This window comes from Miniopterus schreibersii (genome assembly GCF_964146895.1).
Source record: "Miniopterus schreibersii genome assembly, chromosome: 3".
Classification (NCBI taxonomy): Eukaryota; Metazoa; Chordata; class Mammalia; order Chiroptera; family Miniopteridae; genus Miniopterus; species Miniopterus schreibersii.
Window position 1 is genome coordinate 41111654 of NC_138103.1, and position 126094 is coordinate 41237747.

The 126094-nt window shown below is 37.6% G+C and overlaps 2 protein-coding genes across 2 annotated transcripts; both read left to right on the forward strand.

Moving 5' to 3' along the window:
* The first annotated feature begins 29855 nt into the window (after positions 1 to 29855).
* Positions 29856 to 51143, forward strand: CCDC112 (coiled-coil domain containing 112). Its single transcript, XM_081132415.1, has 10 exons — positions 29856 to 30069; positions 36030 to 36151; positions 39688 to 39809; positions 42620 to 42709; positions 44681 to 44756; positions 45135 to 45525; positions 47479 to 47892; positions 49274 to 49369; positions 50060 to 50178; positions 50573 to 51143. The coding sequence occupies exons 1-10, from the start codon at positions 29953 to 29955 to the stop codon at positions 50601 to 50603; spliced, it is 1578 nt and encodes a 525-aa protein (XP_080988541.1). The 5' UTR covers positions 29856 to 29952; the 3' UTR covers positions 50604 to 51143.
* A 3078-nt stretch (positions 51144 to 54221) lies between these two features.
* Positions 54222 to 100184, forward strand: PGGT1B (protein geranylgeranyltransferase type I subunit beta). Its single transcript, XM_081132416.1, has 9 exons — positions 54222 to 54386; positions 61926 to 62044; positions 73672 to 73739; positions 74914 to 75065; positions 76702 to 76834; positions 80696 to 80741; positions 88437 to 88621; positions 94350 to 94458; positions 98065 to 100184. Exons 1-9 carry the CDS (start codon positions 54247 to 54249, stop codon positions 98244 to 98246), a joined length of 1134 nt encoding a protein of 377 aa, XP_080988542.1. The 5' UTR covers positions 54222 to 54246; the 3' UTR covers positions 98247 to 100184.
* Positions 100185 to 126094: the final 25910 nt, after the last annotated feature.

The window sequence follows — 126094 nt, forward strand, 5'->3', positions numbered from 1 at the left end:
TGCTCCTTCATAGTGTCTTGATTGGCTGCTGGGGCAGCTCTAGCCTTACATTTTCTCAGGTTAAAGTGCAACTCAAATGAGAGGATCTTTTCCAGCAGCTTCTGAACAAGACCTAAGATTTATTATGGTTGGACCAGTGTAGGCCATGTGCCCATCTTTGAACCAATCATTGTGGACAAAAGAAGACACAATATGGCTTATGGCTTACGTCTGAGTCACATGTTCTATCCACAGAACCAGGGAAGGAACCCCACTGGGCAAGTGGTGAATCTGCAGTGAGGGTTAGGAGCTGTTGTTGGAGAAGGGAAAATGAATTCAGGGAAGGAACAAATAGCTATTAGTGTTATCATTACCATCATAATTATTTTTAAACTACCATTATTTATATGATTCCATTTAATCCACAGTTTCTGGCACATATTAGCTGCATAACACATATTGAAGGAATGAGCTTTTTACTAGTGATAAACATTAGTTCAGCCCTCTAAACTGCCAGTCAGACAGGGCTGCCAAGCCAGAGTAAGGCACATAAAACAAAGAAAACATTGAAGCATTAATAATACATCAGATTTTAAGGCAGCTCTTCAGATCTTTATTATTAGATTGTTTTGATTACATAGGCAGGCTGTGCACATGTTATAAAGTGAAGTGCATTTTACATTGCTGTATAAATGGATGGTTTTAAGTCTCTCCCTAGGCGAGCAAATCTGACACACTTCACTTTCAGCTGAATTGGAATACTTCCAAAACGCGCTCTCAGATGTTGCACCTCCACTTGGTGCCTCCCTGTCTAAGCAGAAAGCCTTCCCACCCGCCTGGGGTGGGGGGGGGAGAGGGCAGAGGGGAGAGAGGAGAGGGGAGAAACTGCCCTGTCAGCTTCAGCAGTGCGGAGGAAACATATTCTTTCTTTTGCCTCTTTCCATTCCTATTGCCTAATTTTTCTACTCCCAAAGCAGGGAAAAGCAGCTCATCACTGTCCAGGGCCAAGACTTTTGGTAGAAGACAGGGCACAGGAAATTATGTGATGGCTATTTCTAAATTCTCCCAAGGGTGGCACTAAGAATGACACAAAATTAGTACCATTGTGGACGCATAGAGACAAGATATTTCGTAACGGGCACCACTGTATATGCATAGAGCAGAGTTCACTCATCACATATAAAGCATGTCTCAGGGTGGTAGGGAAACCCCACAGAACTCCAGCAGCGAAAGGCTGAGTTAGATCTCGCTGCATCATCATCTTGTTGATTTGAGTACCCTGTTGTCTGTTGAAGATAAAAAGGTTAATTATGTCTCTGGCCCTTTACAGGAATGCAAATCAAAATCCACCAAATACATACACACACACATGCACATACATATGTATATGTGTGTATATAACACATATATGTGTACAACACACTTTCTTCAATACATTATGTAATATATATATGTTCTATGTAGTATATATTTCAATATATAGTTGTGAATATGTATGTATGTGTATACACACACACGATTATTTTTTACCTTCAGGAAGAAAGCAGTGGTGTAGCCTCCAGAGTGTAAAGGAGAGAAAACCCTTCCTCAGTATTCTTGGCTCCCCTGGAGATGCAGAAACTGCTGCTGAGGAGCATCCCAGCAGCCCCTTGGGAGCAGAAAATGGCAGTGCCGTCAGCTTCAGCCTTGGGTCCTGCCTCATCTTGAACTCTTTAGGTCTGAACTAAGAGGGACAGGCATTTTCCCCATTGACAGGATGTTGTGGGTGCCCTGTGCCTTGGTGGCTGTAGTGGGCTCTCCACACTTGAGGGAAGAGAGCCAGATCAGTCTCATGGAGAAGCACCTTACCTGTGCCTCTTTCCTGAGCAGGATGGCGGCCCTTCTAGCTGGGAAGAGGCTCCTTCCCTTCTGCACCAGGCTAAACACCAGTAATGGCTTCGTCAGGCCTACTGTCTTGTCCTTTGGCCATGAAGTAACTGAAAAGATTGCTTCCATATATCTATCTTCAATGCCTGGAATGGGAGTTCTGGAGAAGCATATAGAACCATGAGTCTTCTGACAAAGGTACAGGAGGTGTCAGAGACAGATGGTGCTCTGTGCACTTGGCCATGGCTGCAAGCAACAAAGAGTACAAAGATTATGTAAAAGAGCAGCCCAAACCTCACAGTCAGATATGCATGTGGGGTAGGTAGGGTTAGAAGGATCCTGTTCTTTCTTCCAAAGCCCACAGAATAACCTTCCTTCTCCTCTGTCACAGACCAGAGTAAGTTGGACACTTTGAGCTTACATAATGCTTTTCATCTAGGTACCTCAAAAACTCCCTTGGAGAGAATTTCTGAAGAGTCAGAGAAATGGGAGGAAAATCAAAGCCTGATTGTTACGGCCTCACTCTGATTTTATAACACTGAGAAGAAATAGTCTATCATGCCAGAGAATATGTGTGCATTTCTCCTCCCTCTCCACTGAATGCTTCCCAGAGGTAACTTAGCAAAACCCAGCATTCAAGGACTTCGTCAGTCAGGGCTACATTATGAAATTTTGGCTTGCTGAAAGCAGTTTGTTAAGCAGTTTTTCAAAGCTGATTTTTCATTAGAAAAAAAGATGGGAAGTTGGGAATTAAGTGGGAACAAAACAAACTGGCAAGGATATGTATTACAACTGCTAAATCAGACAAATAATGAGTCATCTGGTTTCACCACAGCCCTTCTATGTGGAAGCTGCCCTCAGACTTTGCCTCCTGTTTATATTTGTAAACTGCAAATAGGTTTAGAAACATTATTCTGATAAAGGGTGGATTCACTTTATTCTTATTTCTAAGGGCTGACCTAAGGATTGCATTTAGGAGTGGATTTTATTAGTAAACACTGTTTACACATTTCATGATTAAAATATTTATTTAATTCTAATTTATTTTTAATTAAAATTAAACTGACCTAACCTAGTGAAAGATAAAGTTTACCTTCTATTCTGGTGGTATTAATGTGAAATATTTGCTTCATCACAAAGTAAACTCAGATAACAATTTGAAATTAGGTCAAATAAAGTCAATAGTCAGATTAGGTAATAGTCTCTTCCTTTATCCATGCATGCCTTTCCTTACATTTTCCATAAGGGGACAAAATGTGATAACAGAAAATGAACAAAGGAGGAAAATAATTTTTAAAAAAACCAGAATACTCTAAAAATAAGTAAAGCTTCCTTTGACCAAACTGCTGCTGGTGGCAAGTGTATCTGTGTGGAAAACACAATATTTATGCCTCCATTAATTTGCTAAATATATTTAGAGTACCCAGTGTGTAACTGTGACAGCAGAGGTGTAAGCAGTGTGGCTTGAGAATGTCATGGGTCATAAACTCAAATGGCTAAAGGAAAGCAGGTAACGTAAATGTGTGATTGTGACCCAGGCAATACAGATGGCCAGCAAACAGAAGAATGCTTGCTCTGTCTAAAACATTTGTCTTTCTTTGAAGTATTTTTGGCCACGAAGAAATATTTTTTTACTTTTATGTAGACAAAATTGTTAATAGTTTATGTGTCTAGGTTTTGTGTCTCCTTAGGAAGACCTTCTTCATTCTAAGATTGAATTAAGCAATTATTTCATATTTTAGGTGCTCTTATGTTTTTACTTTTCTTTTTAAATATTTGATTCATCTGCTACTTATTTTGATGTAAGGTAGGCATTCAGTGTCCCCCCCCATTGATCCCCTCCACCCCACATCAGCCCCATTCCCAGGCCTTCCCCACACTATTGTCTGTGTCCATGGATTATGCATTTATGCATATAAATTCTTGAATTAATCTCTCCTCATCCACTCTCCCAACCCCTCCTTCCCTCTGAGATCTCTCAGTCTGTTTCATGCTTCTGTGTCTCTGGATCTATTTTGCTCACCAGTTTATTTTGTTGATTATATTCCACATATGAGTGAGATCATGTGATGCTTGTCTTCCTTTGACAGGGTTATTTCTCTTAGCATAATATTCTCCATTTCCATCCATGTTGTCCCAAAGGATAAGAGATCCTTTTTTATAGCTGCATAGTATTCCATGGTGTAAATGTACCATGGCTTTTTTATCCACTCGTCTACTGACTTGAGGTGAGTCTTGAGAGCACAGGTAGGATTTAGACAGATAAAGAGCATGAGAAATGTGCTTCAGGTACAGAGAGTGGGCACATGGCCTGGAGGCAGGAGAGATGAAGACCAGAGACTGGAGCACAGCTCCCTCCGAGGCCTATGAGTGAGGGGACAGGGCAGAGAAATAGAAGACCCTCCATGGAGGGTACAGAACGGGGGGGAAAGAGGACTACCCATGGATGGGGCAGGGCAGGGGAACAAGGAACCCTCCAAAGATAGACTTGCCTAAAATCTTTGCATAGAAACTCTAGGAAATGTTCCTCTTTTGGAAATTTCTGACCCTGAAATCTGCAAGTGGGCTCTGTGAACCGTCATCTGTAATGTTAGCTTTTCTGTTGAATGCCTCAAGCTGTGGGTCGTGGAGCAGAGGAGATAGATTTTTATATCATCCTAACGGGTTAATGGCTCAAAATCAAGTCCTGGCAGAGTATCAGAGACTCACAGCAGAAGTGCAAGGGTGAAAGTTCCCTCTCTAGAAAATGTATAACTTTGAGCTTGTTTTTTTTTTAAAAAAATGTTGAATATATTTATCATATTCTTTTAATCTAAGAAACCAGAAGAAAGCCACATGGTGCCAAAGTAAGAAAAAGCCTCCAAAGAATACAGAATGACTTTGAAAGCAACAAAATCTGCTTTAAAAGACTTGCTTGTTTTAAAGAGCAGCGAAATGACCTCGTGCTCCATTTCAAGTTCTCAAATCTGGACATATGCATTTTTTTTTATCTGTTTAAAGCCCTGTATGAGTGTCCAAGCAAATGTTTTGTCCAGCTGGTTTGTGCCTTGAGCTGCTCTGCTCTGACAGGATTTCACCTGCTCGAATTGTCAGGAAGGTTTCTTGCCATAAACTTCACACTCAAGGCAGGATCTCAGCAACATTGTAAGGCAGAGATTTTTTTTAAGCTCCTAGCTGCTCACTTTGGACAGGCTTTCTCTTCCTCCTCTATGTTTTCTTCTGTCTCCTAGCTATTAAAAACTTTCAGACCCCTTTTAAAAATATTTGCATGTGAACACGGATGCTGTAACTGTGGAATCCTGGTGTGAGAGCAGGTGGGGAGCAGGCGAATGAGCCTGTGGGCACCAGGGCCTTCCAAGTGCCCGAGGGGTGAGGGGTAGGCCCCTTCCCAGGCTTGCCTGGGTGCCGTTTTTATCTTCGCCCAAGGAATCGCACCCCGCTGCGGCCAACGGGATAACCCTTTTCTGTCTCCTTGGGCCAGAGAAGGCAGTTGTGCAGTAACTCCCTAAATAGGAGCCGCTCAGGGGCCTCCAGGGGAAGAACGCGGTGGGAGCAGGTGGCACTCTGGCTCCCCCCCCCCACTTCGTCTTCAACCAGAGCAATTCTTTGTTTTTCTTTGTGTGTGTTTTTCCAGTGTAAAATGTTTGAGAAAAGGGTTCTGTGGCCAAAATAAAGATGGAAAGCATAGTGAAGCAGATAAAACTCTGGGATGGAAAAGCTCTATACTCCAGTTCCTGCCTCCTGGGGCTCAGGTGAGCTCAGTCCGCAGGGCTAAGATGACTAAGTCTCAGGCCACATCTGGCCAAAGAGGATTCCCTGCGCCTCCCCAGGAGCCTCCCAGCTCCTGCTATACATTTGCAGAGAAGGAACCTTTCCATTCCATTCTTGGGACAGGAACGATATGTACATGAGAGAGACATTTTCAGCACTCACGGAAAACCAGACTATCGCAAATGACATGTTATATTTTAACTAACTCTGCCAGCCTCCGTTTCCTTATCTGTAAAATGGGGATGGTGACAGCGGCCTGACAGGGTTGTTGTGAACTCACGTGAGTAACACATGCCAAGCTCTCTGCCCAGTGTCTGGCCCACAATCAGTGCACATGCCAGCTACTGTCAGTAACTATGCGCCGTTCGCTATCACTCTCCAGTCCCGTCATGCGGGATCCACCCCCGCGCCTCCCGCCCGGACAGGAAATGTTTGCATGGCCTTATACTCTTTATCTGATGTTGTTAAACTCCCATCTTCCCACGGTACCTAGTACAGCATCTGGCATATAATGACTTCTCAACAAAAACTTATCAGTTGAGGCCATGGACTCTTTTCTTCTGTAGTTGGTGAAACTGTGTCACCCCTGTTGTCCTCGTTTCTTTTTGCGCCCGCTCTCGCTCTCTCTCTCTCTCTATATATAATGTTACCTTTACTTCTAAGCATTTTTTTATATTTTTAGAAAAAAGAGTTCCTGCGATTTGATCCTTCGGCCCACTTGCCTGATGACGTAAAGGGCCGGGAAGGGATACAAATCAAGTTGTTTTGTGTGTTTAAATTTACTTTTGAGTCAACCCAATAAGAGCTTACATTTCTGCTCTCAAACTACAGGATGTTGGAAGAATCTTTTGGTTATACTTTGCTTTACATTATCCACTTATAAAAAGGGGGGGGAGGAGGAGAAAAATCTGTTCTTGAGCACTATGGAGACTCTTATTTTTATAAGTCGGAGGTAAACATGAAAAAAACAAGTGTACTAAGTAGGGACGTGAAGAGGGCTGCATTCTCTTCTGCCACTGTGTGGTCTTGTGTGTTTTTTTTTTAAACATATCTTTATTGATTTCAGAGAGAGGAAAGGAGGGGGAGAGAGAGATAGAGACATCAATGATGAGAGAGCCATTGATCGAGCCCGCAACCCGGGCATGTGCCCTGACCGGGAATCAAACCCCGATCTCCTGGATCCTAGGTCGACGCTCAACCGCTGAGCCACGCCTGTCCCGGCTGCCACTGTGTGATTTTAAAGTTAAAAATAGGTCTGCTATAAGATTAACTTTGTAATGGCAAAATCAATGCTTTGACTAAATTTAAAAATATGTATAATAACTTTTGTAGTTAATACTGGATACCAAAGGAGTTTTTCTTATTTAACATATGCTTTAAACATAAATAGGTATAAAATAATACAGTCACTTCAAAACGCAGTTTGGTAGTTTCTTTAAAACTAATCATGTACTTAACATATGACTCAGCAATTGTACTTTTGGGCATTTATCCCAGAAAAATGAAAAGTTATGTTTACACAAAAATAGGTACATGAATATCCATGTCAGCTTTATTCATAATACACAAAAACTGTCAGCAACCCAAATATCCTTCAGTGGGTGGTGAATGGCTGATAAAAACTGTGGTACATCTATACTCAGCAATAAAAATGACAAAACTATTGATACACACAACAAAAGGAATTATGCCCAATAAAAAAAGCCAATCTCAAAAGGTATTACTCTATGATTCCATTTATGTAACATTCTTGAGATACCAAAATTAGAGTGATGGCAAACAGATCAGTGGTTGCCAGGGATTAAAGGGTAGCATGAGGGGGCCTCGTATTGATGAAATCGTTCTGAATCTTTATTGTGCTGGTGGTTACACTCATCTACACATGTGGTAAAATTGCGTAGAACTATTTACCACATGCACGCACATTAACAAGGGCTTGTGAAACTGGTGAAATCTGAATAAGCTCTGTGTATTCTGTGTATTCTACTAGTGTCAATTTCCTGGTTTTGTCATCGAACTATAGATATGCAGATGATACAATTGTGATAAACTAGGTGAAGGGTACTAGAGATCTTCATACAAATATATATACTGCACAACTATTGAATCTATAATTATTTCAAAATAAAAACTTAAACAAAAACATAAAAATAATAAATAAATGGAGGTTCTACACTAAATTAATTTCCATTACAACCATTCATTTTTTCAGTACACATGTATAAAAAGGGAGCCGTATGAAATTAGAGAGAGTGAGCTTTAGCATTCAAAACAGTAACCCAAGAGACTTTCTCACTTAGCTTAACACAGATGGAGTAGATTTTATCATAAAAACTTTGCTCTCCAAAGTAATAATTAAATTTTAACTCCAAATATTTTTATTAATCCCTTAAAAATCCAAGGGAATTCCCCAGCATGAGCACATATACCTATCCATATTTTCAGAGAAATAAAATGAAACATAAAGTTTCTCACTTTACATACTGTATGCTACAAAATGTCTGTTAGCCCAGAAATTCTTTACTCTCCACAATTCTCTGTATTTCCTTCCCTTCCATTTGATCCTTGCAGTCATCACATGAAGTATATAAAGGGAAAAACAGAAGCAGAAAAATCTTAGGCTGCTAACACTACCATTCGTCTATGAACTGCCAAAACAAAGGCACATACCCAGACACAGGTGTCCCCAGGAACACAGAGACCCCAGGTTGCCTTAAACTGTTAACACCAAATGGACAAAAATGTGGAGTGACTGGACCACTCCCCGCTAAGCTCTGTGCTGGTGCTGCATTGTACTGTCTGGCTCGTGCCATTCCCCAACATTCTATTCTCTAAAAGTCCTATGAGGCAGGTATCTTATAAAGAAACCAGGTAACTCATAGATTTGTCCATGAAGTCTATAGATGATTAAGCGTAGGGCTGGTCCTGGCCCCACCACACTTGCAGTGACTGCGCTCAGCTCCCGGTGCCCTGCTGCAGGAGTGTAAACCTCAGCTCTGCCATGCTTGGTCTGTGCTGTCTGGGCTGGTTACAGGGCCTCTCGGTGCCACAGGTTCTCATCAGGAAATTAAGTGGAATAATAACAATCAGAGCGTTTTGAGGATCAAATAAGGTAACACAAGTAAGTCATCACAAGTAGGTCAGGGGTCATCAAGATATATCCCGTGGATTACATCCATCCTCCTGCCTGTTTTGAAAAATAAAGTTTCATTGAAATCCAGCCATTCATTCCTTACCTATTACCTGTGGCTGCTTTCTCATTACAACAGCAAAATTAAGTAGTTGCTACAAGACCAGACAGCCCACAAGCCTAAAACATTTATTTTCTGGTCCTTTATAGGAGAAGTTTGCCAACACCTGGTTTAGGTGAATGTTTGGCAAAAACTGAGTGCTCAGTAGGTATTGACTGTCATTGTCAGTGTTATTGTTAAAGTTCGCACTGAGGGCTTGGAGAACAGACTTGCCCCATGCATTCGAGGGCCTGGTATAATTCATACTCCAAGTAGTTTATACTTAAATCATAATTCTGAAGTCTCTCATTTAGAAACTCTATTTATTTTTTAGGCCTGTGTTAAGAGAGCAGTAACCAGATAAAACAGGTTTCATTCTCTTGGAGAAAACTACAGTCACTTTAATGAATCAAGTATAGCTGACCTGTGAAAAAATCTTGGGTTTTGGCATAGTTGCAACTTGGCTTTTCCAGGTCAGACAAACAAACGTATTTGCTAGGAAAGCATGAGGCAACAGACTAATTTTTATCCCTATAGTAGGTCATGTAGCCGGAAAGTAACCTCATAGAGTGTGATCTGACCATAAATTCCTAACTAGGCAGGTCATGGTGGGTAGTCATGTCCCAGGCATGTAACTTCTTTAGTGAAAGGTTTTAAGCCAGCCCTGTCCATAGTTCTTGTTCATCTAGGTTAATACACCTTTTTTCTTTTTTAAATTATATATTTTTTATGTATTTTACTTTTTATTGAATTTATTGGGGTGACACTGGTTAACAAAATTATACAGGTTTCAGGTGCACAATGCCATAGCACGTCATCTGTACACTGCATTGTGTGTTCACCACCCCAGGGCAAGTCTCTGTCCGTCACCATTCATCCCTCCATACCCTCCTCTCACCCCCAGCTCCCGCAGTCACCATGCTGTTGTCATGTACATTAGTTCTCTCTCTTTTTCTTTTTTGCTCAGTCCCTCCACTCCTACCCCATCCAGTCCCCAGGCCCCGACAGCTGTCAGCCTGCTCTCTATCTATGAGTTCATCTAATGAACAAAATGAACTAACAACCCGAAATAGAGACAGACTCCGACTAACCCACCTTTGAAATGCCAGAAGTAATACCCCGTGATCTGGAGAGCACATAATTTTAACTATTTTATAATCTACTTCCTCCCTTGCTTTTTCCAATCGTCCCCTCCTTAATTTCAAATGCATAAAACAATCTGCAAAACTGTTATTCTTCAAAGCATTTGAGATCTTGCTCCCTGGCATATGTCATCAGTTTGGCTCAGATAAAAATTCACTGTAGATTTAAACGTTCCTTATGTTGGCAATCATTATGGTCATGTTCTCTGGGGATAGGAAAGGTATTATTACCTAAAAGGCTCTGCTCTCTCTGGAGGTCACATCTCAAGATGAGGAAGAATAGGGGGAGATATAAAAAAACTAATCTGGATTTGCAAAAAAAACCCTACAAAAACCACCACAACAACAAAAACACAAAAATAATTCTTTTACTGACCTAGATAGAATTCCTGGATTAATTGGTATCATCCCAAATTATGAAGCTAAACGCTAAAATAGATCCATTCTTCACGCAGCAAGCAGAGTGATCTTTGAAAATACAGTCCCTCCCTTGAGTAAAATGTTCTGCCAACTTCTCATTTTGGCATAAAATCCAAATTCCATGATCTTGCTCTGCCTACTTCTCTGACCTCCATCTGCCACCGTTCTCCTCTTGCTCACTTAGGCCCACCACATAAGCCTTCTTTTGTTCCAAGAACATGCCTTAGGGTGTTTGCACCTGCTTTCCTCTCTCTTCTCTCTGCTTGGAGCCGTGTCCCCACGTCTTCACAGGGCTGGTTCTTGCTCATGTGTTGGGTCTCAGCTCAAATGGCACTTCCCCAACCAACTTTCAAGATCACCCACTCACATTCTCTATCACATCTTCCTGTTTTATTCTGTTCGTAGCTCTCATCACTAACTGAAATTATCTTGTTTATTTATATACTTAGGTGACAATGTCTGTGTTCCTCCACTAGTACATAAGCTTCGTGAGAGCCTGAAATTTCTCCTGTACATATTGGTAGTTAATTGTTCAGTGAATGAGCTGGCAAGGTTTTTACCCCACAACTTTAAAAAAAAGAAAAGAAAAGTCTGAGATAGAAAATAAGAACTCTTTAGGGAAAGTTAATTTAGGTCAAGGAGCAGTATGTCATTGGAGTGCAATAGGGTGACACAGAAAAACTGTCAAACCACTATTCAGAATGTGCTTTTGAAATGCATTCTTCTGATACTTGCATTTATTTCCTGTCAGTTAGGCAGAACTTTCCTACTTGGAAAGTCTATGGAAGTGTCTTTTAATTAGCAATTATATTTCTCGTTAATCTTTATCAAACTGCCTTTAAGGCCAGCAGACAAATGGAATTCCCTTGAGTTCACCTAATGCCTGCAGGTAATTTTTCCCTTCAGTGCCTCTGGGATCATGGTCAAAGGTCAAGTCCCTTTTTCAGAAGAGAATAAAAATCATTTTTAAACATTTTTTGAACTTTTTGTTTATGGTTCAATTTCCGGTTTTTTAAAAAAATACATGAAAAGTTAACATATAAAAGCCCATTAAGAAAAATAATGTTACACCTGAGAGTAGTTCTTAAATATTTTCACAAAAAGTAAAAATAGACTTATCATATGGAGTAAATGATGTCACTAACCCTTGGAAAGACCTCTAACAGAAGTTCTTTTGTACTAGACCTAAAATTACACAAACACTCCACACAGAATGAGAGATCTAAACAACCCTTTAAATCACTATGAGCTAAGGCTACCAAGAAAGCAGGCATCCAGTTGTTCAGGAGTGTCTCCCAGGACCAAACATGTCCAGTTCATTTGTCCGTAGCACATGAATATTATCATTGAAAGTGTATTTAACTTTGCATACAACGGAAAATGCACTCAGTTCATTCATTGGAAAGATTCTAGATTAACTTTATAAATAAAAAAGAAGGAAGAAGGAAGAATAATTCATTGAATTTAGAGAAAAAATACATGTAATACTCAATGCATTTAGATAAAGAAGCTTAGCCTAAGTACAAATCTTATTTTCTAGCTCAGACATTTTTTTTTAGTTGTGTGGTTAAAAACCTTGCTGGTTCGTTCAGTCATTCAACAGTGACTTACTAAGTCCCTATCATATAGGAGGTGAAATTTCAGGTTCTCACAGAACTTACATACTAGGGAAAGGAAATAGATATTTATCAAATAAGAAAATAAATTTAATTCCATATTTAAATCTGGAAGTTCTAAATGCCAAGCAAAATAATATCTGGAAGAGTTATGGTCTTGTCCAAGCTTTAATATTCTTCATATAAATTATTTAACATCAATCTGAACAGACCTAGGGAACATTAAGTCTAGCAAAAATTCTGAATTTCACATAGACACAGATTTGAGTGAGAATTTTCAAGAGGGACAGAAGAGAAACATGGCTTTTTAGTAGGATTATATATATATTTGAACTGAAAGAGGATTGGCCCAGATTTTACTGAAGCAAATTAAGTATTGGACATTTATTCTAATCACATAAAAATGCATTTTCTAAATGAAGTTTATAAAATAGCTTTTTATCTACCTGGTGGATTAGAAAGATTAGTCTTTCATGGAGAGACACATTTTGTCGTTCTGCACAGAAATTGTGCCCTGAGCTGGAGCTCTGCAGGAGAGCACATGTGCACAGGAAAACTCGGGGCTCTGTTTGCTAACTGCTGGGTCTCTCCCAGGTGCAGGGACCTTACTAAGAGCTTTAGACCCATGGCCTCATTTAAATCTTGCAAACAACCCAACCAGGCAAGTAGGAAATGGACAGAAAACAGTAATTTGTCCAAGGTTGATTCAGCTAGTAGGTCACTGGAAGAACCTAGATTCAGATTTAGATTCAACTCTAGAGTTCATAAACACTCAACCACTTCACCAGGGCCGCTCTCTCAGTTGAGAAATGTCATTTAAACTTCAATCTGAATCAAGAGTGTTATGGTCCATTTGGCTGTTTCCCTAAAGCCAAGTGCTCAGGTCCTCTGGACAAACTCCTGGGCATTTGAAGGGCTCATTTTGGCAATGCCCAGCAAAAGTGTTTGGTCTTAGTGCTTTTGTTTTCACTGTGGATCTTAATACAAATGAAATATCACCATTGAAGGATGCTTCCTATATCAGAGGAGAGCTTCTGGGCAGAGTTATAAGGCATTTACATTAAGGATTTGTCTACTTAAAATTTTAATTATGTAGTATTTAAAATAAAGAGTAGTATAGAAAATAATGTAACAGCTCCCTATGTGGCCACCTCCGGAATTAAAGAGATTCTGACTGCTGGGGGTGGGGAGGGTGCATTTTTATGCGCTCCTAAGGTTTCCTCCTCGTGAAGGGAGCTCAGCTGCTGATAGACTCCGGTGCCTTGCTGATGTCGGTGACTCCTGCCCACGGGAAGCTGGAGGGTCTTCCCTCACCAGTAAGTTTAGGGAGAGGAACTACTCATGCTCAGGGCTGTTCCTGGCTCTCTTCTTTGCCTGGAGAGCACGCTTGTCCTCAGAGAGCATAAGATCTCGGTTGCTTTCTGTCATGGAAGGGGCTAAGTTTCAAAGGCTCCCATGTGGGGGCCCGTGGGGGCCTGTGGGGGCCCAGCCCTGTTGGTCACTGGTTCAGTTCTCCTGCCCACTTCTGGGGCCCAATATTTAGAATTTGAGATCTGCCCCACATTTTCATCATTTACTTACCCAGTAATAAATGTGATCTTCTGTTGTCAATCTGACCATTTGTCTTTCATTTAGTTCAGAACTTAGGTGGGAACAGGGGTGCTGTTTTGAGGGATTCCTCAAACCCTAACATTAAAATTTAACCATGCCAAGATCCCTCCTTCTTAAGATGAATAAAAGTTACAATTGTATCTATAGCTCTGTCCCCCCTCCCCCCACCACATTTTCTCCTTCCTTCCCTAGTGCTAACCACTAACCTGACTCTATCCTTCCCATGTATGTTTCGGTATTTTTACTATATAGGTATATGTCTATAAGCAATATTATATTGTTTTATGTGTTTTAAAATCTAATAAAACGGTATCATCCTGTGCACATTCTTTGGAATTTGCCTTTTCCATTAAAGTTTGTTTTTGAGATTTCCCCCACATAATATATACGTAGACTTATTCATTATACTGCTGTGTAGTATTTCACTGCAAGAATAAACTAAAGTTATAGTTTCAGGGGTTTTTCCTACAGAGTGAGCAATGCTACAATTGATATTCACGTACGTGTTTCTTTGTGCAAGGGCTTTTCTATGGTAGATATCTGTCTATACGAGTTAACAAATGCTAACTGATGCAACCCGAGTTCAGATAAACCCTGAAGCCTCAATGGCTTACATAATGAAAGTTTATTTCTTGCTTATGTAAAATCCAAGTGGATATATGAGGTGGGGGTGAGGAAGAGGGAAGACAGCTCTGTTCCACAGAGCCATTCAGAGGCCCAGGCTGAAGGAGATCCTGCCTCCTGCCAAGGTCAGCACCCAGCCAGGAGCGGGGAAAGAGAGAGTGGAGAAGGCGTGCTAGCCTTTGAACCTCTTTGGCCCAGAAATTACACACATTACGTCCACTCACCTTCTTTGGTGAGAACCAGAGCATCTAAACGCAAGCTGGCTGGGCAGCCTCATTCCCCCAACTGCTCTGTCTTCAGAAAGGGAACATAAGTTTCTGGAGGACAACTGACCGTCTCTGCTACAACACCTGAAAGTGGTGTTGCTGGTTCTTTCAACAAAGAGGGTGGTTTTTTTTTTCCTTTCATTCAAGTAATATTTACTGAAGGTCTGTGCTGACCCAGACATAATGCTAAGGACTGGGGATGCCTGTGAGAACAAAATTCACATAACCCTGTTCCTCCTGGAGATGTAATCTAATAAATGAGACATATACCAAACAAAGCCATTAGGGTGTAGTGTGAAAATGTTACAATAAGAGGATTTTAAGATGCTAAATTAAGATAAAATAAGAGGGTCATTCAAACCAGACTTGGGAGGTTATGGAAGGTTTAGGATGAACCCTAGAGTTGGAGTTGGAGTTAATCTGCTGACGTACAGGTTGGGGAAGAGTGAGGGAAGGTGGAAGGGTGAAGGAAGTGTGAACAATATTACAGATGCTGGGAGGCAGCAGGAAGCGTGGAGTCAGAGGACCTGTGGAAACTCCAAGGGATCAACACCTCATTGGATTTTGAGATAAGTGTGGCTTGGATAACGGGGAAGATTTGATGATTAAAATGACAGACTTGATCTTAAAGAAATTGAATTTGAGATAACTGCTTAGCGTCCAGGTGGAGATGTCCAATAATTTTAATGGCTATCTGGGTCTTAATCATGGGGGAAAGATAAAGGTTAAATCTAATATATAAATATGGGAATAGAAAACACCGAGATGATATTCAGAACATGTGGTGTGATGATATTGTATAAAACGAGAGAAAGACAGGAGAGAACTCAAAGTAACAGCAACAGGAGAAGAAAAGACAGAAGTGAAGGAGGTAAAGGGATTTGCTCATTGCTAGAGCTTTAGATTTCTCAGTAGAAAGTAACCTTCTAATCCGGTTAGGGTTATTAAAAATTGTCTACAATTGCACAAAGTATTTCCCTTTCATTGCCATCTTTTCCTCTGCATCTCTCTTCTCAAAAAAAGTTATTTACTCTTAGGTTTTTATTCTCTAGACTTTTCTTTGTACTAAGGATGGTGTTACAGGCTCATGAGTCTTGGCAGCAGCAGAAATACGTAGAATTACTGTTCACTTCTCTCCTTTGCCATCATATTTGGTAGAATGATAAAAGAGGACCTTTGTTAGTTGTAAATTATTGGTAGGTGGCCTCAGGGGAGGGCAACATGGCAGATTTCATTCATTGTCACTTTCCTGGACTTTGAGACTTTGAGGGATCCTTTGATTACAGAAAGCTCAGTAACCCTATCAGGAAATTTTTTTTATCAACTTTAAAGGAATGGACCAGAAGATCAGATTATACCCTAATATTAGGCCAACATAAGTTCCAAAGGCAGATTTTCTGAGGTCAGAAAAGCTAAAGAATCCCTTGGGGCAGGGCAGAGATGGAGCTTGGCTACCACCCCATCCTTCAAAAATTCTAGGCTACTTTCAGACCTTGTGTCCTCTGGTCACCTAATCCTGATTGAAAATAGGAAATAGAGTTCTATCAAAGGCATTTGGGAATAACATAAAACCAACCCTGTACGTATTTAGGGTTAATAAGTAAAGGATTGGTGCCAAGAGGAGAGAAAGTACAGTATTTGGGAAAAGCAAAGTTTAGTTTTTCTTCTAAAGACAGGTTTTAAAAATACAAAAGAAAACAACAACAAAAGCATGTCCCTTTTAGCAAAGTACCCTTCAATAACCTAAACAGCATTTTCTATAGAAAGGTAAAACTATTTGGCTAGTATCAAATCCTGCTACATTCTCTAATCACTTTAGAGTTGACAATGATATGAGACTGGGGGGAAATAGAGTAATCAGAGTTTAGTTGAGAGATTATCAGGTTCTCCATTACAGTCAAATATTTTGCAGCCATCAAAAAGAAAAATTGTTTGTGCTGATACAGAATTATCTCTAAGGTGTATAAACAAAATATGTAGCATATAAATATTTGTGTAACAATAGGAGAAAAAATATAAATGCACACAGAGGTATTTGCTCGTATAGGAAAGAATATCTCTAGGGATTACAAACAAGAAACAGGTAGCAATAGCTGCTTCTGTAGAGGGGGACTGCGGGGCCAGGGCAGTGGGTGTGAGGGGTGGGAGGTAGGCTAACTCATCACCATATTCTCTTTTATGTCTGAATTTGCTGTTCGTGTTTGTGTGTGTGTTTCAGTGTAAGAAAGAAAAAGGTACAGCAGTCAGTGCCCCTGCCTACTGAGAGTGGCATTTCAAATTAGGGACTAATATTTAGTGAAAGTAGACCTAGTAATTGTCATTTGAAATTAAGGGAAAGGGGAAGTCAGATATTGCAAGACTTATCCTCAATTTTTTTCTAAATTAATGCTTCTCAATCTGGTTTTGGGCCAACACAGGACTTGATCCACCTTATTAAAGAACAGCCACTCCTCCTGCGGGTGATTCCGGGTGGGGGCCACACACGCTGTAGGAACAGGACAAGAGGCTTTGAACTTGTTCAAGGGGCCGTGGGCAGAGCGGATGGAGGCACAGGAGGAGCAGAATATTCCCAGGAATGAGCTCGGAATGGTTTACTTTAGAGAAACGCATCCTCATAAAACTATTAGACATGTTTTTGCAACTATAATTGGCTTATATCCTCTTTTGTGACTAGTGTAGTTTGTTTGTTTGTTTTTTAGCCCTCACCTGAGGATATGTTTTTATTGAATTTTTTTTCTTGAGAGATAGAGAGAAAGAGAGAGAGAGAGAGAAACGTCAATCCACTGGCTCCCATATGCACCCGGGGATCAAACCCGCAATCTAAGTATGTGCCCTGGCAGGAATCAAACCCACAGCCTTTTGGTGTACGGAACGATGCTCCAACCAACTGAGCCCCCTGGCCAGGGCAACCTAGAAATATTTTAAAAATAAACGACCTTGCCTTGGCCAGGTGGCTCAATTATATTAAAAAAAATAAACGACCCTGCCTTGGCGTTTCTCTCACATCCATCTCTCTCTCTCTCTCTCGAGACCTTTATATCCCTCTCCCTTTCTCTCTCTCTTAAAAAAAAAAAATTAATAAAAACATATCCTCAGGTGAGGGTTAAAAAACAAATAATAAAAATCTCTCTCTAGGTGTTCCATTTGGGGCAGAGTTCTCTGGACTGCATAGGGCCTTCTTGACAGCTATGCAGAGCTCTGTTTCTTTGCCATCCTAACTGAAGGGCAGCATATGAGAGCCACTGGGGAGGAGAGTGGTGACAGTGTCCTCTGGTGATTCTGAGACCCATACCAATCTGTCACCCACGTTCACTCAGTCAGCCATTCTTGGGGCATAAATAGCTCTAAATAAAGGCCAAAATCAGTGCCCATTGGCCATTATAACCTTCCACTCAAGAGGGAAATTAAACCAAATCAAAACTTTCATCAGCTTTTTCATGATGTGCTAACAAATAAAATTGCCATAACAATTCTTATAATTTATGATCGTAGTATATATAATACAGCTGTGACTTAGCTGGCACATAGATGGATGCCTTATGGAGTGACATTTTCCAAAAATTCCTGTGGGTTTTGCCTTAAATTTTTGTGTTTTTTTTTTTTTTTACAAATTTACTAATCAGCCTTATCAAAAGGAAATTTGTGATATAGCTAAATGCTAAGAGACCAGGGAACAAAATTAGGGCTGGAAATAGTGACCTGGTTTCACTAAATGTTGCAGGAAAATTACTGATTTATAGGTCACTGATTTTTTTTCTACCAGAAGTGTCTGACTAAATTGGGTTACAGCCTGCAGGTTCTTCACCTGTCTCTCACATAAATAAAATTTCCCAAGAGTGCCCTTTTGGCCCTATTTACTGAATGACTGGCACAAAGACATTTCAGCCAGTATAAATGTTTGTTTGTTTGTTTCAGGAGAAACTCAGTTCCCTCAAATGAGTATGGTATGAAAAATTGCTCACAGCCAAAGGTGAGCAATAAAATAAAATTGTCTTTGAAAGGACCCTTCTATGTCTAAGATTCTAGAATTCTATGATTGTAGGGTACAGAATAGAAATTAATGAGATGTGTGCCACACAAATGAGCAGCCCTGGGATTGGAAGTCTGTCATAACTTGAAGACAATGCAAAACTTATTTTTAGGGTACCTGAATCTTCCAGGATTCTTGATTTCAGAAACAAAACCCATGCTACCTAGTTTAAGAAAAAAAATTATTAAAGGTTTAAAGTAGTTGTAAGAATGCCAGTGTCAGCAAGTCACATAGCGGGATGGCTCCAGGGGACACCCCGCTGTCCCTAGGCACAGACAGCCCAGCTCTCACCACCAGAGGTGGGCCCTCTGGCAGTGGTCTCTGGGAGGTGCCGCCTTTTCCTCTGTCTGCCACGGTGGATTCCTTGCGGTGCCTCACTCACTTCCACATGGGCATCTGTCAGCTGAGTCTGATGAGAGAACCTGGGCTCTGTCTACTCAAATCTAAGATGTCAACAGAGTTTCTGACCTCTTCAGAGAGCAAACTCTCTGAAATTAGGACATTTCCAAATATAAAATAAAGCCAAAGGTAAAGGGTGGTAAAAAAAAAAAAAGAGAGAGAGAGAGAGAGAAATTGAAAAGGAAGGAAGGGAGGAAGGGAGGAAGGGAGGAAGGGAGGAAGGGAGGAAGGGAGGAAGGAAGGAAGGAAGGAAGGAAGGAAGGAAGGAAGGAAGGAAGGAAGGAAGGAAGGAAGGAAGGAAGGAAGGAAGGAAGAAAGCGGGCCTGACAAACACCACTTCATTGAAGTAGTATAACCTCAGCTTCCTCTAGGTGCCTGGAGAGACTGAGTCACAACTTTCCAGGGGAGTTAATGCCCCATGGGGCAGACTCTTGACCAGCGGGAGGCTGGGAGTGGGAAAGAGCTGGCAGATAAATTCCTTTCCCTTCCTCCCTCCTCACAGGCTGCCTTGAGAAGCAGTACTTTATTTGGTCTGACTGAACGCACCCCGTGAGATGGAGTATTAAACATACTTGCTGACAATAACAAACTGACTCAAGCCTCCCTCACGTTGGCCTCTGCCTCACTTCCCTCAAGTTCATTTTTCTGGGATTGCACCTCCCTAAAAAGTGGCAGCTCAGAAACTTCTCCCTTAGGCTCTGGTTTCTAACAGAACCCAGGCTACAGGAGCTTCTTATTACAGGTACAGTGTATTCTCACTAGATCTTTGCCTGGTCTATATGACCAGCTTCAGTTATTTTCCCTAGAAAACCATACTAGAAGTTCATGCAGATTTGTAAACCTGCACTTGCCATAAGTGTGACTCATCTTGAAAATAACTTTTCTACTGTCTCTAACTTATTTTTTGCCTTATGTTAAAAAAATAAATAAAAATATTTATTGGGGGATTGGGCTATGAGAGTGGAGGCGGAGGAATTAACTTGCCAAATCTCAGAATCACTAAGAGTCTCCTAGCTTCCAGTTGAACTGGCTTCGTGCTTTGTTATAGCATGCTGACTTTCTTCCAGTTCTCCAAACAAGCCTTTGTGTCCGTTCCTCTGTGCCTTCCCTTGGGCTATTTTCTCTTCTAAGAAGCTGTTTCACCTTCCCTTATTACTACAATTAAATGCTTCTTGTCCTTGAAAACTAAGGTTGAGTGTCTCTTCTTTAAGCTTTCCTGAGGACTCCCAATCACAACTCTAATTTATGTCCAGCTGTGTATTCCTGTAGTACCCTGTGCATCGTATTTATATGAGCCACACTGGACTTCAGCTATTAGTCTAGTGGCATGTCTCATTTGGTTTTATAGCCCTAGCTTTAAGCAATTTAACTGGTACATATACATAATGATTATTGAATAGAAAGCTGTTGAATGAATGAATGAATGACTAATAGTTGTGGAATAACTAACACTTCCAGCTAGGGTCCCTGTGCCATGTTGTGGCAGTACCTGGAAAAGTCCCCTATTCGAACCGTTTCTTGGGTGGAAAAGCTGCTCTGCCCTTCCACCCACCTGTGAGTAATGGCACTGTACCATCCTAGTTGAAAAATTCCTGTAATTTCCCAGGAAGGATTGGAACCCTGTGAAAGGATTTCATGCCATGTTTCTGGTTGGTTCGTAAGTGAATGAATGAGGGAGCTAAGAAACAACGTCTACTAAAAAAAATAAGTAAAGTACAATTTCACCTAGGACTTGCCTCATCGATGACCAGTGTTTATATCATCCACATAAAACTTCACCAGTGGACAAAAATAGTTGTTAAAAAGACATTTAATTTCTCCCATATTTGGCAACACTTTGTCCCATAGATCTAAAGCTAGTCCTCATTTCATATACATGTCCAAATATATTCTAATTTTTGGTTTAGAAAATACATACTCATTCATATATTCATGGACCCATTTAACAAATATTTATTGATGCCGACAATGGGCCTGCGTCGAGCTGTGGATGCAATAGTGACCAGAACAAAGATCATCCCTCCCGGAGCTTGCATTCTAATAGGAGAGTCTACAAATATTGTAATCCAATAATTCTTTTTTTAAACAAATATTTTAAGTGATATTTATTTATACTTATTAAGCACTCTATAAATAAGTAAATACAAATCTATTTCTTAAGCCTTTATATTATAAATAAATAAATATAAGTAAATATAAGTTCATTTGTTTATATTTATCGAGCACTATTAAGGACTAGGTGGCAAAGATACAGGGGTATCCCATGGCGGTGACTCTTTAGATCAAATCATCACACAAATAGATAATAGCAAATAACTGTTACAAAGGAAAAGCAGATTAGAGGGGAGCCCAATCTGGATGGGGCTGGAGGTGACCAAAGAACTGACATGCAAACCATGTCCAGAAGGATCATGACCAGTAAAATAAAGGGAGGGTTAACGGCCCACTCCAGATTGGGCTGCTAACATATGCAAAGGGGAACTGGTATGTTTGGGGATCTGAAAGAAGCCCAGAGTAGCTGGAGAGCCAGGAGCAGAAGAGAGAGGCAAGAAAGGAGGTCAGGGCCAGATCATGCAGGGTTTGTAGGTCATTTAAGGAGTTTGGTCACACACATTAGGGAATAATAGATTATGGAAGACTGAATGGGATTATTGGTAAGAATTAGTTCATGAACTTTGAAGTTACTTGTCTCTATTCTTTTGGTTTACATCCTGGTGTAATTAGTTGAGGTTTGTTTTTTTAACTGTTTATATTATATAGAAATTGATAGTATTAAAAAATATTCTAACATTTTGTACTAAAAGGAACTCTTAGATTTAGTATAAAGGTGGGGGAACTGAATCTACTTACGAAACTAAAAATGTCAGTTGACTATATTTGAGAGTCTGACTATAGGAGTAAATGTTTCTATTTATCTGCCAGGGATTCAACTGGTATATGCCTTCCTACCCCTACTGCTGATATAACAAGAACATTCTAATTTTCATGCACAAAAGATGAAAATATTTCTCTTTTGCAAAGAATCAAATATAGACTGTACAGTTGTTCATTGTTTCTCAGATGACATCTGGTGGACAAAAGTTGAAATGCAGTTTTATATAGTTGAAAGCTGAGTTTCTCAAATTCCATTGGTAGAAAATCATTGAAGAATATGAGCTGAATTGGTTGAAGATTAATTTTGCTTATATTTTTGGCATTGTATTATCCACAGTAAGTATGCATTATAATACCAGATGTGATAGAGGGAGCACTCCAGTGCTCTACTGGATTTGGCAGGTGTTGAGTTCTGCTCAAACCTCTGACAGTAATGAGCTAAATGATTTTATTAGCTACAGACAGACAAGATTCAGATGATATTGGATTTCTCCATGGTAATACTAAATAAAGGAGACAACAGAACAATATCTTCAGCATTCTAAGGGAAATTTTCTTTCTAGCTTGAGTTCTCTACTAAGTCAAATTTTCCTGGTGTGAGCAAAATAAGAGCATTTTTAGACACACGTGAAAACCTTGTGGAAGTCCTCTCCGGGTTGCTAATTTAAAATGTCATCTTTATCAAATACTAGAATTCAGTTTATTTTTAGTATTTTCTGTTTTGCTATTGCAATTTGGGTCTTTATTTTTATTATTTTCTTTTTTTAATTGAGGTATAATTGACATATGTTCATTAGGTTTTCTGACTGGTGGTTGTTCACATAGATGAAGGCAATTGATTTTTACACACTAATTTTGCACCCATTCATTTCATAAGTTCTCATATTGTTTGCCACAGATTTATAATTGAGTTTCTTGGGTTTCCAGGTACATGATTATCTGTAAACAGTAATAAATGTCCTTCTCTTCCAGTGTTCATACCTTATGTCTTTCTCTTGTCTAAATCCATTGGCCAAACCCCCAGAACTATACTGAGTAATAGTGGTGACTGTAGACATAATTATCTTGCTGGAGATTTTAATGGGAATGCGTGTAAGGTTTCCTCATTAAACATAATGCTGGGTTTTAAGAAATATCTATCTTTCCTAGTTTACGAAGATTTTTAAAAGTCAAGTATGGATGTTGAAATTTATCAAATGCCTTTGCGGCATATTTGGATATAATCATGCAATTTTTTTTCTTGTAATCTCTTTTATCAGCCAGGATTCAGTTCAGATCACAGAAAGGGATTTAATACAGGGAATAAAAATCAGTGACGAGCTGGAGGCTCTCTAAGAACAACTCCCAGAGCCACACTGGCCCTCCCGCTGCCACAGTCAGGAAGTCAGGCTTACACTCCCATCCATCAGCTCCCGGAGCACGCATCTCAATGTGAACTGAAAATGAGAAGTTGCCACCAGAATTCTTAGCTCTAGGAGAGCACACCTTCCTAACTCTCACCTCCGGATCAGGAAACTGATGCTGGAACTGTCAGCTCCAGAGCTTCATCGTGTCTGCTACAACTTACCCCAGCAAAACGCATGCCTCAGACACCACCTCTTTCCCTATTTAATTGAGCTCTGAAATCAACTTTCACACGAGTGCATCTGATTGGCAAAATGTAATTTATATTGAGGATTCTAGCTGCAAGGGAGCTGGGAGACGAGGATTCTGAGCCTTCTAGACTCTAGAATAGGATGGCACACTAAAAAGAGATGGGACTTGGTGCCGAGTGAGCCAGCTAACGGTACCCAACCACTTCCTAACATAGTGAATAATACTGAATCATTCTTATGATCCTATGGGGAAAAAATACTTTTCATTCCTCAGAGATGCTGCTAAATTTTGTTTGCTAAAACTTTGGTAAACATTTTTTTGCATCAATATTCATAATTGATTTTTGTCCGTTGTTTTTGTGTGTGTGCTGTTGCTGTCAGTTTTGAGTAACAAGCAGATGCTATTATTATTAGACTTTGGAAGTTTCTTCTTTTTGTCTTTGTTCTGGAACAATTTAAAAAACATTAGCGCCTATTTATTTCATAAGATTTGGTAAGATTGACCTGTGAAACCCTCTGGGCCTGGTGGTCCTTGGGAGCCTATCATTTTGACAAATTTTTTCCTTTTTTCTTGGGTTTTTAATGTTTAATGTTTGGATTTTTAATTTACCAATTTTAGTAAATTGTTTAGAAAAAATTATTTCATTTGGATTTCCTAATTTATTTGCAGACAGTTGAACAAAATAATCTCCTGTGATTTTTTTTATTCCGCATTGTATTTTTAATTTATCTTTATTGTTGAAAGTATTACAGATATCCTTTTCCCCGCATTGATCCCCTCCACCCTGCGTCACCTCCCCCGCCAGGCCTTCACCACACTATTGTCTGTGTCCATGGGTTATGCATATATGCACATAAATTCTTTGATTAATATCACTCCCCCATCCCCACCTTCCCACTGAGATTCATCAGTCTGTTCCATGCTTCTGTGTCTCTGGATCTACTTTGTTCCTCAGTCTATTTTGTTTGTTAGATTCCACATATGAGTGAGATCATGTAAAACTGAATCAGGAAGAACCAGAAAACCTGAATAGGCTAATAACAACTGATGAAATCAAAACAGTAATAAAAAAAACTCCCAGCAAACAAAAGCCCCTGTCCGGATGGCCTCACAGGGGAGCTTTCTAATTCTTCAAGTTGTAGATTTAGATAGTTTATTGAAAATTTTTCTTGCTTTTTAGGTAGGCATGTAGTACTATGAACTTCCCTCTCAGATCTTTCACTGTGACCCACGGATTTGGGGTTGTTGTGTATTCGTTTTCATTTGTTTTTGGGAAGTTTTTGATTTCTTTCTTGATCTTATTGGTAACCCATTCATTGTTTAATACATGCTATTTAGCCTCCATGTGTTTGAATGTTTTTGAGTGTTTTTACTGTAGTTGATTTCTAATTTCATGCTATCGTGATCCGAGGTGCTTGATATAATTTCAATCTTCTTGAACTTGTAGAGACCTGTTTTGTGTCCTAGCAATGTGGTCTATCTTTGAGAATGATCTATGTGCACTTGAGAGGAATGTATATTCTGCAGATTTGGGGTGAAATGTTCTGTAAATATCAATTAAATCCATCTGATCTAGTGTGCCATTTAGTCACTGTCTCTGTGTTGACTTTTTGTTTGGAAGACCTATCCAGTGAAGTCAGGAGGGTGTTAAAGTCCCTGACTATGACTTTATTGCTGTTGATCTCCCCCTTAAAGTCCTTAAGGTTATTATTGATAGGCCCTTATTTATTGCCATTTTAATTCTTTATGCCTATGTTTCTCTCTCTATTTCTTATTATTACAGCAGTCCCTTTAACATTTCTTGTAGTGCTGGTTTGGTGGTGATAAACTCCTTTAGCCTTTTTTTTGTCTGGGAAGCTCTTTATTTTCACCACCTATTTTGAATGATAGCCTTGCTGGATAGAGTATTCTTGGTTTCAGATCCTTGTTTTGCATTACCTTGAATACTTCATGCCATTCCCTTCTGGCCTGTAGAGTTTCTGATGAGAAATCAGCTGATAACCTTATGGGAGCTCCTTTGTAGGTAACAGATTGCTTTTTTCTTGCTGCCTTTAATATTCTCTGTCTTGAATTTTTGGCATTTTAATTATGATGTGTCTGGGTGTTCTTTGGGTTCTTCTTGCCTGGGACTGTCTGTGCCTCCTGAACTTGTGTGGCTTTTTCCTTCACCAGGTTAGGGAAATTTTCTGCCATTATTTCTTCAAACAGATTCTCTATCCCTTGCTTATTCTCTTCCCCTCCTGGCATTTCTATAATGTGAATATTGTTATATTTCATGTTGTCCCCCAGCTCCCTCATACAGTCCTCCTGTTTTTTAATTGTTTTTTCTTTTTGGGTCTCTGGTTGAGTGATTTTTTCCTACCCTGTCTTCTAATTCACTGATCTGATCCTCAGCTTCCTTTAATCTGCTGTTTATTCCTTCCAATGTATTTTTTATTTCTGCTATGTCATTCTTCATTTCTGACTTGTCTTTTTTCATAGTTTCTATATCTTTTCTCATGCTATTGAGCATCCTTACAATCAGTATTCTGAACTCAATATCTAATAGATTGCTTATCTCCATTTCATTTAGCTTTTTCTGGAGACTTCTCTTGTTCTTTCATTTGGGGCTTGCTTTTTTTGCCTTCCCATTTTGGCTGCCTATTTGGGTTGTTTCTATGTGTTAGGTGGATCTGCTAGGACTCAGTCTTTTTGGAGGGTCTCTGGTGCAGGCCAATGTCAGATACTCTTTGTGACTGGCCTTGAGTACCCTTTTGGGGGCTGTCTACAACCCATGGCTTGTGGATCCCTCTGCTGGGCTGGCTTATTGTTCCCTCGGCTAGGGCTGGGTGCATTTGGACAGGACCAAGATGCACACCAAAGTCTGCTTTTCGAAGGCCCGGGTCCAGAAGCAGATCAGGCAAAGACTCAAAGCTCCCAAAGGTCTGCCTCTGCCTGTAGGCTGATTGATCTTAGTCTCTTAATGAGCCTCAGGCTGTAGACCACAGCAAGGCATAAACTCCACAGGGTGGGGAGAGAGGTTTCCAGTGGGTAGGGCAATTGCTTTGCCTCCTCCCTCCCCATGCAAAAGCTGCTGGGCTGGCAAAGGTTTGCCTGAGGAAGATGTCCTCTGCAGCACTGGAGAATGACTCAGCACAGGAATCCAGATAGCCACCCTCTGAGCTGTGTCTCCAGAGCCTGAAACCCAAGATTCTTCTCACACTGCTCTAGTCCACTCTGCCCACCCTCTGCCGAAGCCCAAGGTGAGTGGCTGCATATAACACTTTGTGCATTCACCCTTTAAGAGGGTACCTGCATTTCCAGCTGTCTCTCCCTGGCAGACCAAAACCATGCTGCTTTTTGCAGCCAGATGTTATGTGGGCATCTTTCTCAGTTCTGGTGCTGTGGGCTAGGGAGCCCAGCTTGGAGTTTAGGTCCCAGAGTTCTCAGTGGGAACTCCCCACAGCTGAGATATCCCTCCAGACCTTCAGCTGCTGCCTGTGGGAGCCCAGCCAGTCCTCTCGTACCTCTGCACTTCCTACCAGTCTCTATACAGTCTCTGCTTTAGGTTTTTGGTTATGAGGGTACTCTCCAACTCATCTTCAGTTGCAGTTGATTATTTAGTATGGTTTTTCTCTATTTTAGTTGTAATTCCAGTTTGGTCCTAGGAGAGTGTCAGTGTAGCTTCCATTCACTCTGCCACCATCATGGTTAATCCTCTCCCTGATGTATTTTTTATTATGCATATTTGTGCTTTCTTAATTTTAATTCTTGATCAAGTTAGCTAGTGGTTTATCTATCTTGATTTGTTATATTTATTCATTGGAATCATCATTTATCTTTTTATTTTATTATTTTCTGTTTTAACATTTCTTAATTAATTTTTTCTTCTTTCCTTTTTTGGTTGTTGATTTCCCCCCCAAGCTGGGTGGTTAATTCATTTACTTTCATTCTTTCATATTTTTTAATATAATTATTGAAACTGCTAATTTTCTTGTCAGGATTGTTTTAGCTGTAATCCATGGATAATAGTATGTAGTGTCACCAATGTTTTCCAATTAAATTGCAATTTTAGTTTTGATATCTTCTTTGACTCTAGAGTTTTAAGAGAGTTTTAAAATTCCAGGTAATTGGGTCTTTCTATGTTCTCAGTTGGTTTGCTTTGTGGTCAGATAATTATATCTGCATTATTTCTGCTCTTTGGCATTTTTTGAGGATTTGTGGCCTAAATATATAGTCAATTTTTGTGAATGTTTCATGAGTGTTAATAAAGAAAGTATAGTCCCTATTTTCAATGAATAGAGTTCAATATATAGTTCTTATAAAGTTAGATTTACTTTATAAAATATGTTATTTAGTCCACTCCACATGGAAAGCCCCCCTCACTATGCCCTTCTCCGGGTAGTCTCCCCATGGCTTGCCAGCCTTAAAGAAGTAGAACAGTTCTGCAATCTGTCTGACAGCTACAATCCCAAGCTCTGCCAAGAGAGTGAACATCCCTGCCTCCCACACTAAGAACCAGTCCTTGCAGAAATATTGATAGGCAGAGGAAACAGGCCTAAAATAACCAGTCATCATCTCTCACTCATTTACACTTACCAGCAGTCAAGTCAAGCACACATTTGGATTTACAAATTTCACAAAACCAGAACCTTTTCTTGTTTTTTCTTTCTCTTTTGATTCCACCAAAGTTTCCACCAGATGCTTCCCTCAGACTGCTCTATAACACCACCTGTGCAGTCTCTCAATACTGCCTTCTTCCAAGCTCAAATCAGAGAGGGACTTCCACTTACGTGTATTTCCCTGTCCTTGGCAACCTGGTTTGATATCTACAGTTTTTCCTTGGTAATGGTCCTAACACTTGTTAATTTTCTTGCCGCAGTGAACCAAAAATGTTTCTGTGCTCCAAATTATGCCAGTTGTAGAGTATTATATATTAATGTGTTAAGAATTGAATTGTGTCCTCCAAAGAGATATGCTGAAATTCTAATGCCCAGTGCCCCTGAATGTGATCTTATTTGAAAATAGGGTCTTTGCAGATGTAATCAAGTTAAGATAAGGTCATGTGTGATTAAGGTGGACCCTAATCCAATGACTGGTGTCCTTATAAGAAGGGGACAATTTAGACACAGACACACATGGGAGTAGACCATGCAAAAATGAAGGCAGAGACTGGAGTACTGCTTTCACAAGCCAAGAAACACTAGCAATTGCCTGCAACCACAAGAAGCTAGGAGAGTACATGGAACAGATACTCACTCTGAGCCCTGCAAAAGGAACCAACTTTGCCACCACCTTGATTTTGGACTTTTGACCTCCTGAACTGTGAGAGAATAAATTATTGTCATAAACCACCAATTTGTCATACTTTGTTATGGCATCCTTAGGAAAACTAATGCAATATGCTACATGTTTTTTGTAAAAAAAGGAAGAAAGAAAAGTTAATATAGATATATATTCATTTTTGCAAAAGAAACATAAAAGAACAAGCCCAAACTTCATAAAAATGGTTACACACAGAGGATCAGTTGAAAGCAAGACTTCTTTAAACATACCGTGTCATATCATTTTGACTTTACCTGTATACACATTTTACATATTTTTAAAAGAGTAAACCAAAAAGAAAATAGAGAAAACACTGAAATTGAACACAAATACAGTCAGAAGAACCCAATTATATACAAATCGATTTTATAACCACACAGAGAACAGACAGATTTCAGAAAACTTTTGAACATAACACTCTGACTGGGTATCCAGTCCAGGAGATATTCTAAGAACTGCAAAATGATCTTAAACTTCGCTTAGAAGGTTTACTGTTAGTGGTAATATTAGAATTGTAATTTGAAACTACATAATTGTTGCAAGAAAAAGCAAGTAAGTATCCATGTTGATATTCTAAGGAACCCAGATTTTCAGTGTAAGAGAAAATAAATGCAAATATATAAGATGTTAAGGAAAGACAAAAACTTAAAAGTCCTGTGGCATTCCTGTCGCTGGTATCTGATAGTGTGGGGCATGCAGTATATTGTTCAAGCCCATCAATAAGACTTTTGCATTTAGATTCGGTTTCACCAGCACTTGGTAGAAACCTAGAAAGTGCTATTATGCAAAACATCTCTAAGATATAGTTATTTCAATATCTGACAAGAATAAATGTAAGCATGAGGATGAAAGACCGTGGATTTTCTCGGCGGTCAGGGGGTGGGTGAGGCGAGGCGAGGTGCAGAAAGATTTTGCTGAATAAGAGTAGACACGTTCAGGGGAAAAGGTTACACCCCCGCCCCCCAGAGCTCAGAGTCCCGCGGGGCCGCCGCCCACCCCGCGCCTCGGCCCCGCCCCGCCCCTCCCCGCGCCTCGGCCCCGCCCCGCCCCTCCCCGCGCTCCGGCCCCGCCCCTCCCCGCCCCGCGCTCCGGCCCCGCCCCCATCCACGCCCGCTCCGCATCCCACATTGCCCCGCAGCGCCGAGAGCCGTCTGCTGCGCTGCGGGCTCCCCGTGCCTGACCCGCGGGGCAGGGCGGGCGCGGCCGAGCGGCGGGCGGGGAAAGATGGCCGCCCTGACGACCGTCGTGGTGGCGGCGGCGGCCACCGCGGTAGCCGGGGCGGTGGCGGGCGCGGGCGCGGCCACCGGGAACGGCGCGGGAGCGGCGCCGGCGCGGCAACAGGTAAGTCGAGGGGGCCGGGACCTGCCTGGTGGCGGGTGCGCCCGAGGGGGCTGCGGGCCCCGGAGGCGGGGTGCGGCCGGGCCCGGCGCACAGGCGCCCCCGCAGCGCGGCCCCCCGCCCGGGCTCGAGGCCCGGCTCCCCGCCTTGGCTTTGTCTCCTGCGCGCTCAGCCGCGTGCCCTGAGAGCCGCCTCCGAGTGGTTTGGCGTCGAAGACGAGCGGGTGGAAACCCTGGCGCTGTCCTTCCCGGGTGTGTGATCGGAAATCCTCTCGGCGACTCCGTGTCTTCCCTGGAAAACGGGAGCTGGTGACAGGCACCTCCCGAGCTGTGGACGTTCTGTCCGGGCATTTCCCGGGCACGGGGCTTGGCTGGGGAGAGGATTTTGTGCCCATGATTGGGGCCGCTCTGTGGTTGTACCTGGCGGGGATGGTCCTGGGCAGGGGCGCCCCTCTCCTCGGCGCAGGCCGGGGGGACTTGTGGGACCCAGTTCCCGACGAAGATGTTGACTCGGACCCTCCCCCAGCCCACACCTGAGGCGCGGCCCGGCCTGTCTGTGCCAGCCTCAGAATAAATGCACGGCCCGCTCTTCTCACCGCTGCCCTCGTCTACACCGTCACTGCGCCCTGGCTGAAACACCTTCCTAATTGGTTTCTATTTTCCACTCCTCCCTTCCTAATGTATTCTCAACAGCCAGGGTGATTCAGTCCAATAACGACACCCTTTTTCTCAGAACCCTGCAAGAGATTCTTGATCTCACGCACAATGAGCGCCGGCATCCTCACAGGACCTCTGAGCTGCCCCCCCCATCACCTCCTCTCCACTCCCCTGCGCGGAGTCTGCTGCAGCCGCGTGGCCCCTTGGTGGCCTCTCAGACTCGCCAACCACTCCCCTGCCTCGGGAGCTTCGTGACTGCTGTTCCCTCTGCTCAGAATGCTCTTCTCCATGCTTAGCATGTCCCTGCCTCCAGATATCTTTGTTCAAATGCCATCAGCTCAAAGATTCTTTTTATGATCTCCCCAAACTGAATGCCCTTACCCAACACGTCCTGTCCCCTTTTCTGGTTTTCTTTTTCTCCGTAGCACTTACTACCGTGATATATTGCATATTTTATACCTATTTTTTATTGCCTTTCTCCATCCATCACCCACCCCTGCGAATGTGAACTCTATGAGGGCACAAACTTTGGGAAGTTTTATTCACTATTGTATTCCCAGCACCAAGAACTGTGCCTGTTTAGTCCTGGAACATAGTAGGTGCTCACTGAATATGTGTGGATCAGTCCAAACCTGAAGGAAGGATGTTGTGAGCTGAGGATACGTTCCATCTTTTTCTTCCTTTAAGGAAATACAATATTTTTACTTTTCAAGAAATTCTACCTTAGGCAAATTTTCTCACACATCCCCTGCAATTCTCTTTATTATTCTAACTCTGGCCCAAATGACTCAAGAAAAAATATAAAATATATACAAATACATAATATGTAAAATATTTTTTAAACACTTTAAAAATATTTTTTTAAATGTATGACCCTAGTAGTTTAGCCACCTTGTTGGCTTTCTCCGTGATACTTTTCTGGCTTACTTTTAGTTCAAAGTTTCTTCCCTAAATTCTTATAACCGTGTTTGACTTACTGATTTGCAGTTCTCATAAGTTTCTTAATATTATTATTGATGTACACTTTATCACTCCACTACAGTGATTCTCAGAGGTTTGTTTTCCCAGGGGTTGGACCAGAATCACCATGGAGCTGTTTCAAACCCTGGCATTTAGCAATGTCTGGAGACATTTTTGGTTGTCACAACTGTGGGGGTCTGGGGAGAGGTTATGTGGCACACTAGCATCTAGTGGGTAGAGGCCAAAGAACAGCCTCCTACAACAAAAAATTATAGGTCCAAAATATTAATAGTGCTGAGGTTGAGACACCCTGCTTTAACCCTCTCAGCACTTTAGGAAGGCAGAGCCTCATAGTTGACAGTTGCAGCCATGGTGGGGTAGAACTCCTCAAGGGTGTTTGGGTTTTTAAAAAAGGAATTAGAATCTCTGTTGTACCATACTGTGATTTTGGAGGAATTTAACTGTGTGTTATCCATCTTTGTACTTCCCCCCCACACAATGATACACTCAAATTCTGTGGCCTAATACTGAACTTGAATATTTGTTATATGATTACATGAAAAAAATGTTCCTCCTGACTCTAACAGTGAAAGCAACTAATGTTTTCTTAAGATAAATTATTCTAATGACAAGCTCATGATAGTAGAGATGTCCGCCAAAATATCTACTAAAGTTCCCGTTTTAGTCTTCTAGGGCTTCCATAACAAAATACTACAAACTGGGTGGTTTAAATAACAGAATTTTTTTTTTTCCAGTTTTGGAAGCTGGGAAATTCAAGATCAAGGGGCTGTAGGGGTTGATTTCTGGTGAGACCTCTCTTCCTGGCTTGTGGACAGCCACCTTCTTGCTATGTCGGTGCACATGCAGACGGAGAGATATCTCTGATGTCATCTCTTCCTCTTCTTCTTAGGGTCCCAGTCCTATTGGATTAAGACCCCATCCTCAGGACCTCATTTAACCTTAACTACCCCCTTAAAGGCCCTGTCTCCAGCTACAGTCACAAAGGAAGTTAGGGCTTCAACATATGAATTTGGAGGGGGGACATAATTCAGTGCATAACAGTTCCCTTAAATGATTTTGGAGTGATTATCTTTGAAGTTTTAGAAATATTTTATATTGTATTTTATCGCACAACCTCTGTAAGTTGTGAAATCCCATAAAGCTATCACCCATTATAATAATGTACTCCATGCTTTTTAATATTTGTGTTTTATTTGGCTATAATTCCCCACAGCCATTGCCTTCCAAGACTGAAGACTACAAGTCTCTGGCCCTCCAATCAAGTGCCATTTTCCACTTGGTCATTTTAGCTGTTGAACTGTGACTTCTTTTTGAAAGATCTCTAATAGTATCACACTAGGGTATTCCTGGTTTTGTACCAGGATAGGGCTGCATCTTCTGGGTTTTTTGTTTTGTTTGTTCCTAATGACCTCCCTGTGATGGCCTGTATTTTATGGCACTTGGCTGCCTGGAGTAGTTCTTCAGTAATAACTGCATTCCTTCTCTGACTTTAAATTGTTATGCAGAACAGATTTTCTCTGGAAGATCACACACAACCATAGAACTGCGTGTGTGTCCTGGTATAGTAGACTGAAGAATGCACACCACCCCCTACCAAAGATAGTCACATCCTAATCCCTAGCACTTGTGAATATTTCACCTTACATGATCACAGGGACTTTGCAGATCTGATTAAATTAAGGATCTTGAGTTGGGGAGATTATCCTGGATTATCTGGGTGGACCAGGGTATTCACAAAGGTCCTTATGAGAGGGAGGCAAGAAGATCAGAACCAGTGGTAGGAGATGTGATGATGGAAGCAAGAGGATGAAGTGATTTGAGGAAGGGACCAGGAGCCACGCAATGGAAGGTGGCCTCTAAAAGCTGAAAAAGAGGTAAGGAAGTGTGTTCTCTCCTGAAGCCTCCAAAAAGAAGTCAGTCCTACCAACATCTTAATTTTACTCTTGACCTCCAGAAGTATAAAAAAATAAATTTGTGTTCTTTCAGCCACAAAGTTTGTGGTTTGTTATAGTAGCAACAGGAAACTAATACACCAGAGAAGACTTAAATAGGCCTAAGATTTTGTCTTTACAAAACTCTTTGAAACTCTTTGCAAAAGGAAGTAAAGGCAAGGTAGAGGTATAAACTGCTTGCCCAGATGTTGAAGGCATCCCTGGCATTCACATAGATCCCCTCAGCAAAGGCTGGGAGACTTATTGGTTCAGACATCTAAGAAAATCTCTGAACAACCAATCATTAGCTGACAACTAAGCTAACCAAGCAGAGAGTTCAGTGCCATGCAAACAAAGCAAAGACTTGCCTGAATTTATTCAGGAAAGTAACTAAACAAATAGCAACAACAGCAAACCTTTGGGGGAGAGAATTTCATTTTCAGAGTTGCCACATTATGTTATTTAACAAGTCTAATTTTTAACAACAACAAAAATATGAGATACACAAACAAGAAAGTATGGTCCACACACAAGAGAATTTTTTTTAAAAAGGCAGTAAATTAGACTTCCTTAAGGAAGACTACATGTTGGACATAATAGACAAAGACTTTAAATCAGCTATTTTAAATTTGTTCAAAAACTAAAGGAAACCATTTCTAAAGAACTAAAAGTGTGAGAGTGATGTCTTACCAAATAGAAAATATCTTGAGATAAAAATTGTGACAAAGGAGTTAAATAGAAATCTGGGCTCAAAAAGTATAGTAACCCACAGGAAAAATTCACTAGAGGGACTTAACACTAGATTTAAGCTGACAGAAGAATCAGTAAACTTGAAAATAGGTCAATTCAGATTATCCAGACTGAGGAACAGAATGAAAAAAAAAGAATGAAGTGAACAGCTGGCTGGAGTGGCTCAGGTGGTTGAGCATCATCGTGTGCACCAAAAGCTTGCAGGTTCGATTCCTGGTCAGCACATACCTGGGTTGTGGGTTTGATCCTAGGTTGTGCACAGAAGGCAACTGATTGATGTTTCTCTTACATTGATGGCTTTTTCTCTCTCCCCTTACCCCCTTCCTCTCTCTAAGCATGTTCTCAGGCGATGTGCGTTGAAAAGTTGCTGGTTTGATTCCCAGTCAGGGCGCATGCCCGGGTTATAGGCTCTATTCCCAGTAGGGGGCATGCAGCAGGCAGCCAATTGATGTTCTGTTCTCACATGATGTTTCTCTCTCCCTCTCCCTCTTCCTTCCTCTCTCTCTAAAAATCAATAAAAAATCTTAAAGAAAAAAGAAGAAGAATGATGCGAGGCACCATCAAGCATCATATATAATGAGAGTCCCAGAAGGAGAGGAAAAAGGGGGAAGGGGAAGAATATTTGAAGAAATAATGGCTGAAATCTTTCCAAACTTGATTAAAAATATTAATCTATATGTTATTGGAACTCAGCAAACTCCAAATAGAATAAACTCAAAAAGATCTATCCCTAGACACATTATAATCAAACTAGAAAGACAAAAACAAAAAGAAAATCTTGAAAGCAACTCAACCCACACAAGAGATCCTCAATAAGATTAATGGCTGATTTCTCATCAGAAACCTTGGGCTCCAGAAGGCAGCGGGATGACAGTCAAAATGCTGAAAGACAAGAACTGTCAACCAAGAATTCTATGTCCAGCAAAATTTTTCTCTAAAAATAAAGGATTCTGCATCAAACTAAAAGTCTTCTACGTAGCAAAGGAAACCATCAACAAAATGAAAAGACAATCTACTGAGTGGGAGAAAATATTTGCAAATCGTATATTTTATACGGGTTTTATATCCAAAGTATATAAAGAACTCATACAACTCTAGCAGAAAAACAATACAATTAAAAATGAACAGAGAGAACAAATTGATGTCTTTCCAAAGAAAACATACAAATGGCTAACAGGTACATGAAAAGGTACTCAACATCACTAATCATCAGGGAAATGCAAATCAGAACTACAATGAGATAATACCTCGCACTTGTTAGAATGGCGGTTATCAAAGAGACAAGAAGTAACAAGTATTGACAAGGATGTGGAGAAAAATGAGCCCTGTGCACTGTTGGTGGGAATATAAATCAGTACTATGGAAAATAGTGCAGAGGTTCCTCAAAAAATAAAAAATAGAACTACTTTCTGATCCAGTAATTTCACTTCTAGGTATTTGTCCAAAGGAAATGAAAGCATTAACTTGAAAAGATATATGCACCCCATTTTCACTGTAACATTTACAATAGCCATGCATGTATGAATGGATAAAACAATCTCCTGAGAAACTCCATTATTGACATTTAAATCTCTGAAAAAAATTCCACCTTCATCTCTTACCATTTTTATTATTGAGGATAAGCTTATTTTTATTTTTTATGCAGAATGATGGCTGTTTTGGTACTTCAGGTGGAATTCGTTCTTTTCAGCTTCAAAACTGGAAACAGAAAGTTAGTCGGCCTAAGAAAGCAGAATTCATACGCACAGCAGAAAAATTTAAAAATCTGTAAGTATAAGAACATTATCTTCAAATAATATTACTAGTCATTTTATTATGAACAATGTAGACAGTTAATTCTACTCCACCCTGTCCAATCCCACATTACGTTACAAAATTCTGGTCACTAGCTTTTCAAAAAGGTGGGAAGTGTGAAATAGACAAATGATAATAGACTAATATAAAGTTAATTTTAAATAGAGTTATTTAAATTTTATTTATTTTTACCATTTTGATCCAGTGTATTTTAAGGGAAACAAAACAATTATTTTCTTTAGATCTCATATATCAAATAACAAGATTGAATACATTTTCACTTAGCAAGGTAAACACTTGGTAAATTTTTTTGAGTGAATAATTTTACTGAAAAGTCTGTACCCTCAAGTTATTTTTTTGAAATGCCCTTTTATTTGGCCTCCCTCCCATGGTCTCTGCTCCTTTCAGATCCACCCTGCACATTATGATTAGGCTAATTGAGAACTTTTAATTTGTAGTGTATATGTATTTTTTCTTTAGATAATTAGTGATACGTATTGAATGTTCAGTGTTGCCAGCAGCACAGTGATATGATATGTATCATGAGGAGTGATAAAAGAATTAGAATTAAAACTGCTTTGAAGTTATGCAGAAAAGGAGACTTGTAAAAAATGGTCTCTGGACCAGAATTAGTGGCAGTTGTCTGCTTAGAAATTCTACCATTAAAAAATACTGTTTGAAATTTGGAAAGTTATACTATAGCTTTGGGAGATTGAATTCTCAATTGCATTCATATAATACTTATGTAGTACTTCTAGTACTCAGATTTTGAGAAAATACAGTTTTATTTCTTTGATTTCCAAAATGTATAACCGTATGTAGAATTGGACTCTAGGTTAGGGTTTCTGGTTTATGTTTCTCTCTAGATAGGTAATCTACCAAGTGGTTAATGTCCATAAATATAGCAAACCAGTAGATTGTACCGGTATTGATAACTTGTCTACCAGTACGTATTGGTTTTACAGCTCTCATTCAGCTTTTTTCATGTCACAAAGTTTTGAAAAACTCATTGGAAGAATATTAAAAAAATCCATGGGAAGAATATTTCTATCCAGCGATTCCCATTGCATACAAAGAAAAAAACACAATTTGTAATATAATTCAGTTTTATTTTCAGAATAGTAATATATTCACATGGTTTAAAAATCCATACATGTCAAAGGGTACACAGTGTAAGGTCTGTTTCACCCATGACCTCAGACACCCACCCACTTCCCCTCCCCTTACACAACCACTATTTTTAGTTTCTTGTGTATCGTACCACAGACATTTTCTAATATGTGCTTATAAGGAAATAAAAATACATATTCATATTTTGTCTTTTTTATATAAATGGTAACATCTGTTCTGGATCTTGCTTTTTTTTTCTTTTTAACTTAAGAATATATCTTAGATACCAAGGAATTGTTGACCTTGTCAGGCATGATAATGGCATGACAGTGATGTAAGTCAAATATCTATAATCTCCAGAGATGCACACTGAAGTATGTTGGGGTGAAGTTACAGAATGTAGTGGGTTTAATTTAATATTTAATCAAATAGTAAAAAGAAAAGAAAGATAGATGAGCCCCAAGAGAGGAAAAAGAGGTAAAATTGTTGACTCAGAGTGATAGGAGTATTATATCATTTGAGGATATACAAGGGGAGTCAGTTTACTATTTTCTACTTTTGGGTATGACTAACATTTTCATATGAACTCTGTTATAAAAAGTATATGTCTTGGAGATCTGTTCCTTATCAGTATATGGAACACAGTACCACTTCATTGTATTCCAGTGTATGATTGTGACATAATTTATTTAACCTGCTCCTTAGTGATGGACATTTAGGTTATATTCAATCTTCTATAATAACCAACAATGCTGCAATTAAGTGCAGTATTCACATAGGTCCACATTATTTTGCATATGTGTGAGTGTATCTTTAAGATTTCTTGGAAGTAGAAATTCTGGAAGTAGAAATATTCCTGGAAGTAGAAATTCTGGGTCAAAGTCATACAAATATGCACTGGTATATGCCAAATTGTCCTCCATTGACGATTTACGATTTCACCAACAATGTATGAGAGGACCTATTTTCCCACAGTTTTATCATTAGATTGTATTATTTAAACTTGTGATTTTTTTTGCCAGTACTGTGTTACCATGGTATAGTTTTAATTTTCTTCTGTTGTGAATGAGGTTGAGCATTTTTTCATGTATTTGGCAATTTGTCTACATTATTATCTTTTGAATGTCTTTATAGGTTAATATTTGTAATCCAGGAATGGCAAAACATAATTTACTTACCGTCATTACATTTCCTTTGTCAATGCTAGGAATTTCTATTTGATTATAGTAATTTCCCCTACCCCCACCCAGAGCCTACATGGGCTTCTGAGTCCTCAGCACAGGACTCCAGTAGCCACCCTCAATCTATTAGAGTTGACCTGCAGGTTGAAATCTAATTGACATCTCTGTTCTACCCATTGCTTCCTCTCTGAAACACAAGTGCTAAGTTATGATCCCCTCAGTCTTTGGGGCAGCCAGGTAGGGCCTGGAGCAGTCTCATCTGTTTGTCCCAGTATGCCTTAAAATATCAAATTTTTCCCTATATGTGCCAAAGTGATAAGGATTGGCAACTCTGCCTTAGATAGTTGCTCCTCAAGTTGAATGAAATTAAGTCAATGACCAGAGATACTCCACTACTCCTTAAATCCAGTATTAGTGGAGAAGTAGTCATATTAATTTGTACCTTCTGGGAGAAAGAGAACAGGTGTTGAAAAAATAGATTTCTTTTGTCCAACCAAAAAAGTTTCTTGATAGTACAGTGTTTGTTTTGTTTTACCCCAGGATTCAAACTAACATAGACCTTTTTACTGGTAGACGGACTAAATCTAAGAAGCTTTGAAGTAAATATAGACCGTATCTCTTAAATATACTAAAATTTCTGTCTTTATAGATTGTTTGCCTCTTAAAGTTTTAGTTGTATTAATAATATTAGTACCTTGCATTTCCATAGTACATTTTTACTGTATAAAGATCCTTTGTATATATTATCTCATATAATGTTAATCACAGCCCTGTTGGGTAGTGGAGAGCTGTTGTTATTCCCATTTTAGTGATGAGGAGATTCATACCAGGAAAGGGTAAATGACTCGGTGTAGGTTACAAAGTTAACAGTATCTTCTATTTAAAGCAGCCATCACCAGTGGCAGCCACTTTCAGGCCACAGTGAGACTGAGTTGGAATCAATAGTTAAAGGCTTATGTATTTTCAAAGCAAGTCTGTGAATGTATTTTCTTAAATTAACATTTTATAATTTAAATATTCAAATTATTTGTGATTTTAGTTGAACTTAACTCTTTCTAACTACTATTTTGACTTCTTAGCCTTATTATTCAAGTGATTATATTTTGACTCCTTAGATAAATGAATCCAAATATAAAGTTCTGATTACTGTGTCTTCATATTTTAAACAATTAAAATATATTTAAGTCATATTTATACCATTTGTTTCTTTTCCTAAAGAGTTATTAACATAGAAAAAGATAAACACAGTCATTTCTACAACCAAAAAGGTGACTTCAGAATTGAGCATAGTATGCTGGAAGAATTGGAAAATAAATTGATTAACAGCAGGAAAACAGAAAGTAAGTTGAGTTCATGATGAACAAAAACTGTTCAGATAAAGTTGTAGTTTTGCCCTGTGCTTTGTATTTGTGCATTGACTGTTATATTTTCTATCAAGATACTTTCTAGTTAGTAATGTTTGTCTTTTTTAAAAAATACTTTTTAAAGATTTTTTATTTATTTTTTCGAGAGAAGGAAGGGAGAGAGAGAGAAACATCGATGTGAGAGAGAAACATCGATCTGCTGCCTCCTGCACACTCCCTACTGGGGATCGAGCCTGCAACCCAGGCGTGTGCCCTGACGGGGTATCGAACCAGCAACCTTTCAGTGCACAGGACTCTGCCCAGCCAACTGAGCCACACTCACCAGGGCATGAGTTTGTCTTTTAGGGATATGTATTTATTTTGACAGGTTACTATTTAGTGATTCTAGCTGGATTGTTTTCTGTGTGTATTTCTTCCAATTTAATAGGAAAAAGAGGGTTTTGTTTTTTGGTTAACAAACTAGTTAATGTTATTAAAATTTCTTAAACAGATATTAATTTCTGGGCTATCTGGTCTTAGCTCCTCACTCTGGTATTGTTGACTGAGACCTGGGCTAAGAATACAGCGACAGAGTTAGAACCCATACTTCAATAATAGTATGAAGTGATCAGATCACATAATCCCGAAAACTCGAGTTTTCTTGTCTGTGATATAACATCTACCATTTCTACCTCGGAGCTGTCCTATGTATCCCATGAGATAATATATGAGAAAGTGCCTTATAGATTGTACAGAAATGTTTTATTGTTTGCTATGAATATCAATCGTTGATAGTATACTAACTGTTGGCCTTAAAAAATAATTCTACAAGAATACCTTCTTTCATTGTAGCTTTTATATGTTGAAAAATTCTTAGGTCATAATAAAAAACTGCTTAGCATTGTTTAAAGGAAAAATAATGGTTATCAACTAACTAAGCCTTATAAAATATTGACTTATATAGAGATTGTACTGCTTATGGTTAATCCCCATTAAAAGAAGTTCTCAGTAAGTTTTTTCTTTCAGACTATAAGATTGGATTATTTTAAAAAGTCATCTTTTGTCAGGTAGTGGCAAGAATCAGTCTCCCTCTTCGGTTTGAATGACAACAGAACCTAATATAAAACCCAAATTTTCAGTTCTCCTCTTTGATTCATAGAGAAATCTAAACATCTCTATTTAATATTTCTTCGGTTCCTTCAGTTCTTTTGTAGACACCTGAGAGGCTGCTCTTTCTGTCTCTCAATCATGCCACTAAATAGTGTCTCCATTCTCTGTATTTTAAGTCACTTCATTTTCTCTTTTTAAGGCAACTTTATTTTTATCTTCCTATTTCTTTTTCTGCTACACTTTTGCCTCTCTTTATTCACAATTTCTGTTTATCTTATCTAGGAGGGGAAGGAGTGCACTTAGTATAAGGATATAGATGTTTTCCCTCCTCGTATTACAGCCCAGAAGTAGTAAATACTGTTTCCTTAACTCGAGTATAGTCTGCATTTATGTAACATTGTACTTAAATGGCTTGGCCATATAGAGTGGCAGTTGCAAATGAATAAATAAAAGATCACTTTCCCTATAGTAGTGTCACTGTAGCTGATCAAACTGTGGCAAAAACAAAACCACAAAAACACTGTCCTAACTACTTAACTTTACTAGGGAAGTTTCTTGACTTAAAGTTCCAACAGTGAATAAGACGTTATAAAAATATATGGGATAAAGTTTCTGCTTTTCTGGGAACACTTGAATTTTAATTTTAAAAAAACCAAAGTCATATACACATAGGTTTGTTTTGGATATTAGTATTGGCTCCAGGCCTATAGGTACACTTTTTTTTTTTTTTTTTTTAAATTGCTTTTAAGGACTTTTGAACTGAGCTTTTGGTGCTTTGTGCTCATTTGTGAAAACATTAAAAAAACATGGAGGGGCATAAATAAAGTACCCACAAGTGACAAAATAACATTACTATTATATATATATATTATATAAATATAGATGTATGAATGTAAATATGTCATTTTGGCCTAATAACTTAAATAAGTACTAAAATAAGATTATTACTTCAGAAAGAAAATATGAAAGAGGAATTCAGTCTTTCTGCCCCTGATACAGAACATCTGAAAATGTCTTTGAGACCCTCCTCTGTTTTTCAGGCTTTATTGTGGGCCCAACATTTTCAGGGTGGTCCTTTGGATGAGCTTGGCAACTTATAGTGTAGATAGATACCACTGAATGGCACCTGAGGCACTTCGTCAAGGCTGTGACAGTGACACTAATGGGTATCACTAGTTGCTCACTCAGAAGATGTGGTTAGATAAAATTAATTCTCATTAGGAAGTTTGTCAGTATTCATAGAATTAATATTCTTTAGACAGTTTTAATATTCCAAAAATAGAATTGGGATCTATTTCAAATTATGTTTCCATAAATTATAACAAATTAAAAAGAAAGAATCTGTGGAAAAACAAAACATGACTAAGCCTCAGCTACTGATCCATGTATTTAAAACAACATCTAATAACTCAGTCTCCACAGAGGAAAAAAAGGACATTTCCTTGGCACAGGTTATAGTAAGATTTAACCCACTGTGATTTTAAATACTGGAGGAAATTGAGAAATGCTTTATTTAGAGAAAGGGTACTTATTAAAATGTTCAGGCTGTTTTCACACTTAAGTAACCATCTTTTCATTATTTAGTTGCTCTTGGTTATGTTTCACTAAGTGAAGATGATCTGTCTCAGGTGTAGAATCCTAAATTGTTACCATATTTGTCATAGGATTATTTTAAAGTACATACTTCTTCCTTATAGGAGCAAAAATCCAGCAACAATTGGCCAAAATACACAACAATGTAAAGAAACTTCAGCATCAGTTAAAAGATGTGAAGCCTACACCTGATTGTAAGTACCTTTAGATTTTATATTCTTTCTTATATATTAGTATTTTCTATTGCTCATTAGAAAAATTTATACTTTTCTAATAAGAATTTTCCTATTTGGCATTAATGGAACTAAGCCCTACTTTACTGGTTAGGGACTGTTATGGACACATCGGAGAACTGTCTATCTGATTTTATGTAGTTTTTTAGCTTTAAAATGCTATAAATCCTCCCCTGGCTGGGTGGCTCAGTTAGTTGGAGCATCGTCCATACACCAAAAGGTTGCAGGTTCGATTTCCAGTCAGGGCACATACCTGGGTTGTGGGTTCAATCCCCAGTTGGGAGGTAACTGATCTATGTTTCTCTTTCACATCAGTATTTCTCTCTCTCTCTCTCTCACAAAATCAATAGAAACATATCTTCAGGTGAGGATTTTTTTTCCCGAATGCTATAAATCATTACAAATTACGAAGTGGGCAGCACAGGTATTAGGGTCATTTATAGGCTAGTGGATCTGTGGCATGGAAAGATTCAGATTCAGCCAATGAAGAGGGAAAAAGACTGATTTCTTGATTTAGCCTAGTGCTTTTCCCATTATTTGCTTCTTGAAATAATTACCTTTTAGAGGCATTTTGAATATGTAAAGAAATGGTTAAATACTACTGGGGTAAATACTAGTCATTTGTAAAAAACAAAATTGTATCCTTACCTCTCTACTTACATCAGCATTCATTCCTGAAGGATCGAAGCGATAAAGTGCTCAAGATGAATGGACTTAAGAATTAGACAGATGTTGAGTCAAATTCTTGATCTATCAGTTATGTGATTTTAGGCAAGTTACTTGGTTTTTCTGAACTTTCATTTCCTCAGCTCTAAAATGGAAATAACCAGAGAACCTAACTCATAGGGTTGTTGGGGTCGTTGAGGGGATGGACTGAGACAGTGCACATAAAGTACTTGTGCAGTGCTTATAACATAGGAAGCAGTAAAAATTGGCAGATATGAATATTATAGTTTGTTAAGTTAATATATAAAACCATAAAAATACTAGAGGAGAACATAGGTTAATATTTGTATCATTGTATTATAGTTTATAAGAATGACAAAGGTCAGAAACCATAAAGAAAATAGTGGGCAAAATTGACTACTTAAAAAAAACAACACAAATGCATAAGGAAAGTTGAAAGACAAGTTAGAAAAATATTAGCAATATATGTGACTTAAAAAACATATACATCATATATAGAGTTTCTACAAGTTAGAGCAACAAAGGTAAATAACCTAATAGAAAATGGACAAAAATTATAAGGTCCATTTTATAGTGAAACAAATACAAAACATATAAGAAAAAAGTGCTTAGGCTTCTTAACGATCACAAAAAATGTCCATTAAGTCAGTGGTGATAAGTGTTTGCCTTTCATTTTGGAAATGATTAAAAGTACCTGGGAAGAAGCACTGTCAGGAACTGTAAGTTGGCAGAGCTTCTTTGAAGGACAATGTGATGGTATCTAGCATACTGGAAAATAAGTATCCTTTTCATTTAGCATTTCAAGTTTTATCAATTATCCTCTAAAAATACTTATTTGAGCATGCAAAAAAATACATGCAAAGATATTTATTACAGTGTTGATTAGTTGGAGAATTACTTAAAGGTTGATCAGTTGGAGAATTACTTAATGATTTGAGGTAGATTGAGATAATAAAATAACATGTCAGTTAACCACAATATTTTGTTAAATAAAAACTGCAAGTTACAAAACAGTATGTATAGTATGAAACATTTTTTGTAAGCAATAATATTTAATGACATGTACACATAGGAAAAAATTTGTAATAAAATTATAATCATGAAAATTAGCTTTTTATAAGCACATTTTCCTTATCCTTTTGGCTAAGAAATGTTTTTAAATTAAGGAAACAGTCAATTTTTTACATAATATTTAATTCTTAGTCATACTGAAATGATGTAACATAATTTTTTTTTTTTTTACAGTTGTCGAAAAGCTCAGAGAAATGATGGAAGAAATCGAAAATGCAATTAACACTTTTAAGGAAGAGCAGAGATTGATGTATGTTTTAAACACACTTTAATATGAAATTATTGATTTATATATATTTCCAATAACTCTCCAATAGGTTGTTATATATAAACCACTTTATTGTTACATAACCTTTTTTCTTTTGTGTTAGGTTTTAGGTTTTAGACTGCTTTTCATGTTTAAAGTGAATATTCATTTATTTCTGGACACTATAAAATCTCAGATAAGAATTTGAAAGATTGTTTTATTCTCTGAGGAAGCTCTTTCAAGACTTAGATTTATAAATGTTAATAATGTTCAGTGGAGAAGATGACATGAAAAGAGCAATAATTTAAATAATAAAATAATAAAGGGTTAGTATGGATTGGTTTGTATCTTGTTATTCAAACTTTATTTTTGAAATTTTAGATATGAAGAACTTATTAAAGAAGAGAAAACAACTAATAATGAGTTGAGCGCCATATCAAGAAAAATTGACACATGGGCTTTGGGTAGTTCAGAAACGGAGAAGGCTTTCAGAACAGTGCCAAGCAAAGCTCCTATAGACAAAGGAACACCAAGAACTCTTCCAGAAGAAGTGGTAGATTTTGAAAAATTCCTCCAGCAAACAGGAGGGCGCCAAGGGGGCTGGGATGATTATGATCACCAAAACTTTGTGAAGGTGAGGAACAAACATAAAGGGAAGCCAACTTTTATGGGAGAAGTTCTAGAACACCTTCCTGGAAGAACACAGGATGAAGTTGAACAGCATGAAAAATGGTATCAAAAACTTCTGGCCCTAGAAGAAAGGAAAAAAGAGGTAATAATAATTATAATAGCCATTATTTGTTGTATATTTCTGTGTTCCAGACACTTTGCTAAATTCTGTAACATTTATTAACTTTACAGCAACTCCACAAGGTATATTGCAGTTTTCCCCCATCTTATAGAAGGTGAAACAGGCATTGAGAGGTTAAGTAACTTAACTAAAGGAACTACAGTTGGACGTTCTCAAGGCCAAACATTTCTACCCCAAGAAATAATACAGTGGGCCAGAAAAATTCTGATTGTGGGCAAAACCCTCTGTGTCCACCAGAAATGTGGGAGATCCAGCATCTTACCAGCAAAGGCCACATGGTTTTCAATTAAAAATAAAAAGGCAGTAGAAAAAATTGACTCTTCAGAGTTTCATTGAAGTTTGGAACTTCAGCCCCATTGCTTATTTGAAAAGACTCAAAATTTTGACTACCCCAGAGGAAAGAGTAACTCGTAAATGTAGTAAATATTTTAAAAGTTCCATTTTCACAAAAATACTATTCTGGCTTTGGTTTAGTTAGGTAATTCTTTGCTGTAACTACTGTCGTGTGCCTTGTAGGGTGATTCGCAACATTTTTGGCTTCTACCCACTAGATGCTAGTTGTAAAAAAATGTCTCCAGACTGCCAGATGTCCCCTAGAAGGCAAAAATTGCCTCTAGTCGAGATCTATGGGTTTAGATACTCTAAGTTTGAGTCACATTTTTTGTAGACTTCAGCTATTATAAACTTCAACTCGCTTGATGTAACAACAAAAGTATGACTATTTAACAGATGACATAACTAAAGAGCATTAAAGAAATGATCCCATGTTCAGTCTAAATTTTTAGAGGAAATAGCTGCGGTTTATTGCTTTTTCTCTCCTAAGTAAGTTAAATATAGGAAGATTGAAATTTGGGACTTTAAGAAAATTTTTGAAACATAAGTCCTTTTTGAAAATTCAAAATAACAAGCTATTAGGAATTATTTGGTTTTTTTCCCTGGATAATGAAAACATGGGGTCCCTGGACCAGCAAAGTCAGCATCACCTGGGAACTTGGTAGAACTTACCAGGCCCCAACCGCATACCTAATCCAAACTCTGGGAATGGGGCCCAGGAATCTATGCTTTAACAAGTCCCCTAGGTTATTCTATTATAAGCTAACGTGTAAGAACCACCTCTCTAGGGGAAAAGAACAGACGTAGTGCCTCATGTAATAAAGGTAAAGCACCTTGATTCTAGCTTACTCTTCTTGTTCCCAACCACTGTTTCTTGATATTTGATGATTCATTGAATGCAGGGGTAAGGTAGGAGGGGCTATGAAAATGGAGGTTCCATATACTGAAGTAGGATATAGGGGAGAAGGAAATTTAGGGGAAAGCATCAAACTGTAGTTTTAAATCTAGTCAGTTTAAGATGCTGAGTAGGAGATTTACTATTTCTATCTCCATTTGCCTAAATAAAGATACTTATTTTCAGTCATGCCCTGAACTTTCTGGCCTGAGTACCCTAGCTTATCTTATTCTCACTTTCTGGAACCTCCATTCTTTCGTTCCCCCTCAACTCCCAGCTATCAAAATCTGCCCTGATAAGATGCTGCTTCCTTCTTGCCCACTCAAACATAAGTAGTCCCTCTCAGAATTTCCTACTAACACTTTGTTTATACTTCTTTTATGGTGTGCTATAGCACATCATAATATATTCTAGATATATACACTAGAATATATTCTAGTATTTATGCATATATCTTACCTAGAACAGTGCTACTCGAACTTGGTCCATGGACTGGATGTAGTGATTGAACTAGAATCACTAGAAAAAATTCCACTGGTTAAAAAACAAACACAAACAAAACCACTTGGAAACCTAAGTAGCCAGCATCCTGCAGTCAATATTCCTTCTAGAAAGATGAACTTGAGGTTGTATTTTAAAGTGCTTTTGGTTATTAAGATGATTTTTCTCTTGCTATGTTTTCTTAGTCTATTCAGAATTGGAAAACTAAAAAGCAGCAAAAAAAAGAGGAAATGTTCAAGTTAAAGGAAAGGGCAGAGAATATACCTCTGCTTTTTCATAGTAAACAAGAAGATAATCAACAGCAAAAAGAAGAACAAAGGAAGAAGCAGAAATTGGCAGTGGAAGTCTGGAAAAAACAAAAAAGTATAGAAATGTCAATGAAATATGCTTCCCGGTTAAAAGAAGAGGAAGAGAAAGAGAAAAGGCAGCAGAAAGAGCGCCAACGCCAGTTTAAACTAAAATTACTACTAGAAAACTACACCCAGCAGAAGAAAGAACAGGAAGAATTTTTAAGACTTGAAAAGGAGATAAGGGAAAAGATAGAAAAGGCAGAAAAAAGGAAAACTGCTGCTGATGAAATTTCCAGATTTCAAGAAAGAGTGAGTAAATATGTTTCCTAAATAATTTTCAGTGCTTCACATAGAGGTATTACTTCTAGATTCAGTTCAGGAAAAAGTGAGTGCTTTTGATATATTAGGCTTGTGCCTACCAAATGTGAGTAAGCCACGCTCCCTCATTTCTAGTAGATTATAGTCTAGTGGGGGAAGATAGATGTGCAAGTAGGTTTCTGTATAATGTGGTAAATAGTGTGGTGATTAAGGTGTGGACATAGAATTTTAGGAGGCGGATATGCAGGGAGGGAAGCTTACCATAGCTATTAGTATCAGAGAGAAGTGATACTTGAGTTGAGTCTTGAAGGAGAAGAAAGGGGAGATCTTCCCTAGCAGAGGGAATAGCAATGAATGACAGCCTGGAGGAGTGTAACAGTGGTTTGTGGGGAAGCCATAAATGCTTCAGTATGCTAAGGGCATCTAGTGGAAGGCGGGAACCAGCAGGAAACAAGGCTGGAAAGGTAGCCACAGGCCAGGCTCCCTTTTCTTTGCCAAACTGACTGGTTTTTTCCCCATAGGTGATTTCCTTACTTGTTCACTGTCTATCTCCCACCATAGTAGAAGCTCCACGAGGGCAGAGGTTTTATCCTTTTGTTCATTCCTGTCCCCTGTACATTGTAGATACCCAATGCATACTTAAAGGAATCAAGGTTATTGCTGAGAGGTAGGATTATAAGTGATACTAAACAAATATATACAAGAAAAATGCTAATCAAGGAGATTATAATCTTATCAGACAAAGTGGAATTCAGTCCAAAGAGTTTAAAAAGACAAGGAAGTGTACTTTAAAATGAAAAATTCTTGATTGATGTTTCTATCTCTCTCTCCCTCTCCCTTCCTCTCTCTGAAATCAATAAAAACATATTAAAAAAAAATAAAATGAAAAATTCTTAACTGTTATGAATATAACTGTTATGAAATGTTATATGCATCAAAATACATAGCAATAATATTCATAAAGCAAAAAACAAGGGAAGTACAAAAAATGGACAGAAGCACATTATTAGTGGAATTTCTTTTAGACTCTATAAAGAAATCTCCCTAAAACAAAATGCCCCAAGTATGAGAGACCTAAAATCAGACATACGTGTATTGATAAGCAAAAGTGGGCTTAACTAATCTATTAAAAGAAAAGGAGTTTTAGATTGAACCATAAAATAAGAGATACCAAAAAGAAAGTGATTCCGAAAGGATGTGCATGTATTGCATTTATATTCAAAAGGAAATAAACCTTTACTCTTGTTGGAAAAGGTCAGTATTGAGGGAATATTGATATTTAAGGTGATTTAATTTTACTTCCACCCAACTAAACAAATTCTAGTTAATTTTACTTTCTTAACGTCCCATTTTTTCGTTATCTGTTTTTTAGGATTTACGTAAACTTGAATTGAAAATTCTTGATAGACAGTCAAAGGAAGATGAAAAGGCAGAGAAACAAAGACGACTGGCAAAATTAAAAGAAAAGGTATTCTGTACTGAGATTAATTTATTTTTACTGTTATTATCCTAATTCCTTAAATTGTAAGGATACAGACATCCATTTTCTTTATATCCAGCTTGACTTCTATACCCTCATCTTTAAAATTTGTACTTATTTAGCATAGCTTAGTACAATTTAAACAACTATTGTTTGAATTCTACCAACTTGCATTATAAATGCCTAATTTTCTTTTGTTCTAAATTCTCTCTTCCTTTCTTCATTGTTTTTATGTGAGCCTTTATTTTAGACCTATGGCAGCTATGAGCATTGCTTAATCTCGGTGATACTCAGAGCTTAATGATATAGGAGACTCTCATGGATAAAACAAAGAGCTTACTGGTGGTTATTTATCCTAAATTTATTGTCTGGCTATATCACTATCACACTTTGCTGCATTATATTTCCCTCCTAATAGAAATAGAATAAAATAATTGAACTAGAAAAAATAAACTAAAATAACAGTTTATTAATAGATTGATGTCCAAATTTTAATTTAGCTGTATAAGCACAATGAGTTTACTGAAGAGGTTATTAACAGTTTTACTATCTAGTTAATATCAAGTATTTTTCTTAAAACTGCTCTCTTAGTTAAGATCCTAGTTACTAAGGATCTTACAGGTACAAACTTAATATTTCACATAAATTAACTGGCACTCATTTTACTTCTAATTACAGGTTGAAAACAGTGTTAGCAGAGATCCCTCTAGGCTTTACAAACCTACCAAAGGTTGGGAAGAACGGACCAAAAAGATAGGACCAACAGGCTCTGGGCCGCTTCTACATATCCCACATAGGTAAAAAGGAGTAAGAATGGGTGTTGACTTAATAATAATTTAATAACTGCACGTTTGTATTTTATGGAACTTTTGTATGTATATTATATTTTACAGTAAAATGTTGATAAAACAAATCTACATATATATATGAAAGTTTTTATATATATGTGTGTATATATTTTTTACATTTAATCTCTGCAACTCTCGAATTGGCTCACATCCACTTGGATGCGTACTTTTTGCCTCTTTCACGGTGGCGCCCACACCCTGACCTTTTCTTTTTCTCTACCTGAATAAAAGTTCTTTATAAAAAAAGTTAAAATAAAAACAATAGAAGTTAACATTTAATCAGTTAGAATTTCTATAAAAATTTCCCATGTATTTATAATTGCTCTTTTCTTCTTCTCCTTAGGGCTATTCCAACCTGGAGACAAGGAGTTTAGAAAAGAATATGAGATAATGAAATTGGCATTCAGTTGAAGGGAATGTTAGCATATTCAGCTTTAAAAGGACAGTGACTAAACCGCATGTTTTTTTAAAAATATCACTAGCCTAGACAGACTGATTATTGTGTTGTATGTGAATTGGCAGGTATTAGGTTCTAAGTGGTATTGTCATTAGTATTTCCTGTTTATACTAAGAGGATATTAAATGCGTATGTTGGCCTATTATTGATGTAAAAGTTTTTTGAATAAGTTTATGTTACAGACGGTATTTCATTTAAATACTCAGAATTTTAAAGATATTTTGTTTTTGTCATGGCACAGCGAAATAAATTGAGACAATCACAGAGTGACATTTTTCAAACCAAAATTTTGTAACATTTATATTTTGGAGGTAAGTTAGCTTGAGTAACAAAAATGTAAAGTTTTTTTGTTTTTTGTTTGAATTATGAAATAAGTTAATACTTTTTCTAAGTTTAACCAATTGGTAGTTTGTCAGTTACTAAATTTTTGTGTAATAAATATTTGGATTTGTTTGAAGCATGCTTTGTTTTATATAAAGAATATTTATATTAAAAATATGCCTTACACTTCACACCTCATATATACTCTATTATTTGTACTATTGTTAAAACTTTTGATTTCCTTCAGCTTTTCCAAATTTCCCTTCAGCCTTTCTGGACTTCACACATTTTTATAAAATCTTTGTGTCTTTCACATCTTCCTGGCTGATTCAGTTTTCTGCTTCTGTTTGCCTCAAAATATTTGTTCAAAAGAGTTAATTTTTAAATTTCCAAACTTTTGTACATGAAAACACAATGTAACAGTTCAACTCAACTTTTCATATAAAATCTTAGTTCCCAGCTTTAATTAGTTCTCATCTCATAGGAAAGTTACCATATACATAATAAACATAGGAAACTTACTTCTTATGACTTTTATCTTAGAGTATCTTTATTCGTAACTTAATACATTTAGGTCAGATTACTCAGAAATTTACTATGGGTGGTAGTCAAAACCTTTTATTTCACAGTTACTATTCAAAGTAGGTATAACTTCCAAAGGAAACTGAATTCTAATTATAGTTATTGGTGCAAAATAGAATTAACATAAAACACCCTTACTCAGGATTGCCCATTTTATTTGTAATACTCGTTTTCCGTGACTTTTTTAAATGATTAGGGACAGTTTAGAAATAAAATCTAGAACACGACAAAGGAATTAAAAAAAAAAATTGAACAGCTAGAAGTTATAGAAAAGTAAAGATTTTTATGTACTGCTTACTAACATGTTGCTCTTTTTTTGCACACAAATGCAGCTTTCAATTTCCTGCATCTAAGGTAAGCATATTGGGCAATGTGATTCTCATGGGGTTTTTTTTCTTTATTTTTATTTTGTTTTTTAATAAAAGAAGGTATGTAAGTTTCTTTGAACAAACCAGTCCTTCTAACTGAATCTAAGATGAGTGAGGAATTTGTTATATGGACCCTTTGTATAGACTATGTAGAATAAACAACATTATTCAGTTGCAAGCTCATAGAAGAGATGTCAGATGTTTCTTAAACTGGTTTAAAAAGTATATTAATAAGAAATTTAGAAAAAACACTAAAAGAAAAATGTCATAAAGCACCTATAATTCTACCACCTAAGATAACTTCTTCTGAAAGTATACCTACATATATATGTGTGTGTGTGTGTGTATATATATTTTAATATATCTTTATTGATTTCAGAGAGAGGAATGGAGAGGGGGAGAGAAAGAGAGAGAAACATCAATAATGAGAAAGTCATTGATTGGCTGCCCCCTGCACATTCCCTACTGGGGGTCAAGCCCACAACCCGGGCATGTGCCCTGACTGGGAATCCAACCGCAGTCATCCTGGATCATAGGTCGATGCTCAACCACTGAGCCACGCCCAGCTGGGATACCTACATATATTTAAATAGCTACAGTCATTGAATAAATTTTAGTTACTATACTGTAAGCACTTTACATTACACATATTTTCCTATCTTTCTGTGTAATTCAAATATCACTTAATGGCTAAATAAGATTCAATTATATGGATGCTCTATTCTCATACTTTGAAGACTTGAGCTATTACACTTCTTAGTTAATAATGTACAGTGGCATTTTATGTAGGGGTTAGATTTTGTCGTATAGATATCAATCAGAAACCTTGTATGATCAAAATCACCCATGAAAAGCCTTTTATTTACCTAGGAGTATATTATATTATTTCTCAATGAGCCCATCATAGAAGTGTTTCCTCCAGATTTGGATCAGATTGCTGGCTCTTGAGCTGAGAATCAGATGAAATATTTGGCGTCCCTTGAAGGGCTGGGCTGAATAGGATTGTCCTTCCAAGCACGTATAGAGTGTGCCTAGTTGATTCTAATAAGTTAAATGTATGTAATATGACTCCATTTCGAACATCTTCAGTCATTTGACCGTGTGTGTGATCTTAGTTGTAATAATGTAGAGAAAACTCCTCTAGATTGGGCATATCTGAAGGACAGGATTCTGGCCTCCATATTTGTACAGAAGCAGCAAGGACAGCGCTCTGCTTGCACCCCGGCATTTGAATCCTGTATTTGTTAAGGACATGCAAGAAAACTTGTGAATAAGTAGTATCTAAAATTATGCCAGGCACTTTGGATTGTTGAATAAGAATGAGATAACTCCAGCCCACATGATACATTTTTTAAGAAATAAATTTTCTAACAAAGCTATTAATTAAAATTATACCCAAACTACTATTAGCTCAATTGATTACAAAAAACAAAAACAAAAAAACCTAGTTCAGGCCAGATCTTGGGTGGATTTTCTTTCCCTCTCAAGATTTCCTTATGAAGTTTTAAAGGGAACATGGCTGAAGCAACTTAAATCCCTCTTTTTGAAGAAAAAAAAAAGCTAGAAGCATGTTATTTCATTTGTTAGTATATGGGTAGTTGGAGAACATGGGGAGCTTACTTGCTTTTGCAAATTGATAAAACTGATGCTGGAGTCAAAACATTGATTCAAGCAAAGAGTAAAATCTTAAGACTTGCAGAAGAAAAACGATGCACGTAGTCACACTTGCTAACATGTGTATGTATGTTGCATTTAGATGTAATTTAAAGTGATTTCTGGCATTCTAGAGGACTGGGAACGACTTCTGTAGTGTCAGTAATTACTTAATAAACATTTGTCTGTCTCCATAGTTTGATTTGTAGATTTAATTTCCGTACCCATTCAGCTGCAAACTGTCACCTCCCATACAGTGGGTGTTGGGAAATTTATCCTGAGCCATTCCTGCTTTCGTATGTACCATCCTCATGTTCTTTAGGGCCCTGGTTTTCTCGAAGCGAACTTGAAACTCTTGACATTGTCCTTCCTCCCAAATATCGAAAGAGGATTAAAGTACTAGAGAGGTCTGTGGGCCAAACTTGACTAGGCTTGCGAGGTGTTTCCAAAGCTTTGGGGCTGAGAGTCCAGAAAGCTGGGTCGCGCTCTGCCCAGGAAGAAACCTGGGCGGTGAAGCGCCGTGTGAGGCTCGCCGCCGGCCGCGTTCACCGTGCCGCCGCCCGCTCTCCGGCCGCGGGGCGGCTCGCCGCTCGCCAATTGCTTCCGGGTCACGGCGGACGTCTCTTCCGTAGCAGCATGGCGGCCGCCGAGGACGAGCGGCTGGTGGGGGACTGTGAAGGAGAGCGGCTGGATTTCCTGCGGGACCGGCACGTGCGGTTCTTCCAGCGCTGCCTCCAGGTTTTGCCGGAGCGCTATTCTTCGCTAGAGACCAGCAGGTAACTGGTGGCCATAGTCCACAGGGCCGGCTCGGGGTCTGGGCCCCAACGGGAAGGCTCCGCGGAGCCTGACGGCTAAACTCGGCGCCCGCAGGGGGCTGCGCCGCCGCCCACCTGGCGCCGCCCGGCGCCTCCCTGCTCCGCTGGGCCAGTGGTCGCTCTCTTCTGGACCGCGGCGAGAGTGTTTCGGGAAGCCGCAAGTCTAGGGCTTTTGGAATCTCCAGTTTCTGCCTTTTTTTCACTTCCCAGCCATTTCTCCTGTCAACTCTGAGCTTCCTTTTTACTCCGTCTTTCTCGCCCCAGGCCTCTTTAGTTTCGAATACAAAAGGAAAAAGGCAAAGCGTTTGTCATCGTATTTTAGAGAAACTCCCTCTCCTGTGTTTCCCTTTCCTAATTCATTGACTTCTTTTTTTAATTGCGGTAACATTGGTTAACGTTATGCAAATTTCAGGCGTACAACATAATTCGGTATCTGTGTATGCTATTGCCTGCCCATCACTAAAAGTGTTTCCTTTCGTTACCGTATATTGGACTCATTAAATCTTAACGGAACGACTGTATTGTGTTTGATGTAGAGGAGCAGCAGAGATCCTCTACGGTTTAAATAGAAATTAACGCTACAGGAACTGTAAATCTAATGATAGATTGGCGAAGGAGGTGCAGTGTGCTTGAAGTAGCCTGGTAAAGTATATTTGCAGGAGCCTTGTAAGTTGGAGTTGGCTGAGGAGTGTGATCTGGCAGAGGCTAAGAAACTATGAATTAGTCATTCAGAGTAAAACTCTGGGGAAGAGAAGAATGAAAGGAAGAGGCGGTCTTTGCTCTGCATTGCTGTGTTTTGAAGTGAGGCTCCAAAGCTGCATGAGACTAGATGGGAAGAGAGAGCAGATTGTTTTTGCTCTGATATCTCTCCACATTTTCTGAACTCTTCAGTCTCTAGTGTATTTTGAACACTGCCTGACTGGGTCAGTTTTGGAAGTTTTATAGATTACTTCTGCATACTCGTTCAAGAATATTTACGTTAGGTGCTGGAGTACAGCTGACCAAGACAAGCAAGCAGTTTCTATAGAGTTCCATGCTATGTTAGTGTGAGGTTTATGGGAGCGTATAGGAAGGGCAGGTACCTAATCCAGATTTCTTTAGAAAGGCCTTCCCTAGTCACCTTTTTCAAAAGACACCACTTCCAGCCACCACCCGAAATTATATATTTATTGGCTTATTTGTTTAATTTTTTTTTTCATGTTGGATTGTAAACTTCATGAAGACAGGGCCTTTCTCTTGTTTATCTAACACTGGGGTTGCCCTGTCCAATATGGTAGCCATTAGCCACATTTGGCCATTTAAATTTGAGTTAATTAAAATAAAGTCAAATTAAAAATTCAGTTTTATTTGCAGTAGTCACCACAGTTCAACTGCTCAGTCACCACATTGGCCAATGCCTTTTGGTTCTATTTCAGTATTTCCCTCATTTCTGAAAGTCTTACTGGAAAGCGTTATACTGGGACATTGCACCGTTTTTTGCAAATAAAAAGCATTAAGTAAATATTTGTTGCATAATGTAAGCTGAGCCCTCAAAGATTAACAGATTCTGTTTAAAAAAGAGTGAAGCATTATTTATATGCCTTTCTCTACCCACAGATACTGATTTACTAGCAGAGCTCATACCTAGACTTAAAATTTCCACTTATATAATGTCATTAATCAATAAATTTAATTTAAAATAAAGAGTTCCAAAATTGTATGATATAGGATGCCAAGAAATATTTTGATAAATCACATTTATATTTTATTGGGATTAATTTTATGTGAATTCATAGCATTTGGACTTAAAAAAAAATCTTCCATCCTATTATGATTGTTGAACTTTGCTTGTAGCTATTATTATAGGTCTGTGGTTGCATTTTCAAAATGCAGGTGTTTTTGATTGGTCTATTCTTTAAAATTTCAGCATGGACAAAACCATATAGACTAATGCATATTGGCAGTAAACTGTGTAATCCTGGTCACAGCATAAGTAAAACAGCAAAAATTGTTTGATTAAACAACTAATTTAATAATTGATTTAATAACATTAGTGTAATATTAGGATCTATACCAGGCATTACATATTAGATTATAGATATATAGTATCATGGTGCATTATATTAGTTAAGAGATATTAATTATATCTTTTTTATGCCTGTGTCACTTGAGTGGAATTTTAAAAAAATCATTTTTTATTTCTTATGGCTCAATTAATAATACATTTAAGATAACCTATACATAATCAGTTTTTGTAGTGATTTAAAATTTTTTTCAGTTTCTGTTTCCTAATTTACAGTCTTTACTTTGCTTAGTTTAGCATTAAGTCCTTTTGTGGTGTATGTGATTCATAATTGACTTTAAGATACTTGTGAAGAAGTATTTTAAGCAACGGTGATTGGTCACAAAATTTCTACTAATGCTAGAGTTTTAAGATAAGACAGTGTGTTGACGAAGACATAATTCTTATCCAATACTGCAGTTCAATTCCACAGGCTTTTGTTTAGTGTCTCCTGTGTGCCTGGATATGGGAATATGGTGTTAAACCAATGATTCAGGTGTTCCTGTGTTCATTCCTTTTTATTGATAGATATGAAACAGTTTGACTCTTAAGAAGGCTAATATTGGACCTACACATTTAGGTACTTATTTTCTGATCCACCATTTTGGCAAAATTATTTCATTTCCCTGTTTCCTTTAGTCTGACAAATAGGAATAAATAATTTTTACTTTTCTAATAACAATGGCTTTATGAAAATTCAAATGTCTATTGTTTGTTGCTTCACCTGAGGTTTTTCTTTTATATTAGCTTCTGAAAAGTAGTAGTTATTAGGCAACTTAAGTGAATATTAAACCTTGGATTGTGAGTTTTGCCAATTAACAGGTTTCTTATGAGAGGTTTAGAGAAGTGTTTTTGGTTGTGTTATTGTTGCCATTTGTATTTAGGTAAGGGGAATTAGAGTAGGGTTTTTTTTTTAATGAGGAGCAAAATATTCCCCATTTTCTGTTACATGTTAATTTTATAGATTCAACTGTTCTAAAAGTGTTTAGATTTTATTTTATAAGATGTTCACAGTCTATCCAGTCTTTCTGTTTTCTTCCATATTCCCCTGTGTATCCTGTGTTGCAACCATAGCTGCCAACCATTCTGATAATCCTGTCCTTTTCTGAAGTGTATCACAGTCTAGCAATGTATCCCTCAAAGTATGATGGTGATGGTGGGTGGCTCTTAATAAGGGACATCGGTGTGCTTACAAAAACGCACCTTCCAGGGCCCGTCTCCGGATCTGCATTGGGCTTTGTGTAGACCTTGGAGTCTGCATTATATCAAGCATCCCAGGTGGTTCTGATGCTCACTAAAGACTGAGATTGTTTGCCTGATAGGAGAAACAAATATACAAACAGATTACAGCAGTGCTTCCCAACTCTAATGTGCATATGAATCACCTGGAGTCTTCTGAAAATGCAGGTTCTGATTGCATAGTGAGGTCTGAGATACTGCAGTTCTAACAGGCTCCTCAATAATACTGATGCTGCTGATCCCCTGACCACACTTTTGAGCTGGTTTGCACAATAACTGTATTCATGGGGCATTCTAGAAGCCCCTAAGTAGCTCAACCTGAAGAGAGACAGGGCTTAGAGAAGGCTTCTTAGAAGAAGTAACCCTGGAGCTAAATATTAAAGAACGTGTTCAGTTTTTTGTGTGTGTATGTGGGTGGATTATAGGCAAGTGGACAATAAATAAAGACAATAAAGGCAGATAAGTGAGTGTTGAGCAGAGAAACTTTTATCAGTTCTTTAATAGGGGTTCAAAATGTAAGGCAACTGTGGTAGGAATTTAGTCTGGAGAGGCAGGGCCAGATCACTGAGGGCTTTGTGTGCCATGTCAAGAAACTTGAATTTATCGTCATATAAGTGATGGGAAGTCCCCAATCACTGGATATTCCTGGTTTGATATGCATTTCAAAGTAAACATTGGATTTTATAGTAGTGGTTGTTTTAAATGGGGCAAGATAAGAACCAGGAGACCAATTGCAGTAGTCCGGAAGCCAGGTCCTGTGGCAGTGGAAGTTGGGATATAAAACAGGGATGAAGGAAGAAGGAGAAGTCCCAGGGTTCAAGGATTTGAACCGCCATCTGGTCTCGAGAATAAGAGGCAAAAGGAGCCCTGACCTGTGTGACTCAGTTGGTTGACCGGTTCGATCCCCAGTCAGGGTGCACGCGGGAGGCAAAGGATCAGTGCTTCTCTCTCACATCGATGTTTCTTTCTCCCTCTCCCTTCCTGTCTCTCTAAAATCAATAAAAACATATTTTTTTAAAAAACAGAAGCATTAAAAACAAAAGAGGCAAAAGGAACAGGTTTAGAAAGGAAGAAGACGTCTATAATAGCTTATAGCTATTTATCATATAGCTACTTATTTTCCCCCCATAATTAAACCTGCTTAAGGTTAGGAGGCTTGTTTTACTCATTTTTTGTCACAAAATCTAGTCTAGTAGATGTTCAGTAAATGTTTTTTATTGAAAAATTATTTTGAAAGCCTGGGGAGGGGGCTGGAGGAGGGTGGAGAAGGAAGAGGGACATCTGTAAAACTTTCAACAATAAATATAAATTTTTTAAAAATTATTTTGCATGTTGAATAATTTTAAAAAAAGACTGTGCTTAAAAACATATACAATACCTGATGAGTCAGCTATTTAAAAATACTACAGATGAAGCCCTGGCCAATGTGGCTCAGTTGGAGCATGCTCCTGTGCACTGAAAGCTTGCGAGTTCGATTCCCAGTCAGGGCACATACCTAGGTTGCAAGAGGCAACCCACCGATGTTTCTCTCTTTCTCTCTCTTTTTCTCCTTCCTTCCCTCCCTCCCACTCTCTCTAAAAATTAATAACCATGTCCTCCGGTAAGGATTTTTTTAAAAAAGGCTTGAAATTCTAGCATTCATTCAGTCATTCATCAGTCATTTCAGAGTATTTATTAGGGCCTCTTTGTGCTATATATTTTAACTTCATGATTAATTCTAATGTTGTCTTTTAAGGCCCTTCAAACACTGTCAATTTTATTGAGCATCTTTGTTCCTTCTTGTTTTTTATTGATTTTTTTTTTTAGAGAGAGGGAGAGAGAGAGAAACATCAATGTAAGAGCAAAACTTCAATGTACTGCCTCCTAAATGCCCCCTACCAGGGATTGAGCTGAAACCATGGTATGTGCCCTAACCAGGAATCAAAACCGGTTTGCAACCTTTTGGTGCACAGGGATGACGCCCATCTAACTCAGTCACATCGGCCAGGGCTGTTCCTGTTTTCACTTTTTTTTAAATATATTTTTATTAATTTCAGAGAGAGGAAAGGAGAAGGAGAGAGAGAGATAGAAACATCAATGATGAGTCATTGATTGGCTGCAGCCCGCAACCCAGGCATGTGCCCTGACCAGGAATCGAACCCCGATCACCTGGATCCTAGGTTGGTGCTCAACCGCTGAGCCACGCCCGGCTGGGCTGTTCCTATTTTTTAATGTAGCTGCTTGTTTATAATTGTAGAACTCTTCGCAATATGGTTTAGCTATAGCCCCACCTGAGGTCTAGGCAGGCATGCAGGCCACTGTTAAAGACACTTGGAGATGCCATTAAAGAGATTGTACTGGAAAGGGGCAGAGCAAATGATCCAAAATTTGGGAATCTAGTCAACTCCCATAACGTCAGTGTTTCCAACATACTCCCAAATGGTCACTCACCTGCTTTAGCCTGACAGTATACTACTCATTTAGTGGCATAGGAAAATCATGTTAGTGTGACTAAATTCTTTCTTTCACTGCCCAGACTTTTTCCTTTAAAAAAAAAAAAATTTTTTTTTGTTTCTGTTTGTGCTCCCCCCTCCCCCAACAATTTGTTCTGAAGCCTGAAAATTTTGAGATGTTTTGGAGACATTATTTATGATCCACTGGTGAAGCAACTTGATGCAGGGATGAAAAATGTTACTTTTTCTCCATGTAGGATATACTTCTTATATGTATTATTCAGAGTAGAAAAGGCATGAAAATTTGGCTCGCTTCAGTTTTTCAGACTACATACTTAGAGTTCAATTCTAAGGGAAAGAAGAAAAGAGAACAGGCATGTTCTCCAGAGAAATAATAGAGTAAAAACCTCACTGGCCTGATCTTAGGTACACACATGACAAGATTACCCATCTATACCTGCACCAAGGCAGGTTGCACACTAATCTATACCCTAACAGTCATCTGGGCACCATAAAATCCTACGTTATTTCTCTCAGATGCCCACAGCCCAAAATTCCTTTGTAGTTCCTGTGGCCTGTTTAATTTTCTTCCTCTCAGAGTTTTAAGACTTGCGAACTCTGGCATGATCAGAGAAGGAATATTTTCCTAACTTACCTTAGGGGGAGGCCCCAAAGGACTTCTTGGATCTGTCTGCCAGCCACTGCTGCTGAGTGCTTCACTTTGTAAACATAAGTGTTGTTCCATAGCTGTGTTAATTCTATAAACCTTAGTTTCACCTGCTGTGAATTGAAAATGCTGGACTTTTAGAACCCTTTAATAATTAAGTATGCAAGATTTTAAAATGGCATACCACCAGATGACTTCTGATACTTGCCTCCATATCCAGGAGCAAGTAAAATGAAAACAGATCGTTCTGATAACACTTATAAACAGATAACAGTATGACTTTAAAGGAGGTTTTCTCAACCTCAGCACCATTGACATTTTCGACGAGATACTTATTTATTTATCTATTTTTTAATCCTCACCTGAGGACACATTCATTGATTTTTAGAGAGAGGGGGAAGAGGTGGGGGGAGAGAGAGAGGAAGGAAGAAAGGAAGGGGCAGAAGGAGGGAGGGAAACATGGATGTGAGAAAGAAATATTGATCATTTGCCTCCCGACCGCGTCCCAGCGAGAGATCGAACCCAGGACCCTTCAGTCTGAGGTTCGACGCTCTAACCACTGAGCCAAACCAGCTAGGGCACATTTGTATTTTTTAAAGTGTTTTTACTTTTTAAAATTCATTACAAGTTTTTTCTCAGAGGCTATATTATTTGTAAATAAATTTAAATAAAAATAGATTTATTCTAACATTCCTTAAGAATTAAGCAGCAGCTATAAGCATAATTCCTTTTGGCAAAGTAATGAAAATTGAGATTTTTATATATTTTTACAGGTTTTTGACTTTATTTGCATTGAACAAGTGTGGAAAATTCTCTTTTTTAAGTGTACTTTTAGTCTTCAGGCTACTGATAAACTGGCTTCAGGAAATTGAGATGAGTTGGATTGGTTTCTTAACCCAAAATATCTCTTTTTTTAAAAAATTGAAACAAAGGTTTGATTGATATTTCTAAGTTGTGAGAATATATTAGGGTGGGAAGGTTTTGGGTTTTTTTTTTTTTTTGCTTTTGCAAGATAGGAGTTTAAATTATTGGAAAGTTAGAATTAGTTTATTATTTTTCTGAATCAGAAAGACTTCAGTGGTTTGATAGTAAAGATGGAATCTTATGTTTTTTTCTTTTAGGTTGACAATTGCATTTTTTGCACTCTCTGGCCTGGATATGTTGGATTCCTTAGATGTGGTGAACAAAGATGATATAATAGAGTGGATTTACTCCCTGCAGGTCCTTCCCACAGAAGACAGTGAGTGAGTTTTTAGCATTTTATTGTTAGTGTGATATATTGGATTAGCATATCTTTGTATTTATTCATAAACTATTAATATATTTTACTTATCTATGTTTTTCTTGTAATGCAACACTCCCATTCCATTCAAATACAACACTTAAATCTAATCTTTAATCTTTGGGGAGAACAGTTTAGAGTTGTCTGGGATTAAAAGATTCACAGTTGTAGCACCATCCTGTGTTGGGCACTTCCACATTGATGACTGCTTGTTGATTATTTGTATTTGATATTTGTTTGACTTGTTTTGTGCCTTTACTCCTTTTATTTTTTTATCTCTTCAGTGAAAAACTATTTACCATCAGAAAGTTTCATATCAATCTCCTGATCATCTTCCCTCTACTGTTTCATTCGCATTTCTTTAATGGTTTCTTAGAGCTCTTACACTTCAGTCATTTTTATACTTCTTAAAACTTTACAAATTTTGATTAATTAAATTCTCAAAATTCAGAGATTACCTGATCAGCTAAATACACACAGATTTTATAAACACCATTTATAAACTCACTCTGTTAAGTGTAAAATACCTAACATCAATTTAACTTATAAATGTTAGAAATTATAACCTGGAAAAGATCAAGCAAATAAGCTCCCAGAAAATCACAAAATTTTTATCAGTGGTCACCACATCTGTCTTTTTTTTTTTCCTAATGTTTTTTTAATTGATTTTAGAGACAGAGGAAGGGAGAGGGAGAAAGAGAAACATCAGTTGGTTGCCTCCTGCATGCATCCCAACCACCAGGGATCCAGCCTGCAACCTGGGCATGTGCTGTGACTGGGAATTGAACCAGAGACCTTTCAGTACACTGGATGACGCTGAACTAACTGAGCCATACCAGTAGAGTCATCATTTATGCATTAAGTGTTGTTCATTGGTTGGAGTAATCATGTATAAATCTCACCTAGATGAACTTTGGGTAAGTAAACTAAAGCTTTATTTAGAAAGGAAGAGGTTTGATCTATTAGCATATACTGTTGGAAGTCTTCAGTGTTTGTTTTTATATAACTTTTAAAATCTGTGCCTGTTGCCCTGTCCCATGTTACTCAGCTGGTTGAGCACAGTCCCTTGCACTGAGAGGTCACTAGTTCAATTCCAGGTCAGGGCACATGCCCAGATGACAGCTGGATCTCCAGTAGGGAACGTGCAGGAGGCAGCTGCTCGATGTTTCTGTCTCATCAATGTTTCTCTCCCTTTCTCTCTTTCTTTAAAATCAATTGAAAAATATATTTTTTAAAAACTTGTGCCTATTGATGAATTCTTGTTAAAAATGATGGTGCATTTTGAACTAGGTCTATCAGAACATAATATATAACACTTTTCATCAGCTGCAGGAAACAGCATATGTGATATAATGGTTAGTAATAGAGTCTAACATGTTGGTGAGTTAGGATTTATTAAATATTGTGTTAAGAGTACTCTGCTAAACCCGGGGAGAAGGACTTTGATAAATTACAAGATATGGTCCTCATTGTCTAGGACAGTGATTTTCAACTGGTGTGCTGCAAGAATTTTTAAGACATGCAATACCTGACTATTTAGTCAGGGGCACTGACGTCTTTTCCCTTAGAGTGTCAAATAAAGTGACAACGGCCATCACAATAGCCATCCAGTGTGAATGAATCAAATTTATACCTATTTTTTTGTCAGATCAGCAAAAAAAATAAATATATTTTTTGGTGTGCCACAGAATTTTAGTAATTAGTTTATGTGTGCCATGAGATGAAAAAGGTTGAAAATCACTGCTCTAGGAACTTGTGCTGACATGAGGTCACGGTTCTAGTCACCTGCAAATGAAAGTAATTTGTATTTTCCCTTTATACCGGGATTTTATATATTTTTTTTACTAGCTTAAGTGAAGTCTAGGATTTTTTTTTTTTTTGTAAGTTGGATATTAGACAGATGTAAGGTAGTATTACAGATTCTGTCTCTTGTTTTTTTACTAAAAATGTATGTCTTGATCAAAGTATACACTGTATTTTCTTAAATAAGTATATCTTGCATAGTACAGATAGGAAATTATACACTGTTATGTAGAAAAGCTATTCTGTAAGTTTTTGCTGAAATATATTTTGTATTATATTTAGAAAAATTTTATTGATATTCATTTCTCTGAAATAAAATAACCATTGTGTCTATAGAAAAGTATGGACTATATTTTAGTGAGAGAATTCATACTATTGAGGTTACAGTTACCAGAACATTGGTAACTTATTTGCTGTGCTTCCTACTTTTGTCTTTTCTTATGTCCCCCCCCGCCTTGTAAGGACTGTTTGCTGGCTTTATGATTGAGCTGTGTTTTTGTCTCCTCTCCAGTATGTGTTTACTTTCCTCTACCACTGTATTAGTGAAATGAGTTTTTGACAGCACTCTAATACACATATTCTTTTTAATGACTGCTTCCTTTTCTCATTATTTGATCTTTTGTTATGAGAGATTTGCTGACAATTTGAACTTCTATATTATCCATAATACTTATATTTGCTACATACTCACTAGAATGTCTAAAATGGAAAAGGTGGAATAAAACAAGTGTTGATGAGAATGTAGCACAACTGGAACTTTCATAAAATGCACAGAAGTACATAGTCTATTACTCCACTGATATAAAATACAAAAATAGGCAAAACCAATCTCAGCATTTGAGGAATAGCCAGAAGGACATAGGGGGCTTCTTGATGCTGTTATGTACTTTTTCTTTAGCTGAGTACTGGTTTTGCAGGTGAGTTTACTTTGCAGAAGTTTATTATCAAAGTTTATTTTGAGCTGTTTAATTATCATAGATATGCTTTTCTGATGTTTATTATACTTTGATGAAAGTTCTAAAAGTTTTTTAAATTAGGGTTGGTACTTACCATCTCTTTTGAGACCATCAGAATTCTCTTTGACATTGTATTGTTGTCTCCACAGACTCCATTGATTTGAAGCCCATTGCTAATTTTTTGTAATTATTGCTGCTTAACTATTGCTTAAAATGTTTTTGCTCTCATCCTAATTGTAAACTTCTGGAGGACAGAGAATGTGTCTGTCTTACATTTCTTTTCCCTCTCAGTGCCTAAAGCATATTTCAGCTGTTGTTGGACTGTTAAATCACTTGTACCTTCTCCAACTTTACTGTTCCTCCTTTCTGTATTTTCACATTTAGCCTAGAGCATCCTCTGGCACCTCCAATTCTCATTCATAAGGCATTTGCAGACTGAGTAGAATAGTCTTTCTGTACTCATAGGTCTATATCTGTCCTACTTTTTGACAGCATATAAAATCTTAGGGAATATAAAAATCTAAAAATGTTAAACAAAACCCAGAGACCATAAAGGAAAAATATGATAGATTTGACTAAATAATTATTTTTAATGTTATGTAGTGAAAGATAACAAAATTAGGTAAGTGGCAGACTTGGAGGAAATAGTGGTAATACGTAATAGACAAAATATTAATATTAATATATATATTGCCACAAGTCTGTGTAGACTGAAGAATTTTATTTTTTAAATAAATCTTTATTGATTTCAGAGAGAGGAAAGGAGAGGGAGAGAGAGAGCGAGAAACATCAATGATGAGAGAGTCATTGATTGGCTGCCTAGCTTGCAACCCAGGCACTTGCCCTGACCAGGAATCTAACCCCAATTGCCTGGATTCTAGTTCGACACTCAGCTGCTGAGCCACGCCCAGCTGGGCTAGACTGAAGAATTTTAAAGATTGAGAAGAAAATGACACATCATTGTTTAGAAAATGACAGAATGTATGAATAGGTAATTCACAAAAGAGTACAGATAGTCAATAAATATGTGAAAAGAGGATTAACCTTACTAGAAATCAGGGAGATGTAATAGAAACAATGATGTTACATTATTTGTTACCTAACATGTCCAAAAGTTTTTAAAAGTTGGCAAGAATGTGGGGGAGCCCTGGCCAGTGACTTGGTTGGAGTGTTGTCCTGTATACCAAAAGGTTGCAGATTCGATTCCTGGTCTAGGTTGAGTGTTTGATTTCTGGCTGGGGCATGAACAGGAGGCAACCAATCGATGTTTCTCTTTCACATCGCTGTTTCTCTTTCAATCTCTTTCCCTCCCTCCCTCCCCCCTCCCTCTCTCCTTTTCTTCTTCTCTCCTTCTCCCTCCTCTCCCTCCCACCCTTCCCCTCTCTCTAAAATCAATAAAAACATATTCTCAGGTGAGGATTAAAAAAAAAGAATTTGGGGGAAAGAGCACTTTTATATGTGTTTGGTAGAAGTGAAAATTATTATAACCTTTTGAAGGGCATTTTAGCAGTATTTATAATTTTTTACTCTATCTGACATATTCTCATGTGGTTTGAATAATGGCTCCAAAAAGACATGTTTACCCAGAAATTCAAAATATGACTTTATTTGGAATAAGGGTCTTTGCATATGTAGTTAAGGTAACGATCTCGAGATCAATGACTGATGTCCTTATAAGAGAAAGGAGAGGGAGATTTGAAATACAGAGGGAAGGCCATGTGAATAGAGAGGCAGAGAGTAAAGTAATGGGTTAACACATAGAAGAATACCTGGATTGCCCACAGACACCAGAAGCTAAGAGAGAAGCATGAAACGGATTCTCCCTCAGAGTTCTATAAAGAACCAACCCTGCCAGCACCTTGATTTTAGAGTTTTGGGTTCCAGAAGTACAAAAGAAGAAATTTCTGTTGTTTACAAGCCTCTAGATTTATGATAATTTGTTCCTAGCCTTAGGAAGCTAATACATGTACACAGAAATCTATGTAGAAGAATGTTTTGGAATTGTTTATTAGAGTAACAAATTAGAAACAAAATAAATATTCACCAGAAGTCAAACAGTTAAACTAGTAAAGAATACTATGCAGTAGTAAAGTGATTGAGGTAGGTCTGTATGTGCACTGACATAAAATTGTTCATCATACATGGTTAAATGATAGATACCAACATGTACAGAGGCATTTTGTTTTAATAATTTGTGAATATAAATGTATAGGAACCCATCTGGCGTGGCTCGGCGGTTCAGCATCAACCTGTGATTTGGGAGATTGAGATTCGATTCCCAGTCAGGGCACATGCCCAGGTTGTAGGCTTGATCCCCAGTGGGCGGGGGGGGGGGGGGGAGCCAATCAATAACTCTCATCATTGATATTTCTGTCTCTCCCCCTCTCCCTTCCTTTCTCTGAAATCAATAAAGATATATATATCTTTGTGGAGGGAGAAGTAAATGGGAACAGAGGTGGGGGATCCAGGATAAGATACTTTAATTTTATTCTGTATATCTGCATTGTTTGAATGTTTATAATAAATATGTTTCTGTATTTAAAAATTCAAGTCTCAGCTAATTTCTTTTCAAAACAGTGAAAATGAATATTTAAAAACTAAACTTAAAGTTATATGGCTATACATAAATATTGATATTTTGCTCATGGCAGAAATAATGCTGTACATTATTTAATATTTTATAGTTTTCAGAAGCATTGTCAGATCTTTTATTAAATTTGTTCTTCCCCTGATTTGCCTTTCCCAAAAAGAGGAAAATGAGGGGCAGAGTGATTTAGAGACCTGCCCCAAGGCCATACACATGTTAAGAGAGCCAGACTGAAATCCTAGGCTTCTGACTCAAAGTCCCAATGCTGCTTTACTGTTGAAGTATATAGGTCCCTAGTGGAAACTTTCATGTGCGGCACTTAAGTATACTGTGAATAATTAGTCAAAGTTAACCCTGACCTTCCATTTAACTCCAGAGTTGTAAAAATCCTAGTGGGACCCTTCTCATCAACCTCCACAAGTATTTAAGAAGCACAAGGCATCAGGCTGGGAATTATGTGCTTTTTTCCCTCTGATCAAGGGCACAACTAGAGAATTTTAGAGCTAGAATAGAGCAAGGAATATAGTCGATTATTTCACAAATGAGGATATTAAGGTCCAGAGAGATTAATCATTTGTCCACAATAATATAGCTAGTTAAGGCTAGAGGGAAAATTAGAATACAGTTTTCTGTTTTCTAGTCTTTTGTTATTTTCATTACTGGTATCTGTTCCTTAATAGATCTCATAAAAAATTAGGAGTGTTTGGGAATGTAGATAAGGTGGTTTAATATTAAAAGGAAGGTTGTTTAATGATTTTATTTTTTAGTAGATTTTCCCATCAGATTGCTTGCTGCCTTTTAAAAATATGCTTAAAATATAAGTATAGTTTCCTGTGGCTAAATTGAGCATGTTGCAAGTTTAAAAAATTGTAGACTACCTTTTTTGGAAGCATCGTGATCAAGAATTTTTTACAAAGATCCCACAGTGGTTGGTTTATGTTCCCACTGTCACTAGTTATGTGTCTGATGGGCCACACCACAGATCTTTTCACAGTCCAACTGTAATTCTAAATTCTCAGTTTACTATTTTGTTGGATGAACCACTGTTAAATCTCTAATCTCTATGAAAGAAAGTCTTCCACGTGCCTTTTCTTTAATTGGTTTAGGTCCAAAACTAATCTGTGACATTTAGAAAATAGATCTTAAAAAAAAACAAAACATTTTTAAGCTATAGAATTTTTCATTTACCTTGTCTGTGTCTTACAAGGTTGTATAAAGAAACCTTGTAAAGTTTCTTGAGATCTATGAAGAATTATTTCTGTAGTCATAAAATGTAAATGTCAAATATTACATAAAAATTACCACATTCTTCACTTGAATTCTGTTTGCTTTGTGCACAAACCTAACTTTTAAAACTGGGATTAGAAAGTTAATAACAAGACCAAATCAAGTTTTGAATTACATTTAAGCAGTATGACCACCATTAATAGTATGGTGGTGATATTTTAGCCTAGAATAGTTAGTTTTGTGTGTGTGTGTTTGTTTATTGATTTCTTTTTTTTTAGAGAGAGAGAGAAGAAGGGAGAAGGAGAGAGAGAGAAACATTGATGTGAGAGCTAGACATTGGTTGATAGGCTGCCTCCTGCATGCCCTTGACTGGGGATCCAGCCTGCAACCTGAGCATGTGCCCTGACCAGGAATCAGTCATATCCTTTTGGTGCACAGGATAACGCCCAGTCAGCTGAGCCAGACCAGCCAGGGCAAGAGTTCTTTTTTATTAGAAGCCCCTTAATATAACTTTTAATGTATTTTTTATTTTACCGTTCACAATAACATTTTTCTCTTAAAAGGGAAAATACACTTATGAAAAGCAACTCCATTGATTAATATAAATCTTTTAAAACTCTCATTGAAGTTTTATTTCTAAAGGTTTATAACTTTGTTTTTGTTGTTGTTTTTTAAAGAATCTAAATGCACTATCTTTACAATGCTTGACATATGGTTGGTGTTTATTATGTGGTTAATAGTAAATCTTTAAGTTTTAAAGTGAGATGTGACCCAGTCATCAAGCAGGGTTAGCTTTGTAGCTTAATAATTGTGTTTCATGTGCAGGCACACGAATAAGGCATTGTCTTTCCTTATAGTTGATAGCTAGACACATTATATTCTCTAATAACACATCCTTCTACATACTCACATAAACATGCATATACATATTACACCCACGTACATATTCCCGTTTTCGCTGCTGCTTCTTCCCATCTACCCAATTTCATTTTCTGAAGTAATCTGGATTTTTATGATATATTGCTATCTGATCTACTTCTGTGAAACAAATTATATTGACTTTATGGCTCTACCATGGTGGAAGATGCGATCACCATATCAGTGGCTCTCAATTCTTACTGTGTATCACACAGATATTGTTTTCTCTTTTTATATATGAATGTCCAGGTCCAACTCTCAGGGCTTTGATGTGGGCCTGGGTTAGCACCCAAGAAGCATCTGTATTTTTTTCAGACTATACAATTGAGTCTGTTAGGCAGCCAGACCTCTTTCAGTTTGTTTTGCTACTACTAAATAGGAACACTAGGTGGTGCCATCTAATCTCCAAAGAACTTTAAACTATACTCTGAGTATGAATCCAGTTGTAAATTTGGAATGAATGACAAGTTTATATTTAATAGTTGGTTAGTAACAAAAAAAGACCTGGAATCCTCACTTGCTATCCAGTGTCTGTTTTGTTTATTCTCTTCTGGGCTTTGATGATAAGTATTCTTTGCTTAATTATAAACATAATGCCCATATTTTTGTATCTTTTTCTCTTTACTGTATACATTTCTCCATGTTGCTGCATAGTTTCCCTTTATTATTTTAATAGCAGTATAATGTCCCTTTGAGTAGATACAGTATGTTATATTTAACCTGTCCAACAATTCCTGTGTAATATACAGTAAGAATCCAGAGCCACTGATTTGGTGATCACATCCTCCACCTTGGTAGAACCATAAAGTCAGTATAATTTATTTTGTTACATAGAGGTAGATCAGATAGCAATATATCATAAAAATCCAGATTACTTCAGAAAATGAAATTGGGTAGATGGGAAGAAGCAGCAGCGAAAATGGGAATATGTACGTGGGTGTAATGTGTATGTGTGTGTTTATGTGTATGTAGAGGGATGTGTTATTAGAGAATATAATGTGTCTAGCTATCAACTCTAAGGAAAGACAATCCGTTTATTTGTGTGCCTGCACATGAAAGACAGAGCAACTCCTGCCTGATGATTGGGTCATTGTCTCACTTAAAGTTTTAAACTCATAATAAATGCCCACTATATGTCAAACATTGTAAAAACAATACATTTAGAGTCTTTGAAAAATCAAAAAGTTATAAAGCAGTAAAATGTAAAACTTTAATGAGAGTTTTAAAAGATATATTCTAAATTTTCACCATTATAATACTGCAGCGAGTCTTTCTGTGCACTTGGCCTTTCTCATATTTCAGGTTACTAGAGTAGATCCACAGATGTATTGTTACTGGGTTAAAGGCTATGAGCATTTTTATGGGTCCTTATATATTGGCAAGTCTTGAATGCTTACCAATTTAAAAGTCGTTAGCAAGGGTAAGAGAACCATTTCATCACAATTGTCACCATGAGATAATATTTTTTTAAAAATTTTTGTTAATGGGGAAGATGCTTGGTGGAGAGTTTTAAATTTGTGGCTAAGGTTTCCTAAATTGTTCAAAAAAATAATATATAAGCTACTATTCTATGTATTTCAGGGAATATAAAGCTGAATAGAGAGCAGTACCTGATTTAAAGAATAGAAGAGTAAAAACCAGTTATTATGAATTAGTAATGTACCAGTCGTAAGAGATATGAAGCTAGTTCCTCAGATCAGAGCCTATTTTTAAATCGACTTCATTTTTTATTAGCTACTCATGTCTAGCTTGTTCATACTACATTCCTACCTAATACATCTATCATGCTCATTTTCTAATAGCTATCAAAACCATAATTTTTTTTAAAAATTATCTTTTTTATTGAGAGTATTACAGATGCCCCTCATTTTCCCCCCATTACCCCTCTCCACCCAGCTCCCTCCCCACCGCAGGCCTTCACCACACTATTGTCTGTGTCCATGGGTTATGCATATATGCGTATAAATTCTTTGGTTAATCTTTTCCTGCCCCACCTCCCCCTTTCCCTCTGAGATTCATCAGTCTGTTCTATGCTTCCATGTCTCTGGACCTATTTTGTTCTTCAATTTATTTCTCACAGATAAGTGAGATCATGTGATATTTTCCTTTCTCTGGCTTATTTCGCTTAGCATAATATTCTCGAGGTCCCGTCCCTCCATGCTGTCTCAAGGGGTAAGAGTCCCTTCTTTTTTACAGCTGCATAGTATTCCATTGTGTAAATGTAGCACAGCAACCCAAGCCATTATGCTCAAAACCATAATTATTTTCTTACCATGGTGTGACCATTTTTTATTTTTAAAAATTTACTTTATTCCAGCTTTATTGAGATATCACTGACATATAACATGTAAGTTTAAGGAGTACAACTGGTGATTTGATACATGTATATGTTACAGTATGATTACCACATAAGGTTAGTTAACACCTCTATCCCCTCACATAATTACCTCTTTTTGTGTCTGTGTGGTAATAACATTTAAGACCTACTCTTTTAACAGCTTTCAAGTATACAGTACAGTATTGTTAACTATAGTTGCCATGCTGTACATTAGATTCCCAGAATTTGTCTTATAAGTGTGTATGCTTTGGTCAACATCTCCCCACTTCTCCCCCCCCCCCCCCCCCCCCCCCCGGTCCCTGAAAACCACTATCAACTATTTCTATGATTTCAGCTTTTTTTTTTTCTTCTAATCCTCACTCAGTATTTTTTTCATTGCTCTTCAGAGAGAGTGGAAGGGGGAGAGAGAGAGAGAGAAACATCGATGCCAGAGAGAGACATTGATTGGTTGTCTCCTGCAGTTGCCCCAACCGGGGCTAGGGATCAAGCCAGCAACTGAGGTACATGCCCTTGGCTGGAATCAACCCTGGGACCCTTTAATCCACAGGCAGATGCTCTAACCACTGAGCCAAACCAGCTAGGGCAATTTCATCTTTTTTATATTTTACATATAAGAAAGAACAATATTTGTCTTACTCTGACTTATTTTACTTAGCATAATGCCCTCAGGGCCCAACCATATTGTCATAAAAGGCAGGATTTCCTTTTTGATGGCTGAATAATATTCGTGTGTGTGTGTGTGTGTGTGTGTGTGTGAGACACATTTTCTTTATCCATTCTTCTGTTGGTGGGTATTTAGGTTGTTTCCCTGTCCTGGTTATTGTGAATAATGCTGCTGGGAAAATGAGAGCACAGATATCTCTTTTGAGGTAGTGATGTCATTTTCTTTGGGTATATATCCAGAAGTGGGATTACTGAATCATGTGATAGTTCTATTTTTAAATTTTTTAGGAACCTCCATACTGTTTTCCATAGTAGCTGTACCACTTAACATTCCCACGAACAGTGCACAAGAGTTCCCTTTTCATGAATGTAACTATATTCTTAAGTTCCCAGTTATAGTCCATTGACTTCCTGAAAAATGAAAAATATTAGATAGAAAAAAGTTTATGTGAGTAAGCATTTTGAATGAGTAGAAACTAAGTGCTGACCTATAGTGTTCTATATACCTCAAAGCAAAGTGGGTTATTGGACTCAGAATGAGGTCTTTCTATAATACTAAAATACAAAGTACGTATATTTTCTTTGACTATAGATCAGTTTATACCTTTAGCTTCCTCCCCTGTAAAGAAACAGTGGGTTAAAGGAAAAAGACACTGGATGGGAAGTTAGGATTCTAGATCCTTTTATGTTACTAACCAACAATTACTTTGAACGTGTCACTTAACTTCTGGGTTTTTGCTTTCAGTTCTGTAGAATGAGGGATTGAAATATGTTGATTACATGAAAAATGGTCAGATAGGAAAAGTATGAAAGCATTTTGTACATAATGAGGTGGGTTGTAAACTAAAGGCACTTGGTAGAAAATCATTATTTTTGTTCTGACTGGTTTAGAAATTAAATGAGAAAATTTCCATAAAGCATCTTGGGAGAGACCTGGCACATAGTAAGCATTCGACATTAGCTTGTATGAAAATTGGAGATAGTGACAAAGCTTTGGTACTAAAATACTGTCTCTGAAAGATTGTGTAATTGAACTTCTTTAGCACCTGTGCAAAAGTAAGGGATACTTTAAGTCCATGTTTTTATTTCGTAGGATCAAATCTAAATCGCTGTGGTTTCCGAGGCTCTTCATACCTGGGTATTCCATTCAATCCATCAAAGGTCAGTTCTGTTTGGGTCAGGAGGAAGGAGAAGGGAGGTGGGGACATTTTCATGAGAAAGGATACTAAGAAAGGATACTAAGAAAGAACCAAGCTTCCAGGTTTCAGTATAGCTAAATAGTGTCTAGTAATGCATATTATGAACTGAACTCTTTAAGGGAAAGCTATACCCACCTTAATTCCTGGAAGAATGCACAATACATATACACAGAAATTCCTGTTGTCACAAAAAACTATGTCTCTCTTACTGTCCTGTGTGTGTGTAAATTATTGGTGATTTCTTGGAGAAAATGAAAATAAAGCAGTCAAGTGCTTGATACTTGTTTTTCAAGAAGCCCATAAACTTGTGTGTGTTAGAGAAGGACTTTACATTTGGTTCTCATTTCTTAGTAATAAAAGAACTCTTGCTAGGGCAGTAATTAAAGACCTAAGTAGTGACAAATTTGTTGGCCTTTGTGGCAATAGGCAGAATACCTTTAGGGTTATAACCAGAGGCTTTGGTATCAGCACATGCAGGTGTAGAAAGCAGTGAGGCCTAACACAGTGAGGAGCTTTTTTCTTCAAAGCAGACCCAGAACAAGCTTTTATAGATGTTTCATCTGTGCAAAGAATACCAATATTTTTCTACAGTAGAAAGCATGGAAAAGCTTCATCATTTTGTCAAAAGAGGTTTCACAAAATAGAAACTATTTCCTTGATGAAGTCAGCTTGCTTATGTAATGGTTACAAGCTACTATCTGGTTACATTGAGTAAGGTCAAGGTTTATATTCAGTTGCAATTTGAAGGTAAATGGCATGCTGCCAGTTTTGCTATAATCTGCTTCAAAATTTTGGAATAAATACCAGTGATTTTGGAGAAGGTGTCGTGATTTGGTAGAGGCACTGCTTTAACTTTTTTCCTCTGCCTTAAGCTATAGACCACCTTGCTTATGTCACAGTCATGAATTTGCCAAGGTGTCTTCAACCATGTGTGCCCATTGCTTTTAGCAGGGAATCTATAAGAAAAAATTCGCAATATATGAATGTATATAAAGTTGATGTTTGTTTTTCTCAATCAGATATCTATACAAATTAGTATAGACAATGTTTTAATTTTACCTATTTACTAAAAATTTTCAATGAAATAACGTTTTATTTCATTTTACTAATTAACATTATATTAATTTTGAATTCAGAATCCTGGAACAGCTCATCCTTATGACAGTGGCCACATAGCAATGACCTACACGGGCCTTTCATGTTTAGTTATTCTTGGAGACGACCTAAGCCGAGTAAATAAAGAAGCTTGCTTAGCAGGCTTGAGAGCCCTTCAGCTAGAAGATGGAAGGTATGGGTCATCCTTTCTTCTTTTTAAATTTTTTTAAGAAAAGTCTTTTGAAACTAAAGAAATGAATATACTACTATACTAGAACTTCAGAGTTTATCGAAGTTCTTTTTTTTTAAATTTATCTTAGAGAGGAAGGGAGAGAGAGAGAGAAATATCAATTGGTTGTCTCCGCACGTGCCTGACCCGGCATCGAACCTGAAACCTGGGTATGTACCCTGACCAGGAATGGAACCAATGACCTTTTGATGCATGAGATGATGTTCCAACCAACTGAGCCACCCTGGCCAAGGCTATCATAAATTCTTATTAGTCCAAACTTTTATATCTAAAGACATAGTGATAGGAGGAGAAAGGGATGAGCATTGAGTATTACATTCTAGTGTGGGTAGTTTTCTTGATATTTTTAAAGGATATAAAAAGAAGTTAAATAGTTCATTAATATTTGATGGTTCATGTGGTGTGTCTAACTAAAGAAAATTTTCCTACAGTTTTAAGGTGAAACTTTTTTTTGTTTAATCCTCACCCGAGGATATTTTTTCCATTGCTTTTCAGAGGGGCGGGGGGGTGGGGCAGAGACAGAGAGAGAGAAGCATCGTTGTGACAGAGACATACAGATTGCTTATCTCCCACACGAGCCCCTGTTGGGGCCGGGGATTGAGCCTGCAACTGAGGTACATGCCCTTGGCTGGAACCTAACCGGGGACCCTTCGATCTGCAGGCCAACGTTCTAACCACTGAGCCAAACCAGCTATGGCTAAGATGAAACTTTTTAAAGCCCAGCAGGTGATAAAGCAGTAGTGATACTGTCCAAAGAAAAGACTTTGCCAGCAAATCCTGCTATGTTGTTATTTCTGTGTCCCATCCACTATTATCTCTATTTTTCTGTCAGTATTTTAAAAATACTGCTCTTGATGAGGTGAAAATTAATGTTGACATATAAATCGACATTAATTGGAAATACTATAGTACTAAATATTTACCTCAGCAGGTACATGTGACTAATTTCTTAATACTTCAGCACAGTCTTTGTTTACTGCTATCTCATCCTTATTTATAAACAAAGGAATAGATAAGAGACACAGACGATTACCTCTCTAAAACTAATTAAATAAGTAAAAAATTAAGTTAAAACACTATGACCAACTAATTGTTTTATATATATATGTATGTATACACACACACACACACACACAATTAGTTAGAAGAAGCTCCGCATAACAAAACTTGGGTTTGGGAATTTCTTACTACCCAGTAGGTCCCAGGTTTTACCTGCTACTTTTTTTGCCATTAATTCTCAAGGCAATATGCCATAGCTGTTTCTGGCTTAGAGCAAATTTACTCTGAATGGTGGCATCTGGGAGGAGTAACTGTGGTAGTATGTAAAACTACCGAGAAATGAGAACTTTGGAGTAATAATTTAGAGATAGTTTTATATTATTCAAGTTAAGAGACCTTTTCTTTATTGAACAATGCAAGTAGTATATGGTTTTTAAATCCAGTCTTAGATTTTTAAATCCATATTTGTGAGATTTTTCTGTGAGTAAAGACATGAAGTAGGTGTTTCTAGCCCCTCTGCAAAAAAATTAAAAAACTATAGTACAGTGTTAACAGTAAATCATATTGCTGCTATTTTCAGTTTTTGTGCAGTACCCGAAGGCAGTGAAAATGACATGCGATTTGTATACTGTGCTTCCTGTATTTGCTATATGCTCAACAACTGGTCTGGCATGGATATGAAAAAAGCCATCAACTATATTAGGAGAAGTATGGTGAGTTATGTTGCTAAATTGACATTTTTAAAAAATATATACGTTTTTATTGATTTTAGAGAGAGGTGGAAGATAGAGAGGAGGAAACCTCTATTGGCTGCCTCTTGCACACCCCCTACTGGGAATCCAGCCCACTACCCAGGCATGTGCCCTGACCTGGAATCAAACCTGGGCATGGAATGACACTCAACCAACTGAACCACACCAGCCAGGACTAAATTGATTTTTTTAAATGTTATTATTGTTGGTATATTGGAGCTTCAGTTTAATGCATTCCTCATCACTTCCAGCATCTGATCTGATTGTACCTAAAGACACAATGTCTTTTTCAGAAAGAGATTGGTCTGCCTTAGAAGCAGAAAAAAACAGTAAAATCTCAAAGACAAGTATTGATAGTCTATCTGAGCAGGGACCAGTGGGGAACCTTTGGCCAAGCATAATGGAAAATTATGGCATCCTTGGTGAGATTATTCCTATATTACACATGAGGTGTGAGTTCCTTAAACCATTTTGACTTGCAAGACCCAAGTGTAACAAGATTAACGGGGCTGACAATAGATTCTTTTAGTCACTTTTGTTTTCCTAGTAATTTTTTTTTAATCTAAGGTTTATTTTAATGAGAATATCAAGTAGATATGTTATTCTTTCACACAACACAACTTAATTTTTTTTATCGACAGCAGTAAGGAAATCTTAGTCTCAGCTAGAATTATCTTTTGCTCTACTTTTTAGTCTCTATGTAAAACTGGAGAAATAGAAGTGCTGTTTCCCAGGTTTATTACTTTCCAAATATGAAATTTTTAATTTTATAAGAATATTTTAGACTGTTAATTCAACTTTTATTAGTATTTCAAAGTGAAAATGTAAGTTCTTAAAGAAATGAAATTATTTTTAACTTAATGTGTGCATGTGAATCAGTTTATAGAAGGTGCAATAGCACAAATTTTAAAAAGCCTGCGAAGGCAGGAAAAACAAACCTATAAAGGAGTTTTAAAAGGAAAAGAGATTTATGTTATATAAAAGGATGGGTGATATGCATTTTGGCATGAATACTACAGAAAAATACTGTGTTCTTGGTGCATTGGATTTGGAGGTACAGATGTTGATTTGCTTATTTACTGGTGATGTTAATTTTGAGTGCTTGGTTAAGTTAGTGTATGCCAAATTTTTCTCTGTAATGTTAGTATTTTTCCCTTTGTAATCATTCAGTATCTAGTTATGAGATATTTGGAGACTGTAACTACTCTGTCCATCATCGAACTTTTATCCACTAGTGTCAGTATGCATTTGAGGATTTTCTAGCTCTGTCATTCATTCTGTAATTATCAGTTGAAATTCTGTTAGCAAAAGCTTTTCCTTTGCCTCTATTTATCTATCTGTATTTCACTGTGGACTCTAGATTCTTGTTTTATTCAAGGTTATTATCTGTTTTCATCATGTCTTTTGATGCTCAGGTTGTCCCAGATTTGGCCAGTGAGAACGCCTTCAGCAGGCTCTTTTCCTTTTGACATAGCCCCTTCATCCTTTGAGCATCTCCTTGCTTTCTGTCACAAGACATTTCCAGGTTCATCTTTTACACTTCCAGCCTCAGCTCTGGACTGAGTCATTTCTTCAAGAAGCCATGGTTCTTCTTATTGGAGGGTGATGTTTAGAAACCAGGATTGGGGCACTGCATGTGCTTACTAATTGGTGTTGGGATATCATTACTTCTAGCCCCTTTCTCAGAAGGCAGAGCTAAGAAATGTATGCATCTATACACAGATACCCCCTTACATGCATCTATATCTATTTCTGTATCTATCTATGTATTAGAAACCAGGATTCCATCCTAATACCTCAGATTTCAATCCAGTATCACAAGGGTCATTTTAATCTTCCTCTTTTCATTTGTAACTTCCTTCTCTGGCACTGGCAAACAGAGCTTCATTATCCAGAATGATGCTTTTTGTTTAGAGCCTGAGGGTATATATTCAAAATACTGTATTTAAGAAGTGCCTAGCTTGCTGCTTTTATTTTTTTGGTGATAGGGAAAGGGTTGTGAGTTCTATGATTTTCTGGTAGGAGAGAGGTTTTCTTGTTTCCCAGGCCTCTAAGTTTTGCTCTTTTGAGTTTTCCTTTGCACACTGCCACCTCGACTGGCATACTCTTAACTCCCTTCCCTGAAGTCAGTGCCCAGTTTTACCAGAACTTTCTGTTCAGGCAGTTCTTGCTTTGCGTGAGAGTGTCAGACTATAATGATCATGCAAACTGAGGTGATACAAAGCGATCTTACTCATCAGTAGGAAAAATTAAAATTGTTCTATGACTTTAACAGGTTTTTTTAAAACGTAAAAACTTTTACTGTCAGTTATAAATGTATAAACCAGTATTTATTTAGTACACTATAATTTAAAATATTAGCAAGATTGAGAATTAAAGTGTTTTCTTTGTAAAAAAAAAATTTATCAAGAGGAGTTTGGACAGTGCTTTGCTTCTTCTCATATAAATTCCAATATGGAGCAAGCATCTTTTCTGTCTTGGTAAATGACCATTTTTCTTTATAAGTTTGTATCAGTTTCCAACATTTTATCCTTTGCATTTTCATTGTTGTATATCTCTGAGAGCTCCTTTTATGTGAAGTTTTTTGCCAGCACCAATTTCTAGAATATCTTCATTCTTTTCAACATGACCACTTTCTTCACACATGTAGATATTTTGCCTTTACTTAGTTCTTCTGACTGTAGCACTGTCAGCATTCCCACGATCAGCTATTTTTTCTATAACTATGTTTGATCTCAGTTTCACTTCCAGTGTTAATGCTTTGCTTTACTGCAGTTTCATTTTTGGTGGCCACTGTCATAACATCTTTTGGCTATTATGCCTTTTTGTAAATTGTCATGTAGTTTTATCACTAAGAAAGAGAAAACCACACACTTGCTGCCTCTGCATGAACTGAATAACATGTAGTAACAAATTACTAACAGATTTTGAAAAGGTTGATGTGATCAGTCACTTGTCATGATGCATGTCTGTTATTTATGTAGTGATTTGTGGACTGAGGGGCTAGCAGCAAGTTTGTATTTTATGCAATTGCTCATAGTTAATGCACTGTGGTTACTGAAATTTGAGTCATATTATGTTATTTAAGCCATGACACCTTAAGTTTGTACATATTGGAACTGTGCAAAGCAAGGATTGCCTATGTTTCACACTTAGGGTGGACTGTCTCTTTCAGGTAGTGAGTTTAGATCAATCTCAGACCTGCCACTAGCTCCCCTCCTCTCACTTCCTAACAATTTTTCAGATTGCCCTTGCTCTCTGCAAAAGTGTCAGGAGTGTGAGAGATGACTTGCTGAGATTTGATGTTTCTTTTTCTATAGACAGGTAATTTGAAGCTTGAGCATGTCTTCCAGCTTTGCTAAGGGTTTCTTTTTATATAGTTGTATTGTTTTGATTTTGTAGGATATGGGGAGATTAAATTTTAGGCAGGCACCATTATCCTAGCTACCTAAAAGCCTCAGAATAGATTTGTTTTGTGTTTATAATGTTTTTTGACTATAAAATCTTAAACTCATATGTTCTTGCAAGTGGGAGAGGGTAAGAGTTGGGTCTTTTTATTGGGTAGAAATTGAATATGGAGGTGCCATCTTTGAACAGTGTATTTTCAGAATGTGCATAATGTATGCATTTAGTCATTTGGTGTGGTGAATAAGACAAGAGCAGGTACTAAAAAATGCCTGCATCTACTTCTTTGTGGAAAAGAACGCATATTTTGGAGATATAAAGGAGAAATAAAATTAGATCAAAAGACAAAAATTAGTATAATGACAGCTTACTTATTATTATTTCCCTGTTAAACCAAACAATATTTTTCTTTTTCAGTCCTATGACAATGGGTTGGCACAGGGAGCTGGACTTGAATCTCATGGTAAGGCATCTTAAAATAAATGAACCTGTAGTTTCTTTTGTTTCTTCAAATAACATCATGGTATCTTCAACCTGGAGGACCTCAGAAGTTTGTCTCAGCCCTTGGTGCAGCCTGACCATCTTCTTTCCTACTTCTCTCTTTTGACACTGTTGTGCCAGTTTGAACCTCTTCTAGGTCAGTAATCATTTATAAATTATTCAGACCAGAATTTTCATGCAATATTTTCTAGTAATCTTCTCAAATGTTAGCTGCATGAAAATATTTTAGTATGATTTCTTAAGATATTGTTAGAAAATAGCAAGTTTTCTTCTTTGGCATAATGCTGAAAGGCTAGAATGTTAAACACGAATGTTAAACATGATTCAGTGAATTTGTGAAGAAAGGAAAGATTTTTTTATTTACCTTCATCAGTCTAATTATCCTAAGTCATAGTCATAAAACATTTTGCCTCAGTGTATGTTCAGTATATACATTGATAAAATCTCTCCTTCACATTTTCCCCCACTTTTGGCAGACCCAGAATAGAGAGATAATAGTCAACTTAGTTTGTCAGCACATCAATAGCCTGAATTGAATATTTCCACACACAAGTGAATAAGCTTCCATGCTTCTTTTTTTTAAAAAAAAAAAAAAGAGGCCAAATCAAGCAGTCTCTCTGAGTGAACTCCTTATTTCCTCTTCATCACAGCAGGGTTTTTTTGTGCTCACCTGTTGTGTCCATCCCCCTGCCAGTGTGATACAGTAGAAAGAGTCAGTTTTCAGGTCTCATCCCTGACACTAGTTGTGTGATCTTGGCTCCTCACTTAGTATCTCTAAGGACTTCCTCATCAACAGAGTAGAAATAATTGTATCTTTTTATTTTAAGGTTGTTATTAGGATTATAAGAGATACGAGGTAAAGTGGATTGTAAACTATAAAACATATATAAAAAGATATATTTAACATATATTCTTCGATCCCATATCCTTATATTTCCCCTGGAACCTTGTCCTATTAGGTATCTTTTCACTCTCTCACATCTTTACTCCCTCTTTCGATGTAGGTTTTTGTAGTGTGTAGCACTAAGGACTGTATAGAAGACTGTCTTGGATTTTCCTCCAAGGCCATATGGTAATTAGGACACCATAATTCTTGTGTGTGCCTAAGTTTATATGAGATTAGCAGTGGGGCAAGCTGGCAATAGCAATTATGTCACTTGTCATCACTGCTTGGTAAGGAAGGATATACTTGTAGTTGCACAAAGAGGAAATCTGGCATCTATAAGAATTTCTGAGACAGGGTCTGGTGCTCACTGTTGTAAAGGGTGTTAATGGGCACTCTGGCTGAGGAGGCACCTTACCAGTATAGGAGACCTATGGGACAGACACTGTTGTTCCCAAGAAATTGAGATTACCTTCTGTGGGATGGGATGTGAAACAGAGAGGGGTCCTGTCAGGAAAAAAAATCTTGTTATGTCACACAAGTAGTAATTTTGAGTCAGTATGACTTGCCTAGGATTGTACCCATCAAGATCATCAGTGATGGACTGTGATTCATGCCAAAAAGCTTACATCCTTCTTATATCTCTAAATTTGACATGGTAGGTTTGAGGCCTAAAGCCCTAGAGGAGGGCTTCCTAATCAGAGTGCTGCAGTACATTGATTTACCATAAATGGTTTCTAGGTGTGCCAAGCTATTGCTCTGTCAGCCATTGGGGCAGCCAAGCAGGACCTGGGTGTCTGGAGCCCCTGGTAAGGTGGCCTCTGGCCAAGAGCACCCTCCTCAGTACAGCTCAGTATGTCCTACGAATATCAGATACTCTTGTTCTTTTTGTGCTCTGAGGTTAGATAGGCTGAGAAGAACTGTTCTGGAGGACTTTGGTATAGCCTTCCTCCCCTGTCTCATTTTGTCCCTCTACTGGTAAGTAAAACCTCCTCCTAAATAGTAGTCCTGCAGTTTGGTCACCTGTGAAGTCATTGTACATTCCCTTCTCTTCTTTCTATTGTTCTTTTTTTTTCTTTCAAATTATAAGAGAAGGTTTACTTAGAAAGTTACAGAGGTGCCCGGCCAGGCGTGGCTCAGCGGTTGAGCGTCGACCTAGGGTCCAGGCGATCAGGGTTCAATTCCCGGTCAGGGCACATGCCTGGGTTGTGGGCTTGATCAGTGACTCTCTCATCATTGATGTTTCTGTCTCTCTCTCCCTCTCCTTTCCTCTTTCTGAAATCAATAAAGATATATTAAAAAAAAAAAAGTTACAGAGGTGTAGTAAAAGTGAGACAGCTGGGCAGCGAAGGCTCAGGAAACAGTTTATAGAAGTAGAAGACATGCTCCTGGAGCTTAGGAGAGAGAAAGGCAAAAACTCCCGGGGGAACAAAGAGGGGAACAGAAAGGCATGGGCCTATTCCTTAGAGGGCGAGTTTCTCTTGTTAATCTCTTCAGAATAGTGGTCCAAATATACCATTTGCCCTTCCACAAAAATGGCTCATTCTTTAATTTTCTGTATGAGCCTTCAGCGACTTAGGAAGTTTCTCTCTTACAGTTCTGAGTGATCTTTGTTTCAAATCCAGCATCTCTTTCTCATTTCTTATCTTCTCTTTACTGAAGCATTTGAAGCTATTAACCTCTCCTTTTTTGAAATACTACATTCCTCTTGTCCTGCTTCCTGACCAGTTGTTTCTGGCTCCTTCACCATTTTCGTTTCTTCCTCTGACCTCTTTACCTCAGCTCCACTTTCTTCTTATCTTTGGGCAGTGTACCTTTCTACATCTCGGGGCCCTTGTACTTGCTGTTTTTTGTATAGACTCCTCCACCCCCGACCCTAGCATACACCTGGCTTTATTTCACATCCTTTAGGTCTTGGTTCATGTGATATTTTTGGATAAGCCCCCTACTTAAAATTGCAAACCACCCACATACCCCCTATTTAGAATCGCAAACCAACCACATATGCAAACCCTGTTCCCTGTCCCCCTTTCTGGCTTTATTTTTCTCCATATCACTTATATTTTAGCTGTTTGTTCACTGTCTCTTCATGTAATGTAAGACTCATGAGAACAGAGATTTGGGCCTGTCCTATTCACTGTCGTATCCCCACCCCTGTAACACATGTGGCGCACAGACAAATGAACCAACAGATGGTTCTTTATCAATCATCCCTGTGTTGATGGCATCCAAACTATGTTTCCAAACATGTGCTATTGTTTCCGGGCTGCATAGCCCTTTCTCTCTGCCTGCCAGGCTTTTCCTCCTTGCTATCTCTTCAGCATCCCAAGCTGCTCGTGTTTAAACCATTCCTCTCCTCGTCTTCCTCCCGTGCCTATCCTTGTTATTCAGGAATGTGGAACTACTACCAGAGAAGCCAGAAATGCAGAATTTTGGGTGTTTAATCTCTTGTTCTGTCTTTTTTTAAAAATTTGCTAGTCACACCAGTTGTCCCCCATAAGTCACCAGTTTTGGTGATTGATCTACAGACGAAAAGGAAGAGAATTTTTTTTATTAACTGCTGCTCTGTGCCAGCTACCATTTAGTCTCATTTAATCCTCACACCAGCCCTCTGAGAGTGGTCATCTTTGTATTAGATTCAATCAGAGAAGCAAAACCACTATGAATATTAAAGAATAAGGATTTAGTACAGGAATAAGATTTTACAGCATTGGAGAAGATGGAGGAGGAGTCAGGGTCTGAAAGGAGTAGTTGGTCGATCAGGGGAAAGTCACTGAAAAGCTCTCCTGAAGCACGGGCACAGGTGAACAGGTGAGACCTTGCAGGGGAATCTGGAAAGCCAGACACATGCAGCTGCCAGAGTGTGACTGTGGTGGAGGAGTCTGTGGAGGGCTATTGCTCTGCATCCATTTATGGGCCCGGTGTCACAAGGACAAGAAGTAAGAAAAACTTGGATTCCAAGTATGTGGAAGGAGATTAACAGGATCTGCCAGCACCTCTGCCTGTGTCTCTTATTGCCCCTGAAAATAGCCAGGGCATTGGATGCTGCTTTACTTCCACCTTACAATTTTATAGATTTCTCCAACTTCAGGCCATACTGGAAGTTCTAGCATAGCCAAGTTATTACAGTACAAAACCACTGCAATAATTATTGCCATTTTACGCCGAGAATTTATTATAGACTGTAGAGAGAATATGTTCTCCAATGTTCCTCCATGCCTCTTCACCTCTGGATTTTGCTAGTACTCTTTTTTTTTTTTTTTGCCTGAGATGCTTCCCCTCCACCTGCCTTTTGTTTCCCTTTTCTTAACCTTCAGAGTTTTACCCATCTTTCTGTGCCGGGTTCCAGCATCATATTTTCTGAAAATCTTTCATTATCTGTTGTTTCCCCCGCCCCCACTTCCCAAGCCCTGAGCAGTATCTCCTTTTTCTATATTTCTGTAATACTTGGTTCATACCATTTTTATGGTACTAAGCTTGGTTTACTTGATCTTCTCTGCTAAGTTGTAACTTGTGTCTTGTTCATGTCTTATCCATATGCCCTTGTATGTTGTAGTTGTTCAGTAAATATTTAATGAATTGGTTATCCTGCATTGCACTCTGCATTTCAAAGCTGAAAAGGCTGAATTTGTGATAATGTACTTCTGCTACAGTTTGGTAATAATCAAGTTTCTTAATGTGCTTTTCTTTCTAATTCTGCAGTCTAAATGTTATTTAATACATTGTTTTTTGTTTTGTTTTGTTTTTTTAATTCATCTGATCTTCTCAAACTACTGCTTAGCATGGAGCCCACTTATCACGAAAGCTAAACAGGCACGTTATATCATTCTAGGCCATGATCATGTGATGATTCGATTTATCCTAGTGATTCTCTTATGATAGTACAGTTCATGTGTTTGGGAAGAATTGGATTTACCTGCTTTGCTAGGATTAAAACTATTTTTTCTCAGGATGCATAATATAAACGTAAAAGTTAGATAATTTGATTCTATGATTCTTTTAAAATACCTGGTTTTAATTGAAAAGAAAAGTAATAAACTCTCTTTGGCCTAATTTCATCTAAGCATTCAACTTCTTTGAATTTACCTCACTTAACCCTTTTTGTGTGATATTGAAATGTAAAATGGTGTACTTATTTATGTGACGAAAGTATTTAGCTTTCTACTTTACCTCTAGCTATGTCTTAGTTGACCATCTTAAATTACACATTTCAGAGCACATGGATTCTTTCAGATAATTTGATATATACAAATAAATATTAAGAGAATGCTTAGGATTGAGCTGTAAAACCTTATGGGAACAATAAGTTAACTTATAACTGTGTTACACTTTTAAAATATAAATAAATTATAGCATGAAAAACTCGAGTCAGGAACACCATTAGCGTGCACCTGGAAGAACTGAAGAAGGCTGTTAAAAGAGAACCTCTATGGTCCCTTCCTGTGATATTTTATTACTGAGATATTGTGCTTCCATTAATTATTCATATAACTGAAGCATATCACTTTAGGTGGCAAACTTTTAGCAATTTCAGGTGGAAATCTTTCTCTTATTTGTATGTGCGTTAATAGTTTTCCTTTTATATACCTCTGATAAGGAAGGTTATTTTCATACCATCTACAACCTAGGCATAATGAACACAGTTTAACCTTTTCTTGATAAATTCAGATCATTACTATGAGAAGCAGTTCTTGTATTATACTTGAATATAATAATGTAATATTCTTGAAGTTTTTTGAAACTTGTAGGAATTGTTGATCTAATCCTATTTAGCCCCCCCAGAGGATATTCTATTTGAGTTCTTATGCCTGCTATTTTATAATATTTCTTAATTTACTTATTGTTAAGATGTTACTGTGTTTCTTGCTGTTTTTATGTCTAACATACTGCTTTTAATCCAGGTTTTTGAAACTAATTAATTTTTTTTTAGAATTTTATGTGAAACAACCTTTTAGGAGTAAATTTTGGTAAATGAATTTTAATTTAAAGTATAGACTTTGTAATTACTGTTTTTGACTACTCAGAGCCCAAATTTCAGGAATTAATATTTTCAAAATTTGGTGATTTGGGCAAAGTAAAAAGTATTTTTACTTTGAATTGTGCTGGTTTGCTTTAAAGAATCCTAACAAGTAATTTAGATAGTAGCAATTAAATGTTTCATTACTATTAGAAGCTTTAAGTTTAATGATATAATACCTGAAGTCATGGCCAGATTTTCATGAAAGAAAAATTGAAACTAGCAGGTTATTGAAGAGGAAATAAGATTGATAGTTGCTTACTATAAATTACTCGAAAAGGTTATGATAATTTTTTTACTTTTCTGTTTTAATTTACTCATGACTAACATAGATCTCCTAGCTAACTGGGAAAAATTCTAAAGATTAAATAGTTTTTACTTACAGTAATCCATTTGATGTTATAGCTGCCTTAAATGTTCTGCAGGAAATGTTCAGTTTTCCAGAGAATGCATTCAAGATTTGTCACCAAAAGGAAAGTTACAGGATAAGGAATATTAGGAACTGTCATCTATTTAAATAGCTGAAATAAAAATTACTAAGTGAAGTTGTAATAAATTAGAAATGCAAGTGTTTTAAAATTGTTTGGAGTTGACAACAAATAGTCCCAGTGAAAAGTGTTGTTTCTTTTCTTTATGAAAAAGTACTGAGTTTTCATTTCCTGAGGAAAGTACTTACCTTTGTAAGCATATTGGTTTCCTATTGCTGCTATAACATTTTACTGCAAACTTGGGGATGTAAAACAACACAAATGTATTCTCTTACAGTTCTGGAGGCCAGAAGTCTGAACTGCATTTTACAGGGCTAAAATCAAGATGTCAGGGGGCTGATTACTTCTGGAGGCTCCAGGGAAGAATCTGTTCCTTTGCCTCTTGCAGCTTCTGGTGGCTACCAGCATTCTTTGACTTATTGCCACATCACTCCAGTCTGTTTCTATAGTCACATTGGTTCCTCTTTCTGTAGTTTAATCTCCCTCTGCTCCCCTCTTAAGAGGACACTTGTGGCTATATTTAGGGCCCACCCAGGTGATCCAGGATAATCTCCCCATTTCAAGATCCTGAACTTAATCACATTTGCAAAGACCTTTTTGCCATGTAAGGTAACATGCACACGTTCTAGGGATTAGGACCTGAATATCATTGGGGGGCATCATTCAGCCTACCAGGGTGAGTGGATACTCACTGTGTATCTACTTCCAGCTACAGTTTTCTTCTCCCCTGCCCACACGTTCTTATCCTCGCTCAAACTTTCCTTTCTTAAATTTCAGAAACCATTTAGGAATCACATCTGCATACCATCTTCTAGCTTGTTTATGTTATATGTGAAAATTAGCCTGTAGCTTCAGGCAGGTGGAACCTCAATTCATAAGTAATACACTGTCTTTAAGGGAATTAAAATCAGACTTAGGTGGTAGAGTCCTGGAAAGGGAATAGTAGTTTGTCCTACGTTTTAGTTTCAGCTCTGCCATTAACCATATAACTTTGAACAAGTTCTTTAGTCTCCCTAAGCCTTACTTGTTTTCATAAGTAAAATGTTTTTTATAGCTTTAAATTATATTAAATTATTTTCTGTTTCATCAGATTAGTATTGAAGACTTTAGTGTTCAGTGGTTATTTAAAATTATTGTTTTTTAAATTTAAGCTACTTTTATTTTACTATTGTCTAGAATTATTTAACCCCTTTTTCCCCCAACCATTTTATATTATTTTCCTACTCATCTATTTTGAAGTGTAACAAATTGTGTGGTTTTGATTAACAGGAGGATCAACTTTTTGTGGCATTGCATCGCTGTGTCTCATGGGTAAACTAGAAGAAGTTTTTTCAGAAAAAGAATTGAACAGGATAAAGAGATGGTGTATAATGAGGCAACAAAATGGCTATCATGGAAGACCGAATAAGCCTGTAGACACCTGTTATTCTTTTTGGGTGGGAGCAACTCTAAAGGTAAGAGAAATAATAAAAATGAGAAACGTATACTTTCTGTTAATACCAGCTGTGTTTAAAGGGTTTGGTCTATGACTATTCATTGAATATTATTAAGTTTAAGCTACTAAGTTTTTCCTGTTGCTCTGGCAAAGCTAGTGTCTATATGGTTTTTTGATAGAATTCAGTTATCTGTTGTACTACTTGAAAATTTCCATTCTTATAAAATCCAAGTGGCCCAGGTAAGAAAGTAGATATAAAAAAAACTTGCTACTGAAACTGACCAGTAGTCCACCTAGAGCAGGGATCTGTCTAAGCATACCAGTAAAGATTTCATGGGAAGACACTAATCTTAAAAGACAAACCATAAGTCATTTTCTTTAAAAATCATTTAAGGTTTTCTATTGTTTATTTATTTATGTAAACTTTCAGAAATGTATTGGTTGGTATGTTCATACATTTTCCCCATCTCTACTACATTTTGATATATCTAATTCCATAAGGTTATTAGCCACTAAATACCTACAGGTTTTCTCGTTTTTAAAATTGCCTTTCACCTTTAAAAAGTATCACTTAGTTGTGATATTCTGGAATCTAGCAAAAGTCTATGTTCATCTTCTATGTAATTTCCTAATTTTTCCTCTTAGACAAAAATTCATACATAAGGTTGAAATGAATTCGGAAAATAGAATGATTTAAAATGAAGGCAAGAGCCGCCTCCCTCTCTCCCACACCATTTTTAATTTTTTTAATTATGGAAAATTTCAACATGCTCAAAAGTAGAGGGAATAGTATATAATGAATCCCTCTACGTCCATCAGGCAGTCTCAGCAATTTTCATCCCAAAGCCAGCTTTTCTTTATCCATACTACTTACTACCCACTACTTTTCCCCTTCCTGTATTATTTTAAGGTAAATCCCAGATACCAGTTTTAAATTATTTGAAAATTTTTCAGTGTACTTGTTAAACAAAAATATCATTTCTGAAAAACAGAACTGTAGTATTATTATCACATCTACAAATCAACCATAATTTCTTTTAATAGCCAGTCATTGATGGTATATGTTTCCTAGTGGATCACTTGAAGGAGGCGCATCATCTCTGGTGGTCTCTCCTTTTATGCAAAGGTCTCCAGAGTTGTCAGACCTGATTTATCCATTATAAAGTTCCCCATTAGCTTTTTTTTTCTTTTTTGTATGATGGTCAAATCTACATAATGTAATACTTATCAGTTTAACTATTTGTAAGTGTACAATTCATTGGCATTAATTACATTCACAATGTTGTGTAACCCATTACCACTGTCTATGCCCAAAAATTTTTCATCATCCTCAACGTAAACTCTGTACTAATCAAATGATAACTCTCATTACATCACCATTCTTTCCTCCCTCCAACCTCAGTTGTACTTTCTGTCTCTATGAATTTGCCTATTCTAGATGTGTCTTATAAGTGAAATGACTTGTGTTTTTCTGTGTCTGGCTTATTTCACTTAGTATAATGTTCTCAGAGCCCATCCATGTTGTATCATATGTCAAAATTTCATTCCTTTTTACGGCTGAGTAATAAATATTTATTTTATGTAAATACCATATTTTGTGTACCCATCTGTCTGTTGATAGATATTTGGGTCATTTGTACATTTTAGCTATTGTTAAGGTGGCTATATAGTCAATAATATTGTAATAACTGTGGATGGTGTTAGATGGATACTAGACTTACAAGTGTGATCATTTTGTAAGGTATATAAATGCCTAATCACTATGTTGTACATCTGGAACAACATTTATATCAAAACTAAATTTTTTAAAAAAGGTACATTTAGATACAAATGTCTGTTCAAGTTCCTGCTTTCATTTCTTCTGGATATTTACCTAGGAGTGGAATTGCTAGATCATATGGTAGTTTTATGTTTAGCTTTTTGAGGAGCCACCAGACTTTTCCATAGCAGCTGCACCATTTGACATTCTCACTAGCAGTGTATGAGGGTACCAGTTTCTTTACAATCTCATGAACACTTGTTTTTTCTGTCGTCGTTGTTTTTTTAATAATAGCCATCCTAATGGGTGTGAAGTGTTATTTTGTGGTTTTGATTTGCATTTCCCTAATGAATAGTGATGTCGAGCATCTTTTGATGTGTTTGTTGGCCATCTGTGTATCTTCTTTGGAGAAATATCTACTCAAGTCTTTTGCACATTTTTAAATCAGGTTGTTTGTTTTCTTGCTGTTGGGTTGTACAAATTCTTCATGTATTGTAGATATTGATCCCTTATCATGATAAATGACTTGCAAATATTTTCTCCTATTTCCTGGTTGCCTTTTCACTCTGTTGATAATGTCCTTGGCTACGTAAAAGTTTTTTAATTTGATGAAGTCCAATTTACCTTTTTTTTTTTGGTCTTATCTGTGCTTTTGGTTGTCATATCCATGAAATCATTGCCAAATACAATGTCATGCAGCTTAATCCCCAAATTTTCTTCTAACAGTTTTATAGTTCTAGCTCCTTTTTTTATGTTTTAATTTATCTTTATTGTTGAAAGTATTACAGATGTCTCCTTTTTCCCCCCGTTGATCCCCTCCACCCTGTATTCACCCCAGCCTTCACCACACTATTGTCTGTGTCCATGGGTTATGCATATATGCATATAATTTCTTAGGTTAATCTCTCCCCATCCACCCCTGCCTCCCCTCTGAGATTTGTCAGTCTGTTGCATGCTTCTTTGTCTTTGGATCTATTTTGTTTGTCAGTTTATTTTGTTCATTAGATTCCTCATATGAATAAGATCATGTGATACTTGTCTTTCTCTGACTGGTTTATTTCACTTAGCATAATACTCTCCAGGTCCCACCATGCTGTCTCAAAGGGTAAAGGATTCTTTTTTTATAGCTGCATAGTATTCCATGGTGTAAATGTCCGAGAAGATGCTTGATATGATTTCAGTCTTCCTGAACTTGTAGAGACTTGTTTTGTGTCCTAACACATGGTCTGTCTTTGAGAGTGTCCCATGTGCACTTGAAAAGAATGTATATTCTGCATCTTTGGGGTGAAATGTTCTATAAATATCAATTAAATCCATCTGATCTAGCATGTCATTTAGAGTCACTATTTCCTGGTTGACTTTTTGTCTGGAAGATTCATCCAGTAAAGTCAGTAGAATGTTAAAGTCCCTACAGTACAATACAGTTATAGTTTTAGCTCTTGGGTTTAAGTTTTAAATCCATTTGGGGTAAATTTTTGTATATGATATAAAGTAAGGATCCACCTTCATTCTTTCGCATGTGGATATTCAGCTTTCTCAGTGCCATTTGTTGAAAAGACTGTTTTCCTCCCATTAAATGATCTTGATACCATTGTTGAAAATCAGCTAACCATATATGTGAGGGTTTGTTTTTAGGCTCTCTGTTCTATTCCATTGGTCCATGTGTATTGTCCCTATGCCAGTACCATACTGTTTTAATTGTAGTAAGTTTCAAGTGAGGAAATATGAGTCTTCTAACTTTATTTTTTTAAGACTGTTTTGATTATTTGGGGCCCCTTGCAATATCATATGAATTTGAGGCTTGGCTTTCCCATTTCTTATAAAAAAGGCTGTTGACTTTTTTTTTTTAATCCTCACTAGAGGATATGTTTTACAGATTTCAGAGAGAGACGGGGAGGTGCGGGGAGAGAAACATCAATGTATGAGAGAAATACAGATTTGCCTCCCATATGCACCCCCATCAGGGATCGAATCAGCAAACTTTTTGATGCACAAGACCAGGCTCCAACCAACTGAGCCACAGTGGCTGTTGAAATTTTGATAGAGATTGCTTCAAATCTATACTTTGCTTTGTATAGTATTGACTTCTTAACATTGCTGTCTTTCTGTCCATGAGCATGGGACATCTTTGTTCTAAATTTTTAATTCTTTTAGATGCCATTGTAAATGGAATTGCTTTCTTAATTTTCTTTTGGATTATTTGTTGCTGGTGTGTATAAACCTTATCACTTTTTAAAGAAAGGTTTTAGCAGTCATTGAAAATCATTGCTTAAATCCATTGTCATTGGGAGTTGCAAAATGGTAATATTCTATGATTTCTTTTAAATTTATTAACTAGGATTATTTTATAAAGACGAATTAATTTACCCTAAAGTATAGTTGGTGCAGAAAAAGGCAGGTAAATACTTAATTCTTTCTCTTAATTTTAATAATATTCATTCAGTACAGTGAGTTTGGTTCCTTAGCATCCCCTAAAGTTTCCCAATAAAATAATTAGGTTTTAGGCTTTTTTTCCTTTTCAGTATCATCGTTCATTCATAAACTTTAACATATTTTGTATGTTTTAATCCATTACATTGTTCTTTTTAATGTTCAAATTGTCCCATATTTAGCCAGTAAAGGCCCTTCAAGTTGACTTTGGGGTTGTTCTGTTATGACCTTGGTAGTCTTCGACAGCTTTCTAAACTCAACCACTTTCAGTTTTTAAAACTTTAATTCTTGTGGATAACTTTAAATAATATGCTGATTTCTTGACTCATCACCATTACACATTGTCTTTAATTCCCAGTTATGAAAAATGAAAATTTAGCCTCCTTTTTTTCAGCAAGTTGTTACTAGTTTTGTATGTATGTGTATTTGTTTTTCTTTTTTAGTTCTGAACCTTTTCTCCTCTTCTATCTTCTGATTTGGCCAGTTTACCTTTACTTTTATAATGTCAAATTTGATAACATTCACATTTTGTACAGAAACAATAAAATACTTTATGCTTCACCTGTAGGTTGATTCTAAAATTTAAAAACCAATAATCACTTATTATGATTACATAAATATTGTTTTTTGCTGAACCAAGTATAGTGTTAAGATTATAATTTCTTTTTATGTAATGATCTGTGTGCCACTTGATAGAAAATGTTTCCAGCATCAAAACTCTAAAGATTCTCTCCTTGTGTTCTATTAATTAAATCAAAATGAATATGTTTGTTTTTTATTTGTATCATAACATTTTTTTATTGGTTTTGTTTTTATTTTTGAGAAATAGTGCTTTTTCGTTAATCACTGATATCTTCTGTGCCTCTCTGAGTCATTAACACACTTTCAAATGCTTTGTGTCTTACAGAAATTTCTTGAACTCTCTTGCGTACTGCTTACCACCCCTTCTCTTTACACTTTGATTTATTCTTTATTTTTTTCTATTTAATGGGATCTTAAGAGAGAACAAATAGTACATGTCCTCAGTCTTTAAGCTATAGAACTTTTATGCTAAAATCATATTTGTCTCATCTTTTATCTTTCCTAATTAAAGAGCTGTAATTTTTTTTACTATTCTCAAACAAAGCTGTCTCTAGCATCTGGTTAATAATTTTTGTTGCTCTTTTATGAAATATTTTTAGTTCTAGCTACTACCAGTTTGTAACTTAAATAGCTCGAAAGCTTATCATAAGAGTTAAAATATAGGTAGACAAAATTGTAGTTTTTTCAATGACTGAAGAAGTTGAACAGATTGGGGAAGTTGTGATGAAAAGGGGTTGTGGGCATGGTTCAAAAGAAGGATACAGTGAGTGGGTCAAGAAATCAGGAGAGTAGATTTGATACAATAATAAACAAGATCATGTGGTTGACTACTTTTAAGTGCTCAACTCCCCAGAGGTTTGCTCTGAGAGTCTTAGCTAGAGAAAAGCATATTTAAATGATATATATCTGAAAATTGAGCCCATGGTTGATATGAAAGTTTTATGTCAGTAAATTTATATTTGTCATGTCATTTCAGCTTTTGAAAATTTTCCAGTACACTAACTTTGAGAAAAATAGAAATTACATCTTATCAACGCAAGATCGCCTTGTAGGGGGATTTGCCAAGTGGCCAGATAGTCATCCAGGTAATTTATTTTTTGTATGAATCCAAAACTCTTCTTTTGTTTATTTCTTGACTAAACCTTCAAGCATCTTTGTCAGAAAGGGCATATAGAAAATTTAACTGTAGTTGTAAACTTAAAAATAATGTTTTTTAAAAGGTAAATTGTTTAAGTTTAGGGTAGACTTTTAGGGTGCTGGGGTTATAAAGGAAGGGTTTGATTATTAAGATGTGTTGGTATTGTTTGCATTTTCTAAATATTTTACTTAGCAATGTTTTATTTCATTTGAGGCAATAAGGCATCAGATAGTCTAAATAAGCCCTGTCCAAATTAGAGAATCATTTGATCCATCCAAAATCTTCAGGATTGTTAGCTATCACTTGAGCTACATAGAAAAAATTGCTCTTAATCCAAAAGGAGGAACCCGTTTTTGCTCTTTTCAGAAATTATTATATCAGAAATCTCAAGTCTTGAATACAGGTGTGTCCCTCACTGTTTAGACTTTTGTTCTCTGAATTTTGGCAGATTCTGGTTATTCTTTTAGCTGAATACATTACTATGTGAACTCACACCATTCACTATCTAAAACTAGGAACCAAATAAATTCAAACAATATGATATTCCATGCTTTCCAAACTCAGGAATGGGTATAGATGTGAAGGGCAAAGGATTCTTGTGTTTCATAAGCACTTTTAAATGTTTTTTTCCAAAATATTGAAAAATCTATGCTAATAACGGCATTTCTTCAAAATATGTGTATATTTCTGATATTTTCCAAACCTTATTACAAGCTTTATACTTTTAATATAAAACTGTTTGCTCAGTAACTACACGGATGCCATCTGCAGGCCCTTCAGACTTCTGCCAGCTGAACTCATTATCTCTATGCTCCATCTGACCCCAAAACTTTAGTGGCACTAGACCCAAGTTCATGCCTAGGATTCTGCAGAAGTCTTATCATTAGTCATCCTGCCTCTAGCCTAGTCCCCCTCATTGACACTTTGCATGTGTGTATGTACACACATGGAGAGGGGATCAAAGCTTTTTTCAGACTCTCAAAGGGATCTCTGATGTAAAAAAAGGTTGAGAACCTCGAATCTAAACTCTTCTATTAAATCTATTTTAAAAATTCAAAGACTTTCTCAGCACTCATAGTCATTTCTTTGGCATGGCACACAAGGCCCTCCTGGGATTTGGCTCCTCTCCCACCTCTAGCATCATTCTTCATGCTACTGGCCCCTCCGCATTATGTTTTTAACTCCAGCAAAATGAATCTATTTATAACTTCCAAAAACTCACTTTGATAGTTCTTTAAAAAGAACTCAGAACACTGACACTTTTGATAAGCAAGTTGACAAATTATTAGCTATAAATAATATGAAACTAGATTCAAAGAATGATTGTTTTTGCAGCATTACTATAGAATCATAGTTTTTATTATTAGCCTAGAACCTCTTCAATTCATATCCTATCATTGAACTGCTATGGTCAGAATATGTACTTGAATTAAATAAATAAGGGTCTCATGAAATCATATTTTGTACCTGAAATGAACAGGAATATTTCTTCACATCCATACTTGTATTTTCATGCAAAATATTCTTCTTTAGAAAAAAAATGTACAATGTTCTTAATTCTAAAGCAAAATAATATTTTAAAAGTTTTGGTTTCTATAACACATAGCCAGAGATATGTTAGAAAAGGGACTCAAGAAAATTATTTTGGTCTTGATGTCATTTTTTTCAGTCAGTGCATGGTGCTATTTTAACAAATAATGACAGTCTCTTAGAAAGCATTTCTTGTATACTTGAAATACATTTTGAGTATTTACAATAGCTTTTTAAAACGAAAATTCTTGAAGCTTTTTTCTTGCGAGATCAGTTTCTAACTTCAACATTTGTGTGAATACTTGGATGTAATACTTTTTACAGATATGTTACAATGTCTTCAGAGCCTGTACACTACAGATCATAGAAAGTCTTTGTATGATAAATTGAACTTATGTGGATAGACCTGAAACCTGTTCCTAGAGCCTTTATAAAAGTCATTTAAACAAGTCTTTAAAATTATCTTATTCTTGGTTCGAATAAATCTAGTAGCAGATTTGGCACAAAGAGATTTTATATACATTAGTAGGGGGTACTTGAGAAAAGAATGGTTTTATATGTATTCAGCATCTAAAGTGCTTGAATACGTTACCACTTACAGATAAGAAGTGTTGTTGTTTTTTTAACTATTTGAGGTTTGAAACAATTAACTGGTTCACTGGATTTTACAAAAATCCTTTTGAGAAAAAAATAAGTTTATTTTTACATTAACTGGAAAGTGTAAGGCCCTATTTTATGTTATTCTGGGTGTATTTTATTTCTCTTTCTATTCCATATTTTTCTGGAAAAGTTTTCTTGTTTTTAGATAGTAAAATTTAATGTTGCTCTGTGTCTTTTATAATTTTAGAGTAACTGCAAGGAACATATAATAGTACAGGGAAAATCAAAAATTTTTGTGGTTTGAAAATTAGAGGAAAATGAGCCAGAAGAAACCCAAGCATTCTCTGAAAAGACAAAAGGGGATTAACATGGGCCTCCATTAGTGAAGTAACTTTTTCACAAGTAACATTGAGTACGCACAACTATTTGTCATTCTGTTATGAAAAGTAAATGATACTCGTGTAAGTAAAACTTTTTCTTTAATTCTTTTGACAAAGTTTTACTTGGTAAGATGTTTTGGACTTTAATAACTCTTGAGGTCATAAATGATGGCCAAATCAAAAATAGAAAAAAATTTTTACTGCTACAAAATCTTTTTTGTAGTGTTCCCGTAACTGCAGAAGTCTGAGCTTTTTGGAAGTCCATATAAGGCTCTCGGGCAGGCAGCAGCCTTGTGATTTCAGTGGCCACTTTAGTGGAAGAGGGTTGCTGACCCCTGAAAGATGGGAAACTAGTGAGGACAGTGTAGAAGAATTGTTATGGTATGAACACTCACATGATTATAGCCAAGTAGAATGTAAGCTTGTTTTTATTTTCAGGTCAGATATTTTTAGAATGACTGACAGTACCCTAAATTGGAAAATTAAATATGGTACAGCATTCCAGAATGGATTATTTTGCTTAAGTGCCTTTTCTTTCAACACAGTGTTAGGATAATCTATGGTTTAGGTACTGTCAGAAGTAAAACTTGGAGGGGAAGGGTACTGCTCCCTAGATTCAGAGGTTTGTTCATTGTACTTTTTAAGAAAATATTTTCCTGTTATGATAAGTTAAAGCCCCTTGTTTCCATATTTTTGTAGTAAGTGAAAGGAGAAATCCACTATAGTGAAAAGTCTTTTTTTATATTACTGCTACTCTTCCTTTTTGTCCTTTAATCACTGAGGATGTTGGAAATGTCACTTCTTCAACAGGAACTGTTTTCCTTTGTGAATATTATTATCTTGAATAAAATATCTGATTTTGATCATCTGGTTTTTAAAAAAATTGATCTTTGAGACTTTATGAAAGCCAATATTTTTAAAACTATATTTAGAATTTTTCTAAACTTATTTTTAATGTAGTGATGGGCTCATAGATATGTAGCTAAAGTATTTTGTAACGTACAAATCAGAGTGCCTATTGTGACAAAATGCCTCATTTTCAGATGCTTTGCATGCATACTTTGGGATTTGTGGCCTGTCACTAATGGAGGAAAGTGGAATTTGTAAAGTTCATCCCGCCCTGAATGTAAGCACACGGACTTCTGAACGCCTTCGAGATCTCCATCAGAGCTGGAAAACCAAGGACTCTAACCAGTGCTCAGAGAATGTACACATCTCCACATGACCGACTTTAGATTGGGAGGGTGGGGGGATTTGTAGCATAACTGTAGCTCAAGGTTAAAAGCCATGTATAACCAAGTGTGCTCTTTTTTTAAGAGGTATAGTCTTACAATCAAATCTTGTGCTGGTGTCACTTTGGGATATGGTCTTGAGCCAGTATTTGTAGTGGGTTTCAAGAAAATCTTTGAAGTTTGAACCACAGTGGACTCTGTTGTGGTTCTTAAATGTTTATACTGTATTTCTAAGAAGTTCTTTGAGGAAAATTAACTGTGTGTATGTAGGTTATCTTTTTTAAAACCCCTTAGTACAAATGTATCATATTATAAAATAGACAGAAATCTTCAAAACAAGTTTACAGTTCACATAGCATTGATAATCTTTGGGTGAACACTTAGTGATCATTTAAAAAGCTTGATTGCTGATGGTAGAAAATTGCTTTAATGAATTAAGTATCTGGGATTATTCTTGAAAACAATTGATCCCATAATTTTTAAAAAGAAAAATGACTTATTTTGTCTCATTCATAAGTGTGTGCCAATTAAACTTGTGTGGCCTATATAAATGAAATTAACCTCATAGCAAGAATGAATGGGTTTAACTAATACAGTACTTTTTTAAAGGGAGATTGTTTTAAGAAAACTATTATGTACCTGAGGGAAAAGTAATTTAACTGTATGTGATAGTGAATGGAAAAGTTTTGTGCTATGCAGATCATTTATTTAGATGTTGCTCGGATGAATAACAGTTATGTTTGATTTTAATCTCAAATTACTAGTTCCTTTTTTTTCCTTTATGGGGAGAAAACAGTATTATCTGGAGGAAAAGATAGTTAGTGGTTTCGTTTATTTTTCTGAGATATGTGATATTATAAATTATACTTGTACTTTTATAACTGAGTTATTTTTAGCCACTTAGATTTTTTTTTTTTTAGTTTGTTGTCCCATGTTTTAGCTCTTCTAATTTCAAACTGATAATTTTCTAATTTTTTCAAATTTAATAAGTACAAATTTAATGAAAAAGCAGGACCACTCAAGTAAATTTAATGGTTTAGCTCCATACATGGGCATTTATATTTTTATATTTTCAGGTAAGTCAAAGGGAAATGTACTATTTAAGTGTTAAAGACTGGGGTTTTGCTTTTGTTCTTTTATTTATTCTATGAACTTGCTAATTGTAAAGGAGGTAATGTAAAAACTCATCCGGTCAGTAATCAGTTTATTGGTAAATCACATCAGTGACTATCGCTCAGTGACATTCAAAGATATGAAACTAGTACTGAAATGGAAATGGAAAACATTTCACCAAAGGAGCTGGATTTAAGTTACAATCATGGTGATAATAAATGTTGAAGTATTTGTTCTCCACGTATCAGTACAAAAACTAAATTATTAGCATCACTGTTTAGGTATAGTCATATTTAATATTTTACTTTAATTTCTTTCCTAAATTGGAAAAAAAATAACCTCAAATGATGGTTCTTCCCAAACAAAGGGAAAGCTAGTATATACATAGAGAAATGATTATGTATTATTGATATGGATAGTTTTAAACTTCAGTTTGCCAGAGTAAATTTTTTTTAATTAGAAGTAAAATCAATTTTCTAATGATAGGAATAAGTTTAACAACATATGTCATCCTACCATGAGTTGCTTCTGTTTAAATTCAGGCAAATTAAAACATCCACATCTCAAACTATGTCATCTTTTAGCCATCGGGAGTTAAAATATCATATATGTATGGCTTTTGAACTATATGCAAAACCCAGACTGTTTTTCCTGAATCACCATTAGTGGTTGGAAGGTGGGAAAGTTAGTAACAGTAACTGTATTCATAAAAGAAAAAGAATTCCAAGGTAAAAAGTATTTCATAAAACTATTAAGTATTTTTTGATTCCTTGTATAATATAATAGCATAAGATTAAAAATTATAATATAATTCTAATTGATATACTTGTGAGAGGCCTTCTTGTAAGACGTTATGGCCCGACCAACGTGGCTCAGTGGTTAAGCGTCCACCAATGCACCAAGAGGTCACTGATTTGATTCCCAGTCAGGGCACATGCTCCCATTGCAGGCTCGGTCCCCAGCAGGGGGCATGGAGGAGGAAGCCAGTTGATGTTGATACATGGATGTTTCCCTCTCCCTCTCTCTCTCTCTCTCCCTCCCTCCCTCCCTCCCTCTCTCCCCCTTCCCTTTCTTTCTAAAATCAATCAAACATTTTTGAAAAATAGTTATCTATTAAGAAAACACAAAACTTTATGAACCAGTGATTGTCACATTCCACAGCAGCATATTGACCAAAAAAATACCACGCTAGTGTGAATTGTGGAGAAACTATTTCTAAATTTTTCTAAATAGTTATTTATAAAAAAGGTGTTTATGAATAAGGTAAATTGTAAGTAATATTTTACATATATACTTTGTTTTTTTAGCAGTGGTGATGTAATGAGAAGGGAAATATGAACTCTAAAATCTCAACTCTATTCCCTATGCTGTACCTCCACCCCTAATATGGTATTTTTTAGAAGATAGTAGAAGCTTTGTTTTGAGCATCTTCATAAAAACAAGGTTAATCAGATCCTATAACACAGTTCAACCTATTTATCATCTACAGTGTTTTTAGATTTGACCTGTAATATGCGTACATTTTTATTAGATGTTTAGTTATTTATAAACATTTAAATTCAAATAAAAGTTCTGCTGACAGTGGTACATAGTTTGAAAACTGTTGGAGCTGATAATATTTAAGAGTCAGTTTAGTAAAGTAGTCCTCTGGAGTCAGGTGGACTTAAATCCCAGATCTGCCAGTGCAGCAGTGTGATCTTGGACCCTAACTTTCCTACTGATTAAAAAAAGGCGGGGGGGGGAGGGAGGTCCCAACTCGCATGGTTGTTTGACAATTAAATGAGATAATACATAGAAAGCACTTAGCATAGTACCTGAAATACAATAAATTCCCAATTATAATTCTGTCATAGAATTATTGTTATTAAAACCTCTTTTCTACAGTAGAGATCTCACAGAGTTTAAACTCAGGGAAAATGATGGCAGCGATATAGTTTTTGAATCTCCCCATAAGAATACACTGTAACTAGGATAGCCACAGGCCCTATTCTACAAAACTAAATGACAGGGTTTCCCCATAAATGTGAATATCCAAGTAAGTGAGGACAGATCACTGCCCGACATCGTTTCAGCATCTGTGTGGAGGGGAGTGGGAGGCAGGCAGCTGGTTCCTGACGCCTTGAGAGCAGGACGGTACCGACGCCCGCCTTCTCAGTCCGAACCGAAGCTGACAGTGGGAGGGGTTCTGCAGCCCCATTCTCGGGTGGCGTCACAGCAGTACAATAAGGTGGGACGATGTGTCAGAGCAGCCCGGGCCCTGGCCTGTGCCCCTCTGAAAAGTAATGAGACGAAGCCGCACACTGAGCAAAAACTGCTAGACTTAGAATCCAAACTGGACAGAACAAGGACCTTAGGACAAAGGGAAGAGGAAGTCCGGGTAAATATTGGGAAGGAAGGCCAATATAGACATAGATAATCTTTTGAATACTTTGTAAAAATGAAAAGGGAGTGTTAAAGCCATGGACCTAACAAAAGTCAGCACCCTCCCTCCTAAAAGTACAGGAAAACTCAGTTTTTAAAAAAAAACAACTGAAAAGGATTACTGTCAGCTTCCATTCAAAGTTATAAGAAATAAGACTGAGCAGACCAATATCGCCATAGGCAATGAAAGCACACTAGAAAGACATCACAGGACTGATAAAAACCTAATATTTCTTTTATTTAGTGGTTGTTTTTTAAGCTTTTAATTTTTTTAATCCTCACCCAAAGATATGTTTTTATTGATTTTTAAAATTTTTTTAGAGAGACCGGAAAGGAGAGAGAAACATCGATGTAAAAGAAAAACGATTGTTTTCTTCCTGTACGGGCCCCAACCGGGGATCAAACCCCAAACCTAGGTGTGTGCCCTGACCCGGAATCAAACCTGCAGCCTTTTGGTGTACGGGATGCCGCTCCAACTGAGCCACACCAGCTGGGGCAAACGAATTTTTTTAAGCAGTATGATAGGAAATCTATAGTATTTAGAACTATATCAATAAAAATGGGAAAAGCTGAAAATTAAACTACCAAGTCTTAAAAACTGGAGGAAAGAGCAAACCAAAAGAAAGCAGAAGGAAGAAATTAGTAAAAAGTGGAGAAGAAAGGAGAGAGGATAGGATAGACAGACCACCAGCTAACCTCAAAAATGAAGGAAACAAAAATTTAAATGACATGGGAGAAATAACCATAAAACAGGAAAATTTTCAAAATTATAAAAGACTAAGTAATTTTATATAATTAGAAAAATACCTTTTTTAGAAAAATGCAAATTGCCAAAATTTACCCTACTAGATATAAAAATTCAAAACAAACCATTACCATAGAAGAAGCAAATAAAGGACTCCTTACCAAAAAACATCAGGTCCAGATTGTTTAAAGGAGAGTTCTACCAAACCTGTAAGATTAAATAATCTCAATGTTTAAAGAATTCCAGACACTAGAAAAATAATCTTGAACCTCAAAGTGCCAAAAAACAAAATGAGAAAAACTTCCAAATTCATTTTATAAAATGAATATAACATTGTCTCCAAAACCTGACAGATTGTACCAAAGAGAAAATTATATACTACTCTCACTTAGAAATATCATTGCAAAAATTTTAGCAGCATATTAGCAAACAATCCAATAACACTTTCAAAAAGTAATAAATCATGACTAAGTTGAGCTTATTATAGTAATGCAAGGAAAATTCAATATTAGACAGTCTATTAATATTCATCATATCAAAAGTTAAGGAGAGTAATCATATGATTATCTCCGTCTTTGCAGGAAAGATTTTTGACAGAATCGAGCACTCATTCATGTTAAATATACTTAAGTAGAAATTGATGGTAATTCATTGGCATTGTACCTCTGCTGAAAAACCAGCATCTTAATGTCAAAACAAAAGAGGCTTTCCAACTAAAGTCAGGAACAAGACCCACTGTCTCTTCTACTACTTAACATTGTGTTGGGGTTTTAGCTAATGAAGTTTGGGAAGGAAAAGGTAAAACTATTTGCAGATATGATTTTATATCTGGGAAACCCAAGGAATTTGTTGAAAAACTCTGAGAACTTAGTAAAGTAGCAATTTATTAACATAGAAATATCAGTAGCCTTCACCAGAGAGTGCATAGTCTGATTCCATTTAAATGAAGTTCAAAATAGGAAAAACCTATCTGTGCTGTCAGAAATCAGTCCCCCTTTTAGTCACTACCTCCCTCCCCAAAGGTAAGTACTATTGTGACGTAACCACCATCAGTTAGTTTTGTCTGGTCTCGAACTTTATATAAATGGAGTCATAACGTATACTTTTTCTTTTCAACTGTCCGTTTAAGTTCAACAAGGATTGGAAGAGTACAAGGCAGTATCTGTGGTGCTGGTAATGTTCTGTTTTATGATCCAGGTGCTGGTTCCTAGGTGCAATCACTTAATATGAAGCTGTATACACTTATGATTTATGCACTTTTCTGTATGTATCATCAAGTTCAATAAAAATATTTACTAATAAAAATAAAAGACTTGATAGATACACAAACCTAAACTAGTTAGAAAATATACTTGATATACTTGAAGAGAATATCCCTTTTATGATTTCAAAAAAAGGAACATGTAAACTTGTCCAGAATCTCTAAGGAAAGCTTAAAATATATCTTTTTTTATTGATTTCAGAGAGAGGAAAGGCGAGAGAGATGGAAACATCAATGGTGAGAGAGTCGTCATTGATCGGCTCCCTCCTGCATGCCCCCAACTGGGGATCGAGCCCACAACCTGGGCATGTGCCCTGACCGGGAGTCGAACCGCGATCTCCTGGATCCTAGGTCAATGCTCATCCACTGAGCCACACCCAGCTGGGTGAAAGCTTAAAAAAGAAAACTCTTGAAAGACAAAGTCTTGAATAAATGAAGAGATTATACCATATCCTTAGATGAGACTCAACATCAAAACATTTTTTTTCCTTAGGTTAATTTATAAATTTAATGCTATCCCAATAAAAATTATGTTTGTTTTTATTTGAGAGAACATAAAAGAATAACTATGAAAACTGAAAAAAAAAAAAGGAATAGTGAAAGGCAACTAGCCCTACCTGACATTAAAACATACTCCTAAATCCTCCCAATACTACATACATACATAACACAAATACACACAAATATACATATGAATATGAGATACACTATTCTTTACTATAACTTTTTTCCATTCAACAATATATTATGAATGCCTTTCTCTATCCATACTTTGCTTTAAACAGTTGCATAGTATCGCATTGCATAAAAGTACCAATCGGTGCCTTATTTTACACAATTACAAAAATACTGCTATAAGATCTTTGAAAATGTATTGTTGCCTACTTACGTAATTCTTTAAGCTAAATTTATAGATGTGGAGTTGCTGAGGCAAACAATACACACATTATAAATTCTGCTTTCTAAGGTGGTGCTGGTGCATACTACCTTGACACAGATTTCAAATGTGATCAGAAGGTAGTCCCATAATTCACTGGAGGAACTATGAGCTTAGGCTGAAAGCCAGTTTCCCTCATTTAATTCTAGAGGAGCAAGTCAGGGAGCTTGGCAGAGCTTTATGAAGTCTAAGGAGTGAAGGAAAAGAATCAATTTGACAAAGTGCATAAGTAGCTTGCTCTAGAATTATAATGGATTTTCACCTTGCCATTTGAATTTCAGCGATTGAGTACAATGCTGGAATACTGTGCTTCAGAATGTCTTTTCTGCTGTAGGGTGTGCAGTAGAAAATTAGTGGTTGAAATTATAGAGAGATGCACGTAAGAATAATTGTTCAGGCAATACCTTTTTTTTTTTTCTTTTATTACTGATACTTATTTCTCATCTTAAGGTTATTTCCAACTCACAAATTTGCTGTGAACATCAGGTATTTTTCTGTGGCTTTCCTCGAAGGAAATTTCTGCATTAAATACTGTATACTTTAAAAATATTGGAAATAACTGTTAAATTGCCATCCAAAACCAGTATAGCCTTTCATAAACTCATCAGCGGGGTGTTAGAGCACCTGCTTCCTCATATCCTTTGCAACACTGGATATTACCAATCTTAAAATTGTCCCATTCTGCATAAAAAGAAGAATAGTATTCCCTTGTTGATAACACATGTAGAAAACAAGCCTAAGCTTTGGGGGAAGTTTATTCTTTATATGTGTTGTATGAATGAATGCTGGTCGGTTTATGTCTGTGATAGTGAAATCAAAATAATGTCCTTTTATTATCGTACGACTTACAACAATAGTTTTCAAAGTGTGATCTGCAGACAGGAGGAGTGGCATCACCTGGTAACTTAGAAATGCAAGTTCTCAGGTCTCACCTTAGACCTACTGAATCAGAAACTCTGGAGGTGGAACCAGCTATCTGCTTTAACAGGCCCTCCAAGTGGCTCTGGAGCACAGTCAAATTTGAGGTCCAATCACTGATTTAGAAAAAGCAGCCTGGGCAGGAGAAATGAGAGAACCCCATAAATTTAAAAGGGAGATTTTAGTTAACATTAAGCTCAGTGTGATTCAACAACGTGATCTTGACTCCTACCCAAAATAGCAAATATTATGTTAGTCTGTGGTGGTAGGGTTGAAAATGTAATAAATACATATGCAAAGAGAATATTACATTTATTTTCTCAGATGAACCCAGTCCTCATTTGCCAGTTGTTTGGCTATCAAGGTGTAGGGAAAGCTGGGAGTGGGGCTGTTTACATTGGTCACCTAACAATTTCATTCTCTTAGTATCAGCGTTTTGTTTTGTTTTTTCCTCCTGCTCCTTGCTTTCTGGGTGCTGGTGGAGGCCTCTGTTGCAGGTTGCTGCTCTAGTTTGTTTCCCGGATTGGTGCCTGCGGAGGTGTCTGCCGCTGGTCTAGGGGGCCTTTCCAGGTGGGTTGTCTGCCGTTGGCCTCTTGATTGCACAGTCCCAGCACTATGGCCTCTTTGCCCTGATGTCAGGCCTCCACCAATCTACCCGATCTTAGGGACTCCATATCTATACCCTTCAACGCCCTACACACACACACACACACACCCCTTTGGCATATGCAGAAACTCCTAGATAGTGATGCCTGTAGCACTGTCCCCCATTTCATATATCTAGGTATCTCCCCTCCACTTTGATGCTATCGAGCCACCCTGAATGTAGTAGACAAGCTAGCACTCTCCCAGGACTAAGCAGGTCACAGGGCCACCTCATCACATCTCTACATATTTGGGAGTTACAAATCAAACTAGAAAATTACGTTTTATCATCATAGTTGGCAAATATAATGACAGATTTGAAAAATAGCAGGTCATACCAAATAATTGTGAATAGCACCAACCCATAATTAAGTTAATTTTTCATCCCGGACCATGATTTGGCAGTGACAGCTGCTGGGCAGGAGCAAAGTGGACAAAGGGAAAGGATTTCTTGCTGGCTTGCCAGCCTTGGCTCCCTGCAATCATTGGGAATATCCACAGAATAAACATCCCCTTTCTCTTCCTGGAGGGAGGGAAGGGGGTGGTTCTTTCATCCCCATTTGATCTCTCTTTGCCCATCTGCACCCCCTCCATCTGATCACAAGGTTTCTCTTTATTCCACACAGTCAATCTGGGTCAGGTGATCTTTGCTCTCAACACATGCCCAGCCTCCTGTCCCACCAGCATCACTCAAGCACCTCAAAAGAACCTGAGGTTTAAAGGCCAGTTTCAAATTTAGAAATCTCGGCCTCTTAGGGTTCCCAGCCCAAGGCCAGTCCTCTTTTTTTCCCACCCTAGGCACTCTCCCACCGTTTAAGGAACTCCCTCATGCTTGTGACAAGCTCCATGGCACCTCCAAGTCCCGCAAACAGCTGATCATCACACCTTGGACCTAGGGGTTCACACCCTGGCAGCACAGCCCAAAAAGGAGCCAGAAGAGAACCCCATGCAGGCCCTGGAAGTGGGCTCAGGTGAGAATGGCAGGATCATTGGTACGTGGGCATGCTCTAGAGGGCCCCCACCAATTCCTCATCTTATGGGGAGCACCAGAGTGGGGTCCTCTAGAGTACAAGGGCCCCTCTTGCCCAGATCTAAGGGTAGTGTTGGCAGGCCACCAGCCCCTGTGCTCTTAGGTTTCTTCATGCCTGTCTGGACTTCACTACTAGGCCACCCATACACCTTTCCTATCCCCAACTCTCATCCTCCACACTCTCCCAGGGCTGGGAGTAATAAGATGTCCAGCCTTTGTTTGTGGCAGGAACTTTGCTGTCTTCATTTCCTGAATTCTCTCTACCACTGCCTTGACATGTTAATTGGAGTTTAAGAAACTTAGAAAATGCCTGTGTCGAGTGACAAAGCCTGGCTTTATGATTCTTTTTGCTGCAGACTCTAAAGCTGTGTTTCCCTCTTTCCTTGCTAAACCTCTGAAGGTAAATAAGTGCCTCTGGTGGAAGAGGAAATGCAAAAGCAAAATGCACATCAGAATTTTTCAAAGTTTGTTTAGTAGAGGTAGAGCAGCTAAAATGAAGGAGGTGATGACACCATAGTTCTTTGTACTGTCAGGGACCACAGTGGGTGTAAGGGCAGAAGTAAGAAGATCAGGCTTTCTGAGGGGTCATAGAGAAATGGGCCATATTTATATTCAAATACATAACGAGCTGTTCTATGGAAGGAAGTTTACATTCAGTGGCAAATCCAGAATTTCTATGTAGGAGGAGCTTAGAGAGTGGGAAGGAGAGGCCTAGAGGACTTGCCTTGAAGGTGATTTGACTCTTTACTGTGCTTTTACTTTAGAGAGAGCTCTGGCTTTGGAGAGGAGGTGGAGATTGCAAGTTAACCGTAACCTCTGTCCTTCCGTAGTTACACTCTGGCTCTACCAGTAAGTGTACTGCGCAGAACTTTTCACAACAAATACTATTTGTTGAATAATGGAATTAATAAATTAATCCCCATGTGAGAAACAGCTCTGCAGCACAGAGCTGCATATGGCTAGCATTGATACCATTTAATAACCTGGTTATTAACAGGAAAGGAACAAAGGGAAGGACCAATATTATAGGCATGCCCAGTAAAGTCTAGCTGATGTAGAAAAGGTGATTGTCAGTCATGCCTGGGAACAGGGCATTGGCCAGAATAGGAGTGGCCACTGCAAGGGTGCGAAATCTGAGAAACATAAGCCCTGAACAAGGGGAGTTTCTGCCCTTTTTTCTTGGCTCTCTTGGAGCTCTTGGGCTCTCTCGTTGCAAGGGGCCCACTCCCCTGCCCTTGCCCACATGGCACACAGCCATGTGGACCCCACACACAGTGGACTAATGGACTTAACCTGATGCATCATCGGACCCAGCTCCACCATGGAATGGAAACCCTGGACACTGGCTTTGCTTTTAGCTCTGCTGGATCCCCAGCTACACATTTTCCAGGACTGGTTTAAGGGAAATGGGACTTTGCAAACCGAGGGATGTAACTTCACTCAAATAAAAATCACTCATTCTCTTGTACAAGTCTTAGAAAATTCTTTTTCTCAGGATGTCATAAGAACCCCACTCCCACTGGCATCGGAGAAATCCCACCCATGCAATCTCCTCTGATAACAGAATGGCAAGCCCAGGGAAGCCCCTGCTGCTGGAGGAGGCAAGGCCCAGCAGCAAGGCAGGAATGGAGCAGGAGGACTGCAGCCTGGCAGTGTGTAGCTACATCCACTTCCAGACGGCATTCAGTTCATACGGAGGTGTTAAACAGGAAAACAATTGTTTCAGAGCATTAACCCATTTCTCTGAAACATAAGCATTTTATACTGCCTTCTGAACAACTGCATGGTCACAGTAAACAGATCACCCTAGTTGATGAGGCAAAGTTCCCTTTTTCAGAAAAGTTCTCAGTTCATAAATGTAGAAGGAATGATGGGGATAGAAAACTAGTTCACAAATGCTGATTTTAGGCAACAATCCTCAGTAGATAATGAAACCATTAGGAGAAAAGTTGATGGAAAACTTTCAAATGGGAGGCTCACCTGAACCAACTGACCACAGTCTCTTAAAGTGACTGGCACATTTTTTTAAAAAATGGCACCACAAGAAGCAATCAGCCATATCAGAAGGTAGAACTTCCCAAAGACAAAGCTGGTCAATGGCATAAAAAATGGAGGGGGAGGGAGAAGGTAGATTAAAAGAAATGGAAGCCCTGGCCAGTTTGACTCAGTGGTTAGAGCATCAGACTGAAGGGTCCCGGTTTGGTTCTGGCCAAGGGCATGAACCTCAGTTGCAGGCTCAATCCCCGGCCCTGGTCTGGGCACGTGTAGGAGGCAACCAATCGATGTGCATCAGTGTTTCTGTCTCTCCCACTCTCTCTGAAAAGCAATGGAGCCCAGCCGGGTGTGGCTCAGTGGTTGAGCATCGACCTAGGATCTGGGAGATCGGGGTTCGATTCCCGGTCAGGGCACATGCCGGGTTGTGGGCTCAAGCCCCAGTCGGCGACATGCAGGAGGCAGCCGATCAGTGACTCTCTCATCATTGATGCTTCTATCTCTCTCTCTCCCTCTCCCCTCCTCTCTCTGAAATCAATAAAGATATATTTAAAAAAAAAAAAAAAAAGCAATGGGAAAAGTATCCTTGGGTGAAGAAAAAAAAAAAAAAAAGAAATGTAAGACATAACAACACGTGGGCTTTATTTGGGTTCTAATTTGAACAAAAAGACCTTTTGAGAGAAATTCGATTATGGATTAGATATTAAATAATATTAAATAGTTATTTTTAATTTTGTGATAATCGTTTGTGTTGTATTTCCTCATATTTTAGAGATATATTCAGAATTTGGATTGACAAATCAGAGCTTTGCTTTAAAAAGATTCTAGTGGCACTCACCTCCGAGGGCTTAGTCAGAAGGCTGTCGTAGGGACAGGGTTCTTCTTATTGCTGTTTTAAGTTCCATGGGAGTTTCTGATGAGAAGCCAGTTTTAGGGATCATTAAATAACTCGAAGGCCCCTTCTTACAGGGAGAGTACGTGATGTCAAGGTGACTTCGGGCTGATGAACGTGTGGCTCTTAAATGGTAGTTGAGAGCAGCGTCTTTAGGAGGCAGTATGTTGCTAGCAAAATTATTTTTTTCTGGGCAGTTCATCACAAATCAGAAGCCTGAGTATTTGAGAAAGAAAAAAAAGATTCCAGAGGTTCTTGATTTTCTATGTCAGGCCTGGCTGGACTAGGCTACGTCCAACACTGGAGAAGAAGATGTTTTCATTGAAAACATTTAAGAAGTGGGGGTTGGCTTGAAAACATTTCTGCCATCCCTCATAGATGAAACCTAAAAGTGTAGGAAGATGTACTAAATTATTTTTTTCTGGGCAGTTCATCACAAATCAGAAGCCTGAGTATTTGAGAAAGAAAAAAAAGATTCCAGAGGTTCTTGATTTTCTATGTCAGGCCTGGCTGGACTAGGCTACGTCCAACACTGGAGAAGAAGATGTTTTCATTGAAAACATTTAAGAAGTGGGGGTTGGCTTGAAAACATTTCTGCATCCCTCATAGATGAAACCTAAAAGTGTAGGAAGATGTACTAAATGTAAGGCCTATTAATATGTAAGTAGACAAGTGAGTTTCAGGAAGCACTGCTTTTAAGTTTTTTCAAACAACATTTTACTCCCTGCTAGGAGGAGAGGAAGCACAGATTACAGAACGGAGAGCTCGAAACCAAATTATTTCAGCTTTCATTTCTATAACAGGCATGTACTAACATTACTTCAGTGTCTAAATGAGTTCATAGAGCTCACTCTACTTTATTAAAATGAGATTTTACTTAAGTCATAGGAGATTGCAAACTGGGTTATAACTGTTGAATGTTTAATACTCAAAGTATTTATGGGAGGCACAATAGCACATTTCTGCTTATAAATATATAATAACATAATGGAAGTTACCCATTAAATTTTTAATAACCAATAAAGAGTATATCTTGAATGTGCTTTTCCTCAGAGTTCTTTGATAGTATATTTGGGGGAAGAGAGAAGTTGGTTGACTGTTAAAAAGATGCCTTTCCCTCCAGTTCCGTTTCAATTACATTTTACTGTTGTCTGAAAAGAGGGCAGAAATTGTCAACTGAGGACACAGCTGAAAAAAATCCCGATTTATGGGGAATTTTTTTATTTTAAAGATTTATTTTCTTACTAATAAACTCTGGGTAACTTAGCAACCTGGCTTTAAACACAGGAAACCTAATGACTTTCATCTTTTCCCCTTAAACACACAGTACAAGAAGAGCTTCAAGATGCCCCAGGAGGAAAGTGATTGTTACTACCCAACCCAGGACTTCAAGTATCATCATACTTTTAAGCCCTTGATACAACCCTGTCTTTTCTAGTTTTTAAAAGGTAAGCAGTTGTATCAGAAAAACTTTAAAGAGGACAACAGGGGTACTGTGGACAAGAAGGTCTCCCTCCCACACCCAATTTCTCACTCCTCAGGCCTCTGCAGAGGCAACGCTGTGGGCAGTTTGTTCTCCAGAAATGGGCCGGTAGACACAACATATGTGTCAGAATGTTTATGCAGCCCACACACTTACATATAATGGTGACCCAAAGAGCAATTGACTCAGCAGAAATTCAAATTTTCATTCATTTGACGTAGCCTGGCATTTTCCTATTCCAAATATCTAGTACCAGTTATTAGGGGAAATGGCCAATTTAATAATCTTTGTTATATTTGAGAAAGGACTAAGGAAAGACTTAATAAAATAACTTATAAACCCATAAAAATAATTAAACAGTAACAACTGGAAGGTCACAGAACAAGATTCTTATTTTTTTAATTCTACCGCTCCTCAGTTGCCACTGCATAATAGAATCTTTTAACTTTGAGCCTGATCGCGTTGGGCTGCTGCAAAAACCACCACAGGCTGAGATGAACTAAGTCCCACTGCAGAGGTGAACTGGAGCTGAGATTTCCATCTCCAAATGCTTAATGCTTGAGGAGAGAAGGTTCTGGGCCGTGTCAACAACCAACATCAGCTGCTTTAGGTAACTGGTACTATTTGTTGCAACACTGCTGCTTCTTAGTAGAAATCAAGAAAGCACAGACCTGGTTGTTTGTGCTGGCTTTGCTTCCTCGCCCTCTTTACATCATAGAACACATACAGAATATTGTTTATAGGGCACCCGCAGGAGGCAGGATGTAAACCCAGGAGGCAGCTTATGAGCAGAAAACCCACCATCCTTGACACTCTGTTGGCCCAGGTTCTACCCCACACTTTTCCTCTCAAAGGGTATATCTGAGCACACGGAATCAATTACAGCACTGGAATTTGTAGTCATTTGCCACCCAAGTGAGACCTGCAGACCACTTTATTTATTACAGCAGCAATAGCACTTGGAACTTGTTAGAAAAACTGACACTCAGACCCATCGAATCAATACAAGCTTCCCAAGTAAGTCTTGTGAACATTTAAGTTTGAGAAGCATTCTACAGGTAATGTCTACTCCTTAACATGCTTATAAGGCCCTTGGAGAGCAAAGCCTTACCTACCTTTCCAGCCTCATTGTTGGTCATTCCTCTCTCCCAACCTAATCATAGTGAAGTATCTTTAATACTTGAGAACACTCTGCTCTTTCTAGTCTTTCCTTTACACTAGCTGGCTCTCAGCCTAGAATGCCCTTTACCTACCCTGCTGAACTTTTACTTATCTTTTAATTGTCAATTTCAATTCACGTTATAGGCCTACCTCAAGAAACAAGAAAAATGTCAAACAACCTACCTTTCACTTAAAGGAACTAGAAAAAGAACAACAAACAAAGCCCAAAGTGAGTAGAAGAAAGGAAATTATTAATCAAGATTAGAGCAGAGATAAATGAAATAGAATCTAAAAAAAAATTTAAAAAAATACAAAAGATCAATGAAACCAAGAGCTGGTTCTTTGAAAAGATAAACCAGATTGACAAACCTTTAACCAGACTCATCAAGAAAAAAAAAGAAAGGACTCAAAATCAGAAATGAAAGAAGTGAAGTAACAACTGACATCACAGAAATACAAACTATATGCCAGCAAGTTGGACAAACTGGAAGAAATGGATAAATTCCTAGAAACATATAATCTCCCAAAACTGAATCAAGAAGAAACAGAAAACATGAACAGACTGATTACAACTAATGAAATCGAAGCAGTAATCCAAAACTTCCAACGAACAAAAGGCGTGGACCAGATGGCTTCACAAATAAATTTTAGCAAACATTCAAAGAAAAAATAACATCTATCCTTCTCAAACTATTCCAAAAAATTCAAGAGGAGGAGAGACTCCCAAGCTCATTTTATGAGGTCAGCATTATCCTAATTCAAAACCAGATAAAGACACTACAAAGAAAGAAAATTATGGCCAATATCCCTAATGAACGTAGATGCAAAAATCCTCAACAAAATATTAGCAAACAGAGTTCAGCAATACATTTAAAAAATCATACACCATGATCAAGTGGAATTTATTCCAGAGATGCAAGGTTAGTACAATATTAGCAATTCAATTGACATGATATACAATATAAACAAAATGAAGGGTGAAAATCATGATCATATCAATAGGTGCAGAAAAAGCTTTTGACAAAATCCATCACCCATTTATGATAAAAATTCTCAGCAAAGTGGGAATTGAGGAACATTTCTCAACATAATAAAGGCCATATATGACAAACCCACAGCCAACATCATACTCAGTGGGCAAAAACTAAAAGCATTTCCCTTGAGATCAGGAACAAGACAGGGATGCCCACTTTCACCACCCTTACTCAACATAATACTGGAAGTCCTAGCCACAGCAATCAGACAAGAAGAAATTGGAAAGGAAGAAGTAAAACTGTCATTATTTGCAGATGACATGGTACTATATATGGAGAACCCTAAGGACTCCACCAAAAAACTGCTGGAATTGATAAAGTCAGCAAAGTAAGCAAGAAACAAAATAAATATCCAGAAATCAGTTGCATTTTTATACACTAATAATGAACTATCAAAAAGGGAAACTAGGAAGACAACCTCATTTTCAATTGCATAAAAAAATACCTAGGAATAAATTTAACAAAGGATGTAAAAGACCTGTACTCAGAAAATTTTAAGAGACTGAAGAAAGAAATTGAAGAAGATACTAGTAAATGGAAGCACATACCATGCTCATGGATAGGAAGAATTAACACTGTTAAAATGTTCATACTACCCAAAGCAATGTATAGATTCAACACAATTCCAATCAAAATAACAAGCAAGGCACATTTCATGGAACTAAAATACATAATCCAAAAATATATGGAATGACAAACTCTAGATAGCCACAGCAATCTTAAGAAGTTGGAGGAGTTACTTTTCCTGATATCAAACTTTGCTACAAAGCATAGTAATCAAAACAGCATGGAACTGACATAAAAAGAGACATATTGATCAATGGAAGAGAATAGAGAGCCCAGAAACAAACCCATGCCTTTATGGTCAATTAATATTTGACAAAGGAGGCAAGAACATGCAGTGGGGTAAAAACAGTCTTTTTAATAAATAGTGTTGGGAAAACTGGACAGATATGTGCAAAAAAAATGAAACTAGACCACCTTCTTACATTATATACAATAATAAACTCAAAATGGATTAAAGACTTAAACATAAGACTCGATACCATAAATATCCTAAAAGAAAATATAGGCAATAAAATTTCGGGCATCTCTTCTAGTAATATTTTTTTAAAAAATATGTGTTTATTGATTTCAGAGAGAGGAAGGGATGGGGGGAGAGAGAGAGAGAGAAACATCAGTGATGTGAACGAGTCATTGATCGGCTGCCTCCTGCACGCCCCCTACTGGGGACCAAGCCCTCAACCTGGGCATGTGCCTTAACCAGGAATCGAACCTCCATCTCCTAGATCATAGGTTGATGCTCAACCGCTGAACCACTCCAGCCAGGCGTAATATTTTTTTCTGATATATCTTCTAGGGCAAGGGAAAACCAAAGAAATAAACAAATGGACTACATCAAAATAAAAAGATTTTTCACAGTGAAGGAAACCATCAACAAAATTAAAAGATGAACCACTGATTGGTAGAACATATTTGCCAATGATACATCAGATAAAGGGTTAATATCCAAAATTTATTAAAAAATCACACAACTCAACACCAAAAAACAAGCAATCCAATTAAAAATGGGCAGAGGACCTAAATAGACACTTCTCCAAAGAGGTCATACAGATCACCAATAGACATATGAAAAGATGTTCAACATCACTAATCATCAGATAGATGCAAATTAAAACCACAATGAAGTATCACCTCATACCAGTCAGAGTGCCTATCAATATATCAACTAACAAGTGTTGGTGAGGATTGGAGAAAAGGGAATCCTTTTGCATTGTTGGTGGGAATGCAGATTGGTGCAGCCACTGTGGAAAACAGTATGGAGGTTACTCAAAAAATTAAAAATGGAACTGCCTTATGACGCAGTGATTCTACTTCTCGGTACATATCTGAAGAAAGCCAAAACACTAATTCAAAAGAATATATGCACTCCTATGTTCCTTACAGTGTTATTTACAATAGCCAAGATATGGAAGCAACCCAAGTGCCCATCAGTAGAACAGTGGATTAAAAAATGTTGGTACATATATACAATGGAATATTACTCAGCCACAAAAAATAATGGAATATTACCATTTGCAACAGCATAGATGAACCCCCAGAGAGTATTATGCTAAGTGAGATGAGTCAGTCAGAGAAAGACAAATACCATATGATTTCACTTATATGTGGAATATAAAGAACAATATAAACAAACAAAAAGAAATAGACTCATAGATACAGAGAATAGACTGATGGTTGCCAGAGGATGAACCAGAGGGTGATGGGTAAAAAAGATAAAGGGATTGAGAAGTATGGACTAGTAGTCACAAAGTAGTCATAGTGATGTAAAGTGCAGCATAGGAAATATGGTCAATAATATTGTAATAACTCCATATAGTGCCAGTTGGGTACTGGAAATATCAGGGAGAACACTTTGTAAAATGTATGATTCTCTAACCACTATGCTGTACCCCTGAAACTAATACAAAATAATATTGAATGTAAGCTGTGATTGAAAAAAATTAAATAAAAGTCAAGCTTCACCTGCCTAGCTGATTAGGCAGAGCAAGACACTGGCCCATCTTCCACCCAGGTTGTGCCCTAGTTCAGATGATGTGACTTGGTTATAGTAATTATTACATTGGACAGTAATGGTCTGCTTACTGTCTATTTTCTCAAGCAGATGTGAGCTCTTGATGTCAGAACCTTTGGTGTATTCATCTTTGAATTTCTAGCAAGCAACACAGCACATGGTAGGTACACAATCCATGCTTATTAGATAAATCGACCAGGGACTCTTGCTGGACTTTTCTGCCAGAAAACCATTTCCTCTAAAGACAATAGTGTACATAACATTTATAAATCATTTCAAAATAATTCTGTTTGTATTTCTCTGACTTGTGGCCAGTTTTATAAAATGCAGGATAGTATCTAAACCCATTTCTTATGCCTCAGGCCAGATATAAAATTATGATCTATCTTTTTAGGATTTAATATATTTTAACTGTAATAGAGTTATTGCAAAGAGAAATAAAATCATATCAAAATAAATTATAGATTAAAAACATCTTCTAATATGACTGCTGTCTACTAAATCACTGTCCAGTGCTTATTTTTCAAAAATGTAAGACTATATATTCACCACTCACTATTTTTTCTATAAAGATAATAAAAAATCATTATTTCTAGCTGGTCTGTGTCCACTTTAGAAATCAAACTCTCACGTAGTATTCTTTTTCTTCCCTAAGCATTGTAAACTTAACTCCATACACTTCTTTGGCTGGCCTTCTCCATGCAGCACTTATCAGTCCTTGTCTGGGTGCCAGCACCGTATCACTGTGTTAGGGAGACTCATACAAGGAAGTGTTGTAAAAGACCAATTTCTCTCTTATAGCTGAGCAATTATTGGTGTAATTTACCAGAGTTGTCCTCCATGAGACCACACCCAGTGCTGTGTAAAGCTGAGCAGACAGAGTTTCTTTCCCCTTCTGAGTTTAGGAAAGTAGGTATGAAGGGAAGGATGTGAACTTTTGTAAGGTCTGATACAGGCATCTGCCTCTGAGACGAGAAACTTTTAGGATGTTAGAAGGGGAGGTGGTGGTGACAGCAAGGACTGAGCAGACAAAGAGGAGCCAACAGTTGACTGCTCGCCATCCCTCAGAAAACATGAAAAGAGAGCAAGTAATTTTAAAATATAGAGAATAAAACTTAGGCAACACAGACAATTTATTTGGAACCCCTGGCTTAGGAACTTGCTTCTCTAATGCAGAGACTCTCTATTAAAAAGAAAGAAAATATTACATTTGTGAAATGGGCTTTGTACAGAGCCTCAAAACCGTGGCTTAGGGGCCTAAAGAGTTAATGTGGCTCCTTAAATCCCTCACAGGGATGAAAGGGGCCCAGAGAGTGTCTCCCAGATCTGGTTCACAGCCTAAGGAAGAAATGCCTAAGCCTTACTATCAAAGAGTATAAGAAAATCATTGATCTCCATTGTCCTGACTAGCTAATCAGTCACTAAAAACATAAAACAGGAAATTCAGAGCTGTCGCCCTCTTCTAAGAGTGCCAACCTATTTTTACAGTCCAGAAAATCCTGCACATATCTCCTTTCTCCATTCATGCCTCAAAGACACAGGAGTAAGCCAAGTTACCTGGACTGTGATTTTGCTGTTCGGGTACACCAAATCCCTTTCATGTTCTCACAGAACTGGGCCACTGAATGTAAGATTCATGCCCTGCCAAAAAATGGGCTCTAGTGCAATCCCACTAGTACCACCAACTGAACCCTTCAGAAGAGACCTTGGGGCTGTAAGAAATCAGGTGCAGCAGAGCATCTACAGATCTAAGAAACACATTCTTCCCTAACCAGGATTCGCCTACACTTCAGGCTGAGGAGATTTCTATCCAATGGCTAAATAGCCACGTCTTGTCTGGAGATGCTTTTCGTTCCAGATTTCTTAATACTCTTTACACATCTGCCATGGCACTTAGCTTCTTGTATTAAAATTGCCTATTGATCTATTTGTCTCTCCTCAATGGCAACAGGTAGCCCTTGATTAGGGAACTAAACCTTATTCTGTTTCAGATTCCCAGTGCTTACAATACATAGTAGGTGCTTGTTAACATTAGTTGAATTTAATTCATCTAAGCCAGTTTTCCTGCCCAGCCTACTGTCATTGGAAAGTGACCGGGACAGTGGTGGGTCTGTCCGAACACAGTCTGGAACGTGTGGGTTCTTGACTTCATGCAGGAAAGATTTTACTACACGAGTACAGGTGTGGTTTTTTTGTTGTTGTTGTTAATATATATGTTTTTATTGATTTCAGAGAGAGGAAGGGAGAGGGAGAGAGACAGAAACATCAATGACGAGAGAGTTGCCATTGATCCACTGCCTCCTGCACACCCCCGACTGGGGATCGAGCCCACAACCCCGGGCATGTGCCCTGACCAGGATTCGAACCTCAAACTCCTGGATCCTAGGTCGATGCTCAACTGCTAAGCCACACTGGCCGGGCCAGGTGATTTTGAGAGTATGTTTGTTAAAGCTGTGGGCAGTGAAACAAAGTAAGGGCTTAAGGTAGAAGAGGCAAGATCATAGTAATAGGAGTGAGCCTGGGCAGAGCTGCCTTGGCCCTTTGGAAACATGAGAAAGAGTAGAGCCTAGGCAAGGCTGCCTTGGCCCTTTTAGAAAGAAAGTCACAGAGGCAGGAGAAGTGAGTCAGCTGGGCTGTGTGGACTCAGGAAACAAGTTATAGAGGCAAAAGGCCCTTGGAGACAGGTTCAGGAGGTTAGCCCTGGATGAGCTGCTGCTGCCTACTGCTCCTCTGGTTGCAAATCTCGTGGGGAGCATTAGAGCTTAGGAGAAAGAAAGCAAACGTACACACCTGAGGAAGGAGAACGTGCAGTGGGTCTTTTGTCTTAAGGGTTTTTATCTGTTTTCTAAAGGTGGGAATTTTATGGGAGGTCCCAGGAGGATCTCAATAGAATATTCATCAGCTTTCCAGGTGTGTCCTTTAATATGCTGATTCATCAAAATGAGCGTATAGACATTCAAAGAATGTCACCAACTAAGGTGAGTCTGTCCCCATAGAGTCTGGGATGTGTAAACCATTTGCTCCTAAGTGTCCTTGGTTAGGGGAAAATAAGGCCTTGTGATTTACTACCTGGCTGTAAATTGCTTGGCTGTCTCAGTTTCCACATTCCACTTGCCAAGGAATTTTCCTCGTTTCTTACTATCCTGTCTTAGTACTGGAAGGCAAACAGGGCTCCCCACTCAGCTAAGTGTCCATTCTGGTCACCTTTAACAAGCCATTTCCTATGCCAGATCTCATTACTGTATGCCACAGGAATCATAAAATGTACCACCTGGATCAGTAGAAATAGTAACAGCTTGATGTGTTCCTGTCTATAAAATGCCCAAAGCTCTCCAGAGGAGAGAAGAGGCTGTTTGGTTCAGAGTTTCTAGAACTGAGGGGACAGTATGTCAGACCACCCAGTGAATCTCACAAATAGGACAGAACTTACATTACCCTTGTTTTGTTTGTTTTTTTTTTAATAAACTTTTTATTTTACAGATTTCAGATTTACAGAATTGCAAAGATAGGACAGAGAGTTCCCAAATACAAAGCATCCAGTTTCCCCCAGTAGTATCATCTTGCATTAGTATGGTGCATTTGCTACAATTAACTAATATTAATGCATTATTAACTGTATGCAGATTTCCTTAGATTTTCTCTGGTGTCCTTTTTCTGTTCCAGGATCCCATCCAGGGGACCACATTACATTCAGTCATCATGTCTCCTTTTGGCTGTGACGGTTTCTCAGACTTTCCTTGTTCTCCATGACTCTGGGGAGCACTGGCCAGGTATTTTGTAGAATGTCTCTCAAATGGAGGATTCATCTGATATTTTTCTCATTATTAGAAGGAGATTATGGGATTTTGGGAGGAAGCTCACAAAGTGTATTTTTATACATTTCTACTTTTTAAAAATCCTATGCCAATTCTTCCCTATCTCCACCTCCTGAAAGCTGTTACTATATTGATAGTGCCTGTTAGGATCAAGGCAATGGGGGCTTATTCTGGTCTGTATTACAGGAAGTCATTCTTACCTGCTTGGATATCACTAGTGGGAATGGACCCCTCAGAGAGGCCGCAGGAGGAGTAGCCTTAGAGCCACAGACTTGGGAGTGAGTGAGCTGAGAAGAGCGGCCAACCAAAGGCAACCAGCCCAGCATAGAAAACAGAACAATCCTGGCAGTTGCCCTGGGAGAAGACACGGCCTGAGGGATTTCCTCACCCTTTGTAATGAAAGACTGGAATGTGGAATAACAAGTGACGAAAATATGGCCCAAACCAAGGCACCTGGGCAGAGAAACGCCCATGCCCTGTCCAGTGGAGTAAAGGCAAAAAGGGGAGAGTTTAATGAATATGTCAGGTATCAGGGGGTGACTAATTAAAATGGAGCTAATCCGGGAAGTATCCTAAAGTTAAAATCCTAAGGCTCAGAAAGCTTCTAAATAAGCTAGCTGGAAAAAAAAAAAATGTTCTGGAAAAGATCAGGAAATCTCTCTTAAAAAATCCCCAACAGCACAAAAAAAGCCTGAGTTGCCATCCGCATGCACCTGCTGGCAGGTGGGAAGGCAGATGCTGAGTCTCAGGAGCTGAGTTACACCTCCCCCTGGCCTCGCCCATGTGATTTAAACTTGGAGTCGTGTTCAGGGGGCAGTTAACCTGGGCTGAGTAGGCTTCACCCGCCAGGCCCAGGACATGGAACCAAGCCAGCTGGCCCTCCCTGCAACAGTGAACTTGGACTGTGGCCACTCAGCCAGCCAGCGACCGAGCTGCCAGCACAAACAAGTGTAACGTTCACCCTTGTTTGGGAGCTCTGGTGAGGATCAGAGGAGCTCGGTTATCCGAACGCGCTTGGGAATCCGTAAAGTGCTTTTAATTGGGAAGTATTATCAGTGTTCTGTTAAGCTCTTTGCCCAGGTCTCGGTCTCTGAAGAGTGTGGAAAGAAAGGAATGCAGTGATTTCTCCTCTTTATGTACCCTTTTCTTTTACATTTAAACTCCAGGTATTATATTATAGGTGGTGCTAATGAATAGTAATGACAGAGGAGTCATCAAGCCCTCAGTGTGCTAGTTGCAATTCTAAGCTCTTTACAGGTGTGGATTCATTTAATCCTCATAGCAACTCTCGTTGTGCACGTCATTACAGATGAGTAAACTGAGATCCAGAGAAGTTAAATGGATTGCTAAGGGTCAGATAGCTACAATGTGGCTGTATCGGTTGGGACTAGGTTTGGTCGTATAACAGAGAACTCAAATAACATGGTTTAAACAAATTAGAGTTTAATTTTCTCTTGAGTAAAGGAAGATGGGAGGTAGGTGGTCAAAGGCTGGAAGAGCAGACTCACGTTCTTAGGGACTCAGGCTCATCTTTCTTTCTTCTCTAGACATCTTAGCACAGGACTTCTATCCTCAGGTTCTCCTCTACAGTCCAAGATGGGATCAGAATGCCAGGCACCAGAACTGTGTTTCAGTGAGAAGGAGAGAGAGGGCCAAGGGCTTTCCCAGAAGCCCCACCTGACAACTTCCACTGACATCTCGTTGGTTACCCCTGACTGCAAAGAAAGCTGGGAAATGTGTTTGCTTTTTTTTTTTAAACTTCTGAAAGTTCACATTTCTGAACGTTCTTTAAAAGAAAAAAGAGACAATAAATTTTAGACCCATGCACCACAGAATATAGCTTCTCAGAAAAGAATTGTGGTTTTTGTTGGCAGGTGACAATAAGGCTATATTACTGTTTTTTTCCCCCCACTTGCAGTAGTCATTTGAAAAATACAAACAAGGTGGTGTGTACTTTTTTTTTTTCCAGTTAGAACTTTAATTAGACTTCCAGTTTCCCCTTATCTGAAATTTAGTCATAATTGATGAGATTCTGTAACTTCATAGTATTCAAATGATTATTTTAGACTCTTACAATGAAGAATAAAAGAAAGATGGAAGTGGTTTTAGAAGAAATACTTTTCTTCCTTACTTTAATTCTGAAATTTGTATCTGGAGGTTTTCTTTCTGCAAGATATGCTCACAGATTTCCCTTTCAAAGAGCAAATGTCCAATAGTAAAGCTTTGATTTGTCTCATAAGGAAAGGAAAATAATTTTTGAATTTGATATTTAGAGAATTTCTTAGTTGAGTTATACTGTACTTGATTACGACAAAACCTTTTTATAAAATCTCAGTTTCTCCAGTTATAAACTATGGTCATTCATTTATTCATTCATTAAATATTTGTGAGCTTAAAAGGTGTTAGCTGATTTATATGTGATAGTCATTTCTGTCTCAACATTCACAAAATAATTGGGTAACATGTAACAAATTATTTAAACTTTGTACCTCAATGAGTACTTTTACAGTTAAACAGAAAGTATTTCTTTTCATACAGGTAAACCAAATTTGGTATATTAAAAAAAGAAACTGAAAACTTTTGGAATCATGAGATACCACTATTTCTACTATGTACACATTACACATAGAAAAACATATTACGAATCTTTACATAGAAGGTTACTAAAATATAAATATTAACAATTTTCCTTTTTAACAGTAAACAACATATTTTGAAATATCTTTGTGACATATAGTGCTCTCCCCTAGAGCTAATACAACTCTAAAATAGACATATTTGCAGAAAATATTCTTCTCATTTATATTAATGTAGCCATTGGTTCTCTAAGGAAATATTTAGAAATGTTGCTACTGTGTTCTAGAAATGTTTTAGGAAGAAAATCATTGTAGATGAATCCTCTACAATGGAAAATATTATAATAACCTTTCCCCTGATAGAATTCAAAATTGTGCATGTCATAGTAAACAAAGAGATATGAGATCTGCATCAGAGCCTAAGGCTATGGCTGGGTGTCATGGTTTATTTTCAGTTTATTAGTACTGATTGCCTTCGGACACTAAACAAGCCATTCAAACTATTGAATTTTTCACCTTTTTTTTTTTTTGGTCAGAGTACACAGCCAACAATGGCTGTGGGAGGAACCTCAGAGCACCCAGAGGCTGGAGACCTGTCTAAACATATGAGTATTGAGGAAAACAGCCACAAAAGTCGTTCGAGTCCTTAAAATAAAGTATTTACTTCAAATTACAAAACACATAGAACCCTCCATTTTAATTATGGATTCACATAAGAAGCAAATGAAGTAAAGCAGGGTCAGTGGGAGAAGGGAAGCAGCAAGAATGGCAAGGCTGAAGGAGTGCTCTGTGCAAAGGTAGTAAATATGGGTTACAAAAAGCAGAAAATAGGTTAGCAAGTAAAATTCTCAACACGCTTTTCCTATTGTGCCCTTGATGTTATTTAGAAAAAGATGATTTAAAATTTTTAAACCTACACCATAGCTTTATTTTTTGCCTTGGCTGGCTAGTTTGTAGTTTGGGGACAGGTGATAAATATGCCTCCCTTTTGGCTAAAAGCTTGTCCTTCCTGCTTCTTAAAGTCAATGTTATTTTTATAGTATGATGCTTATAGAGTTCCTTTCTTAGCATTTTTTCTACTCCGCAAAATTCCCCCCAGATACTTCCCTCCTCTATAATAGAACAACAGTTCTGGAGTCCTAGCAAATATTTAATAAATCAGTGGCCTATATTGGTGGTGTTAACACTCTTAATTCAAATTAATGGAGACTTGAGCTGCGCTGTTTGTTGAGGAACACTGGGACAATAAGAAAGAGATTTTAAAAATATGTCTTGGTGACAAAATAGAACAATAGACACACTTATCCTTTGTGCCACAGCCAGTCATCTCCTTGTTCGGTAATCACACAGCAGCCAATCTTACACTAATTACTACCTCTTAACACACCCTATTCTTCTCACTCACGGCCGTGAAAAGCCGTACTAGATCTGAATCTGAGGTCCCGCAAATTATCTTCCCCCTTCCTCCCCCTCCCTTTCCTCCCCAACACTCACAATAACCAACCTTCTAAAATAAACAAGGGACAGCAGGAAGAGGGCTCTTAGAGTCGCCCATTTGTCTTATTACCAGCACTAATCAGTAACTCCCTTTATCTCTGGCTTATAACATCTCAAAGCAATGCACTCAGGATCCTTTAGGATGGTAAAACCGTGGATGCTTAGCTATGGGGCAGGAGGAGTCATACAAGTGGGCCTTTGCCCAAGACAATGACCGAAGTTCTTCAGCCTCAGAAAGAGCAAACTTTCCTGGCAGACACACAACCAGGCATGATGAGAGAAGTAGATCAAAGAAACTAAAAGCGGAGTATGTGGTTAAATTATTCATAATGATGCTGCAGCTGTATTGATCAGAGGGAGTTTCTCTCTTAACCCTGCCTTCCCTGTACCTAAAGAAGCTGTCACCCTCCCCTCCCCCAAAGAACTATGCCCCAATGTCAAAGGGCCTGGGGTGGGTTACTGGTGAGGATCTTAGTTAAGAAAAGACTGGTTATCCAATATAGTTCTACCATATCTAATGACAAGCAAACTGATGATCTCTTTGCATATCTCATTTCCTAGGAAAGAAATGGTATATCATTTCACAGTGTACCCTGCAGGAAAAAAAGGTTCTGCCCTCCCTACCCGAATCATATTACTTCGGCATCAAAAAACCTAATACAAAGTTGAAGCTTTCAAACCACAGCATGGTATTAAAAGGACATTGATATTTTAAGAATCTTGTTTACTGCTGAATCTGCACTGCCAGAACACTACTAGACCCACAGAGGTGGTCAGTTATATTGACTAAATGAATGAATGAATGCTGTTCTATTGAGATTCAGTGAATGGATTTGGGATTCAGGCACTAAAGGCCATGTGCTCAGCAGCATGTTAGGGGGCTGCTGGCTTCTACGCTAGTCTGAGGTGGCCATACCAGGCTTCCTCCTGGGCAGAGGCTTGCTTGCTAAAGAAATAACTTGTCCTGGGAGATTAAGGATGAATTTAGGATATATACACACAGTTCCAACTTTGCCATTGGGAAACTCTAAGAAAAGGACCGATTCTTTGTCCTTAAACAATCCCAAAGCAGTTTGCCACCCTCTTTAGGCCAAAGATTGTGTGTGATAAACTTCTGATGAAAAGAAACTGTTAGAAGATACAGTGTCCTTTTCACCTCAAGGGAGAGGGCACTTGGCAAGAAAATGCTACTAAGGTCACCAGCACTTCATTTGGAAAAAATAAAATCCTCTTCTGATGTAGAGGAGAAAATAAGTATTGGTGGTGACCTACCAAGCTGGTTCATTCCAAGAAGAAATTCTAAGTATTTGTTCCGGATGGGTGTTGAAAAGCCATCTAGGACAGGTATGTTGTGACATATCTCCATTACAGACAACTTTGGCTAATGTGTTATCTTTCTTCCTAATAGTTAACATTTTACGGAATTAACCAAAAAGCACATTATTGAAAAAGAAGGAGACATTAGGTAGATGTGCCTAGTTTTTTGGTAATATTTCGACAGATCAGAGAATACTAGAAATAATCAGGTTCCAGCAAGAGCCTAAAAATGGCATCAGTCTTGGATTTGGGATAAGAAGGAAGGTGGAGCCCATGCAAAGGCTCCTGTCCCTCCCATCCCAAATTCCTAGAAATGACAGATCGGATGCTTGCTTTTTTAAAATTATTATTTAATTAATAGCAGTACTAGAATGCAGAAATAGATACTGGGTGGGCCAGAAATTATTATAAGGAAACCTGAAATATGCA

Excerpts from the sequence above, each read along its gene's own strand:
- PGGT1B (XM_081132416.1), top strand. The coding sequence starts at position 54,247 with ATGGCGGCCGCCGAGGACGAGCGGCTGGTGGGGGACTGTGAAGGAGAG. Across the intron at positions 73,740-74,913 it reads TTCCATTCAATCCATCAAAG|AATCCTGGAACAGCTCATCC; the intron begins GTCAGTTCTGTT and ends TTTTGAATTCAG. Across the intron at positions 75,066-76,701 it reads CTTCAGCTAGAAGATGGAAG|TTTTTGTGCAGTACCCGAAG; the intron begins GTATGGGTCATC and ends TGCTATTTTCAG.
- CCDC112 (XM_081132415.1), top strand. The coding sequence starts at position 29,953 with ATGGCCGCCCTGACGACCGTCGTGGTGGCGGCGGCGGCCACCGCGGTA. Across the intron at positions 36,152-39,687 it reads GCAGAAAAATTTAAAAATCT|AGTTATTAACATAGAAAAAG; the intron begins GTAAGTATAAGA and ends CTTTTCCTAAAG. Across the intron at positions 39,810-42,619 it reads TAACAGCAGGAAAACAGAAA|GAGCAAAAATCCAGCAACAA; the intron begins GTAAGTTGAGTT and ends TCTTCCTTATAG.